The sequence below is a fragment of the Sarcophilus harrisii genome, chromosome 1 (assembly GCF_902635505.1).
Source record: "Sarcophilus harrisii chromosome 1, mSarHar1.11, whole genome shotgun sequence".
Lineage (NCBI taxonomy): Eukaryota > Metazoa > Chordata > Mammalia > Dasyuromorphia > Dasyuridae > Sarcophilus > Sarcophilus harrisii.
Window position 1 is genome coordinate 256,731,911 of NC_045426.1, and position 128,125 is coordinate 256,860,035.

The following is a 128,125-nucleotide window of genomic DNA, read 5'->3' on the forward strand; positions in this document are numbered from 1 at the left end:
TCTGGAAGACCTAGCTTATGATAACCAGTTATGTGGTTAGCTTTCTGAACCTCAATTTTTTCACCTTTAAAACAGTACTAACTTAATAGAATTCTTATAAGGTTCATATTAAATTATATATGTAAAGTCCTCTGTAAATTGTCTGAGACCCAAACTCAGATGAATCTTCCTGATTTCCGGTCTTGTATTCTCTTCACTGTGTCCCTGGCAATCCCAGGAGATACTACCAGAATTTAATTTTATATGAAGTGAAATACCTAGAGCCATAACCAGTAAACTGAAGAGAAAATTCAGCTGGTGCAAAGGGGCAGACAAGAGCAGACAATTTGATTATAAATGTGGTCATACTTAGAAGGAGGTTGAATGTTTCTTGTAGAGAGTCTGGGCTTTACTCAGGGTTTGGAGGAAAGTTAAACCTAGAGAGAGGAGAACCACAATAAAGGAGGAAACAATACATGTGGAAAGTTTCAGCTGTGAATGAAGTAAAAGAGTCCTATGATTTTTAAGGGGCAGCAGTAAGGCAGATGGTAATTTCTCATCTTTAATGTCATATTCACTGATAAAATTATATCAGTTTCTGATATTAAACCATTTGGCATTGCTAAGGACTTTGGTGTCAAAAACTTTCTTTTCTGGGTTTCCAGTGGTCCTGTCTGTAGCACCTGCAGAGGTAATCGCCAAGGTGAATCTGTGATGATAATGGCCAAGGATACTGGACAGAAAACTTTGATATTCTTAAGGCTCTTGGATTGTGGACTGTTTCCATCAGGTCTGAGGGGAAATGGTTGTTAATGTAGTGGTGACCGGCAACTTTAAAGGTAAGCTTCATCCCACCTTCTTTGTAAAACCTTTCATAACTTGCCCAGTCCTCACTGATCTGGCCTCTTGTTCTCAATTCTCTCAGTATTTAAGATTTAATATATATTCTCTTATGTTATTTTCATTTATTTCAGGAATTATATCTACCAACTAGATTGTAAGCTTCTTGAGATCAGGGCCTTGCCTTGTACAATTGTCTGTGTGCACCCCATAATGTGTAGTACAAAACAGCACTGAGTAGAAGATCAATAAATATTTACTGACAGATTCTGAGTGTTTTCCTCTTTAAAATTCCTTAAAGAAGGATTTTCAAAAAAAAAAAAAAGTATCTTTAAAAAGGAAGTGGAATCTCAGGAATAAATGGGATAGTTGACATAACTCAAACTCAGCACAGCACCATGGGAGGTATGATAGATTGGGCATAAAGGACCTGGGTATGAAATCTAGCCCTGCTAGATCTCTTCGTGTGACTGTGGGTGTCATTTCTCCTGCCAGGGCCTTTTGCCTCATCTGTAAAATGGAAGGGTTGAACTCAGTTATCACCATCAGCTCTAATTATGCAATCCTGTGGTCCCAATGGGGGCATTGAAATGTAGAGAGTACCAAAATTTCAATATTGATTTTTAAAAGATCATGCAATTTTTATTTACATTTCTGCAAAGTTAGTAAAAAAAAACAAAAACAAAAACGTTAGTTAAAATAAGAAGCTACCCGATGTAATATACTATCCCCCATGTGGTTATGATCCATTCAAACTCCTCCCTACTTAGGGAGGACCCTACTTAGTCAACCTACCATGTACGAAATTTCCACCAGGAGCCTCTGGTGTGCCCAGCCCCCTTCCTTTTTCTTTCTCTTTTTCTGTTTCTCTCTCTCTCTTTATTTTTCTCTGTTTGTCTGTCTCTCTTTACCCCCCTCTCATCAGGATGTGAAGAGTATCTTTGGTATCACATTTCCCACTCAACAAATTTTGTTTTAATTATTTCTAATATTATTTTTATATAATAATAATAATTAACATTTATGTAGAATTTCATATGTATTATCTTACATATACATAAACTCTTACTGTAGTTTTAAGCTTTAATAGCAGGCAACTAGATAATAAAGGAGTACAGTACTGAACTTTGCATCTAGATGATCTGAATTCAAAAACAGCCTTAGAAACTTACTAATTGTATGACCATGAGACATTCTTTAACCTTTCCCAGTCACAGTTTCTTTGTCTTTAAAATAGGAGTAATAATAGCACTTCTCTCATAGATTGTTATGAGGGTAAAATGAGATAATATTTGTAAAATGCTTCCCAAACCTTAAAGTAATATGTAAATGCTAGATATCATCATCACCATCATCATTATTATTATTATTTTTACTGGGCAGCTAGGTGGCCGTGAATAGAGTGCTGGGTCTGAAGTAAAGAAAAATCATTTTCCTGAGTTCAAGTCTAGTTTCAGATACTAGCTATGTGACTCTGGGCAAGTGACTTAACCCTTTTTGCCTCAGTTTCCTCATCTGTAAAATGAACTGAAGAAGGAAATAGCAAAGTACTCCAGTATCTTTGGCAATAAAACACCAAATGCGGGTCAGAGAGAGTAAAATGATGGAAATGACCAAAAAATAACAAAATCATTATTATCTCATCTGAACTTCATAATAACTCTGTGAAGTATATGTTGTTATTGTCCCCATTTTAAATTTGAGGAAACTAGACCTTGGAAATAAAATTACTTACCTAGGGCCATACAAATAGTAAGGATTTGGAGCAGATCTGGAATCCAAGTCTTCTTATCTCCAAGTCTAGTGCTCTAATATTCCACACTGATTCCTTGACAGATGATATGAGGACATGTTATTTTCCTTTCCCTAGATGTTAAAAATGATCCGAAGACAATCGTATTGGTAGAAGAGCTGTTTTGCTTTTCTTCTTTAAGCTAAATGTTTCATATTCTCTCTGTCTTTCCCTCTTTTCCCCCTTTTTTGTTTGTCTGACTCTGTCTCTGTGTGTCATCTCTGTCTTTCTATCTCTGTCTCTCTCTCTCTCTCTCTCTCTCTACACACACACACACACACACACACACACACACACACACACAAAATCATTTCCTCATAACTTGCCCTCCTCCAATAGAACCCTCCCTTATAACAAAGTACTAAATAAAACACACGTTAGTCATGTCTGACAATCTATGCTTCATTCTGCACCTGTTTTCCTTCACTTTTGTATAGAGAGGAAGGAATTTTGCTTCTCTTTCAGTCCTCTGAAATCATGAAATCACGATTGGTCACTGAATTGTAAAGAGTTTTGATGTCTTTTAGTGTTGTTTTCTTTTATATTATTATGGATGTTCTCCCAGTGCTGATCACTTCATTTCAAATCAGTTCCTACAACTTTCCCCAGGTTTCTCTCATTTTTCCACATCCATCATTTTATATATTATGTAATCCTGTGGGCAAGATGGGGCATTCCCAAACTCTTAGTGCAGGTTTAAATTTTTAAAGCTTAAAACTTTACTAAGATTTTTGTGACACCCTGTGTATGACACAATTTGTTTAGCATAATGGATAGGCACCCACTTTATTTCCAATTCTTTATTACTTGCTATTTTAGATACACAACATTTTATCTCTTATTTCTGTGCCTTAATAGGCTTCCACACCAGACATGTACTCTCCCTTCTTCAACTCTAGCTCATAGAGCTCCTCATACTATTCAGGATTTTCTTAAGTACCACCTCTTCAAGTGGTTCTCCTCCAGTTGCCATGCCTGGGGAGATCTTCCTTGGCTCCCCAAGTTGATAGCACTCTCTAAGAAATTACTTGCCATTTATTTTATATTATGCATTGTGTGTATACAAATACATATATACACACATATGTATATATGTGTGCATTTAATTTTTAAACATATATATATTTAATGTTCACATCTTTATACATATTTTTTTCTTTCCTTCTTTCCACCTTCAGGATATAAGCTTCTTGAGTGCAAGAACTATTTTCATTTTTGTCTTTATCCATATTAACTAATACTGAGCCTGACATATAGTAAGTGCTTGAGAAATTGAATTGAATTACTACAACAAAAGTGCTATTATAAATATTTTGACATCTCTAGGTCCTTGTAGTCTATCTTTGAGAAAAGAAGCCCATTTAATGATTAGTGAAGAAGAGGCATAACTTGGGAGGAATCAGTAAGAAAGAAACTTATACTGATTTGTTCCTGAGAAGTCAGTTACATCTTCAGCTGCTGGAACCAAAGAAAAGAGAGGATGAAAGGATAAAGAAAGCACTGGATATGAAAACAGAAGGACCTGGGTTTAATTCCTGCTTCTACCATACATTACTGGTGTGACTTTGGCAAATCAGTATCTCTCTGGGATTCTATTGGCTTGTCAACTAATCAATCTTCAAGTATTTTTATGATTTCAATAATTATTTTTAATTTTTTCAATTAGTAAAAATCTATTTTTATCTCCTTCCCATCTTTACTGTTCCCTCAAACTCCATGGGAAAAGAAAGAGAAAAACAAAAGCTTTGTAACAAATATGAACAGTCAAGCAGAACAAAATAGCATATTGGCCAGGCTCTAAAATTATGTCTCATTTTGAACCCTGAGTCCATTACCTCTCTTTTATCATAGGTCTCTTAGAATTGAGGCTGGTCATTGTACTGATCAAAAGTTTTAAATCTTTGAAAGTTATCTTTATAATGTTTTTATTTCTATATAATTTGTTCTTTCAATTCTGCTGCTTTGATTCCATATTAGTTCATACAAGTTTTTCTAGGTTTCTCTAAGACCATCTTTTTTTTTTTTTTTTTTGGGTACAAGAGTATTCTATTATATTCAAATATCACAGTTTATTTTATCTATTCTCCAATTTGATGGGTTTCTCCTTTCAAGTTCTTTGCTACCCCCAAAAGCTGCAAAATGTTCTATAACCACATCAAGTCAGTACAAAGGATGCCCTATACAGCAATAACAAAAATAATAATACTTTAAAGGCTTAAAGATTGAGATAGTCCTATGGCAAAACTGATGATTTCTGTGAACTCTGTTATACAAATGGATATGTTACTGGGTAGGTAAGTATAGTCCTGCTCTCACCACACTTGAACAGAAGAATTGTAATTTGGACTTGGTAGATACGGATGAAATGCTTAGTTTTATGCATCATGACTGCCCATAAATCAGTTGCTGGTAGGATTGTATTTCTTGTCAAACTCCTTTTTGATATGGAATGCTATATCCTTTTATATGTTATACTTCTCCAGGGGTTTAGTAGCGTACTCCATGCATCTCTTCTGAAGAGTCTGAATTTTTTGTTATGGCCTTGTGATCACACATGATGCTTTTGACAGGCTCTGGCTGGTAAGGACTCAGGCACTCTAACACAGCAGGTCCTTTCACTGCCACAGCATATCTCCATCAAGTAATTATTAAGCACCTATGATGGGCCAGGCACTCTGGAGACACAAAGAAAGGCCAGGTCCTTTCCCCCAAAGAACTCACTTTCTATTTTTTTATATGTTAAATCCAATATATGTATACATATTTATACAATTATTTTGCTGCAATAAGAAAAATCAGATCAAAAAGGAAAAAAATGAGAAAGAAAACCAAATGTAAGTGAACAACAAAAAGAGTGACAATGCTAGGTTGTGTTCCACACTCAGTTCCTACAGTCCTCTCTTTGGGTCTCTTCATCACAAGATCATTGGAACTGGCCTGAATCACCTCATTGCTGGAAAGAGTCATGTTCATCAGAATTGATCGTCGTATAATATTGATGTTGCCATGTATAACGATCTCCTGGTTCTGCTCATTTCACTTAAGAGTGGTGACACAGTTCCGTAATATCTTCTATAGAGAGGCTAGGGCTGATGGGTCAATTGAGCATGTGGATATCTGCATCAACTCTAGTGCAATGGAGAGAACCATCAGATGTTGTGGGGTGGAAGGAGGAGAATGGGACTAGGCTGATTAAGGAAGGAAGGAACTGGCCTAATTCAGAAACAGCAGGTGCAGATCAGTAATGGATTCATCTATAAGTGGCCTTCCAGCTTATATGAAATAGGGAGTTCTGCCTCAAAATCAATAAACAAATAGAGAAATAAAAATAAAGTGAATGAATGCACACATACAGAGTATATGAAAAGTAACTTTAGGGAAGTTTGGATTAGATCAGAAGTGTCAAGCATGCAACCCAAAGGCCACATAGGGTAGCAGTATTTCCTAGTGCATCTTGAAACAGATTAAAATGCATTTGGAAAATATTTAGAAAAATAAACGATACATAGAAAACACTATTTTAAAACTAAGTTAATATACAATTCATGAATATCCTTACATACAGATGAGTGACTCCCATTCCTATTTCAGCTTGATCCCATAGGAATGGAGATCCACTGAATTTACTTGTAATTCTAAATTCTAAGACAAATTTTCTGACTAAAGAAGTAGTTGCAATATCAGGTAAAGGAGATGAGTATATATCCTGAAGAGAAAAAAATATTAAGAAAATCAGTTTATATGTACCACTATACGTGCCAATTTTCTTTCAGAGGGGTGAAGAAAATACTCTGCCTATTTTTAAAAATTCCATTGTAGGTGAGAAATGAATCTCACTGGCATACCTCAGATACTAACTGGTCACCAGACTGAGGCACTGTCTGATCTTGACTCTGCAGCATGATTCCTGGGTCCTCTGTTGCCATAACAACTGGATTTCAGTTTTAAAAATAGTAACTTATTTTTCATTCAGTATCTTTTGCCCTCAGAACCATTTTTTTAAAATCTATTTTTGTGCTTGATCTTCATTCTAGGTATCCCCTCAGGTATCCTACCTAGCATAGCGCCAGGGCCTGCCCTGATTCTCCAAAAGAAACAAAAATGCTTAGAATGTTGTGTTAAATTGATATGTTAAAGAACAGGAAAGGGTAGCAGGATAATAGGGGAGAGGGAACTCTCAGAGGAAATATCAACACAGCTCCTCAGCTTCTCCCATCACCATTTACCTGTCTGCTTGCTGTCTATGAGCTTTCCAATGCTAAGACAAAGATCTTCAATTCATAGGGACTAGGATATATATATAAGGTTTTTTTTTGCTTTTGTCGACCAGAATGTTGATTCTCCTTAGAAATTTGGGGGTGAGGGGTTGAACGAAATGGAGAAAGTATTAAAGTTAAAGGCAGAAGCCTTGGCCTTTTTTCTCCATTGTGCTTTACCAGGTGAAAAGCTGGATTATAAATCACAGGTGTCTTTCTAGGTCAGGATGAAGGGGTGTCTGCCGAATAGGTGGCACTCAGGAAAAATATCTGGAGATTAAGACTGAGGTACAATAGTAGATCATGGGAGACTGAGTTATGCCTAGTCTTCTTTTCCACTTTCTGGATGAATAATAAGATGTGTATAGTGGTCCAAAAATCAGGGGAAAAAAAGGTAGATTTCATGGAAACAACAGTGGACTGAAAGTCAAGAGAGCTAGGTTCTAGAGCTGGTTTTGGCACCAAATATTTGGATAACCTTGTGGAACTCACTTAAAACTCCTGGGTTCTCAGTTTCTTATTCTGTCAAATAAGGAAATCCTAGTACAAAAGGAATGTGAGCTCAAATTCATATAGCACTTTACAGACATTAAAATACTTCCCCCACAAAAAAATCCTATAAGCCTAACTATAGAAAATTGAAAAAGCTTAAGAGGACATTTAGTCCTATTTAGAGAAACCGAGGTATGGGAGACTGAGGGATTCTACTAATGGATCACATAGACAAGAAGTATCAGTAAGAGGATTTGAAATGAGAGGTTCTGTCTCTAGAATCAATATTCCCAGTACACCACACTGCCTTCCCAATGAGTTAAGCAGTTCAAGGATACAGATAGGGAAACTGAGACTTGGAAATGTTAAATAACTGGTCAAAGTTCTAAAACTAATAAACAAAGCTCATTTTCCAATCTTAGTTTTCTGATACCAAGATATTTTCTAAGGTTCTTTCCAGCTCTAATAATCTATTATTTTATGGTACTTCCACCCCAACCCCTGGAACTCCGTGTTCGCTCAATGATTTAGAGGGAAAATGTCTTGTAGAAAATAACCTTTCTGTTTCTTCTTTGATCTCTTCTACCTAGCACCTTAATTTTAAAAAGCTAACAGAGAAAGAAAATCCTCTCTTAAGGAGAGAGATTGGGATATTAGGGTGCAAGTTGAAGTCCTGGCTCTGAGGATAGATGACCTTTGTCAAATCCTGCCTCTGACACTTAATCCCTTCATTACATTTGGACAAGTCACTTAGCAATCCTGAGGAAACTTAATTTCCTCTTTTGTAAAATGAATTGGTTGGACTAGATTATGGAAAGTCCCTTCCAGATCTCCATCTAGATTCTAAATTATCTGGTCTCTCTAAACCTGTTAAAATGAAGATAATACTCACTTTACCTATCTCATTGGTTTCATGTATATTGGAGATGGAGATGAGATAATACATATTTATAGTAGCCTTTTGTAAACTTGAAAGGCCTGTGTGCACATTATTAGTAAATATAAGGAGGAGTAATACTGGGAAATGGACATCTTATAAACGCAAATCTAAGACTAATACAAATCGAACTGGGATCCCGGCAGGTGCAAATGTTGAATGTAGAAGGTAGAGGAAGAGATGCAGCAAAGGTTTGTTCAGATTTAAATATAGATAGATAAAGACAGAGACAGAGAGAGAGTAAGAGAGACAGAGAGAAAGACAGAGACAGAGACAGAGAAAGACACACACACAGAAACAGAGACAGACACAGAGACAGAGAGAGACAGAGACAGAGACAGAGAGAGAGAGAGAGAGGGCAAGTTGTCATTTCGCCCACAAAGACCTTCACTACCTAAATCTCTTCCCCTCTCCTTTCAGGATTTTTGGATAAGGAGCTTCACCGGGTTTTGGAAGACTGTCTACCCTGCTCTCGGAACTACTCCCTAAACTCTGTGCTACCAGTGCTCCCTGCCCCCACTCCATTCTGTCCATCTCTTTTCACTCTCACTCTCTCGCCTTCCATCCCCCACCTCACTGGGCTCAGGCAGCTAGTCCTCAGGCAGGGGATGTGTCAGACACTGAATTTATCCTCCACGTGGTCTCTAAACCGGGATGAGGCAGCTAATATTGCCGGGTGAACAAGGGCGACCCCCCAAGAGCTGTGTAGGCAGGACAGGCTTTGTTCTGAGCTAATACAGCTGATCCTCTGTAGCTACCCAACCAACCACCAACCCCATATGAAGTCATTGTAATAGGATAGTATGATGTGATGGCAAGATAGATGGGTAAAAATGGGGTCTTGAGGGTGAGAGATTTCATTAGGAAGCTGGCTTTTGGGGCAGAAGTAGACAGCCTGGTCCAGGAGGATCCCTCTCAAGCAGCAGGTTTTCCCCCCAAGCTCGGCCTGAGTAACTGTTGCATCCCATTTTCTTTTCCGATCTCCGCGGACGTTTTCCCCTCCGTCCCATGAATCATTCGAATGGGCAAAGGTTAGAATTGGGGGTGGGGTAGACTAAGGTCCAAGGCCAGGGACGGGTAAACAGGGACAATGACTTTTACACTCCCATCCCCATCGGCCTCTTTGAGGGGCACTGGGAGCACGTTCTCTCGCAGCAGGCGGGCCACCGGAGAGTGTAACGAAGTAGGGAGGGGCTGCAGGGGAGGAAGGTGCAGTGAATTGTCTATAGGAAAGAGTGTTTGCATGTGAGGAATCCGCTGCTCCCCGTCCCCACCCCACAACCGCACCCATCTGAACCTAAGCAGCTGACCCTTTGGGGTAGGGGGCTAGGTAGAGCTTTTTGCACCAGTCCCTAGCTACAAGTCTGGGATGATAAGCATCCCAAAGGTACCCCAACAACTTAAATTTTCATGTTCACTTCCCCAGGGCGAGGGTGTGGGGTGTTGTGGTTATAGCCCCTCTAAAGCCGCCTGAGATGGCTGAGACGATTGATTGGTGGTTACGCTCCTTGGAGTCCATCTGAGGGTAGGGGCGGTCCCCGCCCCCCATCCCCACCCCCACCCCCGATTCTCCCTCCCTCCTCTCGGGTCCCTCCTCTTTCACCATCTGCTTTGGGATTTGTCTTGGGCTACTAAGCTCCCTCGGGTCCCAGTGTTTTCCCTCCTCCCTTCTCCTGCTCGGTGGAAGGGCCTTTGACAGACTTTCAGGGGGGGGGGGGGGAGGGACGGAGATTAAAGAGGAAATTGCGACCCCGAGTGGAGACAGAGTCGGAACTGAAGAGAAGACAAGAGTTGGTCCTCCTCTTCGAAGCTTCGCCCTCACAAATCTGAGAGGAAAGCATACTTACCCTCCAACCTGCTGCTGAGCGGGCGAACCCGGGCCAGGGATTTTAACCTGCTGCTCTTCTGAATTAAGCTCTTTCCGTCCCTCATTTGTTTCCTCACTTCCCTCCCCCCACCCTCACGCCGTCTCCTCCTCCTCCACCCCCATCCCCCGCCTTCGTTTTCTCTGCCTCCTTCCAAGTTTCCTTCTTCACTTGGACCAGAGCAGAATTCTGATGGAACTGCAAAGATGTTCGTATCCAGATTCCTGGATTTTCAAAAGACAAAATATGCAAGGTAAAGCTAAAATCTGCATGCCTAGCAATCTCCTTTTTCCTCCGTGCCCAATTTCCTTTAACAATTGGGGTACAGGTGAGGGCCAAGTCTTTTCACTTAAAGAGAGGAAGAAGACACTTGTGGGCGCATCCCAAGGAGTCTAATGAATTTTTTGAGAATAGATTTATTTGAGATGTGACTGTGGCTCCCATGTTCATCCTTTAATCTTACTCCCCACCACCCTCAAGAATTCCAAAAAGAAAAATTGTTTAGAATAGGGAGGAAAAAAAATTCTTTCCCATATAGAGGGCAGGTATGGGATCTGAAAGACTTATATTGGATTCAAGAGCATCACTGCTAGGGACAGGAGCAAGAAAGCTATGCAATATCCTTTCCTTGAGATCTTGAATTAACTTATGATTGATTCTCAGGAGATTGGAGGAAAGGGAAAAGAGAGGGGAGGAAGAAATATTACGTATTTAGATATCAGAAAACTCAAAGAAAATAAAAAACAAGAGTGAAAACACAGGACAAAAGAAATAGGATTCTACCATAGAACCCCTTAAGACCTTAAGGATGCCAGACATAATCAGATTTTGTGCGTGTCTGAAAAGGTACCATTTTATGTGACGTTCTTGGAAACATTTTTTAAAATGAATGTCTGACATTTTCATATCTTTGGAAATCCTCAAGAGGTTGGAACATGCTATTTCATCTGGAATTGTTAAAGAGTTTTGCACATAATAATATAGATGTAAAAAAGTGTACTTAGTAAGAGAATGTTCTTAATTCTTCCTGTTGTTAAAGGAAAACTATTGGACAGATCATCCTTAAATTGTCATTTTTTTCTCTCATCAAAATGCTATAGTTTGTTGTCTACAAGACAACCCGTTAAAGTACATCAGTGTCTGGTGGTTAGAATAAAGGACATCATTTGAAAATGAATTAGAAGTAAGTGAAGTTTCTTCCACTGTCACCAAAAGGAAAGTTAAATAATGCTCTCTAATTAATACCAATAGGAAAACCTTGATGGCTTTGTTTAAAAAAAAATTGGGAAAAAATCCTAATCAAAAAACTATACAAGCAAAAACAATCACTTTGCCTTATCTTCAGGGTGAGTTGCTACTGAACTTCCTGATGGCAGGAGGCAGAGATCACAACTGTGGGAAACAACAAAAGTAATTTCTGTCTGAGAAGAAGCCAGCAGCATCTAGTTAGGGATTTAGGGTGGATGTTTCATAGAAAAGTTTTAATGTTCTTTGTTTAGGTCACAAGACAAAAAGTTGGAAAAGTAAAAGGATTGGACAGTTGGTAGTTGAAATAATTAAGGATGTAAGGAGCAATAGAGCAGTCAATCAATAATAACATTTTAACTACCAGGTATGTTGCATGCTAGACACAGTGTTAAGTGATGGAGATATATAGAAAGGCAAAAGACAATTTTTCAGTGTTCCTGGAACTCAGTGTAAATAGAGGGAGATAACATACAAATAACTACTGACAGACAAGATATATACAGGAAAAATTGGAGATAATCAATAGAGGGAAGGCATTAGAATTATCAGGGATCAGGAAAGATGTTCTGCAGAAGGTAGCATTTTAGCTGGGAAGCCTGGAGATGGAGAAGAGGGAGAGCATTCCAGGCTTCAGGCAGAGGTAGGGGGTAGGTCTAGTCAGTGATAATTCCCAGAGGACTATTGCACAAGGAACAACTACAAGGTCAGTGTCTCTGGACAAAAGAATATATGAGGGTGACAGGAAGGGGGTGTGTGGAGATAATCCAGCAGCCTTTTCCCTCCTTTACTATTATTTTCCTCACATGCAATTTAGGGTGAGGAAATTGTGAAATCAAAGAAATAGCCATGAAATAATAGAATTTTTTGAACCACAAAGTGACCTAAGTGAGCAACTAGTTTAAACTTTTTCATTCTTCCTCCATTTTGCCAATGAAGAAACTGAATCAAAGAGAGGGGGAAGTAAGTCCAAGGTCATATGAGTCTTAAGTAAGACAACCTTAAACTCAGCTTTTCTGACTCCATGTATATCCTTTCACTTCTTCCTCCCATTACTTTACTTTTATAGGTGCAATTTGAAAAGAATCATCTTTCAAAAATCACATACATTTCTAAGTGTCTTGGGTGCCCATTTGATTAATGGCATGAAGGAAGATACTAAATAAATTAAGGAATGGGATCTTCCTAGTTCTGTGTTATGATTCTATGTGATTGCTTAATAAATATTGCGGGATGATGCTAAGAGAGTCCCAGGGAAGCAAAGACTTCCTACCGATTTGCTAACCAAATGCCCTTAGGCTAGAACATGACCCCTAGGAAAGCTGGTGCATGCTTTGTGTTTTGTTGTTGTAGATGCCAGTAAAAGGCAGCTGTATTTTGATGAGCCCTAACAACTTTAGAGGTTGCTAGGATGAAGGAGTATGTCTAGATCGGGATTTTACATCTGGCAAATTGGGGACTAGAACTGGCTGGCTCCCCAGCAAATTTTGTCTGGTGATTGCTTCTCTGAATTGAGGAGAATTGGGATTGCTGCAGCTGAGGGAATGTTCCCACAGTGAAAGGATCAGAATAAGATGTGTTAGAAAGTAATTAAAACACCATCTCTTCTGTGAAACAGATAATGTGTGTGTAGCTCCTTTGGACAAAATTGGTAAGTAAGAATCACCACTATTTACTTTCTACTTCCTTTCCCCTGCTTCTTGGGCTACTTTCCCCATCACTCCTTTCATCTTTTTGTTACTCTCTAATGCTATTGGTTTCTTCCACTCAAAGAAAGGGCTCAATATCAAGTGTTTAGTTCTGAATGATATTGGTAGTTGTGTTCCATCTATATCATAGGGATTTACATCTGCACAGATGTTAGAGTGACATTCTTAAAGCAAAGGTCTGTTATTCCCCTGCTCAAGAAACTTCCATAACTCCCTATTACCTCCAGCATCAGGTAGCAACTCTTCTGTTTAGTATTAAAGCCCTCCATTCCATCTCCCTTCTCCATGCCAATCCTGTGCCTTCAATGTCTTCTCTTTTCACCTTTACCTCTTAGAATCCCTCATTTCCTTCATAACTCAGTTCAAATACCATCACTTCTTACATTGGGCTTTTTTCTGACCCTGTCCCATATTCATACCTCCTTAAATTACTTTGCATTTATTTTGTATATATTTATTTGTTATGTGGTGTAAACCATTATAGAATGTAAATAAGTTTCTTGAGGGCAGGGATAGTCTCATTATTGTCCTTGCATCTCCAGGATCTAACACAATGCTGGCACATAGTGGGCACTCAAAAATGTTTGATTGGTTGATCTTAAATTTCATTTTTTGTCAGAGAATGCAAAGATTTCTCTGTGTGTGTATTTTTAAATTTATTTTTTATTATAGCTTTTTATTTAAAAGATATATGCATGGATAATTTTCCAGCACTGACCTTTGTAAAACCTTTTGTTCCAACTTTTCCCTTACTTCCCCCATCCCCTCCCCTAGATGGCAGGCAGTTCCATACATGTTAAATATGTTAAAGTATATGTTAAACACAATATATGTATACATATCCATATAATTATTTCGCTGCACAAGAAAAATCAGACTTAGAAATAAGGTAAAAATAACCTGAGAAAGAAATAAAAAATGGGAGCAGACAAAAACAGAGGGATTGGAAATGCTATGTTGGGGTTCACACTCATTTCCCAGAGTTCTTTTGCTGGATGTAGTTGGTTCAATTCATTACTGCTCTATTGGAACTGATTTGGTTCATCTCATTGTTGAGGAGGGCCACGTCCATCAGAATTGATCATCATATAGTATTGTTGTTGAAGTATATAATAATCTCCTGGTTCTGTTGATTTCACTTAACAGTATGTGTGTGTTTTAAAAGGAATCCAAAAATCCTTGGAGCAATAGTCAGGTAGGCAGTGTTGGGGAGCAAGGCACTAATCCTTGGACATCATAGAGGTCCTAAATGTATTTCATATCTCTGCTTTGTATCATTAAAGATGGGACAGACCTGTGATATTGTGAGGGATCATCTCTATAATTTTGTTGTCTTAGAAAGTCAGATGTCAGATAAGATAATATGTATCAAAGGTGGGACTTGAAACTAGATTTTTCTTTTATTATTATTATTTTTCTTTATTAAAGCTTTTTATTTTTCAAAACATATGCATGGATAATTCTTTAACATTAGCCCTTGCAAAACCTTGTGTTCCAACTTTCCCCTCTTTCCCCCACACCCTCTCCTAGATGGCAAGTAGTCCATATATTGGACTATATATGGCGAGTAGTCCAATATATGTTAAACATGGTAGAAATATATGTTAAATCCAATATACACATACATATTTATACAATTATCATGCTACACAAGAAAAATCAAATCAAACCAGTAAAAAAAAAAGAGAGAAGCAAAATAAAATGCAAGTAAACAACAACAAAAAGAGTGAAAATGCTATGTTGTAAATTACACATAGTCCTCTCTCTGGTAGATGGCTCTAAAGAACTGGAACTGGGAACCAGATTTTTCTTACTTCTTGGTCAATTTTGAGCCCTCTAGAAAAATCAATTAAAGAAAGAACCCCCAACACTACAATGGCTAGCAAAATAATTTTCTGGATGTCAAGTAGAAATTGAGAGCTCTAACCAAAGGGGAAAATCCACTTAAAGAAAGACATTTTTGAAATGATCATATTAGAAGAGCTTGCTAAGTAAAGTAATACCTTGAAAAAAATATAGACAGGAAATTAAATGGCATAGTGGATAGGGCATTGCATTGGAGTCAGAAAGACCTGAATTCAAATCTGGCCTGAGACACTTAACACGTAACACTTTCTAGTTGTATGATTCTAGGCAAGTCATTTAACTCTAATTGCCTCTCCATACACACACACACACACACACACACACACACACACGTGTTTGTATGTGTGTATGTGTGTAAGTGTGTAGAGAAAGTAGTGTGGAACAATGAAATAAACTCTGGATTGGAAAACAGATTAGGGTTGTAGTCACAGTTTGGGGATGTGTGGGACATAGGTAAATCAATCAATCCTTCTGTACCTCAATTTCCTCTTCTAAAAAATGAAGGAGGTAGATTAAAAACTCTCCAAGACATCTCCTATTTCTAGAATTCAAAAAGAAGTCTATAGGGATATAAAAGTTTATGCTACAGATGCTATAGATATGTAGGCAATAAGATGTAGAGATAAAGGTTCTATTTTGTATTGAGAGGCCAGCATAAAGTAAATTAATTATACAGTACCAATTGCTAGTACCTCTTCTAGAATGAGCTAGAGAAAGCACCCTGATTTGGTATTTCTTTTAAATCAACTTTTTTCTAGCAGCTAAGGTATTATAGAAAATTCAAATATGATCTTTTAGGAAGATGTCTCCTATTTCCATACTAATTCTGATTTTTTTGAAGGTGGCAAATTTGCAACAACTACTCACCTCCGGATTTAGTCTCCAAAAAGAGCTAGGCAGATTCTCATAGTGCCCCTATCCTAAATATCTTTAGAAGAGATTGATGTAGAAAATCAGTATTTCATATAAGCCTTTGGTGTTCTCCTTTCCTTGGAAGAACAGAGAAAGTGGAGCTTTTCCCTCATTATCTCAATCTTAATAGCCTTTTGGGTGAGGGGTCTATATATTTTTATCTATAGTATGAAAGTATTGGACATCTTGTGATTGCCTGTTTGGATGTTTGTATGACCTTGAGCAAGGTATTCATTTGTGAAATGATGGCATTGGATTGAATGGCTCCCAAGATCCTTTCCACCTCTACACCTATGATCCTATAGATCTTTAATTATAATCACAATAGATATGTATTTATTACTTAACATGTGTGAGATTCCCCAAGGGGAATGCAGAGAAATAAGACTCCATTCTTCCTCTTAAGGAGCTTAGTTACTAGTTGGGGAGCTGAGATTTATCCATAATCAGAATGACAAGACATTATTGTGGAGAATAGATCTACCTATTTCATCTCCCATCAGTAACTGCTGATTAACTACCATCACTAGGCTAATAAGCACAGGGACCCTAGTAGTAGTGCAACCAGATCACTGGTTCTGCTTCCAAATGAGCCCTCACAGAAATCATCCAGGGAGGCAACTCTTGTAGAGAATGGGCCATTTTAATCAGCTGCCACTACACAGCCAAACTGGCTTAAATAAAGCAGTAGACACCCTTAGGGAAAGATAGGAGGCAGCATGTACCAGGCAAGTCAACCACCACCATCACCAATTTGACCACCATGTTTCATCAGACTCCAGTGGAAACAGCCCATGACCGTCAGTCCCAGAGCCTTGGGAATAGCAATGCTTCCTCAATGCTCCCAGCCATCTCCTGGGAAGTAAACCCTATGGAAAGGCAGCTAGAGGTGCTAGAGTCACAGCCTCTGAAGACCCAGATTTCTTGCCACCCAAATTCTTGACACTGTCAGAAGATTCAGCATTAGAAACTGATTTGATTTTACTAGTGGAAATGTCATTAAATGACATTCAAGAAAAAGTCTTACCATCTACTTTGCTACTACTCCCTAAGGACTATGGGACCTTTCCATCTCACTTGCATGTGAAACCATCCATATTTTCTCCCATTTGCCTGTTTGTTCTCTGTGAGCAGAAACTGTTTTACTTTTCTGATTGTATATACGATGTTCTGTATATTCTAAATGCTTAATAAATGTTTTATTCTTCCATTTATTCATAAGTATATAAATGACAATCAAGGTATCACATATAAAGTACCAGGAGAAAGATATTTAAGCCAAACTAGTGCTGTAGAAAAAAGGACAGTATAATGTTTATCTAAACTTCTCCTACTTTTCCTGTTCCTAACACAGGGCCCTGCAAGCAATGTTACTTGTTTCTTGAATTGAATATTTCATAGTAGATCAGATCTCTCAGAAGGCAGGGGAGTTTAGGAGTGTGTTGCATTTCAGTAAAGTTGAATGAAACAAGAATGAAGGGAATACAAATCACGCATAATCACTAAATCCTATTGGCTCTAGTTCCATCATACTGCATGGAGTCTATTCTTTTCTATTTCTACCAGATCACCTATGTAGGGCAATCCAGAAAAGGGTGGACCTGGAGTTAGGAATGATTTCAAATTTGACCTTAGAAACTTACTAGCTGTGTGACTCTGGGTTAGCCATTTAACTTTTGTTTGCTTTAGTTTCCTCATTGTGAAAAAGAGGATAATAGCTCTACTTAGAATTGTTGTGAGGACCAAATAAAATAATATTTGTAAAGCAGTTGGCACATAGTGGGTACTATATAAATGTGTTAACTATTATTATTATTATTACTTTAAGCCTTTATTACCTCTCTCAGGTACTAATACTAGTCTATATTAGCAGGTCTCTCTGTTACTCTTCAGCCTTCACATAGCTTCCAAAAGTAATTTTCCAAATACAAAAATGGGATTATGTCACTATTTTCATTCTAGTGAAACCTTCAATGATTCCTGGTTGTATTTTTTAGAAACTAAGATCTGATTTTATAAATGCAGGGAGCTCCATCATCTATTGCAGGTAAGCAATTGCTCTACAGTTTGTAGACTTGGAGAATGGTTTGGGTTAATTATCTTACCCAAAGTCACACAACCTGCATGCTTAAGATGTGGGACTTGAATCTAAACCTTCCTGATCTCTGGATTGGATCTTTGGCCATTATATTTTACCATCTCCCTTTTGTCTATAGGATAAAAGAATATTTTAAAGTCCTTAGTCATATCTACCTACATTCTGACTCTAATCTCCTTTTCTAAGACTCCTTTTTTAATGCAAAAAATGTTTTATTTCTCTTTTTTGATTAAATAAATTTATTTTCAAAACATATACATAGATGATGAATTTCAATATTCACCTTTGCAAAACCTTGTGTTCCAATTTTTTTCCTTCCTTTCCCCTCATCCTCTCCCTTAGATGACAAGTAATCCAATATGTTAAATATGTGCAATTCTTCTATACATATTTCCACAATTATCCTGGTGCATAATAAATATCAGATTAAAAAGGGAAAAGTGAGAAAGAAAACAAAATACAAGCAAACAACAATTTAAAAAAAAGTAAAAATATTGTGATCCATACTTAGTCCCCACAGTTCTCTCTTAGGGTGCAGATGACTCTCTCTGTCGCAAGACTATTAGAACTGGCCTGAATCACCTCACTGTTGAAAAGAGCCACATCCATCAGAACTGATCATCGTATAATCTTGTGTTGCTGTGTATAATAATCTCCTGGTTCTGCTCATTCCACTCAGCATCATTTCATGTAAGTCTCTCCAGATCTCTCTGAAATCATCTTGCTGGTTGTTTCTTACAGAATAATAATATTCCATAACATTTATATACCATAACTTATTCAGCCATTCTCTACTTTTTGGGTATCCACTCAGTTTCCAGTTTCTTGCCACTACAAAGAGGCCTGACACAAACATTTTTTGCACATGTGGGTTCCTTTCCCTTGTTTAAGATCTCTTTGGGATATAAGCCCAGTAGTAGCACTGCTGGATCTAAGGGTATGCACAGTTTGAAATCTCTTTAAGCACATCCAAATCACTCTCCAGAATAGTTGGATACATTCACAGTTCCACCAACAATGTATCAGTGTCCCAGTTTTCCCACATCCCCTCCAACATTCATCATCTTTTCCTGACTTCTTAGTCAATCTTAGAGGCGTGTAGTGGTATCTCAGAGTTGTAAGACTCTTTTTTACTATCCTCACAGATATCAGTCAAGCTGGATTTCAAACTGCTCCTCAACCTCGTTCTTCCACTTCTTGTCTCCGCACATTCATGCAGGCCATCATCATCACCAGTGCCTGCGATGACCTTCTTATCTCTGCCTGTCAAAATCTTTCTCTTCTTTCAAGACCCAACTCATGTGCTCTTTCCTATAAGAATCCTTTCTTGATGCTCTCAAATAAAAGTGATTTTTCTTTACTCAATTTTTTTCCAAGAAAATTGTCTGTTTTTTCCTACCTTTTATCATTTCTATTTTATATGCATGTCATATCTCCATTACTAAGTTGGAGAATCACACTCCTACAACTGGCATATCCTCAAAGGTTATCTGGGCCAGCTCTCTTGTTTTAGAGATGAGAAATATAAGGCTCCAGGATGTGAGGTGACTTGCAAGATCACATAGGTAGCAAATAACAGAGATAAGATTTGAGCACAGATCTTCCAGAAGTCAAAGCTGTTTCCCTTTGCACTATAACACAGTTATAAGAATGATTTCTCATTTTGTTTTTGTTTTCCCAATGCCTGATATGAGTAGACATTTAAAAAATATGTAATATTGACTTGAGTAACCTCAACGTAATGTTTTCTAGTATTATCTGTTGTGAATTCTTTGATTGGGTGTGGGGGAAAGAAAAGATGCCTTGTTATAGGAAATGCAGCATATTGACTATATGGGAATCTAAATGTATTTCAAAAAGTTGCATTACCTTAGTTATCTCTTCCATGTAGCCTGATAGGAAGAATGCATTTGCTAATGGATTATTAACAGTCCTTAAGGATAATGCCATCCAGAATTGTTTTGTGCAAATTCTATCAGCTAAAAGAGCAAGGCATTGGAGAGCAGTTTGATCAAAAAGTTATCAAACTGTGCATACCTTTGATCCAGTAGTGTTACTACTGGGTTTATATCCCAAAGAAATCTTAAAGAGGGGAAAGGGACCCATATGTGCAAAAATGTTTGTGGCAGCCCTGTTTGTAGTAGCAAGACAGTGGAAACTGAGTGGATGCCCATCAGTTGGAGAATGGCTGAATAAATTATGGTCTATGAATGCTATGGAATACTATTGTTCTCTAAGAAAAGACCAGCAGGATGGTTTCAGAGAGGCCTAGAGAGGCTTACATGAACTGATGCTAAGTGGAATGAGCAGTACTAGGAGATACATGGCAACTACAAGACTGTATGATGATCAATTCTGATGGACATGACTCTCTTCAGCAATGAGAAAATTCAAATTAGTTCCACTTATTCAGTGATGAAGAAAGCCATCTACACCCAGAGGGAGAACTGTGGGAACAGAGTGTGGAACACAATATAGCATTCTCACTCTCTCTCTTGTTATTTGCTTGCATTTTGTTTTCTTTCTCAGTTTTTCTTTTCCTTCCTTCTTGATCTGATTTTTCTTGTGCAGTAAGATAACTGTAAAAATATGCATACATATATTGGATTTAACATGTATGTCAAAATATTTAACATGTATTGGACTGCTGCCAGGTAGGGGAGGAAGTGGGGGGAAAGGGGAAAATTTGGAACAAAAGGTTTTGCAAGGATCATTGTTGGAAAAATTACCCATGCATATGCTTTGTAAATAAATAAATAAATATATATATATAACAAGGCACTAGCTAGCTGAAAGGCAGTGCCATGAGGAGCTGATCCCTGACATTTATGGAAGGCTCTAAAGTTTATAAGATGTTTGATTTATGATATCATCTTTGACTTTTACAATTTGTGGTATAGAGATAACAGTTTTATTCTGCCTATTTTACAGATGAGAACATTGAAACTCGCTGAAGTTAAATGATTTGACTATGGTCACACCATTTGTAAGGAGCAAAGATGGAGTGTGAAGCTCTTAAAGTCATAGATTTAGAGCTAATACAAACTCTTATTGCTCTAATCACTTCAGTTTTCAGATAGAGAAGCTGAGGTATGTAATCACACAGCTAATTAGTGTCAGAAGCAGAAGGCAAACATGCCCAACTCCAAGAGTAGCATATCTTTCATTATTCATACTAGGTACCATAAGCTTTCTTTTATATATACATATATTTTGGCAAAACATTTCCATTCCTAACTCTTTTTGGAAGATTTATGAAGCAACTTGGGGAAACTTCTATGTAACATTTTTTTTTTTTTTTTTTTTTACTGACAGTTTGTTTAAGTTAAAATTATGGGGTTAAAAAGCTTTATGTGGACAATGACTTCTGATTTGGAGGATTTTTATCTTTTATGTTTTTTATATCTTCAGAGTGTTGACTATGATTACATACATACAGTAGATACTTAGTTACTGTGGATTGAATTCATCTGTAGGCACTTTGCAGGTCTATCATTCATTTAACTTTTTTTTTTTTAGAGAAAAATTCAATTTTATATTAAGCATGTTTAGGGGATAGTTTAGAGTTTATAGTTAGGAACTCTTGCATTGGAGGTAGGGAAATGGTCAAACTTTCTGGCAAAGGCCATAAAAAAGATATTTTTGTGGCTGAGAAATCTATAGTTTCCTAAGTGTGACTGAAATTAAATGCTTTCCTTTCAAATAGAAAAAATTGGTGGATGATATACAGATTGAGTAGCCCTTGAGCCCCTAAAAGGATATTGAAGGATTATCAATTATCAGTGTTAAAAAAAGATAGACCTTTTATTTCTGATCAAATACATAAGGGTTTATCAAGGATCTGTTATTTGTCCAACACTATGCTAGGCATAGCAGAAAGAAATATAAATAACACATTGCCTTGCACATTTTTTTTTTTTTGGTTGGTACCTATGATTTCATTCATGTAGGGAGTTCCCAAGGCAAAAGCTCCCTCTGTTAATGAAATTCAACAATTAAAAAAATTTTTCTTTAACTGTATTTTAAAATAAGAATTGAAAAAAAGTTTCTCCAGATTTGACCTCCGTGCTCCAATTGAAAAAAAAAAAGTAAAGAAAAGGCAGTTTGATTTGAGGAGCAATGGAAAAGGAGGCTTGGCTAGATCAGGTGAAGCCTGATTATTAAAAGCCTTGAATACCCAACTGAAAAGTTTCCATTTTATCTATTAAGTAATACAGTTCATTATAGGTTCTTTTTTTCCCATCTTTTTTTTAATTGATGCTTCCTCTCTTACTCAATGAAATCTCCCTTGTGAAATAGACAAATCATCAAACAAAAACATCTGTTATAATGATAGCATCTGCCCTAATAATCCCCTACCTTTTTGCTATAATGAACATTTTTTGATGAAATGTTCTAACTCATCCCTTTACAACATGATTTGAACTGGATAAAAATTAGAAGCCATTGTAATAGACCAGGCATGAATTCATAAGAGCATGGATAAGGGTGGTAATGCTGGTGATGAACAAATTTTGAGAGAGATTTCAAAGGAAAAATCAACAAAGTAGAAAGAATCAATGCTGCTCCAAATCTATAATTTGGTTTTCTGCAAAAATGTTAGAGGTTGAAATGTGGGGTTTTCTATACTCCCCAGGATGAGGAATGGTGGAGACCATAGAGTTTCTGATACTTTTTCTGTATAATATTTGAAGAAATAATCTATTCAGTCAAACAATTATTTAGTTCAGTGATGGAGAAAAATTAGAGTGGATGCTTGATTGAATTGAAGGCAGTTGACTGAGTCTTTATCCTAACTTTATCCTAGATTGATACAGCCTTAGACTATATCTTGGGGCTAATTTTTTAAAAAAATACCAAACAATTTAAAAAATGTTTGAAAGTCATTTGCATAGAGATGATCATTAAATCCTGGGAGAAAATGAGGTTACCAAATGAGATAGTATAGAGCAGGATTTCTTAACTTGAGTTCTATGAACTTAATTATACCATATCATGATACCTGTGTATCATATATACATAAATGAATACCTTTGCTTTATAAGCCTGTGTGTTTTATTCTATGTATTTAAAAGCATTATGCTAAGAAAGGTTTTATAGGCTTCATTATATTAATAGGGAAGTCCATGATATAAAAAGGTTAAGAAATTGTGGTATAGAGAGACAAGAGGTACCAGAACAGAGTATTAGAATAGACCCACAGTTAGGAGGCCTGATATGATTGATTAAACAGCAAAGAACACTGAGAAGGAGCATCAAACACGTAAAAGGAAAACAAGGAGAGAACAGTGAAGAATTAGCTCCTCTGGGCTGAGGTCTTGTCAAGCCCTTTTCAGGGATGCTCATCCACCTTTGAGGTCCATCTGCCACCCAACTCTCATCTATGGCTCCAAAAAAAACTTATCATGTATAGCAATCTCAACCTAGTAAAACTGTCTCAGCAGATGGGCTAAACAAGGTTGACAGTAACTGACAAGCCTCAAACCTATTGGTGAGTTAGGTGGATATCTACTCCATGCATGTGAGGACTTTCCCTGATAAAATGAGAGGAAAGAAAAATTTGTTTCACTGTCCATAAAGGCAGCTAAAGCAGGGATCATGGAGTACTTAGAGCTTGGTCAAGTATCAAAGAAGCCAATATCATCTACTGCATGCTAGACTATTGCTGGCCATCTTGATTTTCATCATACTACTGGACTTCAGTGATTGGAAGAAAGAATGAGACTGACAACTTTGCGCAATTCTGCTTCACTTAAATCCAATTCATGGACAAGTCAAGATATCATCCCATGATGATATTGGTCCTCTTCAGAAATGGAGGACAAACAACAGTGTCCTAAAGGTCTAGAGAGGAAGGTACATAGAGAAAGAGAGGTTGGACAACATTGTCAAGTTCTGACAAATCAAAAAGGAAAAAACTAAGAAAAGGCTAGTAGATTTGATAATTAAGGATCATTGTAAACTTAAGAGAAAGTAATTTCAGTAGCAATAAAGTTGGAACCCAAAGGGAGACCCAAGAAAGGGGCTATAATAGGTGACAAAAGTCACACAACTAGTACAAGGCAATCAAAGTCTTTATGACCCAGAATGGACTCATATGTGTAGGTACATTGATTTATTATTCCCTCAACTGGAATCTTTATTTTTATGTAACTTTAGAAAGTGCTTTAATTCAAGGAGTTTAAACTCTCCAGGCAGTTCTCCTGCTTTTCACAAAGACTTGGATGTTAGAGTTCATGAGACCACAGAACCTAATTCCAGGGCAGATTAGGCTGTCTGTAATTGAATAAGCAGTGAGTGACAAGTGGATTTATCCTGAATATGAGATAGGAGGAAGACTAACACAACAGCAAGAAGTTAGTAAGGAGGGGATTCACGAGGTTAATTGTTGCAGCTCATCTAGCAAATCACAATGGGAATAAGAATACAATTCAAGTCTTTTGATTTATAGTTAGATACTTTTTTTCATTATTTGTAAAAGGATTAAAATACAGAGATCAATTACTAAACTGTGCATAAACTTAGATTCAGTGACATTACCAGACCTATACCCCCAAAATATCAGAGAAAGATGAAAAAGATCTAAACATGCAACATTATTTATAATAGGTTATTTATGTTGTTTAGAACTAAAAACTAAAGATGTGCCCATCAATTGGGAAAAGGCTGAACAAAGTATGGTATATGACTATAATAGAATACTATTGTGCCATAAGAGATTACAAATTTAAAATTTTTTCATAAAAACCTGGGAAGGCTTGTATAAGCTGATTCAAATTAAAGTGAGCACAAACAGTTAACAATTTAGACCATAATAACAACAATATAAAACAAACATCATTGAAAGAACTCTCATCATGTATACATATATTGTATTTAACTTATACTTTTAACATATTTAACATGTATTGGTCAACCTACCATCTGGGGGAAGGGGTGGGGGAAAGGAGGAAAAAAGTTGGAACAAAAGGATTTGCAACTGTCAATGCTGAAAAATTACCTATTCATATATCTTGTAAATAAAAGGCTATAATAAAAAAAAAGAAAGAACTGTCATCAGAACAGTGATTCAACCATGATGCCAAAAGACTGATGATGAAGAATGCTACCCATCTGACAGAAATTATGAAACTTTTCTTTTTTGTTTCAGAAGAGGGGAGATGAGAAGAGATAAAATTAAATAGCTGTTAATTGAAAATTTTAATTAAAAAAAGAAAAAAAACAGTGATGAGGAACCATTTGTATAGCAAACACAGAAAAATCTTATCTTTTTATGGGGAGAAAATTGTGCTGAGTTTCTTGGATACTTTTCTTTTTCTCCCTTTAAATGTAAAGCCTCAAAGAGATCTTTGAAGTTTGCTTGTGTTTGAAATCTAACTTGAGAGAATATCAAAAAAGAGACAACCAATCCTAGACATAAAAATCAGAGAAACATTATGATAAAAGGCCTAAGAACTGAGTGAATTGGATAGAAGCCAATAGCCATTGCAGGAGTGCTTCCCCAAGTTGTAGAATATGATAGCATCACATTCTCAACCCCTGAATTAGGAATGTCTGGTTAAGCTGGCACTCATATGAGTATTAAAAACAACTAGATCCAATTTTGCCATGAAATGACATAAAGAATAAAGGCTCTATTTTAGTCACCACAAGCTCAAATGTAAGGAAAAAGGAGAAAATAGAGAAGCTTTGAAGAAATATCACAAATAAAAAAATCAGTTTTAAAATTTTGAATCTTGCATCATAGTATTAGAATGTAACTGAGATGTCTAATCCTCTCACTCTTTATAGGAATCTCTTCTATAGTATCCTCTAGATATAATCATCAGCTTAAATCTGGACATTTTCATTTTTATGGAAACTCCCCACATTTCAAGGTAATCACTATTTAAAAAAACTTTACTTATTGGAATTTCATATTTATATTGTACTTTAAAATGCCTCCCCATAAATTTCCTACTTCAAATATCTGGAAGCATGACTAAATATATTTCCTCCATATCTGCTTAGCTTCAGTTCATCATTCTAGCATGCCAAGATCTTTCTGAATCTTGGTTCTCCTTTCCATTGTATTAGCTAGCTCTTTCTACTATATCCTCTGTAAACTAAGTGAATTGTAAACTATCTTGTGTCTTAAGTCAATTTAATGATAAAGTATTAAATAAGAAAAAATTATGCCAAAAGCTCATATCATGCCATGAGACCTCCCTCCAAGTTGACTTCGCTGGAATAGCTAGTTGTGTAAATAATTCCAACTTTACCTAACTGTATTATAAACCACCCCTCATTTCTCCATCTTGTCTACCAATGATTTATGGATATGATTTTATCAAGTGTCTTGCTGAAATTAAGATATGCTATATCTAAGGGCATTCCCTTGATCTACCAGTCTATTAGTACTTCTAAAAAAAGAAAAAAGCACTTGAAGTTAGATTGCCTTAATTTATGCTAGTGAATCCATTCTGGCACCTTGTTATCAAGTGCTCACAAAGCATCTGTTTAATTATCCAAAGTAGAATTTTCCAAAGATTCTAAAGATCAAGTTTACAGGTCTATAGTTTCCAGAATTTATCTTTTTTGCCCTTTATGAAAACCAGAGTACCATTTGCCCACTTTCAATGTTCTGCCAAATACAGACAAAATTCTAAATCAGGTCTTCATCCTTGTGATAAACAACTATGGAGAAATCAAGTGAAGCTAAATATCTGGATTTCTCTTCTGCCTTTATAAAATCAGATGTAATTGGAAATTTTCCAATTTTAATCCTCCATTCCAAGTGAAAGTGAAATAGAAAAGAACTTATTTTGCTTTTGGTTTCTCTTAAGTACATTGACCAGCAGGTTTTTTTCCATGTTCATGCTCCCAGAGGGGCATACGGTAATATTAAATAGTTTCTTACTTACTACTTGGCATTGATGGATTTAAATGATGCCAGCCAATACATTTGGTGGTGAAGATTCTATCACTGGGAACAATAGTTGGGAAACAGCTAGAAGGTTGTGCCAAAGATAATTGACTTTTTTCTCAAAAAACTAATACTCTCAGTCCTTGAATAAAGAAAATTATTTTTATTGGCCTTTTGATTCTTTGAGTTCATAGGTGTGGAGCCTAAGTTTTAGGTTCTAACTCTTGATTTTTGTCCTGAAAGCCCCAACCTTATTTCATAATATGTGCAGGAACCTTTGATCAAAATAGGAAAAAGGAACAAACAGGCTTCTACAAATAATATTCTACGGTAAATCATGATCAAACAATTGACTGACAGGTGCAGAATATATAAGAACTTGTTGTATTTATTCTTTATTGACTTTAGAAAATAATTTGATTCGCTAGAACAGAATTCTGTGTTAAAGGATATCCTCTAAGTTGTCTCCAATATATTCATTAAATATATGATTCCCTGATAAGTATAGCAATTAAGACAATTTTGTTTGACATTGCTCTGGTTGTTAATATAAATGGATGACTAATCCAGGGACATATATGCTTACCAACAGTGTTTGCCACTGTCATGGAAGATATCTAGGGCAGATTTCAATTAGAAAAGAGATTCCTCATAGTTGGTGAGGTCCTCTATGTATTTTCATGTAGTCAATATTTTGTGTAGCATTATTAAGTTCTGGAACATTTCAGAACTTGCTTAATAATAAGATCCATGATCATCCAAAAGAGTTCAGTCTACCTTTTCACACAAGAAAAAAATCAAGTAGGTAAATACAGTCTACACAACATGGTATCTGGGCTGGAGATATGTGCTAAACAAACTACATTTGGACAATAAACTTCACCTTCATATGTGGGTCTGATGATATCTATTGTCCAAGGCCTTTCCTCAAGGAGAAGAGAGCTTCACCACCAAATCAGATGCATGGTGGCAAATCTTACACCCACAGTAACTCTCCAAGACTTGCTAAATCACAAAGGAATTGTGTGATCTGTGCCAATGGAGTTTTCCCATAGGATCATAGCTTTAGAGCTAGAGAGAATCTTGAATTAATCTGGTTCTACCCTCTCATTGTTAATTTTTTTCTTAATACAAGTATTTAAGAATATAAGAAAGGACAAAAAGAGGATTTTTACAAGTCAACATAAATTTCTGTTAAGGACAGTTCATTATAAAAAAAATACATTTCTAAGATTTAAAAGTACAAGCAAAATTACTCTATTATTTTGTGTCTTCTTCTAAACATATTTTGGTTTTATTATATAAATTTTTATTGTTTTGTTGATGACCTTTTCTTTCTTTAAATTTTTTTTTAGTATCTCTATCACCATTCATTAACTTTTCTTGCTTACCTCACTTCAAAAGAAGGACTCAGTTTCTTGTAATAAATAAGTTCAGGAAAAAAACCCAACAAATTAACACATTGGTCATGTTTGAAAATGCATATCTCATTGTATTTTCTTCATCACTTTTCTCTACTTTATCATGTTTCCACCAAGCAATAAAAGGAATGTTTCCTCATTCATCTTATGAATTCGTGATTGTTTACTACTTTTATCAAAGTGCTGAAGTATTTGAGAATTACATTATTGTAGAAACAATGTAAATTGTTTTCATGGTTTTCTTCAATTTATTCTTCATCAGTTCAAGCTTTCCAAGGCTTCTCTAAGTCTAGTACATTCATCACTACTTGTGGCACAATACTGTTTCATTATGTATTATAATGTATTCAGTAATTCTTCAATTTAAAGGCACTCAGTTTTTTTTCTGTTACAAAAAAGTGTTGCTTTACATATTTTTGGGTGCATGAATTCTTTCTTCCCTTCTTAATGATAATGCTTGATTGTCAACTCCCTCATTGTACATATGAGAGAAATAAATCTTAGAGAGATTAAATTATTTGTCCAAGATTACAAGTAACAAATAACAGAGTAACAAGTAAAGTAATTAGAACTAAAATCCAAGTCCTTTGATTCCAAATTTAACATTCTTGCCACTATATCAGTTCCCTGAAAAAGCACTGAGGTATTATTGTTGTTTTCATAATAAAATATTTGACACTCTTGGGCAAAATGTGAAGGATATATTATGGAATCTGTATCTATAAAGAAGCAAAAGGCATTAGAAGACAAATTAGCATCCTAATTTATTAATAATGACCATAACACAGATTAAAAATACAATTGATAGTAAAAGTATAGTTTATTTCTACTAAGGGCATAAAGCTGCAAGTCAACTTTGTTCTATCTAGAAGTTCCCAAAAGGAACCCCGTTTCCCCCTCTTGTATTATTTCCTAAGTAGTAACATTGTATTTGTAGTTGTGTGTGTGTGTGTGTGTGTGTGTGTGTGTGTGTGTGTGTGTGTGTGTTTTAAATCTTCACTTTTCCCTTTGCTTTGAGACTCTCAGGAGCTGTCCTTTCAGCACCAACCACCTTATTTTTTTAAGAAGGAAAGCAAAAAACAGATCTAGCAAAGGCCATCAGAGACAAAGAAGAAATTGTGGTTTTGCATATATAATTGTATAATCCCATGGGGGTTATCAAAATTTAACCAGAATTTATCCATATCCGATTCTTCCTTCACAGGAGTTCTAAAACTGAAATCTTATTTCCTCTGAGATTCCCCCCCCCCAATTCTTCAGTATTCCTCTGCTTCTTAGAACCCCTAATTTTCTTCAAAGCTTTCTCAAATACTACCTGCTCTGTGAGGCCTTTCCTTGTATTCGCCTTGTATACATTTTGTATATACATATATGTATACCTGTTGCTTTCACTGATACACTGACATACACTGATACAGAGTTCTCTGAGGGCAAGAACACTTACATTTTTGCCTTTTTATTACCATCACCTAGTACAGTGCCTGGCATCTCTTAGGTGCCTGTTGATTGATTGATAGAAATATACATAAATTCATGGAGTTTGTGAGAGGGTTATTAGCACTACAGGAGAGCTCTGATCAATCGTAGAAAGTTTTTTGAAGCAGGTGAATTTTAAGTTTTAAATAACTTGAGAATGACTGCCTAGGGAGAGGAATTTAAATTACATTGGGACTAAGCCAAATCAGGCATGATCTACTTTCCTGCAGCCTTTGTCTCCCTCCCCTTTTGGACACTCACAAATCAGCTTCCTTATCTTGATAATTAAGAGAGAGTAATAACATAATGATAACTTGATAATTAAACCCTTGCTTCACTCAGTTTAGGCTGTTCCTGCTTCAGAAGGCCATCAAAGGCTAAGGGCCCTTTGCTAAAATCACAGGCTGCACACAGATGATTAAACTGGCAGAATCATAGTAATTATCTGAGATAGAGTCAAGATTTAATTTCCCCTCAGCTTTGAATAAATTAATTGGCCCTGCCTTGAGCAACTACATATAGAAAGAGCCAGCAGTGATCAAAATGTAAACTAAGATTTCCTCTCCCAGGTAACTGAATTTGGTAGGAAAATATTATTCCAAGTTCTGATTGCAAATTAAGCTCCTGAAATCAAGAATTATAAATATCATTTGACAGGTCAGTGATAGTTTTAAATTTAAGGATGTGTTGGGTGCTTAAAGGACAAAGTATAGTTGTGAAATGTCAACAGCAAATGAAAGGTGAGTAAATAGGAAAAAGGACCCAAGACTTCATAGGTCTCCATAGATCTGAGGGGAGAAGACTGACAAATAACAAATGTTAGTCATGCAAGAGACCAATGACAAATGCCATGATTTGAGCCAATGTAAGTCACTGAAGTCAGGAAATGTGATGAGTCAGAATGAAGGGATCAGACCAGAAGAATATAGTTGTAGTATTAAGGAGTTAAACTGGCTACAAAATCTAGGATTCAGATGGAATATCTGGAGCCTACAAGTCTTCAAGTACGGCAGGGAAAGAAAGAAGAACAAAAACAAACCATGAACATTGAACTGTCAAAATCAGTCAAATTTTTAATCTTGTTATTCAATTGAAGATTGTCCATCTTCTTCCAAAGACCGGAATCAGCCATTTCCTGGAAAAATGATTAATAATGTAAGTAGCACTTGGATAGAACTGGAATCAGCCACAACCACCACAGTCAGGATCTTTGCATCAGAGTCAGAATTTGTACAATGCAAACAAGGTTTAGAAAGTATTGTCTCTGGTGTTATTATCTACCAATGTATTTGAGCTTTCATTACAGCAATATGCCTTGACTTTCTACAAAATAAATATTCATGTCCTATTGAGGGCATAATTACCTGGCAGTAAAAGTATGTTCACTAATAATAATAATAAAAAAAAAAACAGCATCTTATTGCATCCTGCTACTTATTGTCCTATATATAGCTATCTACATTATTTATGCTTTGTCTTATCTCTGTTTTAGTCCAATTAAAGAAGCAAGCTAAATGCTAAGTGTCTTAACATGACAACAAAACTAATGGTTAAATAAACAAAGACATGCAGGGATGAGAATCTAAAGGTATTAAGGTGAGAGTTCAGTATATAATGGGAAAACATAGGCAGAATACAAATAACATTGATCATATCCATAGCATATCTACAATCCAAATTATCTATAGGGATAAGGTAGATAATCACTAGAGTTTATTTTATCATCTAGAAAATGAGAGGATTGGATGAGGTGACCTATCATGAGGAAAAGCTCATAGTCCATAATTTTAAATCCATTTAGAAAAAATTTCAGTTGGGACAATTTAGCTTTGAGGAAATTCAGAGGAAAGAATTTCCTTGAACCGAATGAGCATATAGCGGGGTTTTTTTGCTCTAAGGAAATTAACTTGCTTATAAAAAATATTTGTAACTGACCTGTGAATAGAACAGGACAACATGTTTCTCTTTGGTCAGCCCTTTACATAGAACAAGGTAAACTCTCAGAGATAGAGGACCAAGATGTGTTGTTATCTGTACTTAGTTTCAGGAACACGGAACAAAACATGAACTAGAAAACATGAACTCAAATTTCAAGAAGTATAAATGACTACTAGATTTACCTGAAATGAAGTTTCTTTCTCCTTTTTTATGCTCCCTGCTTTCAACACTTCTAACCTTGTGGTCAAGGTAATTCATAACCATAAATACATAACTATAATGGGAATTCAAATATACTAAGTGTAAGTCGTTAGTTATTCTGGGCAACAACCATGATAATGAACATTATTTTTCTGTCTGAAATATTTAAATTTAATGCCCTCATTTTTTTTTACCCAGACTAACTTTATTTATTTAAATAGTTTTTCATTTTTCCCAATTATATGTAAAGACAATTTTTAACTTTCATTTAAAATTTTTTTGAGTTCTAAATTTCATTCTTTCTCACTTTTCTTACCCCTCCCTAAAATGGTAAGCAATTTTAATTTAGGTTATATATGTGCAATCATATAAAACATATGAAATAAAGTTTCTAATATCAAGGGGAAGGAGAAAGGTCTTCCTTAGTGTATTTCCACATCTCCAAAAGTATCTTCCAGCTTTAAATTCTATAATTTTATGATCTTTAGGAAATCAGAAAGTTAATTTTGAAAAAGTCTGGCGCCAGGTATCGATTATAGGAAGATAGAGGCTCAAGGAAGGAAATCCATTCTCAGGGACTTAGTCACAAGACAGCTAATGAGAGAACTGAAGGTAATTAGGACAACAAGCAGTTAAATGTGGGAATGGTTCCATCTTGTGATTCAATTCTAGAACTAGCTCAATTCCTTTTTATGGATTTGTTCCCATCTCTGTCTTGTGAGAAAACTTTATTTAATTGTGGAAATAGGGATAAATTTTATTGCATTGTTTGAACCTAGACCTGCATGACCAAGAAGCTGGACCACCTCCACCTGCTCCTTGGAGAACATTAACTCAGGGCCTAGGTTATGTTGACCAGTACCCCTGTCAGATCTACAGCTGACATAAAGAGTTTTCTCATGATTGTCCAATTCAAACAATCCCATGTGTCTTATCTGAAAACTGGCTTCATACTGATTAATCAGTTAATGTTTCCAATCCTTTGGTTGTTCACAGACATTTGGGGGGAGTAGGACACCTCTTTTTTCTGAATTCAAGGAACTGCATCTGTTTGCTTTTCCTCTCCCAGCTTGGAAAATTTTATTTTAAAATATTACTTACTCTTTTCTGCAATTAGAAATCAGATTACCTAATGTCATATTGTTTCCTTTTAATTAATTAATCTTGTTTGATTAATGGTTTTTAATGTATAAAAGTTTGTCTCCATCTGATTCAGAGTTCATCCCTAAAATGAGGAAGGGGTCAGTTAATTGAGTTAGGATTGGGATTAAGAAACAAGAAAATTAGGAATTCAGTTGCTAAGGTGATTGAATGCTAAGAAAGAATAGTGTTTATCAGCATTTACTATGTGACAAGTACTGTGCTAAGTGTTAAAAATAAAAATACAGAAGTGAGAACAGTTCCTGTCCTCAGAGATTTTATATTCTAATGGGGAAAACAACACATATAATAAAGTAGTGGCCAGGGGAGGTAGTTATGATCTAGGAAGCCATAAAGATGATGAGTAGACTAATATAGCCATCTATTAGCATGTACTTTCATTAGGCTATGTTAGTGGTGATTTTATTACCATTCTTGGAGAAAAAAAGTGAAAGGTGCTAAGAGGGTATGCAGGTTAGAAAATGACTTAAGTAGAGATGAGGATTCTCATGGTCTCAGGCAGCACAGAGTTGAATGATTTAGTCCCTCCCAGCCCCAGCCTGTGATAATCCAGTTTGAAGGGGGAGCAAGAGATCAGAATAGGATCAATCATAAGATTCAGTCATTTCTGAAGCAGTAAGTTACTCATTCAGGGCCCTTCAATTCTCTTTGCTTACAGCCAAGATTTGGTGTTAGATTCAGGCATAGGCTGACCCTATAAGGTAGGGAATAATAAACTCAAGATGCTAAGTTTAGAAGACTCAAAGAAGCCCAGGCAAGGCTTCAAAAATCACTATGTTGAGGATCTGTCCTAGAGAGTGGTCTGAGGCTTAGAAAAATTAACAGCTTACTACTGAGGACAGAACTAATGTCAGAACTAGATTTCAACCTGGATCTGTCTGACTGAACACCAGAATTCTATCCATTAGACCATGCTGTTTCTTAGACAAATCATTAGTATAAGAAAAAACAAGTCTCCTATTGACCTACCATTGAGGTCTGTGGTTTGGGGAAATCTTTTTGGTATTATACCAATATGCATATTTTCTTAATAAATAAGAGAAATACATCTTTGTTCAATGACAAAAAAATTAAAAATTTGTTTGAATTGATTTCAGAAATGAGCTTGGCTGTTATGTGGCAGACTATTTTTGTCATTCTCCAGATCATCATTTAGAGTTATCAGATCAGCAAATATATCATTTACTTGATATAGCAGATAAGCATGTACTTGAATGGATTTGGACACTATCACTTAGTCAGTCATCCTCCTTAAGGATTCAAGGAGCATCTGAGAACTTTTTTTTCTTTTGTCATTGCTCTGGTGACACCATCATTAGCATAGATAATTTTGAGTCCTTAATACTAATAGTTTTCTTATCTGTAAAATGGAGATAATGGTACCTGTGTTACTTAACTCTGTGTTGTTGTAAGGACCAAATGACATAAGCATAAAGCCCTTTGCAATCTTGAAAACAACTAGATATAGCTATTGTTGTAATTACTTGAGGCAGCTAAGTGACACAATGAGTAGAGTTGGAGTTAGGAAGACCTGAGTTCAAATCTTAGATATGCCATATTTGCTTCAGTTCCCTCAATTGTAAATTTTAGCCTCTTAATAGCATATACCTCTCAGGATCAAATGAGTTAATATTTGTAAAGTGCTTAGCACAGTGCATGGCACATAATAGGTACTATATAAATGCTTATTTCCTCCCCTTCCCCATGTCAGTTGTTACTATAATTACTCCAAAGGAAATGTAAACTCATTGAAATCTGCCCTCCTTCCAATGATACCAAATCTATCTACCCTTCCTTCTTTATGCCTTCATAGAAGTTTGCCTTGGAGGTTCCTTATAGGAAGCTTGCCATTTCCTTTATCAGGGGCTTCTTCATATTCCCCTGTCATTCTTGGGATACAACTGGAGCATTTGTACTGTCCATAGCTTATCCTTCTTGTTACTGTATAAACACCCATCTTTCCCTTTGATCACTAAAGATCATGTGTAATATAAGAATTCAGAACAAGGAAGAGATCATTCATCAATAAGCAGTTATTAAATGTCTGTTAAACTTCTGACACTTTACCAAACTCTGAAGATAAAAATACATACCTCTATTTTCTAAGAGCTTGTCTTGGTCTGGAATGATCATGGAACTTTATGGAGGTAGTGGACTTTGGGAAGTGGGGAAAGAATGTTGATCTTGGACTCCAGAGAACAGAGTTCCAGTCCTTGCTTTGCCATTTGTTCATTGAGCAAATTTCTTCTCTTATAAAATGGGCATAATAAGGATTGTACTACCTACTTCACCTACTCCAAGGAAAAGCACTCTGTAAATTTTAAATTCCAAATAAAAATGTGAACAGTTAGGCAAAGAGCAGTTGATGCTGCATTTTAACTAGGTATGGACATGAATGGTGTAACCCAATGTGCAGAGGCAGAAATCAGAAAGGTATATTCAGAGAACAATAAGTAAACCAGTTTAACTGTAGAAAATTATGTAGGAAAGCTATGGGAAGTAATGAACAAAGGCAAGAGAGAAATTCCACAAAGTAAGATCTGTGCTTCCTTCACTAGCATCCCCCTAATTGAGAAATCTAAATATAAATTTCAAAAAGGCTATATTGTGGTGTGTGGGAAAGGGAGCTTATGTGGTATAAAGTGACATGACAATATTTTTAAAAAATGTATTGGTGCCTTTTGCTTTTATGGTTATAATTATTTCTAAAAATATTTCTTTTCATTGGAACAAGAGGTTTGGCAATTGTTAATGCTGTAAAGTTACCCATACATATAACCTGTAAATAAAAGGCTATTAAATAAAAAAAAAATATTTCTTTTCTCCACTCTTCCTTTTGACAAGGAAAAAGTTATACCGAAATACCCAAAACTTTGTCTGATGTGTATGGCTCTGCCCTATACCTCTGCTTCTCTGGAAATAGGAAAGAGTTATGTTTCAGTATTCTCCAGTATTCAGTGTTCTCCAGATTCATTTTTATATTTCAGTACATTCCCTTCCTCATCACAACTTTCACCATTGCAGTTATATATGTATATTTTTCAGCATAAGAAATCAAATGGGACTTTGGGGGGTGTTGTAGAAGCCAGACAACACACAGAGTCAGATACCATACAGAGCCCATGACCAAATACTTAACACAAATTTTACAGTAAGGTATTATAAACACTCCACAAAAGAAAAAGAAAAAATTCAAATTTTTCTGATACAAAGGGCCAAAAAACTTTCCATGGATTTTTCAGATTGTTGGAGATGCCATACTCCTAATACCACCCCCTGATTTGGAAGGGATAATTAGAATTAAATTTAGGGAATTGTGGAAAGATGACAGTATGTTAAGAGTTCAAGGAGCCCAGATCTGCCACAAATACCCCAGTAAAACTAAAAATAAACAAAAAGAACACTAATAGAAAAAAAAATCAAGCTGCTTCATATAATCTAGGATTGTAGAATTCTGCAGAAATTCTGACCTAAGATAAGGCAGGATACACTTGAAGGCAAAGGGGACAAGCAGTCTGGTCTCAGAGTAGGAGATGGGGCTACATCAGTACCTAGCACAGGACCCAGATCTTTCACATCCCAGACACTTCAAGAGACAAAATAAGACAAATGGACAAGTAGGTTGTGCCCAAATCTACATCCAAACATCTGGTGCCTAATTCAGAACCCTGGCAGCCTGAACAATATAGAAATAAGATCAGTCAAGTGCTCAATATTCAGTGCCCAGACAGATTACACCTTACACAACAGAAGCTATAGTAGGATAAAGGGACAAGACAACACTTGGGAAGCATTTGGACTCTTGAAGTTGGCTACCAGCACAATAAACAAAACTAGTTTAGGGCTTGTCAAGAATCTAGTAAACTTGGAGTTTCAGAATTGTGCATGGAGAAAGAGCCAAGAGAAAACCATAAGATGTCAGTTGGTTGGTTAATAAACATTTATTAGGCATCTATTATGTGCCAGGCACTATGCTAAGCATTAAGCATTCAAAGAAAGGCAAAAGATTGGAGCTTCAGAGTTTAATGGGAAGATAATGGAGGATAAATAAAAATCTAGGACTCCCTACAGAGGGTGGGTCTAATCTTAGCAATCACATTTTGGACCAAAGGAGGGCCTGCCAACATGATCCAAGAGCAGGGGAGGGATCAGAACCTGACCCAAACACAAATCCCCAAACTCAATATTGATTTGGCTATCTGACAAAATAGAAGAAAATGCTAAAAACAAGGAAGAAATATTATGAAATGAAAGAAGAAAAAAAGGGAAAATCCAAAAAAGAGACTAATTTGGCATATCATGTCCAATTAGAGTCTCCGGCAAACGTTTTCAGAATTTGACTTTTTTAGGTAGTTTTCATTTTATACTGTCATAGTTATTGTGCATATCATTTTTTAGTTCTATTTATTTCACTCTGTATTAGTTCACATAAATCTTCCCATGTTCTTTAAAATTCCTCATAATCATTCTTTCTTATGGGACAATAATATTCCATTATATTCACATAATCATAATTTGAATAGACATTACCCAATATATGCCTACTTAACTTTCTCCCTAGTTCTTTGATACTATAAAAATGCTGCCACAATGTTTTGGTACATGTTGAACCTTTGTTTCTGTTACCTTAGAAGTACGCAGTATGATGCAATGGTAAATGCCAGATTTGGAGTCAGTGGATCTGGATTCAGATCTTCATTCTACCTTTTATTTATTATCTATGAGATCTTGAACAAGTCACTTCTTTGAAACTGAGGACCTCTCTGGTCTTTGAGTCCTTTAACTGTAAAAAGTGAAAGTTAGAGTAGGTGACCTTAAAAGTTATTTGTTTCCAACTTTTAATCTATGAATTCAAGGTGGGACCAGCTTCTGAGAGGCAGAAGAGACTTTGAATAGCCATGGAGCTCTCCAAGGTCCATCATGGTATTTGAGTTGCTCCCAGGGAGGTTTTCAATCAGATGTGCCACATCTCCCTATTTCTCTGCAAGATGCAGTAGACAAAACTTTCCCAGACCTTAACAACTTCTGTATCTCTAAGTGGAAAATTCTGTCTCTTAGTAGAGATTCTTTTATGAAATCTTTGCTACACTCTCTGCAGCTGTCCCACAATAAAGCCAAGACATATTTCTCTATTGTGACTCAATAGTTTGGAAAGATGGTAGATAGCACACACACACACACACACACACACACACAAAATGCTATCTGCAAATAATTCCTATCTTTCTTGGCAATTATGACAGAATTTTATAAATTGACCTGAGGTTATTTGCCTTAAATCTAGCAGGTCTTAAGATTTCAAGGACAGATAAGGAAACAGTGTTTCCTATTTATGTAGTATAGTGAAGCCCCACAAGTTATGTTCATTTCCACCAATGAGGAGAGAGAGTCTCTTAATTATGTGCTTTGGGACTGGGGTTATGCTTAGATGTATTATGGCATATAAGTCAAACTTTTATGACAGGGCTAAGGAATCTGTTGGTTTGGTGCTATTTCAGCTTCATTTGCTCTAATCCCAGGGGTAGTATAGCTCTGGTCATTTGAGCTGTAGCCCAGAGAATAATTTCTCCCCTGGTGGACTGTTGTGACTTAGAATGAAAATAGTCAAAAGATTAATGGTGAAGAGCAGATGAAGAGCTATAAACAGTGGTTTATCAGGCATTAGAATTTCATTGAATGACTTGAACAGCAGGTTGTGATAAAAAATAATTTACCTGACACTTCAAGGACACAATGAGCCTTTCCTCTTTCTTCTTCCCATCATCAATTTTCAGTATTTTTTCATGTTCTTTGTATATTTCATTCAGTGCTTTTTCATGTTTCCCTTTGCCTGTTTCTTTCTCCTTTTCCCTCTATTACCTGTTTGTTCTTGCCTCCTCATCTTTTTGTCTCCCATCTGTCCTTACATCTGTCTATTTTTCACCCTCTTTGCACATACTAACTGTAATTCAGACTTAAAGCATCAGATTGGTCCAAAAATAGGCCATTATCACTAAAATGAGTTTTTTGCAAAGAACAAGAATAAGTAGGTAAACACTGAAAAATAATGACACAAAATTACCATATAAAATGTTTGCTGCGAATTTTTCCTTTATATTTCTTTCATTTCAAATAGGTGCTTTATTTCTTTTATCCCCATTCTTTTCTTCATCACTTTTCTTGTCATTTTCTTTTTAAGAGCAACAATAGGCCTCACTCAATTTTGTTCAAGGTAGATTTGCTCCATTTTGACAGTGAGAATGGGGAGACGATTGAAGCAGGAGACCAATTAGAATACAATTATAAGGAACAGCTAGATAGTGCAATAGATAGCAGGCTGGCCCTAGAATCAAGGCTGGCCTTGAGTTCAAATTCGGCCTCAGATAATTAGGAATTGGATGACCCGAAACAATTCACTTATTGCAATTGCCTACGGAAAAAGTATAATTGTAGCTCTTAAAAATAAGAGGTAATGCTACAACCTCTAGTTATGATGGCTTATGTAGCCATATTTGGATCAACAAAATGTATATTTTAAAAAGATATTATATTTGTTCGCTACATTTTATGATAATAATAATAATAAATAATGACTTGGACTGAGGAGACATGATTTGAATTCTACTCAGATACTTACTGTGTGACTCCACTCAAGTTCCAACTTTTAAAAATCTGTTTCCTCATCTTTAAAATGGAAATAATTATAACAATGGGGATCAATCATCTTCCTTTCATTTTCCTTCTCTGTAAATAAGCATGTTGGACTAATTGACTCTTGAGGTGCCTTCCCCTTCTTGGACTATAGTCATATCACATAGCCTAGTTCCATCCAGTGCTAGTATGCTGGTCCTAGCTGTGCCACCTACAATTGCATTGCAGCTCATTGCACAACTTTGCCTTGTATCTTCTTCGGCTTCTTTGTTTACTCTCATGGATTGAATTGTAGATAGGGTTCTTGTCTACTCATACGAGGTTATCTATATTTTACCATGCCTGGCTTTGCTCCTAATATTATCCAATCAGATGCCTTCATTTTATAAATGAGTAAGAAAGATGAGGGCATCTCAGAAAGGATAAATGACTTGTCAAAGATCATACAGGTAGTCAGTGTGGTAATAAGGCAAGATTTGAAATAAGCTCTTTGAGTTTCAAAACCTGTGAACTTTTTACCACAATGCTGCCAATCTCTGCTCTTAGCCTTATCTTCTTATCCCAAGTTGGTGCATTTATAAAAGAATCCAATTCCCTTTGTCTACCTCATTATAAAATTCCACAGCCCCCATCAATAGGCCATCCAGATGACCTAACTGCAACTGTCCAGTCATCTAGGGCTTAATTATGCATGTGTATTTGTATATTGATTCAGTTCCCAAAACTAGCCCAAAATGGGGACCCACCAATAACAATACATTTCTTAATGTTAATTTTGTCTGAGTGAGTATATGCTAAATCAATTAGAGATTAACTCAGTGTGGGTTTTTTTTCTAGATTCCTTCAAATTCCTAAACCTCACAGTTCACAGCAGTGAACAAAATAAATTAGTATATGATTTCTTTTCCTTTTTTGAAAAAAAGTATTTTTCTAATTAGATATAAAAACAATTTAACATTTTTAAAAATTTGAACTTTCTTTTCCCTCTCCCTCACTGAGAAGACAATTTGACATACATGATATACATATTTTATACATACGCTCACATAAAACACATTTCCATATTAGTCATGTAGTGAAGGAAAACACAATTTAAAAAATACCCAAGAAAAATAGTTTAAAAAATATGCTTTGATCTACATTCAGACTCCATCAGTTTTTTCTCTAGAGATAGATAACATTTTTCATCATAAGTTTTGTCAGAATTGCATTGAACCATTGTATTGCTGAGAATAGCTAAATCATTCACAGTTGATGGTTGTACAATATTGCAGTTACTGTGTACATTGATCTGGTTATTCGTACTTTACTTTGCATCAGTTAATATAAGTCTTTTTAGGTTTTTCTGAAAATATCCTGCTTGTCATTTCTTTTGGACATTAGTATTCCATCCCAATCAAATACCACAGTTGGTTTAACCATACTCCAATCTATGGGCATTGCCTCAGTTTCCAATTATTTGCTACCATGAATAAGCTATTATTAATTTTGCAGTATATGATTAAGAAATAAATTATACAGTGATGTTGTTGGTCAGAGGATAGAAAGATCAATGGGATCAACATATTAGAGAGAGTTCATGGAGGAGTAGAACATCTAGGTTGTGGAAAAAAAGGGAGTAATGAAGGAATGAATGATGAGTAGTCATACATGAACCCTAAGTAACTATCAATAGTTTTGGCCTTCTTACTATCATGTAGCCTATTGAAAACTCTAGATAATAAATGGAGGTAGCATGTAATAATGGGAAAATTACTGGGTAGAGAACCAAGTTTCCTGGTTTTGGTCCTATCTTAGTAACTAATTGATGGATAAGACTTTGTGAAAGGGCAATGACTATGAAGTCAGAGGACTTGGATTTAGATTTCCTCCTCTCATGATTATTATTTGTATGACATTGAATTAATTATAACCTCCCCAGGCTTCAGTTTTCTTATGTGTAAAAGTAAGGGGTTGATCTAGATTGATTATGAGGCCCCTTTCATATCTAAATCTGTGATCCTATCCATTTGTTTGTAGCAGCTCTTTTTGTAGAGGCAAGGGCTTGGAAACTGAGTGAATGTGAATCAGTTGAAGAATGGCTGAATAAGTTATAGAACATGAATGTAATGGAATATTATTGTTCTTTAAGAAATGATCAGCAAGATGATTTCAAAAAATCTAAAGAGACTTACACAAACTGATGCTAAGTTCAGAATCAAAGATCATTGTACACAGCAACAGCAAGATGATCAATTCTGATGGATGTGGGTTTTTCAGCAGCAAGGTGATTGGGGCCAATTCCAATAGTCTTGTGTCGGAGAGAGTCATCTGCACCTAAGAGAGATGACTGTGGGGACTGCGTGTGGATCACAACATAGTATTTTCACTTTTTTGTTGCTATTTGCTTGCATTTTGTTTTCTTTCTCATTTTTCCTCTTTTGATCTGATTTTCTGATTTGATCAGATTTGATCTGATAATTGTGGAAATATGTATAGAAGACTTGCAAGTCTCTCTAGGCTTCTCTGAAATTGTCCTGATGATTATTTCTTATAGAACAATAATATTCCATAACATTCATATACCATAACTTATTCAGCCATTCTCCAATGGATGGGCATCCACTCAGTTTCCAAGTCCTAGCTACTACAAAAAGAGTTGTCACAACATTTTTGCACATGTGAGTCCCTGTCCCTCCTTTATGATCTCTTTAGGATACAGGCCCAGTAAAGACACTGCTGGATCAAAGAGAATACATAGTTTGATAACCCTTTGGACATCATTCCAAATTGCTCTTCATAATAGTTGGATCAATTCACAACTCCATCAACAATACATTAGTGTCCCAGTTTCCCCAATCCCTTCCAACATTTATCATTATCCTTTCCTTTCATCTTAGCCAATCTGATAGATGTGAGGTAGTACCTCAGATGAACCATGATCTTTTATATAAAATAAAAGATCAAAACCACAGTTTTGTGGGGAAAGTTGCAATGTAGAAGGGATAACTACATTTATATTTGATCTTGAGATTTGAATGGAAAGGAAAGGATCCTTCCAAGGAGACTTGTTCCAGCATTTAAGGACTCAAGTGGTTCCCTATTGCTTCAAGAATCCACTGTAAAGTTTTTTTTGCCATAACTTTCTCCTTCCTATTTTTCTGGGCTTCTTCCACCTTGCTTCTTTCCACATACACTGTGAACCAGTGATATTGGACTTATTTCTATTCCTTGCACAAAACTCTCCATCTCCCAACTCTGAGAGTTTTCACTGACTGTCTTACATTCCTAGGACTTGCTCTCTTCTTAGTCTTAGCTTCCTTTGTTGTTGTTGTTGAGTCATTTAAGTAATGGCCAATTCTCCATGACCCCATTTAGGGTCTTCTTGGCAAAAATCCTGGAGTGATTTGTCATTTTATTCTCCAGCTCATTTTACAGATGAGGAAACTGAGGCAAACAGGGTGAAACGACTTGCCCACAACTACCAAATGTCCAAGGACAGATTTAACATGGCAAGATGAATCTTTCTGACTCCAGCCCTAGCACTCTACCCATTGCATCACCCAGTTGCCCTTGGCTTACTTGAAGTCTCCGCTAAAGTCCTTTCTATAAGAAGCCTTTCCTAATCCTCCTTAACACCAGTGCTTTCCCTCTGAGATTGCCTTCCAATTTATCTCGTCTATATTTTGTTTGTGTGATATCTCCCTATTAGATTGATCTCCCGGAGAGCAAGGACTAGTGTTTTTTTCTTATTCAGTATATTCTCACTATTCCTGACACACAGTAGGTTCTCCATAAATGCTATTTGATCCTCTGATTGACAAGAGATGTAAAAATGAAAGAAGTCCAACAACTGTCAGAAAGAAAGAGCTTAAAGAGATTTTTTTTCTTTTTTTCAGGTATAAATAGTGGTATAAAATGTTGGGTAGATCAGCTATGTGCCTTACTTACCTGTTTAAAAAAAAAACTCCTGGGGCACAGAATCATTATTTAAATTAAGTATTTGGACTGGATGGCATTGTTATCTTTTCTAGTTCTAAATCTATTATTCCTGGTGACATTTAGTCTGTAATAGCAAGCAATTTATTGCGATGAAAAAGACCTCAATCAAAAGTCAGCAGGGTTTTAATTCTAGCTCTGCCACCAACTGCCTTGAACAAAATATTTCTGTTCTTTGGGTCTTGGTTTCCTTCTATGTAAAATGAAGCATTTATAAGAACTCTGACTTTAAGATTGGAAGGGAACTTTGAGATCCCTTGGAATTATATTTAAGAAAGAGATATCCACATTGCTGAGTGCTGCCCAAAACAGATTAAAATGTAGTTGGGAAATATTTTTAAAAATAAAATACAGTCAAACACAGTATTACTATGTGGATTTCTAAGTTAGTATGAAGACAGCTGAAATCATTACATAGGGTTTAGCAGTCCCCATTCGTATATGAGTTTGACAATGTTGCTTTCAGCTTCTTTCCAGCTCTCATATTTTAGAATGCGTTAAAAACCAGAAGTCTTCTCTTCATCTTGGCTTCGATGGTGTTTTAGCAGATGTTGAATAGATGGTGAAACATCTCTGACCTTCTCCAGAACACCCACTAGTGTACTGAATACAGGATATAATTAGAAGATTTCATACCCATATGGATCAGGACAGAAACAAGAGGGAAAAAAACAATCTCTTTCATCCCTGATTGAATGGGGGGATGGTTATTCTGGAATTAGCAGCTAAAATTTTCTAAACCCCTGCCCTCTCTAGAACATACCAACAAGCCTCTTTCTTGCAGCTTATTTGCAGGTGTGCTTATAAAATTCTGAAAGGGTGTTGTCAGCTACTGGGAATATTTCTTTCTGTTCTGTTTTCTTCTAAAGTTAGGAACATTCTTTAATGGGAGACATCAATAGAATCTTATAGCTTTGGGCGATGGGAAAAACTTTGAATCCTCTTTCTGAATAACTGTATGACCATGGTTTCTCTCCAAGTCTCAGTTTCCTCATTTGCAAAATGAGCATAATATCTTCAGTAACTTTCTGACAGGATTGTTATGAGAATTAAATGAGATGACAGATGTATGGCCCATTGGCCACATGCAGCCTGTAATACTCCTGAATTCAGTCAAAACAAAATTAAAATGTAATTGGAAAGTATTTAGCACAATAAATAAAAATATGATACAACATAGATAATATTAATTTGAGATCAATATGCAGCCCTCTGGGATTGACATCGCTCATTTAAAGCACTTTAAAAACTGCAAGCACTTCATAAAATAATTTATTATTGTTGTTCCTTTGGTGTGACAAAGTGCCATTTACTGAATCCTGTAAAATATCCTTCCATTATTCATAGGCTCATGGATCTATGGCTGAAATAGACTGTCAATCATTCTCTTCTTTTAAAAAAAAATCAGCTTATTTTTATTTTCAGCACCAAATAATTTCTTTCCCCCGCCTTCTTCCCCTGTCCTTGAAAATGTAAGAAAAAGAAAATCCATCACAGATATAGTTGAACAAAATAAACTTCTGCATTGACCATATTTTTTTTTTTTAAAAAAAGTCTCCATCTGTATTCCATGAGCTCTCTATCTGGAGGTAGGCAGCAGATTTCTAGAGTCCTCTGGATTTGGGCTGATCATTGGGTTGTCAATCACCCTCTTTTCCTGGATATTCTCTCCTCTTTTAATATTCATCATCCTGCTCTTTATTGATTCTCCTCCAACCTGTCTGATTGCTCCTTCTCAGTCTCCTTGGCTTAGTTTTCACCCTTTTCATGCTCATTAACTCAAAGTTTTTTCTAAAGCTCTGTTGTTCTCCTCCTCATCCTTCTTCCTCCTCCTCTTCCTCCTTCTCTTCCTTCTCTTCCTCCTCCTCCTCCTCGTTCTTCTTCTTCTTCTTCTTCTTCTTCTTCTTCTTCTTCTTCTTCTTCTTCTTCTTCTTCTTCTTCTTCTTCTTCTTCTTCTTCTTCTTCTTCTCTTTCTCCTTTCCTCCTTCTCCTTTCTGTTTCTCTCTCTCTCCTCCTCCTCTCCTTCTCCCTTTCTTCCTCTTCATTCCTTAAAGAAAATATTTTTCTAAGGAAAAAAAAGGAATAGAGAAAATTTCACAAAATGAGTCAATACATCAAACAAATTCCTACATTATATGCAATGTTTCACAGACTCCAATCTTAATAGGGAAATAGTACTGTGGAAGTTTAAAAGATATTAAAAAGAGCCATGTTGCTTGGGAAGGATGGGCAATTTGTGCTTGTAGCTCTGGAAATTCAAGGTTTTTATTCATCCTATCCCAATGTAATCAAATTCTAGGATTGAAAACCACAACATTGATTGAAAAATCAAGCAAGTAGGGAAGTTAGGTGGCGCAGTGGATAGAGCACCAGCCCTGAAATCAGGAGGATCTGAGTTCAAATCTGACCCCAAACACTTAACACTTCGTAGCTGTGTGACCTTGGGCAAGTCACTTAACTCCAATTGCCTCAGCAAAAATAAAAAAAGAAAAAGAAAAATCAAAGAAACAAATTTATGCAATTTAAAGTGAAAAGTAAATAACCTGAACAAACATTATGCCTTTATAATGACTTGGCTGGTGCTAAGCAAACAAACTGTGGTGTGTTATAAAATGATTTTAGTGACTGGAAGCTTCTCCCCAAAATAAAGAACCCTTTTTAAAAACAAGGCATCTTCTGGTTTATTAGGTATTCAGATCTATTATATGACTGTAATGGAATACCATCATCTCTGAAGGACTGAAGTTGAAGGTCACTCCAAGTACAATGGATGATGAGCATAATGAGTATGAGTATATATCACGCTTCACCAACTAAGAATTACTCAAATTAAATAGTACAAAAGAGGAGTTCTTAATCTGGGAGTCTCTGAATTAAAAAAATATTTTGATAATTGTATTTCAATATAATTTGTTTCCTTTGTAACCTTATAGATTTAGTATAACAATTAAAACCATTATTGTGAGAAGGATCCACAAGTTTCCCCAGATTAACAAAGGTGTGCATACCTCAGAAAAAAAGGCTAGGAATTCTCAGTGAAATAATTATCTGAGAGATATATGCCTTAAAAAGAAGTTGGGCCAGTCATATGATAAGAGCAAGAAAAGTGATAAAAAACACAATGTTCCACAGGTTTCCACATAATTTAAAGACTAGTAGAAAGTCTCTAGCATGTTGAACCTGTCATGGAGGATTTTCATGGAATGACATGGACATTCTTTAGGATAAAAGGTCCTGGATGGATTATAATCTGCATCATTGGAAAGAGAAGTAACATGTGATATATTAGAAACATCAAAATTTCAGAAATATATATAGTTTCTGCATGAACCAGATGCTTGATTGGTTCAGTATAACAACTGATAGAAAAGTTAGTAAGTTAGGAAGTATTTATTAATCATTTACTATGTGCCAAGGCACTATGCTAAGTTCTGAGGATACAAAAGCCAGATAGAAAACAGACAGAAAGAGACAGATAGACGATAGACAAATATAGATAGATGATAGATAGATAGGTTGATAATAGATAATAGATGGATAGATAAATAAAATATTAGGTCTTTTTTTGTATTCCCAGAAAGGCTTTCATGTAAATAAGAAATTCGGACTTGATAACCCCTAAAATCTCTTCCGATTTGAAATTTATTATCAAATGATGGCACTGATTATTGGCCCAAATTACAGCCCAGAAATAGCCAAAAAGGAAATCAAGGAAGGCATCATATTCCCAGAGCTTGGTCAGGCCTGAGTGGTTAGAAGTACACTGTAAAAGCTTGTTTTTTGAGAAATTTAAAGGTCAATAGAATTCAATTATTTTGCAATTATAGGAATCTGAACCCCAGAGGGACTTGCACATGGTCAAGCTATTTAGTATCAGAGGCAGATATAAAATCTAGATTTTCTATCTCCCATTGAGTAATTCTTTTCAGTTACTTTTTCCTAGACTAACATGACATCACCTTCAAATCTTGCCACTTCCTGGAGGAAGCCAGTCTTATTAGTGCTCTCTTCAGGGGAAATTACTTTGTATCTGTCTTTTATGTCAATTTCTGGCTACATGTATATGTTACTTTCTCCCAAAAGAATGCAAGTTTTTTAAAGGCAGGGACAGTTTTTACTTTGTCTTAGTATCACCCATGGGCAGATAGATAACTCAGTGGATTGAATGCCTGGTCTGGAGTCAAGAACACCTGAGTTCAAATCTGGCCACAGACATGAATTGTATGAATCTGGGCAAATTAACCCTGCATGCCTTAGTTTCCTCATCTATAAAATGAACTGGAAAAGAAAATGGCCAACTCCTTCAGTATCTGCCAAGAAAACCCCAAATTGACTCAAAGCAACTAAACAAAAAAATAGGATCTCCAGTACCTAGTGAATGCATGAACTAATGCAAAATAAAAAATTCCTAGGGCCATAATGTAATGGAAAAAAATACTAGAGTCAAAAGACCCAGATTGAGTCCCAGTTCTGCCACTGACTAGTTAACAAATAGATCTCTCTGGGTCTCTGGATTTTCTGATTTATAATATGGGTGTAATAGTATTATACTAATACATCTTTCTTTCATTTTAATTAAAACTTTCTATTTTCAAAACATATGCATGGATAATTCTTCAACATTAACCCTTGCAAAACCTTGTGTTCTAATTCCCCATTACCCCACCCCTTCCCCAAACCCCCTCCCCCAGATGGCAAATAGTTAAATATGGTAGAAAAATATGTTAAATCCAATATATGCATATATATTTATAGAATTATCTTGCTGCACAAGAAAAATCAAATCAAACCAGAAAAAATGAGAAAGAAAATAAAATGCAAGCAAACAACCACAAAAAGAATGAAAATACTATTTTATGAACCACACTCAGTTCCCACAGTCCACTCTCTGGGTGTAGATGGCTTTCTTCATTATAAGATCATTGGAACTGGCCTGAATCGTCTCATTGTTGAGATATTGGAAGAGCCCCATCCATCACAATTGATCATCGTATAATCTTGCGATTGCAGTGTACAATGAAATCTTGGTTCTTCCCATTTCACTTAGCATCAGTTCATCATCTCCAGGCCTCTCTGAAATCATTCTGCTAATTGTTTCTTATAGAACATTAATATTCCTTAACATTTATATACCATAACTTGTTCAGCCATTCTCCAACTGATGGGCATCCACTCAATACTGCCCACTTTCACATGGAATAATGGATAGAGTATTGTGCTTAGAGTCAGCAATGCTTGGATTCAAATACTCCATTTTCACACATTGGCTTTATGATACTAGTTAAGTGATTTAAACTCAATATTCCTCAGGCAACTCTATAGCACCTATATGGGAATCACAGATGAATTTTGGAAGCAATATTGGCTAATGAAATCACAGTTTATTCATGTAGTTCAGTCCCTTGCTCCGGTATTTATGTCCAAATCCTCTTGCACAAGTAGTGTGCAGGAGCCAACTAGAAGGGTTTCAGAAAAGCCAATCATTAAATTTTCACTGTATTTACATTTCAGAAATGAGTAAACACTACAGATTAAGGCTTGATTTGTTGATTTGTTGCTTGTCCACATTTAATATGATGGAGAAAAAGATTAGGTTGGAAAATGCCATCCACATCTAGAGAAAGGACTATGGAGTCTCAATGCAGATCAAAGTATACTAATTTCACTTTTTTGTTGTTTTATTTTTTTTCTCCTGGCTTTTCCCTTTTGTTCTAATTCTTCTTTTACAACATGACTAATGTAAAAATGCTTAATATGATTATATAGTATAACCTACATCAGATTGTTTATCATCTTGGGGAGGGATGAGAAGAGGAAGGGAAGAAAAAAACATAAATCACAAGCTTATAAAAGTAAATATTGAAATCTAAAAATATATATATAATGAAAACAGTTCTAAAAAAAGAAAGTGATAAAGTGTTAATAATGTAAATTAAACTTTTAAAATGTGTTATGGGTACATTTCCCCCCCCCCCCCCCCCGGAAAGCCAATTGTTAAACATTTATCAGCATATCCCTCTTTTGTATCCGTGTTACATATTTTGTGCCTCTAAAATTAGTAAACCTATCTCACAAGGGAAGGGAATGTAAGTCAAATGGAAGGTTGGATGCAAAATATTTTGGATCAAAAGAAAATTTTTCAATAAAAAACATAACAAAGTGGTTTGTTAATTGTAAAGCTTTAGAAGTGCAAGCTATTTCCTCCTCCCCTCCCCCCCAGCCCAATCCAATTCAACAAATGTTTGGTAAGCCCAGAAGGTAGATAAAATATTTGTACTAAGAGTTGTATCTGATCTAATTGTAATGTGGGTACCAAAGAGTCAAAGTTCTCCTCATTGTTCCTATGGCAGAAAGGGTCAGGAAAGAAGCTCAGAAAGCAAATATCTTTGTGGTACAGAAGAAAGAGCAATGCATTTAAAATCAGAGGCTCTCGGTTCAAATCCTTTCATTGCCATTTGTCGGTAAATAAGTCACTTAATCTCCTTGGTCCTTAGTTTCCTTAACTGTTAAAATGGGCTAGAGAAGATATACTCTAAGATCATTTCCAGCTCTAACTTTATCATCGTATATACAAAAATAAATACAAGGTAGGATGTGAGAAGGGCAAAGATGAGTTTCAAGAACTCTAGGAAAATTAGAAAAAGAAGAAATTCCTGACCAGCTACTAGCTTGTAGGGCATTGGGCTTGGAATCAAGAAGATCTGAGTTCAAATGCAGCCTCAGACACTTGCTAACTATGTGAGACTGGGCAAGTCACTAAAACTCTATTGCCTTGAGATAGCTCTATCAGTAAACAGAGAGCTTGGAATCTGGAAGATCTGAGTTCAATTATGGCGTTGGAGATTTACTAACTGTGTGACCCTGGACAAGATATTTAACCTTTGCCCTAATCCACTGGAGAAGGAAATGGTAAATTACTGTATCTTTGCCAAGAAAATATCATGGACAATACTGACATGATATTGTCACGAAGAATCAGACATGACTGAACAATTGAGCAACAAGAACAGTGGTCAGTAAAGTCTCCTAATTTCAGGTCTGACATTCTTTTCATCCCAACCTCCTTTATTTGTCAGCAGTGCTTTGTAATGAGAGACTGTTACAGGTACCACTGGGGCTAAAGCAATTATCCATTGTGATTGCTCTTTGGATTTGATGGGGATTATGAAGAACAAGCACTTGTTAGAATGAATTGAAAAATGGTCAACACACATCAGGAGGATGTTGTAAGAATGGGATAGGATGAGACCATGATGTAGAGGAAAGGATACAGAAGGATGAGATCATGATGTAGAGGAAAGGATACAGAAGAAGGAATCAGGATCCTAGGTTCTGCCATTAAACAGCTTTGTGTCATTAAAAAAATCACTCTACCTCCTGGGATCAGTTTCTTTCTCTGTAAAATGAGTGAGATGATACTAGATAATATCCAAGATCTCTTCCAGTTCTCATTTCCCATGTTCTCTGTTCTGGCATTTCTTCTAGTTCTGATGTACTATTTTCCCTTTTCTAAGGCCCCTTCCAACTTTTAACATTTTGTGTTTTGTGTTTTAAGGTTCCTTGCAGTTATAATATAACATCTTGTGTTCTCCAGTTCAGTACTTTTGAGACACTAATGATGAGGCATCAACTTTGCTTGTTCATTAGCCCTTACAGATCTGACACCTCACTTGTTTTTACTTGTGGTATGGACACAATGCTTTCTCAGTCAATTGTCCCATTCCTTCCTCCCACCTGGCAAATTAACTATTGTGCCATTGTTCCCAAATTATTCTTGGCTGCAGCCCAGGTCTTTGCTTTGATATTTATCCCCAATGTGCCCAAATCCCTGTGCATCCATCCTGAATATTTTGTGCCTCTTAGATTAATCCAAACCTCAGCTATTGGCTGGCAGAAACCCTTGCTACCGACTTGGCAATTTTAAAAATAATTTAAAATTTTTTTCTTTTGTCCTAATTACATATAAAAATAATTTTACCATTTGTTTTTTGTATAACCTATATCAAGTTCCTTTCTGTCTTGGGGAGGGAGAAGGGAAGGGAAGAAGAGAGAAAAAAATTGGAACTTAAAATCTTACAAAAATGAATGTTGAAAATTATATTTACATAGAGTTGGGAAAACAAAATACTATTGAATAATAAAAAGGATATTCATTTTTAAAATTTGGCATTCCAGATTCCTTCCCTCTTTCTTTCTCATCATCCTCCATGTGGGACAGAAGAGAAGATGACTGTAGCCTTCTTTTGCAGTAATAATTATAATGGTATTTTAGCATTGAGGTGTGTGGTGAATAGAATGACATAGTACAAAGAGATTGGACTTAGAGATAGGAAACATGGGTTTGGCTCTTGTCCCAAGAGTTCCTAGATATGTGATGATGGACAAGTAATTTAAGTTCTCTAAGTCTCAATTTCTATATTTATAATAAATGAAAAATACTCAGATGGATCTGTGATCTCATCAAATAAGGAATTTTCTCCAATGATTCAGATTACAACCCATCTGTGTTCTCTCAAAAGTTCACTACTGAAGGACCCAACAATCCTTCAACTCCCAACAAGCTAGAAACCTTCCTTTTTCTAAACACCTCAAGGATACCAGTAGAACCTCCTAGATGTTCATTGTTCTCACCATTGACCAGCTCACCAGGTCATTGACCAGCAATTGACCATGCAATTCCTCAGTGATGTCCTTTATTCTCATTCCTTTTTGGTGAGATGCCATGAGCTGCTCACAGCCATGATGTGTCTCTCCACTGTCTTTTATGGGACGTTCATTTTTACGTCTGGAAGCAGTGGTATTTGCTATATCATATGGTAAAATAATTCTTAGATAATAGAGTTGTTGTGAGGAAATCCCTTTGTAAACCTTAGGTTGTTATAAGAACATAAAAGTATTCTTATTTAGGGGCTGGCTATACATAAAACTTCAGGGTTTTGTTTTCTGGGGTGAGTTAGAGGAGGAATATTAGAAAGCTAACTCTTTCACCAGCTACCACACTTCTCACACACTAACAGTGGGAAGGATGTCGTTGAAGCTTGAAGTCTTTTTTTTTTTAACCTTAAACACAGGTTTCTTAGCCTCTTTTCTTAGCCTTTTTGGGTATCATAGATACTTTTGGCAGTCTAGTGAAGTTATAATTTTTAAAAAAAATCCTGAAATGAAAGACAGCATTATCAAGGAGACAAATTATATTGAAATGTAATTATCAAAGTCTTTTTTAAAACAAGTTCACAGATCCCAGGTTAGGAACCCCTGCCTAAAAGAATGGCTTTGAATATTAGAAAGGAGGAAAGGAATAATTGTTTCAGATAGCCAGCTGGGGCCTCTTCACTCTGTGTGGGGGCAGCTAAGTGTGCAAAAACAGACACAACTAATTGCAGAAAAATCTAAAATGTCATCTGCCAAAATATAGGTTACAGCGGAAATGTTCTCCTGCAGAGTCCCACGCGAAATCAAACACAAGAGATTTTCAGATGGAATTTAGACTCTTGTGTTTCTTGTTCCCACTGTTTCTATCAGCCTAGGGTTGAGGGGGTGTCATCCAGCATGTTCCCCTCTTCCAAGCCCCTCCTCTTTTTCATTTTTGGCTTTGATACTCTTTGACAAGCAAGCATGCCTCAACTTTCCGTTCCCATTCCAGGTTTTCTCCAGTCTTCCTGTGGCACCATCTCAAGAATTTGGCTTTAGCCTTAATTTCCCAAAGAGAGAGAGCCATAATGAGGTCTGTAGACCTCTTTGCTCATTAGGGGAGGAGATTTTCATTTGTGAATGAAATAAAAAAAAGAGTGTGAGATGGTGAAAGATGGAAGAGGGGGATGGGGCTGAGGGAAAGTTCGACTTTGGAGCTTCCTTTGATTCGTGAGACAGAGAGGCCTTTGTTTAGTAGTTCAGTGGATTTTCTTTAGCTCTCTGTCTCAGGGAAATGGGACCAGCATAAGACAGGCACCAGCCCAGGCCTGGAGGGGGACCCTTCAGCAGTCCTCAACAACCTGTGCATGTTAATTCCAGGGAAGGCTCTGAGCTCCTTTTCTAGTTTGACAGCTTCACAAAACCCAACAAACTCAAAGGCAGGAGAGGAGACACAGGATGCAGAGCCGAACCACTTTCCCCTCAGTGGGCTGCATCACTGGCTCTCTGTTGGGGCAGGTTGAAGCACCAGGAGACAAAAGTCTGCTGTACTATGGGGGAGGTGGAAGAGACTGTTCATCATATTAAGCATGTGCCTGACAATAAGCCTAGTAAATCCTTACTAATAAACATCTGTTTGTTCTTAGGGCAGTCACTTGATTGAATTATATTTGTTTTTAGATATAATCAATGCAGAAATTTGTTTCGATTGATTACGCAAATTTATTAAAAGGATTTTATTTTTGTTTCTGTTTTGGGGGGGAGGAGGGGAACAATGAGGTTTGAAGGAGAGAAAATTGATTTTTGTTAGGCCAAGAGAAGCCATTTACTAGCAGTATTTTCCTTAACGAATCACTTAACTTAATCTCTGAACTCCTCCTCCTCCTCTGTGAAATAGGGATGATTAATTAGTACCAAACTTAAAGTGCAGTTTTAAGGATCAAATAAAATAATGCATGTAAAGTACTTTGCAAATCTTTAAACATTGTGTAAACTCAAACTACTACTATAGGCAGTATCGAGTAGTAGATAGGAAGCTGACTTTGGAGAATGAAAGTCTTAGATTTCAGTTCTGTATTTAACATTGACTGTTATTGTTCAATAATGTCCAATTGTTCCAGACCCACGTGGGGTTTTCTTAGTAAAGATACTGGAGTGCTTTGTCATTTCCATCTTCAGTTCATTTCACAGATAAGAAAACTGAGGCAAACAGAATAAAATGACTTGCCCAGAGCACACATCTATTAAGTGTCTGAGGCCATATTTGAACTCAGGAAGAGAATTCCTGCTTCCAGGTCCTAGTGCTCTAACCATTGGACCATCTAGCTGTCCTACTGTATTTACTATACCTTTAGATAAATCATTAACCTCTCAGTGTCTCCAACCAACTATAGACTATAAATTACAAAGCAAGTGCTGATTTGCATTGGTAAAAGGAATTTTCTCCCAGGAGTTCCCTGTACTAGGAAAATCACAGGTCTGGGGCAAATAATAATTACAATAACATTCTTGTCATACAGCACAGAAACAATTGTATAATAGTGTCCAAGGGGCAGAACAACATTCTTCAGAATGGAGAGTAAGAAAAAAAGATGTGTTAATTTTGGATTTACTGATCGAGGTTCTTAGAACATGACAATATCTAACATGTAACAGCCAACTTTGCACCAGTTTGGAGATGTGTATAAATGTTGTGGGGGGCAGAAGCAATGTAGTGAACAAAGCTGAAGCATCTAAGTCTTTATTTGCAGCTGCTTGGCCAAAATGTTTTTCTCTTAATGCTTCTACTTTAAAAGGTGGCTGTTCACACTGAGTAGGAAGACTTTATAAAAATTATTCCAAAAAGAGACGTATATGCTGGGTTGAAGACTCTGATTCTTTCCTAGGGGATGCAGGGCTCTATCTCACATCACAGGTAGGGAAGGGGGAGACTGGGAAGACAATGGGAAAGGTGGTCTGTTAGAATGAACAATGAGGTAAGACTGGGGGAGTTTGGAGATCTTTGTCCCTCATCCACAATTATAAAACTTTTCCTTTGGTGTAGAATGGTTTCTCTTGGGGATTTTGGGATCTAGCTGAATGGACACTGGCAAGACCTGGGTTCAAATCCTGGCTTTGTCATAGACCTATGTGACAGTTACTTTCTTCCATTAAGCCTCAGATACTTCATCTGTAATTCAGTCTAACCCAATAAGCATTTGTTAAGCATCTCTGTGGGCAAGTCACTGTTAGCTATGGGAGATAAAATAAAATAAAATAAAGGGATTGAACTAGATGGTCCGATTGATTGAATTATATTTGTTTTTAGATATAACCAATGCAGAAACCCATTCATTCATTCAGTCTAATTGACCTCAGGACTTGCTTCATATCCCATCCATTTTGCCATCTGTTCTACTGTGCAGGTATCCCCCTTTCTCCTGCCTCTTGCTCTTGCTGTGAAAATATTAATCAAGTCATTATTTGAACAGTTACTGGAAAGGATGTGATAATGTACTACCTCATGACTCACAATTCTTGCGTCTACTTAGACCAAAACTCTCATTGTTGACCACCACACCTCTTTGTGTATGTATTGTATTCCCCTATTAAACTGTAAGTTACTTGAGAGTAAGAGCTCTCTCCGTTTTGTATTTGTATTCTTAACACCTGCACATGGTAGGTGATTGTTAAATTCAGTTTGTTTGAATCAGCAAACACTCATAAAATATACACTAAATGTGTCAGGCATTGTGCTAGGTACTAGGGATATAAAGACAAAAATAAAATAATTCCTGCCCTAAAAGAACATACAGTCTATTGGAGGAAAACATAAATGTATAAACATAATTACAATATAATTTGGGGGAGAAAAGAAGATACTAGCAGCTAGAGGGAACTGATCTTAGGAAAAATGTGATGCTGGGCAAATTAGTGTTCTAGGCAACTCTCTAAGCTTGTTTGTTGTTCATTCTTCATTCTGTTTCTCTCTCTCCTCTCTCTCTCTCTCTCTCTCTCTCTCTCTCTCTCTCTCTCTCTCTCTTTCCCAATTGGGGTTAAGTGATTTGCCAAGGATCACACAGCTAGGATGTGTTAAGTGTCTGAGTCCAAATTTGAACTTAAGTTCTCCTGAGTTCAAGGCTGGTGCTCTATTCTCTCTCTCTCTCTCTCTCTCTCTCTCTCTCTCTCTCTCTCTCTCTCTCTCTCTTTCCCAATTGGGGTTAAGTGATTTGCCAAGGATCACACAGCTAGGATGCTCTCTCTCTCTCTCTTTCCCAATTGGGGTTAAGTGATTTGCCAAGGATCACACAGCTAGGATGTGTTAAGTGTCTGAGTCCAAATTTGAACTTAAGTTCTCCTGAGTTCAAGGCTGGTGCTCTACCCACTGCACCAACTAGCTGCTCCTTCAATCTTATTTCTCAAAAAGGCCCAATGATATCATGAAGTTGATGTCCTGACTTGTATGTAAATTGGATTTAGACTATGAATTACAGAGAAGGTGATAAACTGTATAGGTAGAGAAGCTTCCTGAAATCATCAATTTAGTTCCTATTCCCTATTTCAATGATGGTTCAGTTAGCTGATGAAATGGGTAGAACGGGTCTAGCCTCAGATACTTACTATCTGTGTGACCCTAGGCAAATCACTTAACTCTGTTTGCCTCAATTTCCTCATTTATAAAACAATCTGGAGAAGGAAATGGCAAACCACTCTAATTAATCTTTACCAGGAAAACCCCAAATAAGGGTGTGAAGAGTTAGATATGATTGAAATGACTAAACAACATTTCAATAATAGGTAAAATAATAGATATTTAATAGATAAATGATAGATAGATGGATGATTAATAAGTTGATAAATGCCAGCTAGCTAGCTAGCTAGATAAAACATTAGGATTTTTTTTTGTATTCCCAGAGAAGAGCACTATCTGTAACCACCAACCTAACACTACCTTCCAGGGCCTCCATGAAAGACAAAGGGGGGTGGGAAGAGAACAGAGTTAGGGATGTGGAGAAATAATTCTGTAAGTGCATAATAGAGTAGTCTTTTCTCACATCCATTCTCCAAGTTGGTCTCTTCTTTATCTGTATACGTGAATGAATGAGCCATCATTTTCTATGCTCTAGACACCAATTCCATTTTCCCTCAACTTCTATTACATGGGCATACAATTTTCCCCCTGACTGAAGATGATAAATTATATAGATTATATTTTAAACACTATGTCAAAATATTGTCACAATATGACATTGAAGTAATTATTATTTTTATTTGCTCAAAAGCCCATTATCTGTTTCCTATTTTACTGAATAAAAGCATTAGATATGAGAAGGGTTGAAGGAAGTAGAGTTTTTTCATTGTTACTTCTTTCCCCAGGAGTGATGACTCCAGTGTTATAGGACTAGAAAAAAGGACCAGATGTAAGATCCTGTATGGATGCAAGAATTGATATCCATGACATTTACTAAGGAGGAAGAGTATAAGAGAGAGCAAGATGGTCTGTATTCTAGCCAGGTATGCTAGAATTAGATTTAAATGGATGAGATGATCTTGGTTCAAGATTCTTATCCTAGTCAGTCTGTCAGCCAATAAACATTTATTAAGTTCTAAGAAAGGCAAAAGCTAGTCCTTGCTTTCAAGGAACTCATGATCTGATGGAGAAAAAAACATGCAAATGAACATGTACAAACAAGACACATAGAGGATAAATCAGAGATAATCAACAGATGGAAGGCACAAGAATTGAGGAAGATTGGGAAGGGTTTCTAGTAGAAGGTGGGATTGTAGCTACGATTTGAAGGAAGACAGGAAAGCCAGGAGTCAGAGATGAACAGGCAGCTCATGCTAGGCAAGGAGGCAACCAATGAAAATGCCTGGAACCAGGAGATGGAGTATCTTTGTTTGAGGAGCAGTAAGAAGTCCATTTTCTTTCTTTTTTTTTCTTGTTGAGGCAATTGGGGTTAAGTGACTTGCCCAGGATCATACAGCCTGTACGTGGTAAGTGTCTGAGGCCAGATTTGAACTCAGGTCCTCCTGACTTCAAGGTTGGTGCTCTATCCACTGCACCAACTAGCTGCCCCAAAGAAGGCCATTTTCACTGAATTTCAGAGTGTGTAGTGGTAAGAGAGAAGAATTACATAAGGTATAAGAAGACTGGAAAGGTGGGAATGAGAGAATAGGCTATGGATATCTTTGAACATCACACAAAGGATTTTGTATTGATCCTTATCTGAAAGGATAGTGATATCCTTAATAGTAAGAGGGATGTTTTTGTTGTTTGTCCTTCATATCATCAGGGAGGTGATACCATGAAATGCAAGTGAATTGAATTTAAGTGAGGGAATTCTGTGCAAGGTCACCTGTCTCACTTTCTCCTATACAGTCATCTGGACCCATTAGCAAGATATAGATCAAGATGACTGGAGATGGCCCTGGATGAAGTGGGAGACCTTAGCCTTTTTAAGCTAAGGTCTTCAATAAGTCTCCGTTTGACTGAGACCGAACTCATTCAGTGATTAAGGCTAGGTTGCAAATGAAGCAAAGAATCTCCTCTTTCACTTACTGCATACTTTGATCTAGCAGTGTTTTGACTGGATCTGTATCCCAAAGAGATCATGAAAGAGGGAAAAGGACTTATATGTGCAAAAATGTTTGTAGCAGCCCTTTTTGTAGTGGTAAGGAACTAAAAATTGAGTGATGCCAATTGACTGAGGAATGGCTGAATAAGTTATGATATATGAGTGTAATGAAATATTATTGTTCAATTAGAAATGATGAACAAGCTGATCTCAGAAAAGTCTGGAATGATTTACATGAGCTAATGCTAAGTGAAGTAAGCAGAACCAAGAAAACATTTTACATAGTAACAACAAAATTATGTGATCAATTGTGATGGACTTGGCTCTTTTCAACAATGAGGTGATTCAAGGCAAATAGTGATGTTAAAAGGAGAAAAAGGTCTGGGAGGGAAAGATAATGAGTTCAGTTCAGGATATGTTGAATTTAAAATGTCTGTGAGACATCCACTTTGAGATGTCCATTAGGCAGTTGGAAATGTGAGATTGGAGACCAACAGAGAAGTTAGGGCTAGACAAGCAAATCTGAGACATCAGCATAGAGATGATAGTTGAATACTTGAAAACTGATAAGCTCACTAAATGAAATAACATAGAGGGAGAAGAGAAGAAGGTGAAGACCTGTGGGACTCCCATTAATAGTTTCATGATCTGAATGAAGATGCAGTAGAGGAAACTGAGGAATGATCAGATAGGTAGGAAGAAAACTGGGAAAGAGTAGTATAAGAAGAGAAATGTGCGCCTGCATTTAAATCCCAGCTCTGTTATCTATTATATTTGTGTAACTTTGTGGGAGTCCTTTATCTCTGAATGTGAGTATGATTACATAAATAAAAAGAAGGCTAGATGACCTCCGAGATCCTTTCCAGAGCTACATCTAGGATTTTATGGCTTGATGATTTTTAAGAACTGCTGTAGTTATCAGAATGTATGAGTGTGACTCCTAATTCTGATTGCCCAAGGCCAAGTTTGGTGATCCATTCTGGAGTATTCACCAAATGATTGTGGGTGAAGAGAGACTCCTAAGAGGAGTATCAGTGTATCAGGAAACAGTTCCACTGACTTGATATGGAGTAGAGTTTGGGCTGTGGTGGGTAGACATTTGGGACTCAGTAGACATGATTTCATAAATCAATTCATAGGGACAAGCATTTAACCCTTCCCAAGACTCTGCTGTAGAACCTTGAGTAAGTACTTTGGATGAAGAGGCCAACTGATATCCTTTTTCCTTTGTGAAGCGGGAATCATATTGGAGCTTTGTCTGCATGAAGCAGCTAGGTGGCACAGTGTATAGAATGTTGGATTTGGAGTCAGGAAGTCTTGAGTTCAAATCAGACTTCAGATACTTCCTAGCTATGTGACTCTGAACTCTCAGTTTATCTGCTAAATGATAATGATCATACCATCTGCCTCCAAAAGTTATGAAGATAAAACAAGATAACATGTATTATTAGTACTGGTGTTGATGGTTGTGATAGGACTGCTAATGGTAGTAATAGTAGTAGCAAGATGGTAGGTAGTGGTAGTAGTAGTAGTAGTGGTGGTGATGGTGGATGGTGATAGTAGTAGTAGTAGTAGTAATTGTCATGGTAGAAGTAGTAATGGTAGTAGTAGTTGTAGTGGTGATGGTGATAATATTAGTAGTGGGAGTAGTGGTGGTGGTGGTGGTAGTAGTAGTAATAGTTATAGTGATGGTGCTGGTAATGGTAGTTAGTGATAGAAGTAGTGTAGTGTTAATGATGGTAGTGGTGGTAGTAATAGCAGTCTTGGTAATTAGTAATTATAGTAGCGTAATAAGAAGCTTAAGGCAGAGAGACCTTTTAAACTCAAGACTCTAGCTAGGGTTTTGAGGCCTTGAAACAAGAAGTATAGGAGCTATTAATTATTACTCCTAGAAGGATCCTACAGGTACAGAGATTAATATAAAGGGCCATTAACACAAGCAAGGCCTTGGGAGAAAGGAAAGAAAGGGAAACTGGCTCAGAGAAAAAGCAGAATTCTTAGCAGGTTTTTCCTGGAATGATACCAATCCAGCAAAAGGAAGGAAGAACCTGGCTCGCTACCAGGGGTAAGAGATATGTGTTAGGTGAGTTTCCACCCACCCCTCATTTGTAGAAAGCTCAGTTGACAGAGGGTCCCTTAGTGAATTGGCGGATTGCCTCTCATCCTCTAATTAAATGCAATTAAAGTCTCTGGGGCAGGTTCCTTCAGGGACTATCTAGAGACAGGTATGAGACTCAGACAGAAGCTATTGAGCAAGAGACTAGTGATTCCGCTGTCCAGGGTTCTGGCAGCTTTTCAGTACTGTAACTCTAGACAGGTTATGAAGATGCAGCACAACTGGCTGAAGGCACAGAACTCCACAAGTTAGGAAGAATAATTGGGAGGGTGCAGATGTGGTCAAATTTCTGAAATAAAAAAAATCATTCCCATTGCTTTCATTAATACTGTGCTTTGGGATTGGATGCCTCAAGGAAAAGAGCCTTGTGGGACTGATTTAAAGAAGGGATTGTGAAAAATCATAGAAGTACAATGGAAATCATCTCCACCACGTCCTCTTTAGTCCCCACCACATACACAGACACTCATTTTACAACCAAAGAAACTGAGGCTCAGATGAATGAAATGACAAAATTAGAAGATTATAAATTTAGAGCTGGAAGGCACCTTAGGTGGCACCAAGTCTAAACCCTGTTTTTATAGATGAGGAAACAAAAAAATTAAGTGATGGCAAATCATATAGTAGGAAACCCAGAATTTAAACCTAGGTTCTCCGACTCCATATCATATGCTTTCTCTACTGTACCAAAATTCAGACTTTCTGACTCTCATTCTAGGGCTTTTTCTTCGGTTATTCCACAACATTATTTCTTGTATTGAAAATGGGTTCTGCCACTATTTCATTTTAGGCATGTAACTTTTCTTTGGGCCTCAGTTTCCTCATATATAAATTAGAAGAATGGGCTAAATCATAGTTCTTAACCTAGGGTGTAGAAGCTTGTTTATTAAAATACTCAGATGACTGTGTTCCAATATGGTTTTCCTTTGTAATCTATGTATTTTATGCATTTGGAAATATTATTTTGAGAAAGGATTCATAGGTTTCTTCAGATTACAAACCAAAACAAAAAGATTAAGAGCCCCTGGACTAGATGATCTCTATGTTTAATCATTCATTTATTAAGCACTAACTACATATCATGCACTGTGCTAGATCCTGGGGATACAAATACCAAGAATGAACAAATTTCTAATTTAAAGTACCTTCAAGTTCTAACATTCTGTGACTTTTCAAGGTCAGGCTGTGTATCTAACTTGCTTTCTGAATTTTCTTCCATCTGCAAATGAACAGGGAACCTTATGAATGCACAACTTGTGATCTAGTTCTAAATCCCAGTTTTTTGTGAGAATGATGGTAATGACGAATGGGAGAAAGATGATGGAACCATATCCAACACATGGGAGAAGTCACAGATGCCAAAGTTGGGAGGGAGGGCAAGGATAAAGGGGACAAACCTTCCTGGGAACCTAATGCCTTGGCCTCTGCCAGAGAAGTTGCCTTGAAATATTTGTCCTTGGCCTTGACAAAAGGAGGCTCTGTCCATTGGCACCTCAGGGCTTGGCCCACAGCCCATGAGAGCTGCAATTCTTGGCTCTGATACACTGAGATGAATGAATCTATAAGAAGGGATGGACTAAGTCAGTGACTACGTGGGCTGTGATAGTTTCCTAAGAAGTCCTTTACAGTAAAAAAAATTCTAATGCCTGTAAATCCGGATTGGTTTGGCCTGATAAGGTAGTCATTTATACATTGTGATTTTTGGAGGCTAGAAAGGCTCCCCCAATCTGCTTGTTCCTCTCTGATGAGGCCCCTCTTTGCTAGTTTAAGCTTGAAATATCTATTTCAAAGCCTTAGAGGCCAGCAGGCTTGCCTCCACCCTTATTTGCAGAAACCTCAATTGACCCAGAGTTAAATTGAATTACATAGCTAACATGTATCTGAGGTGAAATTAAAATCTAAGTCTGCCTGATTTCATGTCCAGTGCTCTCTGTACTATGTCAAGCTTCTTCTCAAAGATACAGTTTATGGACTGTGGCTTTCCTTAATCAGAATCACAGGAACTCAAAATTGAAAAGGATCTCAAAGGTCATCTTGTCTAGTTGCATCAAACCCAAATACAAATGTGGACCTCAAATTAATTTAGAAAATCACAAGTTAACCTTATCTTTTAGGGTACTGTATTTTTGTTTATTTTGTTAAACATTTCCCAATTACATTTCAACCTGGTTTGGCCCTTGAGCTGGAGTTTAACACCTCAGATCTAGTCTAACACACGCCTGTACTGGACCACCTGATAGTATGATCGTGAAACACTTTCTACATCTTATTTCACAGCCTTAAAAGGCTGATAGTAACAGTATCATTACCCCATTTACAGATGAGACTAAACAGATTAAGTGATTTGTCAAAAGTTTAGTAAGTTAGTAGTACAATTAGGAGGGGATGCTTAAAATGCAGATATGTTGGAAGAAAGAATTTGGATAATTTAAACTCAATCTAAGATATAAATGAATGATAGGAAGATCTCTGCTAGGAGCAAGATTTGTTAGAGGGGGAATAGGAAGGAAACCAAACATGGAGAGAGGAAAATTGGATCTGAGAAGGCAAATTGCCAACTTAACATATTAAGATTGGTCCTGGACATCAGCCCAGGTTATCAATTATCTGGGATAAGATGTTTTAGAGGGAGATTCATGAGTTTCTCTCTGCCAATCAGTGGTGACCTGAGTTAGATCCTCTTACATGACAAAGGTCATCCTGTCTGTCAAGAAACATTGTAATGTGGTTTAAAAAAAAGAGCCAAGGAAAACAATTATCAGAAGATTTGGTTTCCAAACAGAGTTCTTCTCTAAGTCACTGCATGTCATTGGGCAAGACTGTTTCTTTGTAAAAGGGAGATTATAGCCCATGCCTCTACCATTGAGCTGTTGTGAAAATCAATTAAGGCAATAGACAGAAAATGCTTTTATAAACCCAGTGTTACATATGTATAATATTATTACTGACCAAAGACCTTATGATTCTGGATTTCAAAATGCAGAATCAAAGCTTTAAGACAGTCAATCAAGAAATATTTATTAAGCACCTACTGTGTGCCAGGAATTGTGTGAAGCGCTGGTGATACAAAGAAAGGCAAAAGACAATCCTCATTCTCAAAGAGTTCACAGTATAATGTGAGACAGAAGAAACAAATTTTGATGGAGGAAAGATGAGGGATTTTTTTGTTTGTTATTGGATTTTTTAGATAATACATTTAATACTAATTAGCTATCTATTCCTTCCTGCATACACTTAACTTCAGCCAGCTCCTAAAATTCTAAAACTAACAAGAGGGTCACTTCAGGTCTCTTACCTACTCTTTAATGGCAAAGTGTTTTCTTATTTGGATACTTTTTGGACCCTCCAGTAAGTTTGCCTATTTTGTACAGATTGGTACTCCTGATTTTAAAGTTAACTCTAAAACCTGATAGCTATGTAACCTTAGATAAGTCACATCACTGTTCTAGATCTTAGTTCCTTCAACTGGAAAATGAGGGGATTAAAGCAAATAATCTTAAAAGGCCCATCCAGTTCCAAAGCTTGTGGTTTTAGCACAGAATGGAATTTTCTCATTTTGAGGAAGATGTCATCCAAGGAAAGATTTGAGTCAGAACAGTATGACAGATATGTGCTATCCTTAACACTCTTATAGCACAGAAGCATCACCCACAGGTGTCACGTCTGAACATATGTAGTATTTTGCTATATATTCAAGCAATCATAGCACTGCAGATGGTTTGTTCCAAATCTGTAGGCCTGTAGATATTTTAAAAACATTTTATTGATATCTTTTTACATCAGTAATTTTTTATTAGACCATCCCTTCTATCATTAAATCCTGCCTTTTAACAAAAAATATTGACACAAAACCATTCAATAGATAAAACTAGCTTGAGAAAAAATACAACTTTCACCACCTACTTTCCCCATATCTCTCTGAAGAGGAAAAAAATGTCTCATCAAAAAATCTTTGACTCAAGATTGGTAACTGCAATTAATTAGTTTGTATAGTCCTATAATTTTATTTTCCTTTATGTTAATGTAACTAATGTATAATGTTTTCTTGATTCTGCTTCCTTCTGGATCAGTCCATATAAATCTATATTTCTCTGAATTCCTCATTTTCATTGTTTTTACAATATAATTACATTTCATTAATTAATAAGAATTTATTAATTAATGAAATTTATTAATTAATTAACCCCTTTATTAATTAATGAAATTTATTAATTAATTAACCCCTACACTAGGTGCTAGAAACAAACACAAAAAATGAAACTCTCTCATTATAAGGAGTTTATATTCTAATGTTGGAGACAATTACATATATAAACACATACAGAAAAAATATAAAGAGAATTAGTATAATGTGGTTAATAACTGGCATGTATATTTCACTTAAAGTTTCTCAGAGAACTTTATAAATTATATATCATTTTATTTTCAGAATAACCCTGGGAAGTAGAACCTCCTTTTTTCTAAACAGTTGAAGAAACCAAGGTAGACAGAAGTTAAATGGTTTGTCAGGGTCACACAGCTAGTAAGTATCTCAGTCTGTATTTGCACTCGGGTGTTCCTAATTACAATTCTATTGCTCTATTCACTGTGCTGTATAGCTTGGAAGAGAGTGAAGAATCAGATAGAAGGCGGTGCTAATATTTATTTACTATGGGTTTTTTATTCATTCCCCAGTTCATAAGCACCATTTTATTTCCGTATTTTTCTAGCACAAAAAAAATCTGTTTAAATATTTTCTTATATAAGGAGGTGTGTAAAACTGACCCAGTTTATTTTGATTGTACATGTCTTTGATGATATCATCTACTCAACTTTCCCTTTGAAATTCCTTGTTCAAAATGTAGGAGCTATTCTTACCCATGATGTGTCATAGGAACATAAATGTAGAGTCGTAAAGCACCTTAGAAGTGACATCAAACTCATTCTTCTCATTTTATAGATGAGAAAACCAAGTTCCACAGAGTTCCTAGATAAAACAGGAAATAAGTATCTAAGACAGAATTTAAACTTAGATCTTCCAGACTACAAGTTTAGTTCTCGTTCCACTATGCCACTTTGGGTGATATTGAACTTGAATATTTGAGAAACTATAGTATTCCATAATTTGAAGCCAGGTGACATGACAAGAAGAATACTGGTGTTAAAAGATGGGTTCTTGTTTTGGGGAAAGCTCATAGTAATTCAAAATATTTTACAATTTCTTCCAAAGTGATACAACCTGCTTTTTCTTTTTCAATTCTTAACTTAAGGATATTGTTCAAAGACACACATACACACAGACATATACATATGTACATGTACACACACACACACACACACACACATGAAATAATAGTTGCCTTGAGGAAGTTTAGATTTTTTATTTTCATTTTCTTTCTTTTTCTTTTTTTTCTGTTTTTTTTTCTGGTTATGCATGTCCATTTTTAAAGACATATTTCTTTATGAATCATGTTGGGAGAGAGAAATCAGAACAAAGGGGAAAAACCACAATAGAAAGAAAAAGAAAAGAAAAAGAAAACAAGTGAACATAGCATGTACTGATTTACATTCAGTCTCCATAGTTCTCTCTCTGGATACAGATGGCATTTTTGATACAAAGTTTATTGGAATTGCCTTGGATCATTGAACCACTGAGAAGAACCAAGTCTTTCATAGCTGGTCAATGTACAATCTTACTCTTACTATGTACAATGTATTCTTGGTTCTACTTGTTTCACTCAGCATCAGTTCCTGTAAATCTTTCGAGGCCTTTCTAAAATCAGCTTGTTCATCACTTTTTATAAAGCAATAATATTCCATTAATTTCATATACCATAACTTATTAGTTTCCCAGTTGATGGCATCTACTCATTTTCCAATTCTTTGCTACAAACATTTTTGCACATGTGGGTTCTTTCCCCTTTTTTATAATTTCCTTGGGATACAAACCCAGTAGTAGCACTGCTGGATCAAATGGTATGCACAATTTTATAGCACTTTGGGCATAGTTCCAAATTGCTCTCCAGAATGGTTGAATCATTTCACAACTCCACCAACAATATATTAGTGTCCCAGTTTTCCACATCCCCTCCAATATTTATCATTACCTTTTCCTGTAACCTTAGACAATTTGAGAAGTATGAGGTACCTCGGAGTTGTTTTAATTTGCATTTCTCTAATCAATAGTGATTTAGAGCATTTTTCATATGACTATAGGTAGATTTAATTTCTTCATCTGAAAATTGTCTGTTCATATTCTTTGACCATTTATCAACTGAGTTTTTTTTTATAATTAGTAGTATTTTATTTTTTCCAATTCATATAAAGATAGTTTTCATTCACTTTTTCTGAGTTCCAAATTTTTTTCTCCTTTCTTTCCTTCTCCCCTTCCCCCAAATGGCAATCTAATATAGATTATAAAGGCATAATCATATTAACCAAATTTCCACATTAGTTATGTTGTGAAAGAAGAATCAAAACAAAAGGGAAGAACCATGAAGAAGAAAAAACAAAAACAGGGGAAAATAGTATATTTTGATCTGTATTCAAATTCCATAGTTCTTTCTCTGAATGTGAATAGCCTTTTCCATCATGAATAGTTTGAAATTGTCCTAGATTATTGTATTATTGAAAAGCTGAGTCTATCATAGTTGATCATCACACAATCTTACTTTTACTGTATACAATATCCTCCTGGCTCTGTTCATTTCACTCAGCATCAGTTCATTGAAGTTTTTCCTGGTTTTTCAGAAATCTGCCTGCTCATCACTTTTTATAGAACCATTACATTCACACACCACAATTTGTTCAACCATTTCCCAATTTATGGACATTCTCTCAGTTTCCAATTTTTTGCCATTACATAGAGAGCTAAAGCTTAATCTTTTAAATTATAAACATAGAAAACATCATGGTTTAGAGAAAGATCTCAAGACTAAGTAAGCATCAGGAGATTCTCAGTAAGTCATGGCATTCTGGGTTTTCGCATTTTGTAAAATCAAGATAAAACCATATCCTACCTCTGACTTAGGACTATTGTGAAGCTAAAACAATGGGTATTAAATTTTTTACTTAAAAAATTCTTCTTGGTGTACAAGACTGGAGGGATGGCTGCTCAAACATATTTTTTTTTGAACTCTCAGTCTGACATTAGATTTAGGTGTTTTAAGTTCCTTTTATGAGAAGATTAAAGCCATTTAAGTAACTGGTCTCATGAAGTTTATAGTATATATAGAATGTTAGAAGAAAAGAGACAGTATGGGATAGTGGATAAAGAAATGGCCTTAGAATTAGGAGGTCCAGAGTTTCATTCCTACCTCTGGCCTAAACTCACTGTGTGATCATGGGTAAGACACTTAAACTTTTAGTTTTTCGGGAAACTCTCCAAGTTGCAAAAATAGAGGGAGTGTTCACACTTGAAAATTCCTTACACTGAAATCACAGATCTGGACTTTCTTCTCTTCCCTCAAAGTAAAAGAAATTTTAGAAATCAGATAAATAAGATCAGCTTTGAATCTCAAAGCTCAGTCTTAGTCATACATGACTTAAAACCAACTTTGTAGGATTTATTGATTCATATACAAATATCACACCAAAAGATTCATGTACCAGTCAACTCCTGCAGCCCCCAGTTCTCAGCTATTTATTCTGGTCTGTGAGAAGTATATCTTATTATATTAGGAAGTATATCTTATTATCAACATCTTATTATAATTACTTCCTCCTTGGTGGCATGTCACCCAGTGAACTGACTGCACCCATGCCACTGAGGTCCTTAATTAACTATGGGCCAGGTACACCCAGAATGGCTTATTAAGTCCAGGCACTCTTAGCCCCATCTAGGATAAAGGCTGGCTCTGTTCTGCAGCTATGGAGTTATCCTATATTCCAGAGAGCAAAGGAAGCTGGCTCTTTTTCAAATGTACCAACAGAACTCATAGGCATCCTCTGAGCACATGTATCATGAGTAAAATAGATAAGACTGCACACAGTGGTTAATAAAAGTCTTTTATTGTGTATGGGAAGCAATGAAAGAGGAGAGAAGTGTCTCTCTCCAAACAAAACCTTCTGTTCCAACTTTTCCCCTCCTTTCCCCCACCCCTCCCGTAGATGGCAGGTAGACCAATCAATACATGTTACATATGTTAAAGTATATGTTAAATACAATATATGTATACATATCCATACAGTTATTTTGCTGCACAAGAAAAATTGGACTTAGAAATAAGGTAAAAATAATCTGAAAAGGAAATCAAAAATGCAAGTGGACAAAAATAGAGGGAGTGGAAATGCTATGCATATACAACTTTTTAAAAGAGCATTATGTTTAATTTAACATAGTATTTCCAACACTGCCTTCCTTGTCTGTGGCCGTTTCTGAACTTCCTTCTGCTCCTTTCTGTGCATGTTTCTTTTTTTTTTTTTTTTACTTATGAATGCTTTTTTATGCTTTTTTATCATTATAAATGCTCTTTTTAATTTTTCTCCCATTCTCCCAACAAATTTCCCCACTCCACCCCAGAATATTAAATGCATCAATTGTAATAATATGCAAAGTCAAGTTGGGTTTTTTTTTCAGAAAATAATTTTTTATTGTTCTAAATTATTCTTCAGAAAATTCCAACTTCCTTAAATTTATTTAATATATCTAGGAATCACAAGTCAATAGGTTTTCTCTTTTTGCATTTAAGAATTTTATTTTTTAAATAATAGCTTTTTATTTTCAAAATACATGCAAAGATAGTTTTCAACATTCATCTTTGAAAAATCTCATGATCCAAATTTTTCTCTCTCCCTTCCTCCACCCCATTCCCTAGACAGCAAGTAACTTAATATATGTTAAACATATACAATTCTTTTACACATATTTTCACATTTATCATGCTGCACAAGAAAAATCAGATCAATAAAGAAAAAATAAGAAAAAAACAAACAAAAAAACCAAGCAAGCAACAACAAAAAAGGTGAAAAAAAAAAAAAAAAAACTATGTTGAAATCTACATTCAGTATCAATATTCCTCTTTCTGGATGCAGATGGCTCTCTCCATCACAAGTCTATTGGAATTGGCCCGAGTCACCTCATTGTTGAAAAAAATCAAGTCCATAGGAATTGGTCATCACATAATCTTGTTGCTGTGTACAATATTCTCTTGGTTCTATTTACTTCAGTTAGCATCAGTTAATGTAAGTTTCTCCAGATTTCTTTGAAATCATCCTGTTGATCATTTCCTATAGAACAATAATATTCCATGACATTCATATACCACAACTTATTCAGCCCCCAACTGATGGGCATCCACTCAGTTTCCATTTTCTAGACACTACAAAAGGGCTGCTACAAATATTTTTGCACATGTGGGTCCTTTTCCCTTTTTTAGTGATCTCTTTGGTATACAGGTTCAGTAGAGACACTGCTGGATCAAAGGTATGCACAATCTGATAGCCATTTGGGCATAGGTCCAAATTGTTCTCCAGGATGATAGGATCAGTTCACAACTCTACCAACAATGTATTAGTGTCCCAGTTTTCTCACATCCTCTCCAATATTTATCATTATCTTGTTATCTTAGCCAATCTGAGATGTAAGTAGTGGTAAATAGGTTTTCTTTAAGTGAAAAATTTGTTATCAGAGGTAAATTCTCACTAAGGTCTTTTCCTTCCTCTTAGAATGTTTCATGAAATCCAACAAGAATACACTATTTGCCATGAGAAGGATTGGAGATTAATATCTGTAGAAGGCAAAGTTTTCCTCATCTGATGTTCCTTTTTTACCAGTCTTCTCCTCTGTGGAGAAAGTGGTACCTAATCCATCATTAGCATTAAAGATGTGAGAAAATAAAGTTCACTTTTCCCTATCTAGTTTGACTGGTCATAGTTTGAAGGCAGAAAGAACAAGATTTTCCCAAAATAATAATTATGACAACAATAAAATCAATTTCTATTTCTGGCATGAGAGGCAGTGTGGATGGAAAAAAAGCTGGCTTCGGAATCAGCAGAACCTGGGTTCAAATCTTTCCTCTTTTGCATACTAGTTATGTAACCTCAGACAAATTACTTTAACTTCTCAGTACTTTATTGTCAAGTCTCTATGACTCTAAATTGCAGAGAAGATACAGCATATCTCTATATCAATAGTTCATAACTTCACTAATCTCTTCCTCACTTAGCTATATTGATACCCATAGAAAGGATGGATTGCCAACCCATCAAATGATAGATGTGAGATGTTTGCAAATGAATTTTGTGAAATTTGAACTCTAAGCTCATTTCAGTTCTTTGCTGCTGGTTGATTGTCATCCATTCTATGTCTAGGGGAAGACAAAGAAAAGAAAAGACACTATTCAAAGGATGTACTATGTTGGCACTGAGCTCCAGGCTGATTCTGCATACCACTGAAATCACAAGTCTGGTCTCTATCCTGTTTCTAGAGAACATTAAGAGTTTTTAAAAATTATTTTTACTTTGAATTTGATAAACATCAACATGAATGTTTTCATATAAAAGTCACAGAAAGTTGTATATGGCACTATAAATTTCGATCATGTACAACTTTTTTTTTTATTATTATAGCTTTTTATTTACAAGATATGTGCATGGGTAACTTTTTCAGCATTGACCTTTGCAAAACCTTCTGTTCCAACTTTTCCCCTCCTTTCCCCCACCCCTCCCGTAGATGACAGGTAGACCAATACATGTTACGTATGTTAAAGTATATGTTAAATATAATATATGTATACATATCCATACAGTTATTTTGCTGCACAAGAAAAATTGGACTTAGAAATAAGTTAAAAATAACCTGAGAAGGAAATCAAAAATGCAAGTGGACAAAAACAGAGGGAGTGGAAATGCTATGCATATACAACTTTTTAAAAGAGTATTATGTTTAATTTAACATAGTATTTCCAACACTGCCTTCCTTGTCTGTGGCCGTTTCTGAACTTCCTTCTGCTCCTTTCTGGGCATGTTTCATTTTTTTTTTTTACTTATGAATGCTTTTTTATCATTATAAATGCTCTTTTTAATTTTCTTTCTCCCATTCTCCCAACAAATTTCCCCACTCCACCCCAGAATATTAAATGCATCAATTGTAATAATATGCAAAGTCAAACAAAATTAATCAACCTATTGGCTTTGTCTAAAGATGTACATCTCTTTCACCTTTACTCTAGCTTTTCTTTGCCAAGAGGTGAAAGTATGAATCATCTCAGCTTTCTTAAATAGTGTTTGATCATTGAATTATCATAGTTCTTAATTCTTTTACTCTCTTCCATTTCAGGGTTGTAATTGTTATATAATTTCCCCCCTAATTCTGGTCACTTCATTCTCCATCAGCTCATACAAGACCTCTTAAACTTTACTGAATTGATACCTTTTAAAATTTCTTATACTATAGTAATATTCCATTACATTCATATGCCGTGTTTTATTCAACAATTCTCCCAATTGATGGACAGCTACTTTGTTTAAAAGTTTCATTCTAGGCTAATTTCAGAAAAGTCTGAAAAGATTTACATGAATTAATGCTAAGCGAAATAAGCAGAAACAAGAATACATTGTACACAATAACAACGAGATTGTGTGATTATCAACTGTAATGAACTTGGCTGTTTTCAACAATGAGATGATTCAAGGCAATTCCTATAGACTTATGATAGAAGTGCCATCCACATCCAAAGAGAGAATCTTGGAGACTGAATGTGGATCAATGCATAGTATTTTCACTACTTTTTTTTCTTGTTGTTTGTTTACTTGTCTTTTCCCCCCTTTCTTGTGTTTTTTTTTTCCTTTTGATCAGATTTTTTGGGGGCAGCCTGATGAAAATGGAAATGTTTAGGAAAATTGCACATGTTTAACCCATATAGGATTGCTTGCTATCTTGTGAAGGGGGGAAGGTGAAGGAGAGGGAGAAAAATTTGGAACACAAGATTTTGCAAACGTGAATGTTGAAAACTATCTTTGCATGCATTGGGAAAATAATTCTATTAAAATCAAATAAAGAGTTCCATAATACAACAGTCACACAGATCTCTTTGATGTTGTTAACTGCCATTTTAGGGGCCATAACAGAAAGCTCACTTAATAATTTGAAGATATAAACTTTTCCCCATATTTTAACTTTGCTTACTTCAGGAATTCTTTTGTAATAGGGTTTCAAAAGTTTTCAAGATTACTAAAAAGCATCCCATCATGGTTTCCACTAAAGTCTTTGCTGAAGGATGGATAAAATCTTATATCTCTTTGGGTATATTCCTTGTACTAATATTGCTCAGTCAAAAGGTATGCATTTTAGCTATAGTTCCAAATTACTTTCTAGAATTTTTGGACCAATTTTGAGCTCCACTAACAGTGCACTAAGGTGCCTATTTTCCCACAGTCTCTCTAACAATAGACATTTTCTTTATAAGTACTATCAGAGCCTGACAGATATTTCTTGAGACTACTCAGGCTCCTCCAGGGTCCCTTGAGGAAGAAAGAACTCATTGTTGATAGCAAAGGCCAAATGACATTTCAAACAATTTTACACCTCTCTGTACCTTTTTGATTTAAATTATTTTGAGCTTTAGGAGTTTGCCCAGAATCTGGATGATACCTATCACCATGTCATTAAGGATAGCCTTCTACTTGGAACTCAGTGCCAAAATGGCACCTTTCTTGAGTTGTGTTTTTTTTTTTTCTTTTTCTTTGTTTGAACCTGGACATGGAATGGATGATACTAAACCAAAAGCAAAAAGCTGGCATGAGCTTAGAGTTCAAATTTTGCAAAAATCATTCCCTACTCACTTTATGGGTCAGTAATCCAAATCTTCAGTGAATGTCAATATAATCAAGTAAGGATGATAATAGTTTCCATTTCTAGACATAAAATAATGTTCTATCTGGTGGAGATTCTGGATAGATTACAAAAGTACCTACTCTATATAAGGTACTGTGCTAAGGACTTTGCAACTATTATAGTAAATGATTCTCCTAATAATCTTGGGATGGAAATGTTTTATTATTATCCCCATTCACAGATGAGGAAATGGAGGCAGACAGAAGTTAAGAGACTTGCTCAGGTTTATATAGCTAGTAAATGGTTTGAACCAGATCTTCCTAATCTCAGGATTCCATTTATACCACTGAGCTGTCTGTAACTAAGACAAATTGTCATTCCCCAAAATCTTATTCTACTGTTTGTATGATGGTATCTCTCCCACTGTGCTGACTGCCCTTACAATCCCTTTCACTGCTTTAATCGCCTTTTTTTTTTTTTTTTTTTTAAATGTTGAGCTCTTTGGTTTGACTCAGGCAGGGTATTTTTCTACAGTAATATTCCAGGATAGATTAGTCTTTTTCTCTTATTTTCTTCCCCTGCACTCTCTCCCTTCTCAGGTGTTCTACCTCCTCCAACCAATTTATTTGTCTTTCTTTTACTCTATACTTTTTATTTATTATGACATTCTAGGTTTTTTAAGCTGAATAGCATATTAATAAATGTGCATTTATATCTTCATATATATATATTATATATATATATATATCTTGCTCATGTAGTTATTTGTGTCCGAGTTTTAACTCCTTCCAATCATATTCTATTAACATTAAACCAATCTATTGAATTATACATATCTCAAGTATAGAAACCATATCTTATTAATCTTCATTATCATATCCCCTATAATACTCAGAGCAAGGCCTTAAATATGATGTATAGACATGACCAGTAAGTAATTGTTGAATAATAGTAATGAAGGGATCCTAAGTGGCCTGTTAAATATTGTGTAGTTGTTTTTCAATCATGTCCAACTCTTTGTGACTCTTTTTGGGGTTTTCTTGGCAAAAATATTGGAGTAGTTTGCCATTTCCTTCTCCAACTCATTTTACAGATGAGGAAATTGAGGCAAACAGGCATGAAGTGACATGCCCAGGGTCACACAGTTAGTACATGCTTGAGGCCAGAATTGTACTCGGGTATTCCTTACTTTAAGCCTGGCGTTCTATGCACTGTGCTACCTAATTACCCTAAATGGTGCCTGAAAAGGCAGGTGAATGTGGTGGGAAAAATAGAGGCAGTAAAAGGGAGGGAAGTCCATTTCTAGAGATTATTGATGGGTTTCTTTATAGATCACATATTACATTTCATGCACCATGAACAGATTACTTCAAATGTTATAAAGCTTTACAATTTTCAAAGAGCTTCTATATCCAATACTTCATTTGTTCCTCACAACAACCTCATAAAGTAGGTAGGGCAGATATTATTCCCTCCCTTTTAAAGACAATGAAATAGGTTCAGAAGAAATAGTCAAGGTGGTATAATGGAAAGAACACTGAACACTTGAGAGTTGATTCCCTTGATTATAATGCCAGTTCTGATACTTTCCAGCCATAAAACTCTTTACTTGTCATATTTCTGAACCTTCATTTTCTTACCTATAAAATGGCTATGATGCCTTCACTGATTACCTGGCAAGATTGTTGTGAGGAGAGTGATCCATAAACCTTAAAGTGCTTTCATAAAAATAGGTTAGTTATAAAGGGACTTGCCTCTAAGGTCATTCAGAACTAGTAAGTGTTAGAGCTAGTTCTAGAACCTGGGTCTTTTGGTTTCCCTCAATGGGCTGAAGAGATCATAATAAAATTCATGGAAAATGTGAAACTTAAACTAAGATTTGCAGGATGGATTGAATTGAATAGCAAAGAGGGAAGAGGGTTCTATAGTACAGAATGGAGGACAGCAAAGTCATGAGTGGGGAATGAATGTAATGTTTATGGTAGAAGGATTTTCTTTTTCTGTTTATAGGAAGGTATGGAACTAGTGGTGGATTCTGGAACGAGCTCTGCTACTCACTTGCTAAGTGACTTCTCTGAACCTCAGCTTCCCTTGATACAAATTAGTTGTTGTTCAATCATTTTAATCATATCCAACTCTTTGTGACCCCATCTGGTTTGCCATTTCCTTCTCCAGCATATTTTACAGATGAGGAAACTGGAGCTTGTTCAGGGTCACCTAGCTGGCAAGTGTCTGAGCCCAGATTTGAACTTAAGAAGATGAGTCTTCCTGACTCCTACCCCAGCATCATCCAGCTGCCCTGATTAAATTGAGGAGGCATATAATTAGATCATCTAGAAAGTCCCTTCCAGAGCTAACATGCTAGGTTTCTAGTGAGATATAAAAGAAAAGGATTTGGTTATGTGAATACAAATGTTCTTACCTTTGTGTCGATCCTGATAGAGCTTGAGGTACCTGTAGAGATGTGTTCTCATCCCTTTCACAAGCAAGAGATATTCTGAGATTCTGAAATTCCCAACTCCTCTGGCACTTAAAACCCCCACAATTTGTCTCCCGCCAATCTTTCCACACTTGAGGTTCCTCCTACACAATGTTCTATCTCTTAATAATAATAATAAAATTATTATAATAATAGCTAACAATTATATAGTACTCACTACATGCAAGGCACTGTGTTTTACAAATATCCCTTTTGATCCTCAGAACAATCCTAGGAGGTAGATGCTATTAATATCCCCATTTTACAGATGAGGAAACGGAGGCAAATAGGTTAAGTGATTTGTCCAGAATCACACAACTAGTATCTAGAGCCTGTGGTTTAACTGTTGTGCCACTTAGCTGTGTATCTTTGCCCATGTTGTTTGCTATGCCTGGAATGCCTTTTATCTCTAGTTGTTCTAGTCTCCTTCCAAAAACTACTTTGGATAGCTAAGTGGTACAATGGATAGAGCATTTAGATCTGGAGTAAGAAAGACTCTTCTTTCTGAGTTCAAATCCAGTTTCAGACACTTATTAGCTTTTAACGCTGGGTGAGACACAACCCCATTTGCCTCAGTTTCCTCCTCTGTGATATGAGCTGAAGAAGGAAAGCTGAAGCTTTGCCAAGAAAACCCCAAATGGAGTCATAAAGAATCAGGCACAAACTAAACAAACATCTCATATGTATTTTGTATTTGCTTCTCTCTGTACATGTTGTTCCACCCCAACAGGACATAAACTCCTGGAGGCCAGGTATTCTTTCATTTAAATCTGTGTATACCCCAGTTTCTAGGGGACAGCCTGGTATAAAATATGTCCTTCACAAATGTTAAACTCATAGCATTGTTTCCTCATCTTAGAGAAAGAAGAGGTTTGCAAGGAGACCGTAATCAGTTATCTCAGGATAGAAAAGAAGTGTTAGTCACACTTAGTTCCTCTAGTGTCTATTCAGAAATTGCATTTGTCTGCAGTGTTTTGGGATATTTCATCCCAGAGACTAGGAGTATCTGAACTGATTTGGCCAAAATATCTTGTGGGTCCAATTGGCCACACACAATGCATATCCATTAGGAGAAAGAGGAAAGGCTGGGATGTGTGTTTTTGCTGTGAAATATCTCACCTTCACTTCTATTTTTTTTTCAGTCTTTTGACTTTATTTGTAATATTTTTTGTTTCTTCATAGAATTGTTGGCTTCTATTTGGTCCATTTTTTTTAAAGGTGTTTGCTGCTTGGACAAAATTTTGTATCACATGTCCCAAACTATTAATTCCATTTCCAATTCTTTCTCCCATAGTCCTCATTTCTTTTCCAATATTTTTCTCTAGATCTTTCACCTCTCTTATTTAAAAAATTAGCCTCTTTTAAAAGTCTTCCAGAAACTTTTGTGCCTAACCTGTGTTTTTCTTTGAGACTTTGTATGTGTCTGAGTAACTTTTTTCTGGGTTTGTGTCTTAAAGAATCCCTGTAACCATAATAACTTTTTGTTTATGTTTTGTTTCCTTTTATATTTGTTCATCCTTTCAGCCTACTTCTTGAATTCATTTAAGATTGGACTGTATTGCACTTCTGAAGGGAAGGTCTGGGCTGGCCTGTTACTACTTTCTTGGGGGTATTGAATGTTGGGTTATTCCAATTATCTCAAGGACAAGCTTTCAGTGCTCCCAAAGTGGTCTGACCCAGGGCAAAGTTTAATTTCTGCCCTCTGCTTGTCTAAGCTCTGTAAGTTCCTGACCTGGGTTTGGATCTGAGCAATAGAAGACTGATTTTGGACTCAGCCAAATCATTCTCATGGGAAGCTTTGTTGGTTCAGAGCAACAGAACTTCAGGATCCCCTTTTGGTGAGGGCTTCATGATGGTTGTTTTTCTGCATCAAGTTGCTTTAGAAGCTAGAACTGAGACCCCACTCTGTTTCTGGATTCTGAGCTATGCTGCTGATGCTTGCTTCTAATCTTACTCTTTGCTCCATATGTAGCCAAGGCTGCTGCTTCTCCTGAAACTTCATCCCTGAGCACAGATCTGCCTATGACCTAGACTATGTAGTATAAATTTGGTAGTTGGTATAAATCTAAGATCATTTCTTTTTTTCCTGGTACAACCCCTCTCCCTGAACTCTAAAGTGCTTCCTTGGCCAGATCCTTTCCTGTGTCCATAGATTTCTCTGTTCCTCTTCCTATGCAGACCTAAGCTGGAAAAATGACTCACTCTGACTTTTTCTTGGATTTTCTCATCAGTATTCCATCTGATGTATTAAGAATATTTTGTTTGGAGGATTTTAGGTAAAGAAGCCCATACTGTTTCCTTCTACTCCACTGTCTTGACCCTCCTTCCTAATATTCTCCACCTGTCAGAAAAACCTCAGGTCATTCTCCTTGTGGTTATCCTTAGAAAAAAATTCATTCCTATTTTTTTTTTTACTATATATAATAATATGTAATACATAAAGGCAATGTTTGGCAGTTAAAAAATTAAAAGGTCTCACAGTCAAAAGGGCTTGGGTTCAAGATCTGCCTCTCATATTTATTGATTATGTGACCCTGGACAAATTATTTAATCTCTTAGTGGACGAAGTAACTCTTTAAGACTATAAGTTGCCAGTGCCAATCTACATTGGTAAAAGGGAGTTTCCTCCCTGGAGGTTCCCTAAACCAGTGAAACCACAGGTTTGATTTTTTAATAATTGTATAAATACATATGCATGTATATACATACATATTTACAGAATATTACTCTCTATGGCCCTGGACATAAGCAAGTTAAAATTATGTTTATCTAGTTGTAAAATTAAGACATGGGAAAAAATTGTGATCCTGATCTTTAGAATGAGATTATTATAGAGTTGACATGGAAATTCAAAGCTCTGAGCCCCAGTCTCCACTTATCCCATTGAACCAATCTGTCTTCCTGCCCTGTAACCCTTTAGAATATGTGTAGTTTGACGGAAAGTGCTTTGAGACTGAGGTGCCATATCAAATTCTTTCCCAATACCAGGCCCCTTCAAATGAAATGAACAATTGTTTCAAACAAGCCCCAGGATTTGGCCTCAGAATGGAATTCACTTGTCTAATGAGAAGGAGAAAAATGGATTTCCCTATTTCAGTTTCAAAGGAATGTTTTCAGTTTCTTAGGATTATGGGAATTATGTTACCAGGGGTCTTTTCTCCACCTCATTGTTTCTATAACTGTCTCCCTCTTTTACTCTGTCTGTCTCTTTCTCTATCTCTCTGTCTGTTTCTGTCTCTGTCTTTCTGTGTCTCTATCTCTCTGTATCTCTGTCTCTCTCTCTCTCTGTCTCTATCTCTGTCTGTATCTCTCTCCTCTTTCCCTCTCTTTCACTGTCTCTTACTCTCACTCTCATATTTAGTGCCAACATTAGTGTGAGACAAGCAAGGTTTTGTGGAATGCATAAAAGAATGAATGAACAAATAAATAACTGTCCATGTGCTACCATGGAAACCATGACATCACAATAGAACCCTTAATATCTGGCTTATGTGAAGAAAGAGGATTAAAATTTTGTAGAAAAAAAAGAATAAGACCAAGAAGAAGAGTGCAAGAAAAAAAGAAGAAAAATAAACCCCAAATTGGGTTGCAGGGAAGTGCAGGATGGTTGCCTGGCAACCAGTCCAGTAGAATAATGTCCTGTTGTATGAGATTGTTCCACCAAGTTGGAAGAGAATGTTAACAAAATCCATTCTCCAGCTGAGTCTTAGCCAGACCTACTCAGGCTTTGTTTTCTCGGGTCAGGCTTGGGAGTTTATAAAAAAAAAAAAAAATTAGTCTGTTTCTGATAATATTCTGCTAATAAAAATGACCGGTGGAGTTATTTTTTTTTAGCTAGTTCCCCTGGCTTCTGCCTTCCAACTTCTAGCTGGATCAAAATTAGGAGGGTGGCTGGCTCACATGTGTGGTAAGGTGGGTAGGGTGATTGGCTATTTCAGGCTGAGTCTCCAGGGTGTCTGTAGTTGGTGAGCTCACCATGGTTGAGGCTTTGGTTTTTAGCTTTCTTCATTTTCAGGAACTTGATTACTATCAGTTTCCCTCAAGAGTGATTAGATCCTGTGGGTAATCTAATCATCCTAATCAAATTTACAAGAGACAAGCTTATAGACATGAATTTCCATTTGCTATTTTACAGTGAGAGTTATACCTTATAGGCTAATTGATTCTGGCCTATTTATATAGGGTAACACCTTTCTGGCAGACAGGTCCACTCAGATCTACTCAAATTGTAGTTGAAAAGGTTGTTCGCTGAGGCAGAAATTAGGTAAAAGAAACTGTGTATTACTGAAGAGATATTCACATCAAGCTGACTCATGTAGATCACCCCTTCCTTGCAGAATATAGGATGATAGACCTAGGGCTGGATACCAACTTAGTGCAATTCCCTTACATTGCAGATGAGAAAACTGAGGCCCAGAGCAACAAAATGATTTGCCCCAAGTTATATAGACAGTAAAATGGTAGAAGCAGAATTTGAAATTAGGTCCTCCTGGACTCCAAAGGCAGACCCACTGCCCTTTCTATTGTACTATATTGCCTCATTGAGTAAATAATACAATCCTCTAGAAGCAAAGCATCCTGTCCCCTGGATTGTGCTAGAGATACAGTGGCTTGACTTGTTTCTCTTAGCCCTCTTTTCAGTATTTTATACCAGTTGTCATCATTATCATTAGCAACAAGTATTTATTGGTAGCAGTCTTCAAGGATTTGAAGGTTCTTGATTAATAGGGATTAGAATCGTTCTGCTTGGTCCCAAAGGGCAGAACATAGCTAGAAGCAATGAATGCAAACTGCAGAATCAGATTTAAGTTTAATGTCAAGAAGAACTTCTTTACCATCATAGGAAAAAAAAAAGGATTGAGCTATTCTAAGTAGTTTCCCTTCTTTAGAGATCTTCAAGCAGAGACTAGATGATCATTTGCTAGGGGTGATTGTAGAGAAGGGGCTCAACTTTATTTATGAGTCAGATGCAGTGATATATGCCTGTAATCCTTGTGCTGAGGAGACTGAGACTGGTGGGTTCCTGAGTTCAGGAGTTTTGAGTTAAAGTTAAAATTGATGGGATATCTACACTAAATCTGGCACCAATATGGCAGGAGGGCACCAGGGAAGAGAAGTGAACTGATCTAATCTGGAAATGGGACAAGTTAAAGCTTCTCTAGTGATGACCAATGAGGTTGGATACATGATTAGCAGCAGCTACTATGAACGATGAGGTTGAGTCTCAAAAAAACATAGAATCCTTAGACAGCCTAATAAAGCCTCTAGACTTCTCAGAATACTGTTGTCAGATTAGGTTTGATTAAGTGACTTAGTCACAGAACCTGAATGTTAGGGCTGGGATCAGAATGCTAGTCTTTGATTTCAGTTTCAGTAATCTTTCCACCATACCACATTAACATACTACTTCTCAATTCAAAAAGAAATCTGACTTGGATCATGGCACACCAAAATCTTCATTCCTTAACATAGTATTCTTTATGATATCACAGTTTCCAATATTAGTTTCCCATATATTAAATTACTTTGCCAACATTGTATTTTAGTGAAAAGAGCATCAGTTTTAAAGTCAGAAAATATGTATTTGAGTCCTAGTCTAATGTGCCCTTGTGAATATCAGCAAATTAGTTTCTTTGTTTGTCCATCTGTAAAATGGGGATAATCATACCTTTGTTGCTTGATTTGTTTGGTTTAGTTTTTTGAGACTGGGTCTCTCCCTAGCTCTCCCAGGCTGGAAGTGCAGCAGCTTCTTAGGAGCCAATCTACTGCTAATTAGCATGGAAGCATTGACTTGCACCATTTTCAGCCCTGGCCAATTTGTCCTTCCTTTGTCAATCTGGTATCCTCACTCTGGCTCCTAGGAGCTCACTTATTGGTGCAGATATCCAATCAACTTTAGCACTAACTTAAGTTCAGAACTCTTGAGATCAAGCGAACTTCTAGTGTCAGGCTTTCCAAGTTGTGGATTATCCATGTGTGCCCTCACACAGGACTCCCAAGATGTGAGGAAATCATTTTGTAGACCTTGAGTGGCTATATAAATATGAGTACAGAATAGCAGGCATGGGAGCAGAGCACAGCTGGGACCAAGTATGAGAGATGAATGTTGGCTATTGCCAGTTTCACCTGGACTAGAGTGGGGAAACTAGTTAGAGCCAGTGATGAAAAACATTTCTAATGTAACCTTCAAACCAGTACACATTTTTCTGCATGTGGGAGAAAGTTTGGGCACAAATACCAAGTAAAGCTCAGAGAAATGATAACAGCATTGTGGTTACAATGGCCTGGACCTGTACATTTTCTCATTTCACTTTTCATTGTGTGTGTACTCAGCTGCTAATCATCTTGGGAGTTGTAAGAAATATGTTGGCTACATCTATGTTCCCTGGATGTCTGTGTCAATCTGTGGTCTTTTCCTGTGCTACTCAGAACACCAAAGGGAGATAAAAGTGAGGATGTCATGTGTCTCAGATTCAGCCTGAGTGCTGCTTATCTGATATTCATCTGCTGAGATCACTCTCCCCTCCCTAGAGAGCATGCTTGACAGTGGGCTCCAGAATGTGACAGATTGGCAGTTTCTCAGTGAGAGTCAAGGAGTTTATTTAATGTTATCAGTAACACCTTTACAAATCATAGCCTAATGTGAGCTACTTCTGGGGAAATTTTTGTAGATAACCAATTCCATCCAAGGTGAATACTTCCTAATGAAGTAATCTGTCCTCAGATGTCCTGCCTTTAACTATCCTCCTTCCTTTAGATTTACATTGACTTCATCTGAGGGGCCAGAGTTCACTTTCTATATAATTAGGAGGGTCTTTGTGTTGTTTGCTATCAGCAGCTCTAGAGTCTAGGAATTGTTATTGGGTCTTTTCACCTAAAATGTCAGATTAATCCCCTTCTTTGATACTGACATTGACTTGGCAAGATTAAAATGTGGTAGTATTGAGTGTAGATTCCTGAAGATTCAGTTATAAAGGAATGGAGAACTGCTAGTTACACTGCCTGCCCTTTGCCATCACCACATGCTACAGAGCTGTTAGTAAGCTAGAGTTAATAATAGTTACTGATTCAAATCAGGTCAAAGAATGGGCCTTGAATGTGTATGGTCTTTAATCCTTTAGACCAAGAATAGGGATAAGCAATATCTGATAGGCCTAATGATGGTGAAGGAAGAAAATAAGAAAAAAAAGGAGTTGTAGAAAACAAGAGAAATAGCAAAAAACAAAAGAGAAAAGGGAGCACATATGGAGAGGAGGGATGAATTGCCAGTAAGAGTAGTGCCATATCTCTCCAGTGCCATATGTTACCTCCTCCTAGACTAGGTTAGGATCTGAATGGGTTGGTCAGCCCCAGAGAGACACCATAAAGAATGGCCTCTAATTTACCCAATCAGACTTTAAAAGGAAAGGGTTTTTATGTTTTTTAAATTTTTTTACAGTTACATGTAAAAATAATTTTTTTATATTTGTTTTTTAAAATTTGAGTTCTAGATTCTCCCTCTTCTTTCCCACAGTTCCCCCATTGAGAAGGCCTATGTGAAGTTGTACAAAACATTTCTATTAAAGTCATATTGCAAAAAAAAACTTCAAAAAAAAAGCCAAAAAAAAAAAAAGCTTTAATCTATATATTCAGACACAATCAGTTCTTTCTCTGGGTATGGACAGCATTTTTCATCATAAGTCTAAAAGGAAAGTTTTAATGACAACTTCTGACATTGTGAACAAAGCAAAATTCTGTTCAGGGGCAGCCCAGGGCATGGGAGATGTGATTATAATAAAATAATGAGATTTTTGCTTTAAAAAAAAAAAGCAGGCATAACAGAATTTGGCCATCCAATAAGAGAAGTCTCCTTTTGAAGTACCTTTATTATTTGAAATACCTTTATTACAACTATGCTCCCATTGTTCAAAATGCATTTGGGACAACCTCTTTGTCAGTTGGCTTCAGAGGTTCAAGCGTGACAAATTAGGGTGAGGGTAGATTGGTTATTTAGAAACAACTAAGAGAAGAACACCAACTCTGAAGGCAGGAGGACTTGAATTCAAATGTGGCCTTAGACACTTACTAGCTGTGTGATCCTAGTCAAGTCACTTAACCCCAGTTGCCTTGCCACAAAAAATAAAAAAGGAGAAATAATTAAGAGCCATTGAAAGTCAATCTATGGGAAAAGATACAGTATTACACTCTGAGAGAACATTAAGATAATGACAATGGTAGTGATATGATATAAAGTTATGTCTAATTTTCTTGTGATGTTTCCATAAAGGAAAGGTTTTAGCAATGTTATCAGTTGTGGCATAAACATGGAATAAGCGTAAACTCTCCCAGAGTGATGACTTTGTATCTTTTTTAATTAAAAAATACTTTGTTGTCAAAAATGCTAACCATTATCTGAGACTTCAGCAAGTTGGAATATTTTCACGGGTGGATGGTTTTGCCTTGATATTGATGGCAGCTGACAGATGAAAGTGGTGGCTGCTAAAGGTTGAGGTGGCTGTAGCAATTTCTTAAATAAGATGACAATGAACCAAATTATGATTTTGAAGATGAAACTTGTCTAAATGTCTAAATACAACGCAATATGGTGAAAAGAATACTAACTCTGGAGTTGTAGACCTAGATTCAAATTCCACTTCTGATGTTTACTAGCTCTGTGACCTTAAGATTTAATTTCCTTAAATTAAAATTTAATTTCCAATCTATAAAATTGGCAGGAGGAAGTAGACTAGATATTTCTAAGAGATTTTCAGATTAAGATCTATGATCTCATGCTTATATTTGTTTAAAAGTCAATCATATTATCAAACTAAATACATCTGAGAGGGAGTTTTATTCAGGAGGATTTAGCCAATCTATTTGACTAATGAATTGTAATGACAAAGACGAGAATTGGGCAGGAGTCTTGCATATGAGAGCTTTTGGATGTAAAGAGGTTCAAAGGAGCAGTATTGTGCTTTCCACAGCATGAAATTCCTAGATATTTTCTCCTTTTGTTCTTGCGTGTGTGCCTAGCTGTCAGCTCCCTTGGGAGAAACTCTTCTGAAGTTTGGAGAATAAAAATCAAGAGAAAGAATCAAAGGAAAAAGGGAAGCATAGAGAGACAATACAGAGGGACAAACTATACTAGATAAAGAAGGAATAGAACAACCAAAAAGAGCTTTGGAGAACCTCACAGTATCTGGGACTTAGGAGTGCTAAATTATCTGCCTTGGGATGGAGTATTCAGGGCAGAAGAGAATGGCAAAGGTAGCATAGCCACAACCTCGAAGAAGATCAATAATACTGAGAGCTCTTGGCTCCTGTCTGAGTGGGTGGGGGAAATGAGAATAGAGCTACTTCTTGGTGCGTAGGGGACCCGTATGCTGTGACGTCAGGTCCAAGATGTTTCATGGCCATGACACTGTGTGGATGACAGAGATGTGTTTAACCTAGAAGATTAAAAGAAAGCTCTCATCTCAGTGCCAGCAGATTCTGTGCAGGGATGAAATGCCACAGAGCAAACCCTCCCTGCTCTGAATATGCACAGGTCTCCACTGCCGCTGCTGCTCAAAGATTCTTGAAATCCAAGGTATGTATTTGAAGGGACAACTACTTTACAAGTGCCCAGGAAATGAGAATGAAAAAGAAGGGAGAATCAGGCAGTATGGTATTTTGGTAAAAGTGCTGGACTAGGAAGTCAGAGGACCTGGCTTCCAGGCTTGGCTTGATTGTTTGCTACCTGCCTGACCTTGGGTATGTCTGCCATTTAACTACTATGAGAGTCAGTTTCCTTATCTAGGAAATGAGGATGATACTGCTTAGGTGACCTACCTCACAAGGCTGCTGTGAATGAGAGAATATTTTTGTTCCTTTTAAATAATAATTCTGTCTTTTGTATACAAAGATGATGGCACAGTACAAAGAGCACTGAATCTGGAACCAGAATACCAGAATTCAAGCTTTGCTTCTGTCCCCTGCTAACCTGTATAATCTTAAGCAAATTATTCACACTTTCTGTTCCTCAGTTTTTTCTTCTGTAAAATAAAGGAATTGGCCTCTGAGATCTCCTTATTTCTAAATACAGGATCCTGTGACTCTACTAGCAAGTAGGATGAATTTCTTTGAATTGTTTTTATGTTGTTTTTTTTTAATTGTTTTCAGGAGGGGCAATAGATTTGCATCAATAAAGCTAAACTCTCCATCCTGCTCTTCCCATCCTGCTCTTCCCTTTTGACCAATGGCATGTATCTGGAAGATGGATGGTTACCAGGGTTAAGCTTGCAATTCTATGACCATGAAACAGGACAAAATTATCCAGACATATATGATCACGAGGCAAAGATATCACTATTCATGGATGATATAAAATCTCATTGTGTCCAGAAGTGCCACCTTTTGAACATATGATGAATATATCTGGCTTATAATGAACTCCCAATTCTTTTAAATGCTTAATTATTGTGTTGTATGTTAAACTGTGCTTTACTCCCTCCAATGATAATTGCTTTCAGTTTCTGGCACATCTCTAGCCTCACCAGTTTGCTCTGTGTTGCCAATGGAGTTTACTAGAGTTCTTGTTTTTCATTCCAGGTTCATGAATCACAGAGTTCCGGCCAACAAAAGATACCAGCCCACAGAATATGAACATGCAGCCAACTGTGCCACACATGCTGTGAGTTTTCCTTTTTTCTTTAATTAGGGGTTAGGAAGAAGGAGCTCTGTCAGACTTTATGCCCTCTTGGTGGATAGAGAAAGTAAATGTGTACATCAGCTTTATCAGCATAACACTACATTTCAAAAGAATAGAATAGTTGTGGTGACCACCATAAATGCAGGAATGAAAAAGCCATAATGGATCACTGGAGTTCACAAAGTCTTTTTGGTTCTCATCAGTTTCAGAGAAATCAATACAATCTTATTGTGAGGACCACTTAAGTGAACCCAGGCCCCCCCAAAAAAAACTTTGCTTTTGGTGTCAACACGATGTATTTCTCAGCAAAGAAGCCCTTAGTTTCATCCATATGTATCTGCGGGAAGTAATCATTCAATAGGTGGATTTTTTTTTGTTAGAAAATATATATACTTATTCAAGTTGTTCCCTTTTCCCCTAGTTCCTGGGAAAGTGGAACATTCCATTTTCATGGCAGGAGACAGAAGGAAGTCTTCAGGAAAGAGAAAAGGTGTCTAAGCATGATTGTATCTATTTGGCTGAGCATTAGGTAAAAGTCAGCAATAATTCTTCACAGAATGAGTTCTCATCTGTGATGATGATTTTATTTTGGGTACTGATTCTGATCCCCTTTAACCCATAGTTTTTATCAAATGTTTGGCCAACCATGCTTTCAGGAGTGTGTTTTCTACAGTTGAATTTCTTGAGCTTTATTATTTTCCTGTCCCTACTATAACTATTACCAATGTAAGTCCCTTACTGAGTTTGAGTCAACTGAATATCAAACAAATGGTTCAGGGAATTGTAGAATGTCAGAGCTGGAAGATCATCAAGTTTAGCCCCTTCATATTACACATGAAAAATATAAAGAAATAAGGTTATTTGTCAAACATTATACAACTAATAAGAGGTGAATTTAAGTTATGAAACCAAGTCTTCTGATTTCAATACAGTGGTCTTCTATTATATCATTCTGGAAGGAAGAATGTAATATAACTACAGAAGGAACTGTTTCTTTATAATTAAAAAAACAGGAGGGGGAGAAGGATTTCACATAATTTTTTTTAAAAGGCTAGTAATTAGAATACCATATGGTTTCAGTCCAGATTGAAGATGAGAACAGAGTCTGTTTTTAAAGGCATCATTCATTTTACATGCCATATTGTACATTATATCACAAACCTTGCCTAATACTGTGATGCTGAGAGACAGATGGATGGAAGGACAGATAGATAGGTAGATAGATTGATCAATAGATAGACAAATGGATAGATGGATGAACGAATGTCTTAGGTATGTAATGTTTTAAATTCCAAAATAAAGAAACTATAGTAAAAGGTAAACATTATTGTCTCATTGAGATAATATTAAGAATAACTTAAAAATTATATTTGTATAGTGTTTGGGGAGATTCAGCTGAAAGATATTCCAAAATATACAAGGTGTTAATATTTAAGGAGGTGTTGGGAAGAGAGTATTCTAATATTAAGGTGACAGGTTCACTCACAATTCAACATGTACTATATCTACTATATCTAAGATGATGTGTGGTTAACTAGAGAAGTATAAGAAGTAATTTCTGACTTCAAGAAGCTTACAGTCTAATTGGAGCGACAAGATGTACACATATAATTCTGGTACAAAGCTCTTTATTAATAGCCATTTAAATGGTGTTTAATAATACTGTATACTTGTACTGCATAGTACTTAAAGAGAATTAGGTGACACCATGCATAGAGTAATGAACTTAGAATCAGGAGTACCTGAGTTGAAATCCAGCCTCCAGTCTTACTAGCTATATCACCTTGGGGAAGTTACAACCTCTTTTTGCCCCAGTTTTCCCATTTGTAAAATGGGGACTATAATAGCACCCTCCTCCCAGGGTTGTTGTAATGATCAAATTTCATATATATGCTTGTGTATACATATATATGAAATTATCTATCTATGTTGCTTTGTAAACCTTGTGTGATATGCCTGTTGGTTATTATTATTATTATTATTCATTTCTCTCATGTTGACTATTTCAACATGTTACAGTGAAAAGAAGCTCTAGGATCAGACTAGATTCATTTTCTAACCTCTTAAACTCACTGTCTTTCTGACCTTGGGAAAGTCACTTAAAATGAGAAGATTTGGACTTCACGGCCTTTGAAGGTCCTTTCAAATCTAGAATAAAGATCCTGTAATTCCTATGAGATGTAATAGTTGAAGAATTCAGAAGACCTGAGTTTGAATGTCTGCTCTGTTTCCATCTCTCTGAAAATTTAGGGGAATCATTTTCCTTCTCAGCATTTCAGTTTCCTTATTTCTAGAGTGGGGATAAAAAATATCTTAACTATTTAAGGTTGTTGTAAGGATCAAATAGGAAAATGGATGTGAAGCACATTGTAATCTATAAAAAATACTACCCCAATATAATGAGTTATCACTATTATTATTATTATTATCCTCATTTACAGATGAGGAAACTGAGTCAAGCTGCTAGGTAGTGTTGGGAGTCATGACTGGAGCCCAGGAATATTAACTCAAAGGTGACCCCTTGTTATATCTCATGGAATAATATGGAACCAACTATAGTAAGATAAATCTTATGATTCTGGGTCCAGTGTTTTTTAAAGTTTCTTTTGCCTCAGTGATAGACCTGAGTCTCCTTGATCACAGCTACAGGGGTTGTCCCCTAGCCATTTGGGTTGGTAGCCTTTGAGATCTTTTATTTCCTTATTTTACTGGAATTTTCTCCTCCCAAAGGTGAAGTATAGAATCATGGCTACCCCCATCATCGTAACCAAGTTGCCAACAACCTCAGTGGCTCTAAGATTGATTCAAACAAAGAAACACTGATTACAATAAATAAGGGTAGAAAATTGAAGGGTTTTCTATAACATGCAAGACTTGGAATGGATGATCTCTATTCCTTTCCAAGAATATCAGTCCATTATTGTAATAACATTGTGGTTTAAAGAAAAACAAAACAAAACAGGCATACCAGCCAGAAGTCCAATCCCTGACTTACGTACCCTGTCACATGCTTTACTGGACAGTATTGGTAGATTACTGACCAGTGATGTGCCATTAAAGAATATGCCTGCATCTGTTTTTTCTTTCTTGCTGTAGGTAACTCTCTGAGAATATAAGTTGCAGAGAAGGGGCCAGCCTGTATTGATAGAGGAAGTTTCCTTATCCAAATCATAGATCTAATCTCCACTACTGCCCCTACGATAGCAGGTAGTTTATGAAAGTCTAGGGCCAATTCTGAAATAGTTGGTCTGTATAAATGACCTGGCTACCACAGTCAACTGAAATCCATTCTCCATTTCCAGTTCTGGATTATCCCTAGCATCCTCGGCAGTTCCAACCTTTACTTCCTGTCTGATGATGACTGGGAAACAATTTCTGCTTGGATCTATGGCTTTGGCCTGTGTGGTCTCTTTGTTGTCTCCACGATATTCCACATCATCTCCTGGAAGAAAAGACATCTCAGGTAAGGCAGCATCTTCTCCCATTTGGAAGTAAAATAGCTGGAAAGGAATAGTGAGGACTTACTCAAGAATCAGTATTCTCCACCCATTTCTCTCTTTGTCTCTTTCTCCCCTTTTCCATCCCCCTCTTCTTCTTCCCCTCTCTCTTCTTCCCTTTCCCTCCTTTTTCCCTCTCTTTCTGTCTCTCTAACTCCTTCCCCCCCCACCCCGTCTTCTTCCTTCCCTCTTCCCCCTTACAGTCTCTCTCTCTCTCCCTCTCTCTCTCTTTCTCTCTCTCCTCCCCCTCTCTCTTTATGTCTCTGTCTCTCTGTCTCTGTCTCTTTCTTTGTCTCTGTCTCTGTCTCTGTCTCTGTCTCTCTCTCTCTCTCTGTCTCTATCTCTCTTCTTTTCCGCTCTCTCCTCTGTTTTTCTAGGTGTGTCTTTATTTGTCTCTTGTTCTCCCTCCTTTTTTATTCATGAATCACAGAATTCCATATAGAGGTATGTTGATAAGTGTTTAACAACCAACTTTACAAAATTCACAACAAAACTTTTAAGTTTAGTTTGAATTATTAACATCTTCTTTATTGCTTTCTTAAGTATAGACAATTAAAAAAAATCAAGTCCTGATTTGTAGCATTTGACAATTTTTGAGGTATACTGAAATTTTAACAATCAGGCTCTCAAAAGCTAGTACAAGCTTGTTTTAGCATATCCCTGTTTCCATCAAACAAAAGATGGAATTTCAAAATTATTTTGTATAATGTTTAGGTTTTGGAGAGGCTGAGATAGCATAGAGAATTATTTTAGAGCCAGGAAGTCTTGAGTTCTAGGCCTGCATTTGATACATACTAAGTATATGACACATACTGGGCAAGTCACAACATTTCAGTGGTTAAGGCAACTCTCCAAGATTCCAAGTTTCAGAGAAGATGCAATGGTAGAGGGAGTTTTTTCATTTTACTAATTAAATACAGTCCTCATCCCTATTCCTTATATGTTCTATTTACTTATAAAGACACTTGAAGAAAGTAAGCTTTTTGCTGGAAGGAATTGTTTTGTTTTTTTCTTTCATAACTCCATTGTCTAGGATGGTAACAGTTACATAGCAGATGCTAAACTTGTTACATTGATCTTAACTGTTGTTGAGTTCCTCAGATGACCTGGAATTTCAAGACTAGAGGGGAGAACATATTCAGATCATGTCTTCTCCTTGCTCAATAAACTCTAGTGACTTCCTATTCATTAACTTTAAGTTAATACCTTTAGTATTTAAAGTTCCTTATAATCTTTTAACTCTATCCTACCTTTTTGCTTTATTACTTATTACTATCCTATACACATATATTTCACATACTTCATATATTTACTCTACCTATAGTTATTGCATTAAAAAAATAAAACATCTTAGTTTTATTACAAAATAATTTTTACCTCAGACCCACCAGAAAGAGTATCAGGGATCCCTAGGGGACCATAGCCCACACTTTGAGAATTGATACTCTACACTGTGGTAGTTGCTGCTGCTTTTTTTTTTTTTTTTGTACCACAGATAGTAAAATATAATAATAATAACTCATGTTTATATAGTTTTTTAAGGGTTTGCAAAAAGCTTTAAAGATATTATACAATTTAATACGCACACCCCTTTGAGGTAGGTGTATCATCATCCTCATTTTATAGGTTACATTTATAGCCTCATAGTCACAAGGGTAGGGAGAGGAAGGGAATAAACAGTGCCTATTTTGTGCCAGCACTGTCCTAAGTGCTTTACAAGTATTATCTCATTTGATTCTCATAACAATCTTTGGATGTGGATGCTATTATGTCCTTTTTACATTTGAAGAAACTGAGGCAAACAGTTTTACGTGACTTGCCCAGCATCACATACTTAGGTGAACTCAGTTATTTCTAACTTCTTGATTGTAATAATACCTAATTTCATGAACTGAATCTGACACTTAGTAGGTCTGATTCTAGGCAAGTCATTTGAGCTTTCAAACTTCTCTTTCTTCCTCTGGAAAGTAAGAAGACTATTTGTACAATTCGTCATATAGCACTATTTTGAGAAAAGTGCTGTGTGCACCTTAAAGAGTTATAGAAACATGAACTATTATTTTTATTTTTAAAAATTTATTTATTTTAATACTCATTGCTTTATGAATCATGGGAGAAAAAAAATCAGAACAAAAGGTAAAAACTGTGGAAGAAAAAAAAAAAGAAATGAACATAGCATATATTGATTTACATTCAGTCTCCTTAGTTTTTTTTTTTTTTTTTCTGGATGCAGATGGCATTTTCTATCCAAAGTCTATTGGGATTGCTTTGAATCACTGAACCACCGAAAAGAACCAAGTCTTTCATAGTTGATCATCATACATTCTTGCTGTTATTGTGAACAATGTGTTCCTGTTTGTTTTGCTCAGTATCAGTTCGTGTAAATCTTTCCAGGCCTTTCTAAAATCAGCTTGTTCATTATTTTTTATAGAACAATAATATTTCATTATTTTCATAAACCACAACTTATTTGGCCATTTCCCAATTAATGGGCATTTACTCATTTTCCAATTCTTTGCTACCAAAAAAGAGCTGCTACAAACATTTTTGCACATGTGGATCCTTTTCCCTTCTTTATGATTTCCCTGGGATACAGACCCAGGAGTGGTACAGAGCAATTATTTTTAATCAATCAACATTTATTAAGCACCTACTATGGGCCAGGTGAATAGCTAGGTGGCACAATAGATACAACACTGGGCTTGGAACTAGAAAGACTCATTTTCATGAATTCTAATTCAGACTCAGAAATACACTTATGAACTGTGTGACCCTGAGCAAGTCCCTAAACTTCATGTACCTCAGTTTCTTCATCTGTAAAATGAACTGGAAAAAAAATGACAAGCCAATATCTTCGCCAAGAAAAACCCCAAACAGCAAGTACAGGAGTTTGCTGAGGTAGACTCAACCTCCTGCAGCCCATCCAAGTTGAGATTGTGCTGTACAGCCTCCGTGTAATTCTGTAGTAGGGGGAAGAGGGTCCCCTGTGAGGGAACACCAAGGTGAGTCTACTCCCTGGAAGTCAGTCATAGATAGAGACACTTAATGGGTAAGCAGAATAGCGAGAGGCTACAGCCAAGTTCATTCGTGTCTCTCAAAACTTTTTATAGCATTCCCCCAGTCTGCCTTCAACAAACATGGATAATTTACACAATAGAGAAAAATCAGCGCTCTATTGTTTCATTTGAAGAGGGAACCCACAAGCCTTTATACTTTCTATTCTTTTGTTAGCATACATTATATAATTTGACAGATACTATAAATGGCTTCTTTTGACGGGGCCTCTTTTAATAGAACGTGCTAACATTTGGGAGTTTGGGTTATAATTTGCATTAGAATTTCATCCGAATTAGGAGTTCCAACAGCAGCTAGAATTCTAATCTCGAAGCTCTGACTCCCCATTCAGAGGGCTTTCTATGACCCCTACCTCCAGCCTTGTCGGTATTGACGGTTCCCTATCTGTGTTTTCAGTAGAATTGCTCCCTCTATTGATATTTCTTTCATAAGAAGAATGACCTGGCCATAATAAACTCTCCTTTTCCCCCCTGCTCATAGGATGGTGGAACATTGCCTGCACATGTTTGACAGAATGGTGATCTATTTCTTTATAGCAGCATCGTATGCCCCCTGGTGAGTAGAGTGGGGGGCTGCAGTCTGGGTCTACAAGAAAGGCTTTTTAGCATCAGGATTTTTCAAAATTAATATTTATTCATTACACTTACTAACTGTGTGACTCTGAGCAAGTCCCTTCACTTCATTTGCCTCAGTTTCTTCATCTGTAAAATGAACTGGAGAAGAAAATGACAAACCATTAAACATAATTATATAAACAAATATATTTGGTGACTTCTGAAATAAATAATTATATTCCAAGATTCCATAGTGTATGTATGTATATATATTATATATATATATATATACATACACACACAAATGCACACATGAAAACATGTATATACGCTTATTTATATATACATTTTTATATGTATATACACATATGCACATATATAGAAAAGTGTGTGGTGTGTGTGTTGCCCTCCCCATTTAGTAACTTTGATTTGGGCTTTTGGGAGGAAAACAATGGGAAACAGGGTAGCAAAAATCTATATTTGCAAAGAAAGGGTGGGGGGAGGTTGCTGACTAATATTGTTATTTTGTCCTTTGTTCTCAAAGAGGACCATGTCATCAGGGAGGTGATACCAATTGGATTGAAGTGGCCTCACTTTCCCCCCCAGAGCCATCTGGGTCCAGTGGCCAGATATAGATCAGGATGATTGGAGATGGTCCCGGATGCCGTGAGACCTTGGCTTTGTTAAGCTAAGGTTTTTAATAAGTCTCAGTTTGACTAAGGCAACCCTCCCATTCAGTGATTAAGAACGGTCCCTTTTCCCCATTCATAAACAACTTAGTCTGGGAGGGGAAGACCCTTGGGGCTTCTGGCCAAAATAGAAACAATTGTGATTTACATCCTACCTTTACCTTTGAAAGGTCTTCTCTCTACTTTTGCAGGTATAGATATATCCAGTCCTCAGACTGCAGGGGTACATGGCATTTCTCTTGAATCATGAACTAGAAAAGCTAATTGACTTGTCATAAAATTAATATATACATTTTTTCTTATTCCTGCCACTTTCTTTTTCAAATGTATTACACATTTAGATATAAAATAGACTTCCCTCTAAAAGTGAGTCAGAAGATCCGGAAGAAATATAAGAAAAGAGATTATCTCAGTAGTAACTAGAAAGTGGTCTGGAAGTCAAAATGAATAGGTTTCATACAGACTAGCACATACTGGTAAATCACACTGAGTAAGATCTTTAACCTCTCATGCAAGAACAGACTATATAGAGAATGTGCAGCAGTCCTACATTAGTAGAAGTTTCCTCACCTCCCTGTATTTATAAAATCACAGGTCCAATTTTTTTTCACTATAATAAAGCAGAAGAAAAAAGATGTCATTCATTCAATCAATAAACATTTACTTACTATGTGTTAGGCATTGTATTAAGCACTATATCTTCTTTTCAGAGATATGGAGATTATAGTTTTTTTTTTTTTTGCGTGTTGGTAAATTTCAATGAATTTTTTTATCTTTTTAATTTTTGTTATAAGGACAGGCTTTCTAGCAGGGAAAGAAGGAACAACACATTGGGAAATATAGGTGATTTAAAAACAAAAAAAATGTAAAAATATTTAAAAAGGAATAATTAACATAGGAAGTTACTAGAGGACCATCTTGGGTGAACTGTTTACCTGCCATGCCCAGATATACCTGTTTTTCCCTTTCATGGGACCCTTCCCAACTATAGGTCATGAATCTTTCTCCATCAGTCCTCCCCTCAACTGAAGAATGCTTCATAATGCTTGCCATGAACATCATTTATGTTACTTGATCTAGGCAAAAGAATTCCTAGTTATGACTTTAAGGGCATGAGGAAAATAATGAAGTGTCTCATATAATACTAAGGCTTTTTAATTTCAGGTTTTTCCCCTCGAGTTGAATATATGCATTTTGAGGACAGAGACTGTTTCTTTTTTTTTTCTTCTCTGTCATCAGGAGGGAGCCAAATCTCTGTGAATGCAAGAAGATGGAAGGAATAAGAAAGGAAAAGGTTTAAAGATAAGTTAGTTTGTTGCCTATGAAACAGGCATGAAACAGGTTGAGTTAAGAGGATGAGAACAAGGGAGCAGTCAGTGAGGATAGGGTGGAGAATGGGATTTGAACAATAACAAAAGGGGGCTTAAACTCACTCAGAGTAAGCGCCAGTATAATTATGTTAATTATTGAGGAATGAATGCAAGTAGGTTATCATTTACCATGGTATTTACCCTTGGGTGGAATTGACCCAGGATGTCTAGCAGCTATAGGTGACTGGAACTGGGTAGGGGGAATATGGAGCATGCCAGGACAGGAAAGGCAACTCTTATTAAGAAACTTTAGGGGGTCAGAGCAAGTGTGTTTGAATACCTAGCACAATATCAAGTACATAGGAGGCACTTAAGAAGTGTATATTGATTAAAAGAATGAAAAGACATTTATTAAATTATGACTATATGCCAAGTATTGTGCTAGCTGGCTGTGCCCTTTAACTATTCTAGACTTAGATATTTGGTAAGCCTGGCCATAGATATAAGAGACTCATTATGGAAAAATATGATCATCCTTCTTGGAGTAGGTAACTCTCAAAGGATCAGTACATCCCCTCCCCAGATGCCCTAGTTTTTCAAAATCCTTCATTCCAGACTTGCCACCCATGTATTAATCTAAATAATGGAAAATTTATCACTTAGGAAGATATAAAGATAAAAATATTTCTCACATAGCTCCTTCAAATAAAGAATTAGTTTCTGAGTACAGAGTCTCTGTTGTGAGAGTAGAAATTACATTTTTCATCTCCATCTTTTCTTGTCTCTTAGGCTTAATCTCCGGGAACTTGGTCCGTGGGCCTCCCACATGCGCTGGATTGTCTGGATCATGGCTTCTGTTGGCACCATCTATGTGTTCTTCTTCCATGAACGGTGAGCTTTGGCTGTGGAAATGTGGGTGGGATTCATTTGCCTTCAACAAGGTAAAAACTCCTTTCTCTACCTCTGGGATCCTTGTCTGAACAGGAGTTACTGGGCATAATACAGCGTTCTTACTGACAAGGTGGGATCCATATCTCCAAGGTAGCATATATTATTAGCATGAGGTAACCATCTAACAGTCAGATACTCCAGCTCTAGAGAGAGACCCATCTGGTGCTTAGGATCACAGGGAGACTTTCATTCACAGTCTATGCATAACTAATTCATGATGTCTATGTATAAATGAAAGACAGAAGGGGAAAGAAAGAAAAGGAAAAGAAAGGAAGGAAAGAGAGGAAGGAAGAGGTAGGTAGGAAGGAAGGAAGGAAGGAAAGAAGGAAGGAAGGAAGGAAGGAAGGAAGGAAGGAAGGAAGGAAGGAAGGAAGGAAGGAAGGAAGGAAGGAAGGAAAGAAAGAAGAAGGCTACTTTGGTTTAGAAAATTACTAGGATTGTAAGTGGGGCCATGGGTGGAGGGGAGGGAGAGACTATCAGTCCCTAGCAGGAATAATTCAGAGCCGATTTGATTATGGATCCTAAATAAGAGGAGAGGGAAAAGGGGTGTTTTCTCCCATTCACATGAAATATAGCTGAGATCTGCCAGCAATAGTGAATGAGGTCAGCCAGTTGTCATTAATCAGGACAGAAGGGGATGGGGCAAAGTAGAAGTTTCAGAGATGAAAGGGCTAACTTCTCTGTAATTTCAAGAGTACTTTGTATTCTACTGAGCAATTTACAACTGATGTTATTCTTTGTTATTCTTTTCATTTACTCTTTGGGGTTTTTCTTTTTTTCCACCTGAAATGTTAGATAATCTATCTAAAGGCACACATCTCATATCCCCTGATTTCCTCCTAATCTGTGCCTCCTTTGTTGTTCCTCCTTGGTTCTCAAAGAGAAGCAATGATAGGAGGGACTTGGATTTAAACCAGGAAGAGCCACACAGAGTTATCAGCCTATCTCTCCTCCAGAATCATCAGAGTCTAGTGGCAAGAAGGAAGTCTAGACAACTTTGGTGTCTATAATGATGATGATGATGATGATGATGATGATGATGATGATGGATGATAGGCAGCTAGGGGGTGAAATGAATAGAGTGCCAGGTTTAGACTCAGGGAGACCTGAGTTAAAATCTAGCCTCAGACACTTACTAGCTGTCTGATCTTGGGCAAGTCACTGTTTGCTTCAGTTCCCCATCTGTTAAAAATAGAGAAGGAACTAGGAAACCTTTCTGGTATTTTTGACAAGAAAACCCCAAGTTGGGTCATGAAGACCCAACTAATAAAAACAACAACAATAATAATCAATTTGTGGAACTCTTTAGACTTTATTAAGTGCTTTCCTCACAGCAATACCTATGAGGGAGCAACACCCTATTTTAGAACCCAGATTTTCTGACTTCAATTCCAGTGTTCTTTCAGTTCTTTCAGTACCCTTACCTTTCACATACCTTCTGTTATAATTGTATTTCTAGTTTATTGTGGTTTTTGGTTTTGGTTTTGAAGTCATAAGAGTGATCAGTTATTCCCAGTGAGGAATTAATTACCTGGACTGTAATTTATTCTTATGGTCTGGGGCACTATATTTGAGAATTCAAATGACTTATCTAGGGTCACACAGCTATATATTTCATAGGCATATGAATGTGGACTTGAATTCAGGTCTTACTGACTCTGAGGGAAGCTCTCTATCCATTAAGACATTCTGCCTCTCTATAGGTACACATACAGATGGAAATATGCCAGTCAATTAATCAACTTATTTTAAATGATTGATTAATCATTTGTTAAGTACATCCTATGAGCTATATACTATGCTAGGCACTTTTCATTAAGTGAAACATTGTTTCAGGGGGCTTAATTTCTAAGAGGATATATAAGGTGTGTGTGTGTGTGTGTGTGTGTGTGCGCGCATCCAAGGCATCTCTAGTCATCCTGATCTATATCTTGCCACTGAACCTAGAAGGTTACAGAGGAGAAAATGAGGTTGGTGGCTTTGCATAGCCCTGCCTCATTTAAATCCAATTCACTTGTTTGTTATGCAATAATCTCCTTGTTATCATGTATATGTACATGTTATACACGTGCATGAATTCACACACATATATGTGTAAGATATTTGTACAAAATAAATTCAGTGATCCTTAGGAGGAAAGGCAGTAATAGCTGGAAAGAACAGGAAAGATCTTATTTGGAAAGTGGAATTTTAGTTGAATCTTGAAAGAAACCAGTGATTCCAACAGGCAGAGGTAGAAAGGGAAAGCCTACCAGGTATGGTGGACCACCTGTGCAAAGTCACATAGATGAGAGATAAGAGTGTTATATGTGTGAAACAGCAAGAATGCATTTACACAACATATGTAGCAGATGACTATATCCTATATAAACACAGCAGAGTAATATAAAAATAAGCTTAGAAACATTTGATGGGGTCAGGTTCCAGTGAGCTATAAATATCAAATATGTGATTCTAGAGCTTACAGGGAGTCACTAGAGTTCACTAAGTAGTAGGTAACATGGTAAGACTGATGCTTAAGAAAAATCACTTGGGTTGCTGTGTGAAGGATGACTAGAATGGAGAGAGATTTAAGGAAAAGTGAACAGTTAGTAGGCTATTGAAATAGTTCAAGTGAGAAGTGATGATGGTCTGAATTAGGTTAATTTTGGTTTGAGTGGAGAAAAGGGAGAGAGATTTGTTATAGAAAAAAGAAATGAAAAGATTTAGCACCTAATTGCATGGGCTGGGCAAGGCAGAATGAGTTAAGAAGAATGAGACCCACATTTCAAACCTAATTAAATGGAAGGATAGTGTTGGCTTGACTATAGGAATTTCAGAAAAGGTGGGTTTTGAGACAATAACAATGAATTCTGTTTTGAACTTCAGCTAAAGAGATTTGTAGAATATCTAGTTTGAATGTCAATAGATCATTAGTAATGCCCAAGAGAGATTGAAGCTTAATCTATGGATATGTAAGTCATTTACATAGATCTGGTAATTAAGTGGATTGGAGCTGATGAAGTTACCAAGAGATAATGGAGAGAGAGAAAAAGATGAAAACTCATTCTGCAGGATAATTTCATTATATTAGGCATTTTCAGTATGCATTAGATGTTTTGACTTTTAATCTATATGAATTTTGTTGATACCGTTTCTGGATCAGGTGAGGAAAGACATAGAAGATGATCCAGAAAGAGACTGAGGAGTGGTCAGATAAGTAGATGGGGAACCAAAAGAGAACAGAATCATAAAAACCCAGAGAGCCAAGAATTTTCATAAGGAGAGTTGTCAACCATATGAAGTACTGCATAGAAGTTAAGAAGGATGAGAATAAGAGCTAGCACTGATGTAGCCTTTAAAGCTTGTAAAATGTTTTATATATGTTAACTAATTTGATCCTCATAATAATCCTGTGGGAAGTATGATTATCCCCAAGTCTACAAATGAGGAAATTGAGGTACAAAGAGTTCAAATGACTTGGTCAGAGTCACAGTTAGTGTCTGAGGCAAAATTTAGACTCAAATTTTCCTGACTCCAAATTCTATGCTCTATCCATTGGGCCTATACTTTCCACTTTTATGAAAAAGTCATTTGATTTAGTAATGAAGAGATTATTGGTAACTATGAAGAGAGTAATGCCAGAGAAACTGAGCAAGATAGAGATTAGAAAACAATTTAATAATTTATTTAATGGAGAGATTTACTGGGACCAATTGATTCATGGTTTGACCCCAGGGCTGACCATGACATAATGGGGGAGGTACCTGGATGGGGATGACCTAATGGGGGGAGGCACCCAGGATGACATAATGGGAGGTAGTGAAGAGGTTACTGATATTCTAATGATGTCTAAAATAGATAAAGATCCCATCAAACATTAAGAGGGAATGATTATAGCCTAAGGTCTAAGGTATAAGACCTTTATTCTAACTTTAAGAGGGAATGGTTATAACCTGAAGCAGAGTAACTGAATAGGACAATTAGGGAAACTGGGTCAGGACATTAAGAGAACTGTGGCACAACAAGAGCAATTTCAATTGATTGAGGTCAGATTGTAAAGGTTTCAGAAACAAGAGAAGAAAAAAGTGGAAGCAATGGGTATGGACAATGCTATCAAGAAGTTTGGCTGAGAAAGAGAGGAGAGATGTAGGGTGATAGTTATTAGAAATAGTGAAATATAAGTGAAGTTTTGTTGTTTTAAGTGGAGAATGTTTGCGGTCTATAGAGAAGAAAGCAGCAGTACAAAAGAGATTAAAGATTGAAGAGGAGATAATATTGCTGGAGAAAAAAGGAGAGGGTAGGGGAAAAATCAAGATGCTTAAAGAAAAGCCTTATCAAGAATAGTTTCTCCATTAGAGACTACTTGTTATTTGTCCTTCATTCTCAAAGAGGTCTAGGACATCTGGGAGGTGATGCCGTCACATGCAAGTAAATTGGATTTAAATGAGGAAGGGCTGGGCAAGGTCACCTGCCTCACTTTCCCTCCAAAACCATCTGGGTCCAGTGGCAAGATATAGATCAGGACAACTGCAGATGGCCCTAGATGAAGTGGGAGATCCTGGCCTTTGTAAACTAAGGTCTTCAATAGGTCTCAGTTTGATGAGGCTGCTTCCATTCAGTGATTAAGGCTAAGGAAGCAATTGAGGCAAACAATCTCCTCTCACTTACTCCAAAAAAATTTAATAAAGAAGGTAATTGGAAATGATGTCATAGACTTGTGAGATGTGAGACCTCACAGTTAATAGCCTAAACTCTAGTAGATTCTGAGTGAGGTATTCAGGTAAGAGATTAGGGAAAGGAGGAAGTGTAAAAGGCTTGTGAAGGGAAAAAAAAAGGCTTAGAAGAGTAGCTGGGCTGAGTGGGATAAAAATTCAATTAAGGAAAAGTAAAATGATTTCTTTGTTGTAATGAGAACCTAGGTTGAGATTAAGTAACATAAATTTGTAGTGGACCCAGTCAGCAGGACTGCATGATTTTTTCCAGTTCTATTCCTCATTGTTATGAATAGGAACAGAGGAGAAGGGGGATTGTGGGAGTAATCCAGGTTTAGGATTTGGTAAAGTAATAGCTAGTTTCTTTGTGTCAGCCACATAGTAGAAGTCCTTTAAGATTCTAGTATTAACAGAAGGAGCGAGGGGCATTGGACAAACTCTCATTTCACAGGATGATTCCATTACGTCAGACATTTTTCATCATGGATTAAGTGTTTTGACTTTTGATCTCTGAATCTGATTCGTGCCAAATCAGTAAGATTTTAGGCTATAGTTTTGGGGGAAAAAATAGCAAATAGGAGGAAACTCTTGAGAGCTTACATATGGAAATGAAGAGAAACTCTGATAGGTAGGACCTTTAAATTCAATAAATGGGTTGAACTAAAAACAAAACAAAACACATAATTCAGAGAAGGAGCCTGGATTTTAAGTCAGAGGGATCTGGTTCAAATAAAGTTTTGCGAGTTTTGCTATTTATGATCTATGTGACACTAGGCACTTAATTTCTCTGGACCCTTATCTGTATATGTGTGTGTGTGTGTGTGTGTGTGTGTGTGTGTATGTATATGTATACATACATACACATATACATATATGTATTATATATATATATATATAATGGTTCGCTTATCTGTTAAATATTTAGAGCTAGGCTAGATGACTTTGTAACTAAAGCTATGATTCTACAAGAAGGTGTGACAGAATATAATGGGGGTGCCTTTCTATCACTTAACTTTTAAGAAAAGGGCCTCAATAGAAGTTCTGCACAAGGGGATGATTAAATTTTTTTAAGGTAAATGATTAGATTTTTTCCCCTTATGCTGACCAACCAGCCCTCCAGAATACAGTAGAGCAAAGAGACAAAGGACACAACCAGATCTCTGGAGAAGACTGGATATACAGAGTCCATCCAGACTTTGGGTTCATGGTTTCCAGGTCCAACAGGAAGATGATGGGGATTGATGAACAAAGCAAGAGGTATCCTCCTAACCTGACCCCCCAAGTTTTTCTTGGTCATTCTAGATTCAGGACAACTAGGCTATCCTACATAAAAATATTATAGGAAGGTTCATTAGGTGGTTTTGTTTTTTTGCTTTTTATTTGTTTGTTTGTTTTTACCCAAAAGAGAATGATTTTACTCAATTGATTTCCTATTTTTGATGTCTCAAAAAGTTGGAGCACCAGTTAACAAGGTTCATGTAGGATGGAAGCTTCTAGATATTAGGGAAGGGGGTCCCAGAGAAGAGGCAGGCAGTGGAATAAGAAAGAATAAGAGGACTTCTCTAGGAGGGAAAATAGCCTTTTAGTTAAAAAACCTATTTTTGAAAAAACAGATCTCCCCTCCCCCTAATTATCACAATTACATTATTTTAATTTTAGGCTCTTAGGGTAAAAAAAAAAAAAGGAAAAGGAAAAAATAAAAACATGAAAGAAAAGAAAAAAGAAAAAAAACTGTTTCCCTCTTTTTGGTTAATATACAATGAATTGACTTCTAATAACACTTTTGAAAAGGCCTTCTTACTCTTTTGCATCATAGATTCAGTTGGCACTTATAGACCTTTTCATTTTAAATGCATAAACTAAAATACACAGAATTACAAAAGAAAGTAATTTAATTGAAATCTATTTGTTCACTGTGCATACCCTTTGATCCAGCAGTGTTACTACTGGGCTTATATCCCAAAGAAATTATTAAGAAGGGAAAGGGACCTGTATGTGCACGAGTGTTTGTGGCAGCCCTTTTTGTAGTGGCTAGAAACTGGAAACTGAATGGATGCCCATCAATTGGAGAATGGCTGAATAAATTGTGGTATATGAATATTATGGAATATTATTGTTCTGTAAGAAATGACCAACAGGATGATTTCAGAAAGGGCTGGAGAGACTTACACGAACTGATGCTGAGTGAAATGAGCAGGACCAGGAGATCATTATGTACTTCAACAACAATACTATATGATGACCAATTCTGATGGACCTGGCCATCCTCAGCAATGAGATCAACCAAATCATTTCCAATGGAGCAGTAATGAACTGAACCAGCTACGCCCAGAGAAAGAACTCTGGGAAATGACTAAAAACCATTACATTGAATTCCCAATCCCTATATTTATGCCCACCTGCATTTTTGATTTTCTTCACAAGCTAATTGTACAATATTTCAGAGTCTGATTCTTTTTGTACAGCAAAATAACGGTTTGGTCATGTATACTTATTGTGTATCTAATTTATAGTTTAATATATTTAACATCGACTGGTCATCCTGCCATTTGGGGGAGGGGGTGGGGAGTAAGAGGTGAAAAATTGGAACAAGAGGTTTGGCAATTGTTAATGCTGTAAAGTTACCCATGCATATAACCTGTAAATAAAAGGCTATTAAATAAAAAAAAATTAATAATAGTTTAGAATTTAGCCATGGATTGAAATTAAATTCACTAGCCTGGGGAAAAAAAAAAAAAGAAATCTATTTGTTCAAATATGTTTTTTAAAAACTGTATGGACAACCATGTTAAAAATTCTTGCTCTGGAACTAAAAGACATGGTTTTAAAACATATCTTTGACATTCAGCACTAGTATGAACCTGAGCAAGCCAATAAATTTCCCTGAGCCTCAGTTTCTCAATCTATAAAATGAAGTGGTTGAACTAGATGAACTCTAAGGTCTCTTTCAGCTTTAAATATGTGGTTCTACAATCCTATTTAACATTTGTCAAGTTCCCAACTTACTTTGTTAAAAAAAATAAATTAAAAAGGCAGAAGCTTGTGGACAATACATAGACATTTACTGAGCAAATCACCATTAACAAACACCAATTAACTTAATTGGCACAGCCAATCCAGAATGCAACCTTGCCAGTGATTGAGAAGTTAGAAATTCTGCTGAGGAAATAAGGAGGGAAGAGTTGGGTTTTCAGTTTTTAGTTCCTTTCATTCAGGATGCCGCCACCAGATATCAGGAAATTATGTACTGGATATTAAAAATCAACCCTAAGTCCAAGGTTTCTTGTTCTTTCATACCAGATACAAACTTGTGGAGCTTCTCTGCTATGTTGTGATGGGTTTTTTCCCAGCCCTAGTCATCCTCTCTATGGTAAGTAACTCCTGCCTAAAGAAGAACCTCATGCACTCTGATCTGGAACTCATTAAAACCATTCAGAAGGAGGCAACAAGAATATAGATATTTATTGCTGATCAAGATTAAATGATCAAAACATTCAAGTTAATCTCCATTTCCCCTTAGTTTCAATTCATGGTTTGGCATCATGGATTGTGTAGACAAGATCAAAGTGAACATAATCTAATTTGAGAAACTATACCAAAAGAGAAAACAGTATCTCTCCTGCTCTTAGCTGGTTTTGAATGCAGACTTCCGAATCCTTAATCCAGAAATTTATATGCTTCCTACAGCTAAAACAATACATACCCAAAAGGGCCATGTCCCATGCTAGGAACTTCCTATGAAGTAGAAGCTTTCTAGGTGTAAGAGGGACATTTTATGTGGCAGGATGGAGAGGGATCGTCACTAAGCATACTTATAGTTCACAAGTGAACTGCATATACCTACAATCAGTCCCCCCAATAGGTCAAATGAGTTACTACAAGGACTCTATTATGTATTTTGTGGGCACTACCCCTTTATATTGGTGTCATTTTCCTTTTCCCCATTCCTATTTCTCTTCCCCCTCCATTCCTTTATCTCTTGAAAGAGTTAATACTTTTCTCTCCCTCCATTTTTTGGGGTCAAAATATCTAATTGCTTTATTTTTCTTATTTCTGGTTTTTTTTTTCCTCAATAGTATTTTATTTTTCTAGATACATGTAAAGATAGTTTTCAACATTCATTTTTATAAGACTTTGTGTTCCAAATTTTTCTTCTTCCTTCCCTTACAGTAGTTACTTCCTTTCCAGGACAGTAAACAATCTGATATAGGTTAAATATTTACAGTCCTTTTAAACATATTTCCATATTTGTCATGTTGTATGAGAAAAATAAGCCCAAAAGGGAAAAAAATCACAAGAAAGAAAAACAAACAAACAAAAAAAGGTGAAAATACTATGCTTTGATTCATATTCGGTTTCCATATTTTTCTCTCTGGATGCAGTTGCCATTTTCCATTCTCAAGTCTATTGGAATTGTCTTAGATCAATGTTTTGCTGAGAAGAACTAAATCTATTTATAGTTGATCATCACTTAATGTTCTGTTACTTTGTACATGTTCTCCTGGTTCTTCTCAGTTCCCTTAGCATCAGTTCAGTTTTTTCCAGGCCTCTCTGAAATCATCCACTGATCATTTCTTATAGAACAACAATATTCCATTATATTCATATACCATAACTTATTCAACCATTCCCCAACTGATGGACTCAATTTTCAGTTCCTTGCCACCATAAAAAGGGCTGCTACAAACATTTTTCACATGTGGGTTCATTTTCCTCCTTTGTGATTTCTTTGTCTCCCTCAATTTTCAACCAATGAATTGATCAACAAGTATATCTTAAGCATTTAATATGTGCCAGGCATTATGCAAATTGTTACAGGAGCCACCTGCCAGTGGCTGCTGGGAATCTAATTCTGACCAGCAGAATAGATTCCTTCATGTGAGAGGATGATAATGATACAAGGAGACTTTGAGAGGCAGTTGCATTCTCTGACCTCTCTCCTTTTCCCTCTTGCCTCCAATATATTTCATTCCCAATTCACAAGCAACATCTGCATCAATAAAAGCTGATTTTCAATTCCTTCAAATGTGTTATAATTCACAGCTGTGGGGGCTTTTGGAGAATCGACCTACCTCTTTGCACTTAGGCTTGGTCCTCAACAATTCCCTGTTTTTTGTTTTATGGGAACATGATTATTTTTTCCCCAACAGCATGGTCAGTAAGTTTGTCCAGTATTGTGAAGTGGCTGTTATCCGAGTCCATATGCTGAGGAATGCAAACAGCACTATCAAAGTCTTTTCTGTCCTGGATGGTTGCAGGGTGAGACGCTATAGCAGGTGTTGAATCTTGTGAGATATAGAGGCAAACTTTCTGACAAATGAATAAGTAGGATTGGAGTCAGAGTAGGCATTTTTCATAAATCCCTCATCAGTTCCCTGACTCGGCCCTTTGATGTGTTGGCCCATTTTAATTACCCCAACTGAAAAAGTTTTACTGGGTCTCTTCTCCCTTTCCTTTCCCATGGGTTACCAAAAGAATTCTCCTGGGAAGATCCTACTCATGAACAACTCTTGAGCGCTACTGCTTCTTTATTTCTTCTGCCCCATGTTGGGCGCCATTTGTTATGGGAGCCACCTGCTAATGATTGCCGGGCATCTATTTCTGCAAGTGGCTTCTTTGTAGATGTGGGAAGTGCTTTACAAACTTCTTAAAGTCTATAGAAATATGAGTTATTGGTATTGTAGCTATGTGTTTGTTTCCACTTAAATTCTCCTTTTAGAGGCAGCTAGGTGGTAGATAGTATACTAAGCCTAACCTGGGCTTAGATACTTACTAACTCTGTGACTATGTGCAGGTCAATTAACCTATTTGCCCAGTTTCTTCAGTTGTAAAATGAGGATAAAAATGGCACCTACCTCACAAGGTTATAATGACAATCAAATGAGATATTTGTAAAAAAAAGCTAGCATAGAGCCTAGCAAATAGAAGGCATCATATAAATGCTTATTCCACTTCACCCTTCCCTTTCTTTAAAAAAAAAAAATGGAAGAAGTGCTATTAGGCAAATAGGCGAATGAGGTAAAAAAGATAAAAGAATCAACTGGAATTTTTCAAGTAGTTTGGACCCACAAGGGTTTTCTTTCAAAGTCTGTCTATTTCTCTCAGTCCTTCTGTGGCTTTTTCTCACTGTGTGTGTGTGTGTATATGTGTGTGTGTGTGTGTGTGTATGTGTGTGTACATGCATCTGTCTCTTTGAGTTGCCTCCTCCCCTCAGCTGAATTCCATCTTGTTTCCTTGCCGATTCTACTACACTACTGACTTTTTCCTTCCCCTCCCCTTGTCCTTGCTGACAGCCCAACACTGATGGAATCTTGGAACTCATGACCGGAGGTGTCTTTTACTGCTTTGGGATGGTGTTCTTCAAGAGTGACGGTCGGATTCCCTTTGCCCATGCCATCTGGCACCTGTTTGTGGCATTTGGAGCTGGCACCCACTACTATGCCATCTGGAGGTACCTCTACCAGCCCAACACACTGGAATCTAAAGTGTCCAAATGAGACATCAAAGAATCTTGCGACACGCCTGGTGCCCTTGGAACAGTGCGTTAGAGGAGATGTTACTGGGATGAGATCCTGCTCAGAGGTTCCAGGCCTGTCTTTTGCTTCAAAACTGAATATTTTTTTTTGGATGGGTCCTGGGGTATGTCTGGTGGTTGCCAGAAATCTTTAGGGTATCTGGTACAGGGGGGAAAAGGCACTAGAAGACTTTATTGGAGGGCAAAAAATTAACCAGATACTTTGTTTATGTTTTAGACAAGTGTTCCATAACAAAAATCAACATTAATGTCTTCAGGAAAGGGAACTTATCCCTTTCTGGAAACAAAAGGTCATGATAGGCAAAGACTTTGTTCACAGAGTCCTGAAAACCTTTAAAGTGACAATTATACTCCTTTAGGGAGAAAATCAGCCTCTGTATGTGCCAGATCAATCAGAGCCCAACTTTTTTGTAACCTGGAAGCTCAAACTGCCCAACTACAGAATCAATTAGTCTCTAGGTAATTTTGGGGATGGGAAGGTGACCCTCTCTGGAAATAGGCAATACCTAATCTAAGACCATCCAAGAGTGGACACTTTTTTCCTTTTAGGAAAGTGAATACATTCTTTTTTTGCTCCCTCCTTTACTAAAGTCCTTTTCAGACCCTTGGGTATATATTGATATGGTTCTTCCTACCCTGACATTTTAGTTGTATTGGAAAGGAGCTGGAGGGAAAATATATGATAAAACTGTGGTTGTTTTAATTTCTAGATTGAATCTGCAAGTGGGTCACATGATTCCAGCAACAATAACAACAACAAAAATCAAGACACTTTGTGCTGTTGGGAGATGACCTGAGGGGAAGGGTCCTAAACATCTCCCCAGAAACATAGAATTAAAAGGGCAATTTGGGAAAAGGGGATGAACTTTGTTTAAAGCGATTTGCCATTTCTGAGTCCCAAATGACACAAGAGCAAGTAGTGAGTGATGCTCTTAAGGGATGGGGCAGGAGACAGATACTGGAAGGAATTTATAATATTCAGATTTTTTATTTTTTTTTCTTGTTCCCAAGTGGCAAAATCTGATATTATTTAAAACCATTTCTTTTAAGAAATTGGGATTCTTCCTTCTTCTCTTTTCCATCCCCAAGATGTCTTCAGAGGAAAACCCCATCAGTGAATGTAAACATGAATTCTGACAGAACTTCTAGGCCAAAATCTCTGAAATCCAAAGACCATCCAGACTGAAAAAGCTTCCAGACACCAACTGGTATTGTCTCATTCCATGGGCTGGGGGTTCTGTGTGGATGTAATACCTCTCTTGACCATTAGACAGAGGCATCCTGGCATAGATAGGCTGCTGGACTTGGTGCCAGGAAGACTGAGATTTGAAACCAGTCTCTGATAATTAACTGGCTGTGTCACCCTAGGCAGGTCATTTAACCTTCATGTGCCTAAAGCAACTCTATAGGGCTACTCTCCCAAGTAACTGATAGGTTGTGATGTCTGTTGGTGGAGGTCCCACACTGACCATCACAGCCTCTCCTGCCTACTTCAAGGCTTCTAGTAGAGAAAGGAAGTAGCAGGAAGTGTGGACCCAATCATTGGAAGACCTGATTCTAAAAGACCTTATTCCCTACAGAATCACAATCAACATAGCCTTATACAGTACTTAATTAAACTTGAATACATTCCAGGACTATTTGAGGGCTTCAGGCTTTGGAATCCCTTTTGTCTAAGTCAGTATTAAATACCTTTGACACATTGTATAGAGATGTGGTCCTAGAGCCAAGATGATGCACTTTGTTCAGGAATTTGGGGACTTTTGTAAGTCTGCTCAATTGAGTATTAAAATGGCAGACTTTAGCATAATTATTTCTTCAGATTGGATTAGAATGATGGAATAGATACCTCAATTTAGAGGTGGTAAAAGTACCCATTGAGCAGATTCTAGGCTGGATTGAGAGGTGGGGGGACTTGCTTTGTCCTGGGAGGATTTATACTTTGCTAAAGATAACTCCATGTTGTAAATATGGGCTTAATATCCATTCTAGTAAGATTCTATTTTACTTTAGGATATGCCATAAGTTTCCTCATTTGTAAAACAAACAAACAAACAAGAGCATTGGACTAAATGATCTCTAAGTTTCCTTCTATCTCTAAATCATGGACGTAAAAGTTCTATATGGATGTAATACCTCATTTGGCCACCAGGACAGAGGCAGCCTGGTATAAATAGTGTTGGATGGACTTGGTGCCAGGAAGATTGATATTTGAAACCAGCTTAAACCATATGAGTATGATTATTCTATATGAGGGAATTTCATCTGTGCTCAGATCAGGACAATCCTGTTGTATCTTCTAAAATACGGTAATGGAGCTAAGCTTAGCATAAGGGTAGAATAGAAAGAAATAAGGAAACTCAGAGAGTTCAAAGCATGGGCAGGAATTAGGCAATGCAATGGTTGTTATTGACAGCATTTTCCAGGGTACCTTGGAGAAGCCAGAATTCAGCTTGGGCAAAGATGCCCTGTGGCAACCCTACAATGTTGGCAAGGTTTGCTTTTGTGCCTTCCCCTGTCTCCTTGTATTGCCTATATCCCCAGGCTCACTGGACCAAAAATCATGAAACTCAATATGTAATTCTGGCTGTGATAGTTACTTATACTAAAAGGCTTGGACAAGTTGCCTAAACTCTCCTGCATTTAGTTTTCTCATCTATAAGAAGAGAAAGTTAGACTAGATGGTCCCTCATTCTGGTCTTCTTTGTGTTGCAATGATTGTGGTATGGACGAAGTAAGCTCTGAAGGATTCAAATTCCAGTTCTGCTCCTTACTCTGTGGGTGACATCACTTAATCATTATGGGCTTCAAGTTTCTTTGCTTGCAAAATGAGAAGCTGGACTCAAGTCCCCTTTATCTCTAAATCTGGAAATCTGTGATCTCTAAATCTTTCATTTCCAAGATTAGTTCTACTCTTGATTTGAGTTCCTGGCTTCCAAAGAGTTTCAAAATTCTCCTTTTCTTCTACCGGACTGTCTATCTCAAGAGCCAGAGCCCAGCTCTTTTTCCCAGCTAGCAAGCTAAAAAGCAACTGCCAGTATCAAATGAGGTAATATTTGTAAAGCACTTTGCAAACTTAAAGAGCTATTTAAATGTTGGCTATTATTATTAATAACAATACTAGTTTAAGGCAGTACTTCTCCCTAGCATATGTATATTTTTAATATGAGACACTGAAAAATGAAATATCTTTTAGAACCAAAAGAACGAATCCCTAGTGATGAGAATTAAGACAAACATTTGACTGACCCAAAAGGGGAGTTATTTTTCCTTGGGGATGCTTCTCAGTTTTTCATCTACCAGTTAGTCAGTCGACAAACATTTATTAAGCACTTAATATATTCCAAGAACTGTGCTAGGTACTGAAGTTACAAAGGCTAAAAATGAAATAGTCCCTGCACTCAGGATTCTATAAGAATGTCAATTCAATTTAAAGAAACTTCTATCAAACATATGCCTCCTAGGTCCTTAAAGTAGGACCCAGAATTGGACATAAGCAAGTTCTCTGCTAAAAACCCAATTTAAGTTCTCATTAACCTTTGTCTGTTTATCATTGTCCTTAAATAAGGCTAATTTATTATTATCAAATGAGTTAATACACATAAAGTGCTTTAAAAACCTTTAAGTGATGTATTAATGCTAGCTGTTATTATTAATATTATCATTCTATTTCATCTCCGCAAGGCAGTGAACAGACGGCAGTCATGTTAAGCTTAAATAGAAATGGAGGCACTAAATTGTAATTAAGGATGCCAGTGGATGCACATTGGCTTAGAAAACCACTCATTTTGATATATTTTTTCTTTATTATTGCATCAACACATTGAAATCAGATAAGATATATGCAGTCAGCAGTGTTGAGGGGATGGGAGTCTGGTATTTGCCACCTCTGACCTACAGAACCAGCCATGGTGCTACCTGGTGAGTCTGATGCAAATTCTGAGTGGGGGGATTGCTTGCAGACTTCTGCATTTAAAATTCCCGATGCCCTCTTCCTCCTGGTTGCTGGAGAATATTAAATCAGGCACCCCATGGATCCCGCCCCGGGGCAAAGGAGTCTGCCCACATTCTTGTCTGACAGAGGCTTCTGGAGCTGCTGATTGCTCAGGCGGGCCAAGCTTCCATCAGCACCAAGAGTTGCATCTTTGACATTCTAGGCATGTCAGCTGTGACTCCCAAGCTGTCTATCCAGTGTCAGGTGGATGCTACTGGGATTGGTGACGTCAGCTTAGTGGGATGAGTAGCAGAACAACAACAGCAAGGAATAGAAACACTCGGCCTCCATAGCAACAGAAAGACATGGGAGAGAAAAGGGAGAAAGAAGGGAGATGGAGAAAGCACCAGTCTTATAGAATCCTAGAATTTTAGAATGGAGAAGCAACCTGAAAGACTTCTGGGGCATTGTGCTACAGCAGAAAGAATACTAGACTTGGAAACAAAGTGAGCTGGCTTCAGAACCACCTCAGACATTGCTTTGGGATCCTTGGGTTGAAAGAATTGAATTTGATTTTGAAGTATTTTTCAGTTCTCCAGTTCTGATCCTCGGTTTCTAGCCTAGCCCCCTTTTTGTGAGCTTTTATTTTTATTTTATTTCAATCAACAAGCATTTATTTTCTTCCTCCTTCCCCCCTAAAAAAAAAAAAAATCAAAACTGTTGTAACAAGGTCTAAACTGAGGCTTAGGGAAATAAAAAGACAAGCTTTTGATCCCCTTGGCAAATTAGTGCCTGAAGCAGCTCTAGAACCCAGACCTCGTGAGTGGAGTGTTAATTTTACCAAACCACCTGCTAAGGAGTCAGGAAGCTAAGAAAGATGGACAGAGCTTGCTTCTGTGGTTTGGGTGTAGCAGTCCATTCTTTCTGGATGTCCCATAACTAAAGTGTGACCTAATTGGCACTTGTTTCCCTAGGAGAGCAGAATGTGGCTATGGCCATCCCAGTGACTTGCAAGCATGTTTGCCATAGGCTTATTTAAATCAGTACCTCTGAGGTTTTATTCAGTTCCAGATCTGTCCCTTGCTTTGTTCACTTGATTAAAAACCACAGTTGACAACTAGATATGTAGTGCATTGAACACTGTTCCCTCTCTATTAGTTCCAGCTACTGTAGCTCAGAAGATTAAAAAGTAACCAATAGAGTAGGTTAACTAATATTAGGCCTGAATTGTGAAGCATCCAAAAATGTTAGTAAAAGTCAGCTCCTTCAAACATGGGGTGTCAACAGGGAGACGTGGATTGAAAGCAGGCTAAACAATCATTTATTAAAACCTTTCCAATGGATTTTTAAGCCTAAAAATATCCCTTTTTGTAGGTTCCTTTTCCCCAAAATTGAAATGTGATGATTATTTTTCCATATATAGATCCTAAAAACCCCTGAGCATATTTTGAGGAACATCTGACCAAAAAAAAAAGAGGGCGGGGAGGGAAAGGAACATTTCTCAGGGCTAATACTTCCGCCTGGGGAGAGCCTTGTTAATGCAAAGAGCACCACACCTTGCTAAAAATAGTGTTGTACTTTATGAACTATCATGGAAAATTAGATGTTATTAGAGGAAGGGCTGGGGGCTATGAGTAGCAAGGGGAAGGGATGTTATCTGGCTTACAGAACCCAGGCAAAAATCTATCCTGCCAAATATTCTGACCACATGGGCCACAAGACCTGAGCACTGTTGGATTGCAGAGGTAGAGGGAGGATGTCATGATTCTCAAAACTAGGCAGAAGAAGCAAACCATAAATAGTGTGATTTGAAGAGCAAGAAATTTCTGTTCCTGAATGGCTTCCTCAGTGAGATCTGAAATTCTTTCATTAGTAATACATATATACCTTGTGTTGGGCCCCATGCTGAGGTTTTGGATAAAATCGTTCTTTCTAAACTCAGTACAAGTGCCACTTCCTGATCCCCCTTCCTTATTTCATCCTCCACCCAAAAAAAGTCTCCTTTCTTGAATTTTTCAACTTTCTACTTTGCTTTATTTGTATACTACCTTGTAAGTATATTTATTTAGGTAGTGTAGTATATTTTTTACATGACCCAGGATATATAAGTATATAAAATAAATATATAAACCAAACATTTGCTGATAATAAAATCATAATTTCATGACCCCACATTTAGTCATGAGGTCCCACATAGGATCACAAACTACAGTTTAAAAGGCTGGGCTCTAGAGGATAGAAGGTAGGCCCTATTTTCAAGAAGAACCTGAATCAGAATTCTGTTTTAGGTACTTGCTAGCTCTGTGATCTTAGATAAGTTATTTAAGTTCTCTCAGTCTCAGTTTCCTCATCTGTAAAATGGAATAAAAATAGCAAATACCTCACAGAGTTGTGAGGAGCAAATAAGTTGATATACATATGTAAAGGCCTTCACAAACTTTAAAGCACTATGTGATGGTATTATTTTTATTGCTGTTACTCCCTGTCATATTCTCTCAAGGAATGCTAAGTCATCTCCTTGAGGATGGAGGAAATTGCTTCTCTGTCTCTCAATGTCTCTCTCTCTTTCTCTCTTCAGAATATAGAAAGGTAAGAAAATTTGGAATGGAAATAGGGAGTGATTTGGGTATTTTCAGGAGACAACATGTGGCAAAACTTCCTCTTAAAGTAAGGATTCTTAACCTTGTTAAACTCTTGTATATATAGATGTATAGGAGTGTGTTATATTGCATTTCAATATACTTGATTGCTTTTGTAATTCTTGATATTTTATTTTTATGCTTTTAAAAGCATTATTCTGAAAAGGGTCAGATTGCCAAAAGGGTCTAAAAATAGTTAAGAATTCTGTCTTAAACCATTGGTAGGATAGAATGAGAAAAAGATTGAAAGTGGGAGTTTGGACATGACTGCTATAGAGTTCTCTCATCTTTTCCATTTTGGAGTGACTAATATAGTCACTCCAAATATTGCCAGATTTGAAGCTAGCCTAGGTTCTCAAGGACTTTATTGTCACTGGTTGGAAGCAGGATCTCAAAGGTCAGCTTTTCTTGTGTCATTTCTTTACTAAGCAAGGGAAATAAAGACTGGTAGGAACAAGAAATTTAAACCGCTTTTCTCTTTTCACATCCCATAAATACTTGAGATTTAGGAAATGTCTCCACAAAATAGGCACTTTTAGATCTTATTTCTGTCTGGACCTATTTTAACCGATTCCCAAACTTAAAATTGGACATGAGATTAGGGAATTAGAACTTCTAAATCACATTATTGACTGGGCCAATGCCAGGAGGGTCAGGAATCCCCCTTTGATTTGAGATGATCAGAGCACAAATATTCATTAGGGGAAACTCTACTAGAGGTGATAGGGTCTCCCCTCTAAATTTTTAAATATTACAGAACATTACATAATTTTACTCCCTGCCACAGGCTTTTAGGAAACTTAAATTCTCTGCTACACCCACATCTTATCTTGTTCCTTTTAGGGAATCCTTAGCTATGACAGAAGGTTAATGTGGGCAGTATTTGTCAGTATGCTGTTATTATTGCTTAGAGTGGTAAAACTTATGTTTCAGAATTCCCAGTGCTAAAATGAGCAAAAGAGATCAGGATTCCATGCTATTGCTTCACTGCTCTTCAAAGTAGCTCTTAATAAAAAAATAAGATTCATCCCTAAATCTTTTCTCCTTAACTTTTCATGGTAATGAAACAGGACCCTGATTCCTAATCTATACAATTCATTGAAGAGAGGACCATTATTCAGAATAGTAGTTAAATGCCAGAGCAACATGGTTGGATATATAGAAAGGGCCCCAGAAGCTCCTTCAGTTTTGGACATGTTTATTCAGACTACATTCTAGGTATCTTTCCAGAAGGGAGAGAAAGGTTCTTTTTGAAGAGAACCAAATCACAGAAATTATAACTATTCTCTGATAAAATTCCCTAGCTCCTCTAGGAGAGAATTAGGCTCTAAGAATCTCTCTCATATTAGTTCATTTTGCATCAAAGACTCTGGACTTCTACCCACCAGCCAATAAAGTTTAGGAAAGCTTGGATCTTAACTTATCTTATTGTAAGATACTTTCACCTTTCTCATAGAATTTTGGAGCTAAAAGAAATCTTAAAAATATCTAATTGGGGGTGGCACTTAGAGACCTCCAACGGTCTATAAATATGAATAAGAGAAAAATGACATCTTTATTTTCACTAACTTCTAACTGAAATTTAGCATTTCTTTCAATTTTTTTTTAATAAATATTATTCTGAGAGGAAATAATAAGATTTCTCCAGATTACCAAAGGGGTCCACAAAACAAACAAACAAAAAGATTAAAAACTTTTTACCTTGTTTTAAGGAAAGAGGAAGAGAAGGCTAATAAGGCATTTATTAAGCATGAGCTACTTTACAAATATTCTTATTTTATCCTCACAATAAATAGAAACAGGTGCTTCTATAATCAAATTTCCACTCTGCTATTTACTACTTATTTTTTCCCTGAGGCAATTGGGGTTAAGTCACATAAGCTAGGCAGTGTTTCATGGCTGAGGTCTGATTTGAACTCAGGTCCTCCTGACTTCAGAGCTGGTGCTCTATCCACTGTACCACCTAGCAGCCCCTGTTATTTACTACTTATGTGACTGACTTCACTTTTCTTCTCTACAGAATGAGGGAATTGTGTAGACTAGATGATCTCCAAGTTCTCTTATAACAAGTGGTATATAACTATGCTTTTTAAAAGCAAAGTTTAACAAACAGATTTAGGGAGGGGGGAGGGAAGGAAGGGGAAAGGGAAGGGGAAAACATATGTTTGACACACTTTGACATTTAAGTTTATCAGCATTTTTATATTATTTTCTTAAGTCTAGACAAGTAACAAAATATCAAATCAGGCCCTGATATGTAGTGTTTACTGATTTCTGAGGTGATAATGCTCATCTCTACTTATCTATCACATAAAATACTCACCTATCATATAGTATTGAAGTTAAACTAAACCTCATGTCAACTTGATGCCTTTTTAAGGCCTTTCCCACTAAAATCCATATAGCTTTTTCTTCATCAGAATTTTAGTAGACCAAAACATATTTCTGGACTTTCCCTACTTTTTTCAAAGAACCAAAGAAAACGTTAAGTATCTAATTCCACATTTTTTTTTTTTTTAAAAAAGCAAAACAAACAAACAAACAAACAAAACCTTTATCCACTCCTTTGTTTTTTGCTTTCATTTACTGGCATTAGTTGGTATGAGCATGAGCAGTGTTGTGTGTGGAAAATACTAGGAGTGAGAAGATCCAACCATTAAGTTACTGGGTGACACTGGGCAAGATATTTGACTTCTCTGGGGCCTGCTTTCCTCATCTGTAAAATGAAGGAATTGATCTACAACAGGTCTTCCTCCACCAGTGGATTACTAGTTATTGAAGCAGAGTGCTCAATTTCGTGTAAATGATTTAGATTTGGAGTGGACTGCATGACTTTTGAAGTCCCTTCCAATTGAAATTCTTTGTGTTCCATGTAGTTGAATGACCTTTTATTTTTGTATACCCAGTACCTAACATAAGGGCCTGTCACATAGGAGGAGCTTAGTAAATGCTTGTTGAATAAATGAATGAATGAATTGAGCCTATCATTAACTTTCCATTTTTAACGTACGTTCTCTTCCATTGGATTATATAAAGGAATCAAAAGTAGTCTTTCTTCTAGACTTAGTAGTCTTCTTAGACTTTTCTCTAAGGATCTTCTTAGCTTTGAATCTTTAATAACTACTGAGAAGGACCAGTCCAGCTTCACTTAATAGGTTGATCCTGACTTGACATGGGTCAGTATTATCATTTTAGTTGCAACTTGAATTGTGCCTCAATAGAAGATGGGAAATCAAGTCTTCTAGAGCCTGAGAAATAGGCCAGAACAGTTTCTTAGCACCTGATGTTTGACCTGAAGAGAGTGAATGAGACTATTCTGTACTTTAAGAGCTTTGATAAGTATTTGTTTCTTAAAAATTGAGCCACTTTAACACAAGATTAAGAAATCAATCTTCTGCCGTGTGTCCTATAAAGTCAGCATAGGCTACTCTTAACTTAGAAAAAAAGAAATATAATGAAGTGCCAGAGGGAGATGGAGGATAGTTGGCAGGTTTGTGCCAATTAATTGCATAAATTTGAATGTTTGCTGCGTTCTACTTCTTGCTTGGCCTAAATCTAGGAAACTTGGAAGCAACTTTGCAGTGTGGTGTAGTGAGCAACAGGAGTGCTAAACCTGAAATAAGGAAGACCTGGAATCACATGCTGCCTTAGGCACTTACTATTTGTGTGATCCTGGGCAAGTGCCTCAGTTTTCTCAACTGAAAAAAGCAAAGATTGGATAGATGACTCATCAGATCCCATCTAGCTCTTCCTTCTATTAACCCAGCAATTTTTGGAGGGAAGGAGGAGATGTTTAGATTGCATCCCAACTAAGTACATTGTTTTGGTTGGTGAGTTGTCCTAAGGCAGACTGCCAGAGTCAATTCTAGCCATCTGTCTCCTCCTTCTAGTCATATGATTCACTTCCTGGACTACTTTGGACTCCTAATCCAGGCGGGAAGTTGCAATATATCCTTAGACCATCCTGGTGATTTGCATAGGTTGGAGCTGAATTTGCTAATTTGTCAGAACAAGAAGTGCTTCTTGGTGATGGAGATGATTACTTCTAGGATTAAATAACAACTCCTTTATCTGGTATTCAAAGTTCTTCACCAGAGGATCTTGGTTCCTTCCCATTTTTCCACTTTTATACCTTACTCTCACCGTGAAAAGTCTATGGTACTGACCTACTTTCAGTTTTCCACACCCCACCATCTATTTCCCATCTCCATGCCTTTGTACTTGCTGTTACCCCATGTTTGGAATGCCCTCCATATTTCTACCTAAGAATTTCTAGCTTTTTCCCCCCAAAATTGACTCAAGTGCTACCATCTGCTGGAGATCCTTCTAAATTAAACAAGCTATTGCTGCTTTCTACACTGAAGTAATCTATTTTGTTCATATCTTCAGAAGCTTTGCAGCATAATGAACAAAGTTGTTTTATTGTAGTTGGTCGCTGTTATTATTCCAGTCCTCTCTGTGGCCCCATTTGGGATTTTCTTGGCAAACATACTATAGTAATTTGCCACTATCTTCTCCAAATCATTTTACAGATAAGGAAACTAAGGCAAATAAAGTTAGGTGACATGCCCAAGCTAATAAGTGTTTGAGGAAATATTTAAACTCATGATTCCAAGCCCAATGCTTTGTCCATTGTTCTACCTAACTGCCCTTAAAGAATAGAGAACTGGCTTCAGAGCCAGGATGACCTGTGTTCAAATGCTAACTCTGATACTGGCTTTGTGACCTGGGAAAGACGCATAATCTCTCATTGATCTTCTGGCTAACTTTCTAAAGTTGCAAGTCACAGAGGAAGGTGTAGACCTGTCTTGAGTATGTTCGTACCAATGAAATCATATCATCCATCCCTATATCTCTTGTATATTCCCATATGTGCTCATGTTGTCTCCTCCATTAGAATGTAAGCTCCAGGAACTACTCTACTTTTTCTTTGTATCCCCAGTGCTCAGCATAGTGCCTCGGACACAGTGCTTAATGAATGCTTCTAAATCCATATTGTACTTCCCAAAGAGAGACTTCAAAGTTAAAAGAAAAACAAGAAGAGCATCTTTCAAAAAACAAAAACAAAAAAAGATATCCTCCAGTGATCTTTATACTTCACAATCACCAAGTCTATTTGAAGCTAATTGGGGACTGAGAGATGGGGTTAAAGAAAATTTCCAACAATAGTTACAGCTGTCTCGAGTGCCTAGTATTGAGGCAAAAGAAGACTGAAATTCAGTAATTTGTATACTCACATTTGTATAGAACTCTAAGGCTTAAAAGTACTTTTTAACATGTATTAAAGAGCTTTACAAATGCTAAAGTGCTCTATAAATGTCAGTTGAAATTATTACTATTATTATTATATACATTCTCTCATTTTATCCTCACAACTGCTTAAATGGGAAGCCACAAAAGGAAAGAAGGCCTCTATGAGCCTTAACTTTGTTTTGAGATGCTCTTCCAAGATTTAGTTTCTTATCATGTTGGAGACATTGGTTCTATACACTAGGTTTTGATATTTCCTTAGCTCCTTCAGCCAGGGGCTATCATTAATTCAATTGCATTGTCATTTTTAGGTCATGTGGATCCACTATTTAGGTATATTAATTTCATTATTAATATAGATCATTGACCTTGAGAAAGCAGGAAAGTTAGTCATAGAATAGACGTTCAAAACACATTTGTGTGATTCATAGTGGCTAGCACAGTGCTATGCTATGCATACCTGAGTATTCAGATAAATTCATTTGCTCATTCATTCACCTAAAAAACACTTTTTAAGTGCCTATTTTATGTAGAATGTCATGATAAAGGCCCAAGGGGAGTCTAAATTTAGGCAAGACACTCATAGTCATTGCCTTCATGGAGGTTACAGCCTAACAGAATGAGGCAAACTCAGAAACTATAATTACCTTATAACTGCATTAGAGGACTGGAAAAATACTCTATGTGAAGTCTTTGGGAGAAAGTTATTACCAAGCAGCGAGAAAGTTTACTGAATAGAATAGCATTTGAGTGGGCTTTAAAGATGGATAGAAAATTCACTAAGTGAAGAAAGGACCAACTATTGAATGAGAAATTATAAAAAGGCTTCACTGAGCTGAAATAAGGTCACGATTCCATTGTTCCCCAGCTCCCTATACTGTTATTTTTAGTGGTCTCTGCTGTTGGCCTTGGGGTCAGATCTTCATAGAAATGTCAGCCTTAGTTTTATACTTGGGATTCTCAGATAGATTATGGGTTTTAGATGATTGGTTCCAGTATTAGGAAATGACTCCCAAATTTTGACTGATTATGTCCCCACCCTTAAATGAATGGGTCAACTTGAGCAGGCACACATTTTCTTTTTAGGCAAAAATCGAAATTAAATCATTTTAAAGAAAGATAACACTGGTTTTGGAAAGGGTACTCTAGCCACCCTATCAATAAAAGATATTAAGTTCACAGTGTTTGCTTTAAACTGAATGACCTTTCAAACTCATTTACACCACCCCAGGGTTTGCCAAGCAAGTTGGTTTACCTCCCTTCAGTGTTAGGTCCCACTGTGCTTTATGAAGCTTTATTGTGAAACAAGAGTGAACTGTCTTTGATACTAACTTTTATTGACTTGTTAATGTCTATAATGTTTGTCAATGGGATTTGCAGCTGTGCTTTTTTTAATGTCTTGTATTGGACCACATCTAGATTGGTGAAATCAGTATTTTGTATTTAACACAGTATTTAATAAAAGTTTGTAATAAGAATAACCAGGGCCAAGAATATTCTTATTTCCTGTGGAGTAGGAATTAAATAAAACTCAATACCTCACTCTTACAAATGTGTCTTGACTCTTTTTTGGGGGAGAAAAAAATGATCAATTCAGATTGGAACCAACAGCATAACCTGAACCTATCTCCTCAGTCATTCAGTCAATAAGTATTTATTAAAATCCTACTACCAGGTTGTCCTTCTGCCTGGAATGTTCTTCCTTCAAACCTACCTTTGCCTTTTGGAATCCCTGGTTTCCTCAGGACTCAGCACAAATTCCACCTTATTCTTGGGGTCTTTCTGGATGTTAGAATCTTCATTTCCCAGGTTACTTTTGTTTTGTATATATCTACATATGTGCATGTGGATTCCTGTCTTAAAATGTAAGCTCCTGAAGGGCAGGGACTATAGCACTTCTGTCTTTATATCCCAGCACTTTGTTCAGTGCTGACACATCTTAATCATTTACATACTTGTGGGCTGATTGAAAATGAGGTCATTGGATGAGTTATCTCTAAGAGCCCTCCCTCCTGTATCATTTTGTAATTCTAAAGGAAATTTATAGAAGCATGAAGCAGGTATAGATCATTTAGAAAATAAAGTGACCAAACCATCCAACATTATGTATTTTCCTGGCTATAAGATTGTAATGTTGATCACAGATAATTAGAAATGTCTTTGGAACTCATATAGTCCAGTCCCATTTTTTTTTTAAACAAAGGAGAAAACTTAGGCACCAAGAGTTTGAACAATTTGTTCAACGTCACACAGACAAAACATCCAGGTTAGAATTTGAATGCAAATTCTTTGACTCCAAAAAATCAGCACTATTCCCACTCTACTGCACTGTTCCAATATCTTCTGGGTTTTTTTTTTTTTTAATTAAGCAAGCCCATATAGAGAGAAAAGTTTGTCTAATATCTTATTAGGGAATATCTTTTAAAGACTTCCATGGAAATTCTAAGCCCATAGCAAATATCTTATTATAAGGTGTTATTGTTAATGAATATGGAATATGACTCCACCAAGAACATAATCAAGGCATGAAATTTTTCATTTTGTCCAGCTTCTGATAAGAGAGAAAATTTCATTAGACTTACTGAAAAGCCAAGACCCATACAATCCGTAGAACTAGCTAATCTCTGAAATTCTTCATGTGGTCACAGGATGCTCTTTTTTTTTTTCTCTGATTTGTCAAGTTAGGTAACCTGCCATTTAAATACTGAAAAGATAATTTCAATTTGACTTAAACTGTTCATTCATATATTATCAAGCTTTGAGCGCCCTCTAATGTTTAATAAGCTAATTTCCTTACATTTCTTAAGATTGTCCTAATCAGGGAAAAGGTATTTCTAGGAGAACCTGAACAGGGGACTAAGACCCAGGAAATTCTCATGTTCTCTTTTAGGTCTGATGCTTTTAAAATGTGCAGCCCTTGACCCAGCACTCCATGCTCTGGGTTTGCATGGATTGGGCACAATATTGGAACCCACCAAAAAACCTTGACTCCTTATGCTCCTATCCAGGATGTCTTTTGAGAAATCTTAAGACTACATAGTTCAAACATGGCAGTTAGGTGGCAAAGTTGATAGAATGCTGAAGCTGGGTTCAGGAAGATAGATTTTCCTGAGTTTAGATCCAGCCTCAGATCTTTACTAGCTGTGTGACCCTTGGCAAGTCACTTAACCTTGAAGTGGAGAAGGAAATGGCAAACCACTTCAGTCTTTGCCAACAAAATACCAAATGGGATCACAAAGAGCCAAAATTGACTCAACAATAACAAAAAATTCAAATATAGCTTATTTCTAGTTCTCTTCAATATATGTAGATAAAAAGTCCCCAAATCAATTCAGAGTATTCCTCTCTCCTCTTACCACATACATATATGTATGTACATGTGCACATATATGTATGTGTATATACAGGTATTTTCTCTATTTTCTTATTATACCACAAGTTACATATATATATATATATATATATATATATATATACATACATATGTATGCCTATCTTTATTTCTAAATAAAATAGAGAAAAGTTTTTATTCTACCACAAGGAAATGTAGAAAGCACATATGTAACTTATAAATAATTAGTACTATTCCTCTTTTTTCTTTAGCGAATTGAATGGATTGAATTTTTGAAAAGAAAATGAATTTAGGATTGAAAGAACAACTTCCCAACATTCCATGACTCATCCTTTTTACCCCAAAGTCCTATGATGGTACCTACCTTATTTTACCCAAGAGAATAAATTTGGGATTGCAAGAGAGGCAGACAATGCTCTTCTGATTGGACCCATACAATCCAAATTATTCATGGCAATAGTGGGGAGCAAAATTCAAGTCCAGCTCCCCCAACTCTTCCCTCTCTCCCTTTTTCTTTCCTTCCTTCCTTCCTTCTTTCCTTCCTTCCTTCCTTCCTTCCTTCCTTCCTTCCTTCCTTCCTTTCCCTTCCCCTTCCTGATGGAATACCCTTCCCAGGAATTTTCTCTTCTTTTCACACAGATAATTCCCAATTATCTGTATGATAGGATATGAGCTCTCTAAAGGCAAGGACCATGGGTTTTGTTTGGTTTTGTTTTTTTTGCCATTCTTACTTGACTTGTGGATTGATTTCCTTTAATCTCTGGTCACTTCTTTCTGCTCCCTAGAACAATTTATTTCACGTCCAAATCTCCTTCTCCTTAGAAGATGGATCCTAATGATGCAGAAGTTAAAGGCAATCAAAACAATCCTTTCTCCTTTAAAATCTTAGAATCAGAGCTCCATATTTCTATTTCCCCACCAGCACAGTATGAGATTGGTGGACTCAGAATCAAAAAGACATAAAATGTAATATTTCAGAATACTGTTTACATAGAAACATTTCTTATAATGCAATAATCTGACTAAATAAAAAGGCCTGTTTCTTCACTCTTCTTGGAATTATCAATTACTGGTATTCTCAAATAAGAAATTCAAGTTTATCAACAATCAACAATAATAGCCCTTATGTCCTCTATTTATTGGATCATTACCTATCTCCCACTCTCCAATAATGGGAAGGAAGGAAACAAATATTGATTAGGTACCTACTATGTTGTATACCAGGCATTGTGCTAAATACTTTACAAATATTATCTTCTTTGCTCTTCATAACGACCCTGACAGGTAGGTATTATTATTATCTATATTTTACAATTAAAGAAACTGAGGCAAATAGAGGTCACAAAATTAGTGTCTTAGGTTGGAGTTGAACTCAGGTCTCCCTGATTCCCAGCTAAGGGCTCTATACCATTTAGTTGGGTGTCTCTCTTGGATCTATTTCTTTTTTCTTCCTCTCTTTACATGGTACTCTTCTCTCATGGAGATCTCTCTTGCAGACTCAGATGAGTTCAACTATTATCTCTATGCATATAATCAGTCCTAATCTCTCTTCTGAATTCTACATATTGCTATGTCTCCCCTTCCATTGCTGAATATTACTAATGCCTTCTTATACTTCAAACTCTACATATCCAAGACAGAATTCTTTGTATCTTTCCTTCTAAAAATTGTCCCTCTTCCATATAAGGAATGAAAAAAAAATTCATAAAAAGCTTATGAATACCAAGGGGATATTTATAGAGCTTAATAAAATAATAATAAAATTCATTTAAGAAAATAAAAGATCTAGAATATCAAGGGATTATAAAAAAAAAGTAGGAACAAAAGGTGACTAGCATTTTTTAAAATTTATTTTAACAGATTTTTTAAAAATTTTTTATTATAGCTTTTTATTTACAAAACATATGCATGGGTAATTTTTCAATACTGACCTTTGCAAAGCCTTCAGTTCCAGATTTTCCCCTCCTTCCCCCCACTCCTCCCCTAGATGGCAGGTAGTCCAATACATGTTAAACATGTTAAAATATATGTTAAATCCAATATATGTATACATATTTATATAGTTATCCTGCTGCACAAGAAAAATCTGATCTAGAAAAAAAAAAAACCTGAAAAGGAAAACAAAAATGCAAGCAATTTAACAGATATTTTAACAAAATTTATTTTAAACAGAATAAGAAAAAAAGATAAATATAAAAAAAATATAAAACAAAATTAAAGAAAAAAAAAGAATATTGTCATGTGCCCAGCAGAACATTAGGGAGGATTCAAAATATATAACAACAAATTACCAGATCAGGAAATGTAGAGGGCCACAGACAGTGGGGGAACTCTGGGTGAAGTATAAGACCCTTCAGCCCAGAGGGATTCTGCTGACAATGTTTGGTTCGGCTCCCCATCTCCCTTAAGGGCTCTCGGCCTTCCTGAGAAGTCAGGGGGATGTGACAACCTGTGTTCTACTTGAAGCAGAGATACTTGCAGTAAAGATGCATTCACATAATACTAGCAAGGTGCTTATAATTAGCACATACACAATTTGCTATAGTGATATAATTGTACTATACTTAGCACATGCTCAGTGTGCTATAGTGATGTAATCCTATTATAGTTGGCAGATGCTCTGTGTGCTGTGGTGATGCAATTGTACTAAGGTATTTAAGGCTGAGAGAACTTGAAATAAATGACTCTATATCTGACTGTCCACATGGGTCCCTGCCTCATCACTCCTCCTTTAAGACCAAGGGCTTGGGCTGGTACCAAGATCCTCCAGAGAGCTAGTCCAGGAGATACAAGGAAAGCATATGTATTAATAGAAGAAATTATATTCGTGAATGTCCTTTTCTTGTTTACTTCCCTGTAAATTGTTCTTTGGTTCTTGCTTTACATTCTATTTACTTTATACTTTTTTTTTCCCTTTCATCTTCTCCATCACTCCCAAGCAAGACAGTTAAGAAAAGATATATTTATGTATACAGATGTAGACACACACACACACACACACACACACACACACACACACGTCTTTCCTATCCCTGCTGACTCTTTTAATTAAATTCTGCTCCACAGCTTGCTTTGCTATTACTTAACCTCCTCTACCCAAGGATTCCTCCCTTGTCTTCTTCCCTCACCTATCCACCCTTCCCTTCCCCCTTATTTCTTTATAGATTTTGGAGGGTGCTATACCCTTCATGGCATCTATGTATTGTTGTTGCCCATTGAATCCATTCTTGATGTGAGTAGGTTTTCAGAACTACAAATCCTCCCCTTCCCTCTAATGTCTCTGTGTCTATTCTTCCTCTGTACCTCATTTGTATGACATGATTATTATTTTTATCTTAACTCTGCCAATCTTCATTGTTGATTATGATGTGAATCTTAAACATATAATATACATTTCCCATGTTTAAAAAAATATAATTTCTCCATGTTTAAATAGTTTGTTTATGTTGAGTTCCTGAAAAATGATCTTTGACATTGGCTCTTCTGTGTTAAATTTTGTTAAATTCAGATTTGGTGGATGGAAAGTCCTGAAAATCTGCAAGTTCGTTGAAGGTCCATTTTTTCTCATTCAAAATTATAATTTTGCCAGAAGTGATATTTTTGGCCACAGACCTTACTCTTTTGATTATCCATAGATGATAATTTCAGGACCTGTGGTCTTTTATTTTAGCTATTGATAAGTCTTGTACAAGTCTAAGTGTAGTTCCAGCATATTTGAATTATTTTTTTGTGTTTCTTGCAAAATTTTCTCTTTGATTTGGGAGTTTCAAAATTTAGCAATAATATTCATATGTGTTTTCTATAAAGGATCTCTTGGTAGTGGTGATCAGTGGTTTTTTCCTATTTCTATTTTGCCTTCATGTTCTATCATTTCAGGACAATTTTCTTGGATTATTTCTTTCATTATTGTGGCAAGATTCTCTTTTTGGTCATAACTTTCTGGCAATCCAATTATTCTTATGTTTTCTCTTCTAAATCTGTTCTCAGATCTGTTCTATTTTTTCATTCTTTATAATCTGTTTTGCTATTTCTTGGTCTCTCATAGCTTCACTGTCTTCCCCTTGTTCAATTCTTGGTTAATTTTTGTTTGGTTAATTTTTTTTCATAATCTTGTTTTTTTCTTGGATGGTTTTTTGTTTTGTTTTTTAGCTTTTCCTCCATTTCTCTCATTTGATTTTAAAATTCTTTTTTGAGTTCTATAAATTCTCTCTGAGCAGGAAATTATTTCACATTACTCTTTGGGGTAGAAGCTTTTTTTTTTTTTTTTTTTTAACTAAAGTGTTTTCTGAAAATGAATTCTGGTCTTCCTTGTTCCTATATGTTTAAAAGGTGGGATTGTTTCTTCTTTACTGGCTCATTTTTTTTGTTTGTTTTATTTTGTTTTTAATAAGAGGTATTAGTCTAAGCATCTCTAATTGTGAGGTGGGGCATAGTATCTCAAGCTTCTCTTCAGCTCTCCACTCTGACCAGGATCCCCAAAACCAAGAGCTCTACCCTGTTGCAAATATCCACAGCCAATAATGTCCCTGTCCCACTGCTTCTACTCTCACCAGGTGCTGGTTCCTTTTTGCTCAGGGCTGCATCTCAGCAGCACAGCTGGGCCTGGTATTTCCAATCAGCCAAGGTTCACTTCATCTTTCTGAACTCAAATCCAGGCTTGACAAACAGTCCAGGAGGTGAAAGTCTCTGTGGTTCCTGCAGAGGCTCCAGCCATACCCAGCTCACCCCAGGGTTCCCC

The 128,125-nt window shown here is 36.5% G+C and overlaps 1 protein-coding gene and 1 pseudogene across 5 annotated transcripts; one reads left to right on the forward strand and one right to left on the reverse strand.

Moving 5' to 3' along the window:
* Positions 1-4,697: 4,697 nt before the first annotated feature.
* LOC116421041 lies at positions 4,698-5,273 on the reverse strand (annotated as a pseudogene).
* Positions 5,274-9,888: 4,615 nt separating this feature from the next.
* Positions 9,889-121,583, forward strand: MMD2 (monocyte to macrophage differentiation associated 2). Of its 5 annotated transcripts, none has more exons than XM_031940931.1 (7): positions 9,889-10,414; positions 86,808-86,889; positions 90,210-90,370; positions 93,960-94,034; positions 96,822-96,923; positions 102,790-102,934; positions 104,978-105,018. In XM_031940931.1, the coding sequence occupies exons 1-6, from the start codon at positions 10,368-10,370 to the stop codon at positions 102,917-102,919; spliced, it is 597 nt and encodes a 198-aa protein (XP_031796791.1). In that variant the 5' UTR covers positions 9,889-10,367; the 3' UTR covers positions 102,920-102,934; positions 104,978-105,018. The 5 variants fall into 5 exon arrangements, with proteins under 5 accessions (XP_031796791.1, XP_031796783.1, XP_031796762.1 ...); XM_031940902.1 differs by lacking the exon at positions 102,790-102,934 and adding an exon at positions 107,971-121,583 and having other exon boundaries at positions 9,894-10,414; positions 104,978-105,047; XM_031940909.1 differs by lacking the exons at positions 9,889-10,414; positions 102,790-102,934 and adding exons at positions 12,511-13,057; positions 107,971-121,583 and having other exon boundaries at positions 104,978-105,047.
* The last annotated feature ends 6,542 nt before the right edge of the window (positions 121,584-128,125 follow it).

Excerpts from the sequence above, each read along its gene's own strand:
- MMD2 (XM_031940902.1), top strand. The coding sequence starts at position 10,368 with ATGTTCGTATCCAGATTCCTGGATTTTCAAAAGACAAAATATGCAAG. Across the intron at positions 10,415-86,807 it reads CAAAAGACAAAATATGCAAG|GTTCATGAATCACAGAGTTC; the intron begins GTAAAGCTAAAA and ends TTTTCATTCCAG. Across the intron at positions 105,048-107,970 it reads CCCTAGTCATCCTCTCTATG|CCCAACACTGATGGAATCTT; the intron begins GTAAGTAACTCC and ends CCTTGCTGACAG.